The 129,948-nt window shown below is 47.5% G+C and overlaps 2 protein-coding genes across 3 annotated transcripts; both read right to left on the reverse strand.

Annotated features, from left to right (window-relative positions):
* Positions 1 to 338: 338 nt before the first annotated feature.
* SIN3B (SIN3 transcription regulator family member B) lies at positions 339 to 37,760 on the reverse strand. 2 transcript variants are annotated; one of them, XM_060008103.1, is made up of 19 exons: positions 37,637 to 37,760; positions 37,298 to 37,404; positions 35,870 to 36,023; positions 29,108 to 29,308; positions 24,860 to 25,003; positions 18,342 to 18,464; positions 17,173 to 17,262; positions 16,597 to 16,715; positions 12,323 to 12,530; positions 10,919 to 11,035; positions 9,596 to 9,834; positions 8,682 to 8,865; positions 7,321 to 7,924; positions 6,963 to 7,132; positions 4,331 to 4,468; positions 3,950 to 4,042; positions 2,782 to 2,876; positions 2,370 to 2,574; positions 339 to 2,270 (listed from the first exon to the last, which is right to left on the reverse strand). In XM_060008103.1, exons 1-19 carry the CDS (start codon positions 37,751 to 37,753, stop codon positions 2,040 to 2,042), a joined length of 3,339 nt encoding a protein of 1,112 aa, XP_059864086.1. In that variant the 5' UTR covers positions 37,754 to 37,760; the 3' UTR covers positions 339 to 2,039. The 2 variants fall into 2 exon arrangements, with proteins under 2 accessions (XP_059864086.1, XP_059864084.1); XM_060008101.1 differs by having other exon boundaries at positions 4,331 to 4,504.
* Positions 37,761 to 47,689: 9,929 nt separating this feature from the next.
* On the reverse strand, positions 47,690 to 113,588 carry NWD1 (NACHT and WD repeat domain containing 1). The gene is given in 20 exon segments (XM_060006479.1): positions 47,690 to 47,991; positions 49,554 to 49,662; positions 55,147 to 55,234; positions 64,367 to 64,638; positions 65,265 to 65,473; positions 72,932 to 72,995; positions 72,997 to 73,055; positions 75,810 to 76,007; positions 80,813 to 80,971; positions 82,032 to 82,149; positions 84,045 to 84,204; positions 86,277 to 86,480; positions 87,556 to 87,562; positions 96,018 to 97,289; positions 100,701 to 101,007; positions 105,593 to 105,709; positions 107,859 to 107,902; positions 107,905 to 107,944; positions 110,984 to 111,078; positions 113,403 to 113,588. Coding segments are annotated over 19 exon segments (3,741 nt in total). The 5' UTR covers positions 110,996 to 111,078; positions 113,403 to 113,588.
* Between the last annotated feature and the right edge of the window lie 16,360 nt (positions 113,589 to 129,948).

The raw sequence follows: 129,948 nt of genomic DNA on the forward strand, positions 1-129,948 counted from the left end.
GTACCATATAGCCGATGGTGTTAGTTGGGTACCTAGGCTAACTTCGGAACAAATTGGACTCGGCGAACACGCTCTCGGAACAGAACTTGCTTGTATGTAGGGGACTTACGTATTCTAGAGAACACCCTGGAGGCGGGGCCATGCCCCGGGGGAAACAGGACCCTGTTGCGCAGCCACAGGGAAGCCAGGGTGGGGGGGTGGGTCCCCACATGGGGTTTGAGAACTCCCAGGCGCGCCTGTGCAGACACTCCCTGCGGTCAGGCCAACACCCCTGGCAGTGAGAGGTCACCCCCAGATTTGCTCACAGGAAATGACTGACTGAACCTCACAGCTTTAGATCAATATTTAATTTTTAGCTTTAATGTGCAAATAAATAGAAAAGGAAAACTACATTCAAAACAGCTGCAAAGGAAGTACAAGCCCCAGAACAGAAATTCTTCAAAACCAGAAGAGATGCTCGCTAGAAGCATGCAGGATGGGGGGCTTGGTGGGGTACGGCCCGCACCCCAGGCCCACGCAGAGGCACGGGAGGGGCTGCGGGCTCCCGAGGAGGACGGCTGCCGGGAGGGTCTGGTTCAGGAATTCTGGTAAGTTTCCTTCTTATAAAACAAGGATGCGTACAAAGTGCATGGATTACACGTGAGAAAACACGGATGAGGAGACACCCAGGTGGGACAGGTTGGCCTTGGAATCGCCCAGGCCTGGAGTCACAGGCTTTGCAAACCTCGAGTTCCACAGGTAAACTTCTAGAAACACGTCTCCAATTCCCGGAACCTTGGGTGTTTGGCACAGCTCAGCTGCAGGAAGGCAAGGGCTGCGGCTGGCAGAGGCAGCTGCACGGGGGTTCTTCCAGGCCCACGGGTCAGTGGAGCCCACTCGCTGATGGTGTCAGGGGCCCGGCCAGAGCTTCTCGTGGTGCCGGAAGTTCAAAAGGCTGGTTCCTAGCCCAAACTGCTTGGCATTCTTGGCACAGAAGCTTTTGCCCCTCACACCATACCCGCCCCGGGGGGTGGCTGCCGGAATGGAGGCATTGGGGTGGGTATGCAGAAGTCCACGAAGAGGGCTGTCACCCCCAGAGAGGCCGTGGGACTTGGCCGTTGTAGAACTTACAACCACTAAGAGAGCATAAAGGAATAAATATGTGTGCATATATATACTTCTAGAATGTCCATCTTAGGTACACAACCGCACCCCAGGGCCCTCCCAGGGTGGGACCACTCGAGCTCAGCGGGTGCGGCAGGCCAGGCTCCCTCCCCTCACGTGCCCAGAGTCCAGGTGTCGGATCAACATGGGGTTTGAGTCTCTTTTTTTCCAGAGCAGGGTCTTCTGGCCAGTTCTGGTGCCGCCTGCCCACTCTGTCTGGATGTCAAAGCAGGATCCCAACAGTCTGGCTGAAAGGGCTCTTCTCACTTCCGAAGTGACTGAGGACCCCAGGCAGGCACCCGCTGGGCCAAGCCGATGCCCGAACTGTCAGATGCAGGCTGTTGCCCCGCTTGGGAAATGTTTCTAGAAGCCTGGGAAGGACATGCTTTTCAAGCAAGTCCACCTGGGCCCGACTCCTCCGACGTCAGGGACCCTCAAACGCTGACCCCTCCTGAACGTGAGCCCTCGAACGTGAGCCCTCGCGCGGCTCTCCACCCACTTTCACCATACGCAGGAAAGGACCAGTGGTGCCCAAGCCTGGGGATTTGGCATGTGTGACAGGAGTAGCCCAGCAGGCATGTGAACGCACTCACTTGTGCCTTGAGCGGTGCACTGCTTCTCCCCCTTCCAGTGGGGACTGAGCCCCTAGAGTTCAAGTGCGGGGAGTGCTTTACGTCTGGCACAGGACGGGCCCAAAGGAAGCGGGGAAGCCAAGAGGGATGGCAGCGTGGGGCCGAGAGCCGACACAACCCGCCCTTCTCTGGAGCTCACAGCCCATAGCAGCAAGGCTGGGGGACGCTCTGCTCCCCTCACACTGTTCATGAAAACGCCCGATGGGCACACAGGCCGAGGAAGCAACTGCACTAAGTGCGAGTCGTGGTGCCCGTGTGGGAGCGTCAGGGCGAGGCCGGGCGGCGGCTGTACTGCACTCGGTAGCGGGTCACCGGCAGCCCGTGCACGTGAGCCGTCTCGCACAGCGTCTTGCAGGGCACCATGTCCTCGTCCTCCTCGCCCATCAGCCAGTCCTGCACCAGGCTGGCTGCCTCCACCGGCACGTTGTCCTCCAGCCAGCGGCTGTGCCACTCCTCGAAGTGCTGGTGGTGGCGCAGCAGGACCAGGGGCTGCACCTGCAGGGGGCGGGGGAGAGAAGAATCAGGATGGCCCAGGCACCCCAGACAGCTGTGGGCTGGCCCCCAGGTTCCCGGGATGTGGGCAGGGAGGGGCACCTGCTTGGCCCGGCCGAGCGTCCCACGGCGGTACATGTAGTCCTCGGAATTCACGATGAACATCATCTTGTGGGTGCTGAGTTTGAAGCGGCAGTCCACGTTGCAGGCGCTCTCTACCCCGACCAGCCGCTTCCAGGAGCTCTTGGCCTCACCTCGCAGCGCGCGCACCTGCTCACACTGCCACCTGCGGAACTTCTTGAGGTTCCTGGGGGCGAGGAGGATTTGCAGACTAGAAGGTCCTCGTGGCCCAGCAACACTGGGAAGATGCCTGACCTCCCAGGGTTGGAGAAACGCAATCTGAAGCAATGAAAACCACCACCCAAACCCTTTGATCCCGTGAAAACTAGTAAAACCCCGTCACGCTGGGTGCTGGCAACGGTGGGAGAGGCCCCCGGGCCCAAAGTCCTCTCACCTCTGCAGGAACACAGGCTTCAGGAGGAAGCCCTCGGTGGGCGAGCTGGACGCACCCTCGGTCCCCACGTACTGCTCCACGTACCGAGCCAGGTGCTTGGGGGACAGAGGGAGATGCAGCCCAGGTCATCAGAGGCTCCCGGGGACTTTGTCCCCACCCCTCCCGAAGCACTAGGATAACAGCTATCGAGGACCCTGAACTGTGATAGAGACCAGCAGACTGCAGCTCCCGATAAAGGGCTCTGCTGGAGCGGGAGACGCACACCCAGGCCACTATTCAGATGATTTATGGCATTTCGTGCTTAAGTGGATAAATCCCTGCTGTGTAACGACTTTCCTGTATCCATCACGTGATAAGTTCACGTGGAACAGGAGGCCCCTGACACGGAGGAGAGCGGGCTCTGGGGGATGGTGGGCAGGAACAGACATCAGGACACAGACAGCAGGTAGGAAGAGGGGGAGCACCGGCAGGAGTTGCGGCTGAGTAAAGGGGGGGCCTGGAGCGGTTACCAGGTCCAGGGCAGACATGGCCTGCAGCGTCCGAGCGATCCTTCAACTGCTCACCACCCTGTTAAAGCACGAGGCTCCTCCAGACTCAAGCTTAACAAAAGCACATTTGCTGGAAACTTCTGGAAGGGACCGGGTGTGCAGGCCCCTCCCCTCCCTTGTTTTGGAGTGTTTCCAGCGGAGGGCGCTGTGAAGGGAGCCCCCGAGGCTGTGGTGGGTGGCGCCCCCGCTCTGTGAAGGCAGCTTGGGCTTCTGGGCCCTGCTCCCTGGCGTGCGGGCACCAAGCGGAATGTGCGCCTCAACGTGTGGGCCAGGTGGGTTTTCTCCTGGTGGTCAGGGGGCACCCAGAGCTCTGAGCTCCATGCACAGGGAGCGCGGCGGCCACATGCCGCGGGGTCTGAGTGACTGGGCTGGCTATGGGCGGATGGCACAGTGTCGGCAGCAGGTGGCAGGAGCCGGGGTTTCCGCAACTCCCACCTCCTGATGCGTTTCCAAGGAGAGCGTTCAACCTGCACAGAGGCTTCTCTGGTGGACGTTTTGTGGCCTGTGCTCGGCCAGCATGTGCATGGGCTCCCGTGGTGGGAGCCCCACGATGCTGCCTGTGGCTGCCCCTGGCCCCCATGGTGTGTACAAGGCACAGAGCACAGGGCTGCGGTCCTCACCTGCACCTCTAGTGGGTCCTCTGTCTGGGCTTCCTCGGTGTCCAGGAGCTCAATGGTCATGATCACCTGCCCTTTGCGCTGGAGGAACATCACCTGGGGAAGGAGGGGGACAAACAGCCTGAAGCCACGAGAACAGCCCAGGCTGGCAGAGGATGAGGTTGAAAGGTCATCAGCGATCCCTCTTCACCAGCCTCCAAGCCCCATCCTTCCTTGAGGGACCACGTGCCGGGCTCCCACCTCACAGGCCCTGTGGTGCCCTCCGGGGCCGGGGCCTGCGTCCAGAGGCCCAGCGAAAGCAGCACACGGTACTGGGCTCCTGTCGTGGGTGCCCGCCGTGCTCCCCCCAGCCTCGTGTGGGGCTGAGCGTGGCTGGCCTCTCACCTTAAAGCAGTTCTCGTCAGCCATGCACCGCTCGGCCTTCCACTGATAGCTGGTCTCCCTGGCGGCGCGGACACAGCGGGAGGACAGGTTCCCGCCGGCAGCGCCCCGCTTCTTCTCGTTCAGGTAGAGCTCCACCACCTTCAGACAGACATCGTCGCTCACGAGGTGGTGCAGCTGCCGGGGAGGGAGGGCCGGTGGGTGCCTGGCGTGTGCCCGCCAGGAGGGCTGAGACACAGCCACCACTCCCACCTCCTGCTGGAGCCCCCACCTCACCCAGAGACGGGGTGGCAAAGTCCACGGGGTGGGGGTGAAGACCAGCGTCCAACGGGCCGTGCAGGGCGACTTCCATGCCACATGCAGGCCAGAGCAAACTAGACCAGACTAAACCAGACCAGACTGGGGCAGACCAGGCCAGACTCAATCAGAGCAAACTAGCAAACCTGACCAGACCAACAGCGAGACCAAACTAGACCAAACCAGACAAGAGCAACCCGAGCCAACCAGAGCAGACCAGCAAACCCTGCCTGGGTGTGAGAAACGCACAGAAAAGATGCAAACGGAAGTGTGCCAAAATGGGGAGGGTAATCATAAAAGCAGTGATCGTCTTCCGCCAGCGTTCAGGCATAAACACAAGTGATTCCTTTAATACCTATAAGCATACTTAAAACCTTTAGGCCTAGGATGAGACAAGGACTGGAAAAGGCCGAGGCCGGCGTGAGTCGGCCCCTCTGCGTGTGAGCTGTGGCCCAGACAGGCTACTGCAGACTTAGGGCCTCAGGCTCCGCTCTGTGTGTCCCTCTGCTGAGGGCACACAGCGACGCGTGGACACACATGGGTCTCATATGGTGCCTGACATCCAGCACATTCCCAATCAACATTAGCTGCTGTTACTGAAAATAAGAAATGCTGCTTTAAAAAATAAATAAATAAAAGGAAGGAAAGAGTGTGGATACGACGCTGCAGGTTACAGGTGTTGCGTGGAGGGGCCCTGTGAGCCACACGTGGGGGTCCTGTCCTCACTATGGCTCCAACTAAACGGCTCCATTTTTATTGCTTCTTTTATCTTTTAAAACAGGTTTTACAGGAGACATTTGTGGAGAGGAGTTTTTTTTTTTAAAAGAAAGCATGAGTCAAAGTATATATGGTCCAATCCTCCCGGTGCTACAGATGGGGCCGCCTTCCCGAGAGCTGTGGCCTGTTGGGAGCCGACTCGCTCGGTCCAGGAGAGATGAGAGAGCCCTCCCCCACCCGGTCCCCCGGGGCAGGACCAGAGTGGGCCAGGAATCTGGAAGCTTCCCCCCAAGGCTGGCTGTGTCTGCCTGCACCCCACCCAGGGGAGCAGAGGTCATGCACACATACGGCCCACAGGGGATGCAAAGCGCTGCTCCAAGGGCCCAAGTGGGAGCTCGTCCCTGGAATCCTTCCCAGGTGGACGACGAAGGAGCTAACGGGCATCTCAACAGACAGGAATCTCAGAGGATCACGCTGCCTGGACGCACCAGACGCTGAGTTTATGCGGCTTCAAAGCCAGGGACTCTACCCCAGTGTCAGAAATCAGCAGCGGGTGCCCGTGAGTGGGGGGTGGCTGGAGTGGACACGGGTGGGGTGTCCATCTGCGAAGGCCCACCGAGCTGCACACTGAGGAGTCGGCACTTTTCTGTATGTGTTTTACTTCAATAAGAAATCTGCAAAACCTGGAAGGAACTGCCACTTTTATACAGTTTCTAGTAACGGTACCTGGGTGGCAGAGTAACGACATTATTCCTTCCTCTGCTGCTTTTCCACTTTACGATGAACAGCCTCACTTGATAACCAGGAAATGAAAGTCAAGCTGAACAACAACTTGAGTGGTCACCAAGCAGGACCCACGTCCCGGGACCACACCCGACTTGTCTGGGGCTTTGCTGTTTATACACTTATGACCAATTTCCTCTTGTTGACATTCAGCTGGGGGTGATGCTGATGCACGTCACGGATATTCCCCCGCCAGGAAAAGTGGGCCAGTTTCTTTACATGTTGCCAAACAACCCTCACGAAAGGTTTTTCAACAGGGGCTCAGACATATCCTCGCACACGCACATCCACAGCAGCACCGGTCGCCACCACCAAAAGGTGGAAACAACCCAAGTGTCCATCAACGGATGAACGGAAGAACAAAATGTGGTCCATCCACACAACGCAATGTTATGTGACCATAAAAATGGCTGACATACTGACACACGCTACATCGTGGAGGAACCTTATAAATGTTAGGCTGAGTGAAAGAAGCCAGACACAAAAGGCCACATAGTATGTGATTCTGTTTATGTGAAATACCCAGAACAGGCAAATCCAGAGAGACAGAAGAGGGCTGGGAGAGGAGGGATGGGGAGTGACTGCTAATGGAGACAGGGTTTCTCTGGGGGAAGATGGAAATTAGAACTAGTCAGAGATGATGGTTGCACAACACTGCAAATGTGCTAAATTCCACTGAAACGCTCACTTAAAACTGGCGAATATTACTTTACAAGAATTCTACCTTAATTGAAAAAAAAGGAAAGGTGCCAAGCACGGGATCAACTGCAGGCACAGGAGTGAAGGAAAGGCACTCGCAGGGAGGCGCTGCCCGCTTGCCCGCCCCACGCCTGCTCACCTGCCGGGCGATGCTCTGCACCAGCTTGTCCATGGTGAAGCCCACGTAGGCGTGGATGGTGAACATCTCGCGCAGGGTGTCCTCATACTGCGTGGGGTCGATGCTGCCCTCCAGGAGGCTCCGCACCATGTCCAGGAAGGCCGGGTAGTATTCCTCCAGCTCCACCTCACCTGAGGGGGCGGCACCATGGTCACGGAGGGCCCGGCTCCCACGCGGCCACCACCAGGAAGGATCTGGAGTCACCGCCTCCCACTGCAGGTGGCCCGTGGCTCTGGGGCAGCTGCTCAGCTGGCCCGCCTCCCCTCCTGGATCTCAGAGGCAAGCCCCCATGGTGTCATCCCTGGGCCCAGGGGCTCACTTGGCTGCTTCAGCCGCAGCTCCATGGCGGGGTCGTTGCCCTTCTCCCGGCGGCCCTCGCAGAGCAGTTTCTCCCTTTCCTTCTCCGTCCGGTACTCCAGGAGCTGCTTCTGTGCCTGGCGGTAGATCTTCAGCAGCCTGGAGCACAGGGTCTGATGGAGGCGCAGGAAGAAATACCAGTTGTTGTTGGCGAAGAAGAGGCTGTAGACGTCATCCAGGGGCTTGTGCTGTGGCGGCTGCTGCTCTGTGGCCGGCGCCTCGCCCGAGGCCCCCTTCTCCTCCGGGGCGCTGCTCTGCGGTCCGGGCGCTGGCTTCTTCCGGTCACCAGGGTCTGCACTCTGCCCCTGGGGGCTCCCCCGGCCCTCATCGGCGGAGTCCTCGGATGCGCCCAGGTCCAGCTGCTGGGAGAAGAAGAGGCTGGGCACGAACTGGTGCACCAGCTGGTGGATGGTGCCCTGGTCCTCCTTCTGGATGGCCGGCTGCCGCTTCACGTAGTAGCTGATGAGGGCGGCCGCGTCCTCCAGGATCTGCCGGTCCTCGTATACGAAGATGAGGTGCGGCTCGCTGGAGGGGGCGCTGCGGCCCTCCGAGTGCTGCTCCTGGTGCTGGGGAGACAGGGCGGCTGTTAGACGGGAAGCGACCCACTGGGAGAACTCCAAGTACGGGGTCCAGGGCCATGGGGCTCTGAGGGCATCACAATGGCTGGGGGCCCAGCTGAGCTCTGGAACCAAAACGAGGCCGAACTCCCACTACCAAGGCCTGCAGCAGCACTCAGAGGCTGGGGGAAACGAGGCGAGCAGCACCCTGATTATTCGAGTCCAGCTGACCCAGGCTGCCTTGGGGGTGAGGAAGGCTCAGGGAGGACCACGGGCTTCTGCCCACCATCATTCATTCACAGACACTTGGCTAGACCCCGGAAGACCTGCAACTGCTTGCACTCCGGCCCGGCCCCCTCAGCCCTGCACACCCGGTCCGTCACCATCCCGCAACGTTCCCTGCCTCTGTCCTTTCCCCGCCTGCCACCAGCCCTTCCATGGTCCTGCCATCACCCGGTGCTGGCACAAGCCTCCCACCTACTCGCTCCCGTTCACCAGCCCACGCCAACCACTCCCCTCACTGAGTCCAGAGCCACACAGAAGCACGGTCGGCCCTAGTCACCCCTCTCTGCTGACAATGGCAGGGTGGCCTCAATCTGCCTCCCGGGCCAGCCCTATGCTGGGTGCTACGAAAACACCCATCCTCACCCCTACGCAGCCCGGCGAGGGCAACGGAGGCACAGAGAGCTGGCCATCTGCTCGAGGCCAGGAGAGCCAGAGCCTGGGCCGGGCAGCCTGCCCCGACCCCGGCTGAGGAGGGCCTCACCTCGTCATAGACGCTCTCAATCTCATTGAGCAGGCTCTTGGAGCGAAGGGCCTTGGTGTCATTCTGCTTGAAGTTCACGGCCTGGTGGTCCAGGGACTTGAGGTACGCCTTCTCATACTGCTCCCGCCAGATCTTGTTGAAGCCCTGCTGGGCCTCCCGCCACTCCTCCTCTTTGGCCTTCAGCCTGCAGGGCCAGAGGGGCTCAGCACACGGACAGCCCGGGACACCCGCCCGAGTCACCCTGTGCAGGGTCAGCCTGTCTTCCACCCACAGACCCACTGGACATGTTCCATACTCGGGACAGCCAGCTCCAGGCCTGTGCAGCGGGCTCTGTGCTGTATAAAGGAGGGAGGGGGTAACGGCCCTGTGGAACCCGCACAGCCAGTTTTAAGGTTTCTCAAACATCGCTGTCCTGGCCCACAGAACTGACTGCGCTCTATGCAGCTGCTGGCTCGACCGCCGGGCTCCCTTGCTCAACTGTGAACCCCGCAATGGAAGGGACTTGTGTCGGGCTCGTTTGGCTCTGTAGCCCCAGGGCTGGGCACAGCACCTGGCTGAGGGCAGCCACTTAACCAATACCTGTTCCCTGGCACAGTGAGGGTCCCAAACATATGATTAAATAAAAGGCAAGCCGTGATATAGGATGGTCCCATTTGTGCTTTAAAATAGTTACTTTTCATGTTCATGTTGATTATGTGCATGGCAGAAAGTTCTAGGAGGACACAAACAACTGTTGACAGTTGTGCTTTCCTCTCAGGAATGGAATGGGGAGATGAAGCAAGACTGGAAAACACTGTAACCAACCAGACTGAGACCCCAGGGACGCCCTCACGATTACACCCATGACAAACAGCACTAATGAGCTGCTGGGGGGCTCCCTGCAGCAGGCAAGGTGGTCAGAAGCATGAGGACACCTTTTCAGGACAACGGGGACAGCAGTGACAGGGTTCTTCTTGAGGCTCTCAATGATCTCTGGAGCCTTGTCGCCATAAATGCGGTGGATGGCACGGCGCTGGATCACCTCCGACGTGCCCCCCAGACAGTCGTCCAGCCGGAACTTCTCCTGGTCTTCCGGCGCCATCCGGGAGAGCTTCTTCTGCACGCTTTCCAACACCCGGATTGTGGCCAGGTTGGTCTCCAGGACAACGTCTAACTATGGACAGGAAAGCAGAAAGGGGTCAGCTGTCAGGGCGTCAGCGGGGCCCTAGGGACGGGCCTGGGCTGGCAGAGGGATGTGCAGAACTGAAGAGGGGATGATAGACATCAGGGTGTGGTGGCCCTGACGTGGATCTGAGGGACTGGAGGGAGCACAGCTGGTTACGGGGGTGTGGGGGCGGTCCAGACCTGGGCGATGATGGCATCACCTGGACCTCACCACTGGTGGACCCATCTGAGGAGGGGAATGGGTCCTAGGCTGACCCTTCCCACAGGCATCAAAAGCACGTTACACTCAGCAATGAAAAGGAAGGGACACGTGGTACATACAGCCCCCGGGTGACTCCCCAGAACATGTGCTAGGGGTAGCCAATCCCCAAAAGTTATATACCACGTGACTGATTCCACTTAGGACAAAGTGAAGGAGGTGGAGGATAGGTTGATGGATGCTGGGAATTGGGGAGGGAGGTGGATGGGGATATAAAGGAACAGTGTGAGAGATCCTCCTGGTGGGGGAACTGTTCAGTATCTTGGCTGTGGTGCTGGATACATGGACCTCCACAGGTGAGAGAACCACACAGAGCTAAACACACATGCACAGGCTTGTGCACAAGATACCCTGCCCCCCCGCACCCCCCACGAATACAAGTCCAACTAGGGAGACGTGAATAAGATCATGGCCGGGTCAATGTCCATATCCCGGCTCTGACACTGTGCCAGAGATTTACAAGCTGTTACCACTGGGGAAAGGGCACCCGGATCACTCTGTGTTATTTTTTAAGCTGCATGTGAATCTACAATGATCTCGGTAAAAATTTGTATTAAAAAAATTTACACACACACACACACACACACACACACGCGCGCGCGCGCGCGCGCGCGCGCGCGCGCGCGAGGCCAGCAAGGCAGAAAAGGGAGGCTTTCAGGAGCTGCCCCCTGCTGGAAAGTGCTGGAATCCCTGATACTCTAAAGGAGACGAGAGGGCTCAAGGAGGATCAGGATACATACATCCCAGGGTGCAGAGGAGATGAACTGGGGAAAGCGAGGGCAGGGCCGTGGAGAAGGCGGGCCTGCACACACACCTCGAAACGCTCATCCTCACAGCGGTGCAGCTGCTCCTCGTAGGGCGTCTTCTTGGAGCTGACGAAGGTGGAGTCCTCTGACCAGGAGGGGAAGGACACCCAGGTGTCGTTCAGTACCTGCACCAAGAGGAAATGCCGTGACCAGCGCGCCAGGCCCCCACTGCCAGAGTGGTTTACTGTGTTGTCCAGCGTAGAAGATACGAGGATAAGTAACAATACTGATTTTACAGGAAATTACCTTATCATACAAATAGTAAAATTACTTTTAAAGTGGTTTTAAGAGAAAACGTGGCCTTGATCAAGTGAACAAATCTTACTATCAATACTTTGGGGTTGGCAAACTTTCTCTGTAAAGGGCCAGATAAATATTTTAGGTTTTGCAGGTCATTTGGTCTGTCAGGTCTACAGGGATACATCGTTTTATTGTGCTTCACAGATACTGCCTTTTTTTTTTTTAAACAAGGTGAAGGTTTGCAGCAACCCTGCATCGAGCAAGCTTATCGGTGCCATCTTTCCAACAGCATTTGCTCACTCTGTGTCTCTGTGTCACACTTTGGTGATTCTCACAATATTTCAAGCTTTCTCATTATTATTACATTTGTCATAGGGATCTGTGATCAGTGACGCGCTGAAGGCTCAGATGATGGTTAGCTTATTTTAGCAATAAAATATTTTAAATTAAGGCATATACATTGTTTTGTTCAGACATAACACTACTGCGCACTTAACAGGCTACGGTACAGTATAAACGTAACTTTTATATGCACTGGGAGACCAAAAAATTTGTGTGACTCGCTTTATTGCGATGTTTGCTTTATTGCAGTGCTCTGGAACCAAACCCACAATATCTCCAAGGCACGCCTGTACTCAACTCTGCTCTCGTCCCGGCAAAGCAGCCGCAGGCAGTATGTAAACAAATGGGCATGTCCGTGTGCCAATAAAACTTTACTTACAAACACAGGCAGTGGGCCGGATTTGGCTCATGGGCCATAGTCTGCTGACTCCCAGACTACATATCCTGGAATCCAGCAGGCACTCTTGAATTCTGGAAATGCAGTAAGCCTGTCTACTAACTCTGAAAAAGTGTTCAGTGGTCAAGCTAAACAGAAACATGCTGAGGGCAGTGAACCTGGAACAGAGCGGGCTCAAGGCAGAAATAAACCTCAGTCTAAATGACGGAGGAACAAGCCAAACCCTATGCTGGCGCCGTGCGCGCTGCGGCTTGCCAGAACCACCAGCAGGGTAAGAAACTGTCATCTCCACCCATGCATTTTGTTTTGGCACATCCCGGCACCATCCACCATTCACCATCGGGGGGATCAACACTCGGCCCTCCACGTGGAACACAGGAGGGGGTAAGGAGCATGCAGCACACAAGCTGACGTGAGCCCCGGGAAGCGCTACCTCCTTGCAGATGGCCGTCCTCCCGCTGCACTTGGGCTGCTGGTAGGTTTTGGGGAGCGCCCGGTAGCTGGATCCGATGCGCTTGCACGAGGCGTAGTCGATTTCCCGGCTTATTCCATCCCCGGATCTGTCACTCATGGGTGGGGCGAAGGACAGCTCTTTCACCCCCAGGAAGGACTTGAACTGTGCAAAGAGTTCTGGAAATTTCCTTCAGAAATAAAGACAAGTCGGAGGGAGGTGGGAGGGACAAATTAGGAGTTTGGGATTAGCAGATACACACTACTATATATAAAATAGATAAACAACAAGGTCCTACTGTATAGCACAGGGAACTATATTTGGTATCTTATAATAACCTATAATGGAACAGAATCTGAGAAAGAATAAATAAATATATATATCTGAATCCCTTTGCTGTACACCAAACACTAACACAACATTGTAAATCAACTATACTTCAATTTTTTTTAATTAAAAAAAAAAAAAGAAATAAAGACAAACGGTAAGTAGCATCCCGAGGGCCTTCTGAGAATGATCTAGAGATGTTAAAATGGCTTCATGTTGATGCCGGCAGTTAAAGATGGTCAGAATCAACATCAGAGAGGAGGGGCGAGAGGCAGAACGAGCATCCAACACGTGTGAAGTTGCCGCGTGTGTGAATTTGCCCTCCAGCCCTCTGTCACCAACCAGGCCCCACCACTTGCGGGAGGTCCTTGAACACGCCAAATAAAATGACCTGCACTGGCAGAAGCTGGGGTCAGCGATGTATGTTCCCTGACTGGAAGAGGCCGGGCATTAGGCCAAGGATCAGCAAACTAGTCAATCTCCCCACATCTGCCTGTAAACAGTCGGTCACATCCACTCCTTTAGTATTGCCTGTAGTATTGCTTGCGCATAATGCCAGAAGCTGGTTAGCAGTGACCCTTGGCCCTTGACAGATAAAATCTGCTTCCCAGCTCCAGGGCCTTCCTCCCTCATGAGGGAGACCCCCTCCCTAGACAAATTCTCATAAGGTAATGGTCGTGCATGTCGATGGGAAGATTTTAACGCCAACTGACCCCCAATGTCATCTGCATTAATGTTTAAATGAATATCAAATCCTACAGAAAGGGTGCAGATATTTTGACAGCTGGTGTGATGATCCTGCCATTACTAAGCCTGGCAGTCTCCCCTCATTAACTATGTGCCCCTAGGCGGCCCGCCTGTAAGGACCCCCGCCAACTCAGCTCACAAGGAAAACCCTCAAGCCAACGGAAATGCAGGGAAGGAAGACATCAACAACATGGGTGTAGAGGATGCCTGAGGTTACAGCAGGATAAACCACTCTTAAGTGGAGGCTTACCCCACTCCAGCCCCAACTCCAGCCATGCTGTCACCAGGTGGCAGCTCTCTGGGCCACTGCACTCAGCTGCCCGTGGGTGTACAAACCCAGAAAGAAGCTTGCCCATGCAAACAGAGGCCTCATGGTGGGGAGGGGGGTGGGCGTGAACCCAGCTGAAGATGAGCGAGCAGAAGCCGCTTCATTTCTCCACTTTGCTGCACACCCCCGTGGCCCTCTCCCCCGCCTGGAGTCTCTAACTGCTGCTCACATGTCGAAACGGGAATAGCTGACCCTGACCGAGCTCAGAGCACTGGATTCTCAGCTGCGCAGATGTACTTCGATGTGAGCGTGTCCAAATCCACGTAAAAAACCAGCCACGTTTTAGCCGAGACTGTGTGACGCCTGCCACCCTGCTCTGGGTGGTTTTTCAGAGCGTTAACAGACCTTTAGCAGCCCCAGAAAGTCAATCCAAGTGAAAAGGTCACCCTGATGTGTGTACACTCTTGGGACCACCAAGGAAGCACCTCCTGATGACCCTAACTCGACCTTTGAGTATCCCAGCCCAAAAGCATAATCTCAGCACGGATTACAGGGGGAAACTGGAGATAAACGTCCATTGTTGCAGACCCTGCCGAGAAAACCATGGTACATACACTGTGCAGTCGCTAAAAACGATCGGTTGGGTCTAAGAATTGCTGAGTTTAAAAAAGAAAAAAAGAGAAGACTACAGCCCAGCCTGACAGCATGATGCCATTTATGTGAAACTCAACAGCCACACTCAGATCCCGAGAGCAGACGATGAGCGAAGGGTGGGCTTCCAGGCCTCATCCCCCTGAACTCGCCCATCACCGTGCAAAGCTCTCTTATGAGAGCTTATCCTGGACAGAGTGAGAGGTATCCGTTCTGGGCCTCAGTCTCCTCAGCTTAAAATGTATTGAGACACATCGAATGTGTTTAAATTCATGAGTTCATGTAACGCCAAAGAAATTGGTCCGTTTTTCAGTTCCTAATTGGCCTGATGAGACAGGAAAGCGACTCATCACCCTGACACTGTAATAAAGGGAGAACTCAAGCATCTATCTTGGGTCACCAAAAGGTGATAAATACTGTTGAGATGCTCTCTTTTGCAACCTGCAGTGAATGAATAAACAAAGGAATAAACCACAGAAAGAACTCAGAGGATACCACTGCCTCCTGACAGACAGAGGGATGTGGGGGAATGTGAAGGTGCATTTGGCAAAATGCACCCACGCCATGGGGATGCCAATGCAGACACGGTAAGGAATAAACTTGCAGAGGGAACCTAGAGATGAAGAGGGACGTACAAGACGTATTAGAAAACAAAACCCAGACCACGAGGTGAGACTGAGCCGTGTGTTTGGCGGTGTCCCCCTGGGTTGGCTGCGCCGTAATTAGTGTAGGGAGGTGGTCACTCCCAAGCCAAGGGAGGGAGCATGACTGAAATGGCAGGTGGAGGGGCTCCTGGAGGTTGGCAAAGGTCCATTTGTGACCTGGGTGGTGGGCACAAGGGTGTCTGCCTAATAACGATTCACCAAGCCGTTCTTCTGTTATGTGGTTTCCTGGATCTGTGTTTTATTTTACATTAAAAAAAAAAAGTTTAAAAAACTTTTTTAATTAATAGAAAGGGAATCAGGTAGCTGCCCCCAGGGCCGGCAGCCTCTGGGGTTGTCTTGGGGGCTAAACAGGACGCCGCACACGTCACGTATAATGCAAGCTCACCGTGTTCGAGACGCTATTTTTTTTTTTTTTTTTGTGGTACACGGGCCTCTCACTGTTGTGGCCTCTCCCGTTGCGGAGCACAGGCTCCGGACGCGCAGGTTCAGCAGCCATGGCTCACGGGCCCAGCCACTCCGTGGCATGTGGGATCTTCCCGGACCGGGGCACAAACGCATGTCCCCTGCATCGGCAGGCGGACTCTCAACCACTGCGCCACCAGGGAAGCCCCCTCGAGATGCTATTTTAAGGGTCTTCAGGCAGAGCCCATTTGAAACTTTCTGAAACCCTGCGCAGGTATATTTATGACCCCCCTTTGACAGAATGGAAACTGAGGCTCAGACGGGCTAGGAAGCTCGCTGGGCATGACAGGGCTGGTGAGTGGGAAGCACACTGGGAGCCAGCAGACTCCCCTTCCCACAGCACAGGTGCATGACCTGCGGATGCACAGTCACCTCCCAGGACAGCTCCGCCCCCCTCAGAGGCTGCCGGGCCCTCGGCGGGCAGCTCACACAGGGCAGCAGGACGTGCTGGAAGCGGGTAACGGATCTGCTAACAGAGTTTCTCTCTGGGCAGCAGGGATGCTGTGTGGTCATTTCATTCTTCCCAGTAGTTTCTGATTCTTAGAATTTTAAAAAGCATAATGAATCTCCAGGGAATTATGCTGGGTGAAAAAAGCTGATCCTGAATGGTTACAGAGTGTGATTCCATTTACATAATACTTTTGCTATATAAGCTTTAGAGAAGGAACACAGGTATTGGGGGTTGTCAGGGGCTTGGGCTGTGGGAGGGACCTGGGTGTGGGTATCAAAGGCCAACACAAGGATATTCGTGGTTCTGAAGCTGCTCGGTACCTGGACAGTGGTGGTGGACACACCAACCTTCACAGGTGATACAGCTGTACACACACACACACACACACACACACACACACACGTAAAATGGGAAACCTGAAAAGATGGGTGGCTTGTGTGAATATCAACATACTGGCTATGACGCTGACTAGAGATGTTACCACGAGGGAACGCTGCCCAGGACCTCTCTGTGTTCTTTCTCACAACTGCTGGTGAATCTATAATGATCTCTGTAACAACTTCAACTTAAAGACAAGATCGAAAAAAACACATATACCATTTTCCAAAAACAATAGCCAAAAGAAGGGTGAAAGGAGTTTACGGAAACAAAACCCCAGTGGGGAGCCCCGAGAAGTGCTGCTCACCCTAGAAATGGGCTGACCAGCTGGAGGAGCTCAGAGCCGGACACAAGCTCCTGGTTGAAGAGCGCGATGCAGCGGAGGAAGTTCTCGTAGACCTCCTGGCTCTTCAGCACCCTGCGCACCTGTGGGGAGAGCGAGTCAGGGGGCCCCTACCGGGCCCAACTCCCGCTCCTGAGCACACCTGGCTCTGCTATCACCAGGTGCACACAGAGTCACCCACACAGGCGTGTTCTAAAGGGGCGGCTGTGGTCTGCAGCGGACTGCTCTCCGTGCAGTGATCTTTGGCTCAGACAGCATGTGCCTAGAGCCATCTCACTGGCTCTGCCCACTGACTCTGCACAGAAGCCCCAGGACCATCCCAGCTTTAGAGATGCCACACAGCTTCTGAGTGGCAGACATGTGCCCCCAAACTTAGTGTGGGCTCTGAGCTCTGCCTTTCCGACCTGTTTCGCTACCTCCCGCCCGCTGCCCACCACTGGCCGCCTGTCGCCTGCTCCCAACCCTGCCTGCTCAGATCTGAGCAGGGCGAGGCCAGCCTGGACGGGGCAAGGCCCAGAAGTCATGGGTCCCACCGCTCACCTTGTCAAAGAAGGAGAACTCCTGCAGAGTCCCGTACTTCCCCACGGTGGCGATGGACAGGTCTTTGGTACCACGGAGTTTCATTTTCTTCTGTAGAGAGAAATTCCATGCCATGGATGCTGTGTGCCTCCCACGGGCAGCCCGTGTCCATCTTTATTAGAATCATAACATCACCAGCACTGAGCTCTCCTGATGGGAACCGCCATCAGGTGCTGGATGAGGTCTGCCCAAGACCCCCGTGGATGAACCTCTCAGGACCACCCACCTCAGCCTCCATGACCTAGTGAAGGGTTAAAGGTCACACAACCACTCTGCCCACAATCTGGGATCTAACTTTCAGCAGTTTAGCTCTTTTGATGTCAGGAGGGATTGTCATAGAGTAAGAACAGCCAGGGAAACATGCCCCTAGATACTGTATCAGAAACCTCTTCCCCTGCCTGTTTCGTCCTGTGGGCCGTGATGGTGATGGGAAGGGGACCTGAACTTGGCCACTCTGCTGAGACATCAAGGGCTCTACAGAACCATCTCCCACATGCCTGAAGAATGATGGGGATGTGTCAAGAGGACACAGAGCCAGCCCAAAGGGCCCCACTGGCCAGATCTGGGACGGTTTAGGCATCAAGATAAACAGTGATAGTCACGGATTATAACCCGAGTCTATGAAGATACACATAATTAAATAAATGGAGATGAAAAAAAGCTCTTCCTTACAGTAGAAAGCCAACTAGTAAATGCATAAAGAATGATGGAATTAGAAAATCACCATCATAGGTGATGAGAACAACAGGAGCTGGACCTCAGTGCCTCTCACTCCCTAGCAGGGCACCTTGTGCAGTAACCGACCTGCACAACTGTACATAAGGGCCCTGCCTGTGAAAGAGCTGTGATGGTGAAAAGGAGCAGACCGAGCAGTACATCCGGTTTCTGCGAGAGGAGGTGACACTCCTTCTCACACAATCTTGTGAGCCAGGGGGCACAGGTGACCGGCCGCCTCACAGGTGAGTCAACTTCTCAAGGTCCAACAGCCAGTGAATTTCAAGCTGGACTAGAGCCTGGACTCGGCCTCATGCCCCAGGTCTCTGCATACTGCTCCTCAAGTCATCTACAGAGAAGGCCAGGCTGCTGGGTGTCCACGCATGCACACACCTATGTGCACAGCTGACAGTTACCTTGGCTGGTGCAGACACGGGACGGAGGAGTGAGGGCCGAGAGCGCTTTTTGCTGTGTTCCAGACTCTTCTCGTGCTCACTCTTTTGGACACTGTTCATTTCGCACGGCCCATTTCCTGTGAACTAAGGACACAAACACAGGAGGTGGTCAGCGTTGGAGAGACACAGCCAGGCCCATCAGTGCTGGTTCTCAATGTAACCTAGTGCGTGGAACCACTTGCAGCTCAGCTCGTGGCCCCAGCAAGCACTGTCTGCCACGGGCCAGGGGCTCTGTCCCAGTGAGAGGTGACCCTGGCTCTCAAGATGCTCACGTTTACTGGAGGAAAGACCCGTGTACCCAGCTCACCACAGTCGCGCACTGTGAGGCTGGGAGAAGGCTCATGGAAGGCCTCGATGGGCGAGGGTCCTGACAGGTGAGGGAGGGCTCAGTGGGGAGACACTGAAGCTGGGCCTTGGCGTGTGGGGCTCACCCAGCAGACCACTGACAGGGTGTCTGCCTGTATGTTCGAGCGCACCACAGAAAGGAAAAGAATTTCAGGCTAGAGGACCAGCAATGTGCAAGGCCCTGGCAGCAAGAGGAAGAAGTTGACGGTGCCAGGTCACTGGGGCGGGGGAGGAGGGGTTCCAGTCAAGTTTGCAATCTTTCCTACGAATAAGAAAACACATCTTGGGGACAATGTCATCACTTGGTGGGGTGCTCACTGCTAGTCCTCCCAGGCTCTACACCAAGCACTGATTAACAGGTCAGGGTGCTGGCAATATTTATGAAGAATGGTTCTGGAAGGATCTACTTGGCATTTGCATCTGTATGAAAGTCAGAGCAGGCAGGGGGGAAGGTGAACAGACCATGGCTTTTCTTCAGGGCTGGGCTGGAGAGGCACACTGCAATCAGTCCCACTACGTTCACGTTGCCTGCACCCGCTCCCACCACGGGGCCTATATGCAGGGACACTACGTGAAGGGTGTGCTGTCAGCCCAAAGCGTGGGCCGGGTGAACAAGTCGTGGTGCATCCAAACCAAACAGAGGCAACTGTCAGCTATGAGTTAGCTCTGTGTCTCTGTGTCCACTGTGTCACTGCTAGGGACAGGCATACGTGATACACTGTTAGGACAAACAGAAAAAACCCTAGGGGCAGAACAAATGGGACGCCAACTTTTTTAAAAGGATAAACATTTGTTTGCACATTCAGAGGAGATTTCTGGAAAGATACATACTATAAGACACTTGTAAGTACTTAACTCTGAGGAAACTGAGAATAGGAAAAAGGGAAGCTAACTTTTCATACTTGATGCTCTCACGAATGCTTGACTTTTCTCATGAGCGTGTACTATTTTTATACTCATAATTATAATAATAAAGACCTATTGTTTAACTACAGGCAAAACCTGTCCCTTAGAGGATTAAGCTCCTTTGGAGGGATTAGTTATCCGAAGACCCAAGCCTACTCCAAGAACCTAATGTGGAATAATTCTCAACTGGTATTTGCTGTAGATCCCAGAACAGGTGCAAACACCAATTCCTAAAGGAGGGGGACAGGTGACGATATGACGCGCTAAGTACGACTTGGGGGCGGGGGGCGGGGTTGAGAGGAAAGTGGGTAACCCACTGCTTGCCCGGCTAAGCTCACCCAGCTGGAAGGCAAGCTCAGTACCACTGATCTTCCCCTAACAGTTCAGGCAGTTCTTTGGTTTCAGTTAAATGTCCCAATGTGCAAATGCCTGAGGCAGAAGACCCCCAAAGACCATTCACATGGGGACTGGCTTGGCTTGCGTTTGTAAATAAAATTGGACTGGCACACAGCCATGCCCATTCGTTGACGTACGGGCCTGTGGCTGCTTTCCCGCTACCACGGCAGAGCTGAGTCTTTGCCACCCAGACTGTCTGGTCTGCAAAGCCTAAGATACTTACTGTCTGGCCCTTTATAGAAAAACTTTGCTAAGCCCTGATCTAGGCAAAGCAGTCAAGTTTAATTAGGACAATATCAAATTTCACCTTTGGTTTCTTTTTCCTGCAGTTTTAACAGAAATCTAAAAGTTAATGAAAAGATCATTCTATATGACAAATTATTTATGAGCATTTTAGTAATTTTTAAAAGTTGATTAAATCTTTTAAAATGTACAAGACAGTTCTAATTACACAATATACACTTAAAAAAAACACTGCTGAATTGATAGCAAATGCCATTTAAAGAAACTCTGTGGGCAGGTGCTTTTCTGAGAGAAATGCTTATTTTCTAGGGTGGGCTTTGTCAGTGTCCAACTTGGTAAATGCCAAGTTGTGTCCACCAGGGGGCACTGCAACCACAGCCCTCAGAGGACAAGAGGCTCTACTCACCCCCAACCCCGACCCATCAAGATGATAACTCAGGAACCAAGACCTGCAAAAAGTTCATGTGAGCTGTGCAGCAGCAAAAGCTGGCCAGGGACAGAGCCAGGCCTTTCTTCCCTGAGGCCATGAGGGTAGACTGCCCCTGGACCCTGAAGCACTGACAGCAATGACCCTGGGAAGGCCACCCAGGGATGCCACTGTGCACACATCTCTGCGGGGATGGGGTTCAGGGTAAAAGCTGCCAACGCCAGGGTCAGAGGTGAGATTTGAGGCCAAGACCCAAGAGGATGAGACCCCAAAACTATCCACCAACTGTACAAGGGAGCAACACAGGGCTTTACAGCAGGTGGCAGCATGTAGCTTGGGCTCCCGGGGACACAGAGGCCCAAGCACCCACAACCTTGGGCTAAGCCAACACAAGAAGGGTATGAGGCGGGAAGCAGGTGGTGAGAGCCCTCTGCTCCTCAGCCACGCGGCCCCCGGAGCCAGTTAGGAGAGTCTTTGACGAGCAGAAGCACACAGAGAAGGAAGATGGGAATGATGTAGGACTGCCAAGGACAGGTATTTGGGAACAGGGAGAAAAAAACCAAGTAGGGATTCTGAAGTTCAGAGAGATCCGCGGGGCAGATAATGGACTCGGAGGAGAAAGCTGGACTCGGGGATGGGGCCGTGAGGAGGCAGCTGGGCTGAGAGGCCCAGTGTAGAGGTGAGCTCCCTGCCCCCGGGGAGTCCAGACAAGGGCTTCCTTCAACCGCCCCCCGCCCCCCTGGTATCCCCCAAGAGCCTCCAGCAGGCCAGGCAGCCGGCTGGTCCTGGAGATGCAGAGGGAGACCCTGGGAGGAGTGGATGACACGACCAGACGGGATTCTAGGCCTACTTTCCCAGCACAACCGCAGCTGCTCTTTCCGGAACACTGAGCGCCAGCCAGGCCCCGCGAGAAGCACTTAAAGGACAACAGCTCAGTCCCCACCCGAGCAGGAGGGCCGGTCAGCCCCGTGTGAGAGAGAAGGCAACGAGGCCTGGGCGGTGACACGGCCAGCTCAAGCCTGCCTGTAGCACCCAGAGCCCGAGGAGGCCCAGGCTGTGTGCTCACGGGGCTCTGTCCAGGCCCCCAGGAAACACAAGGCTCCGGGCGGGTGGGCAGGACTGGTTACAGCTCCTGGACTTGTTTTCAGCCCAAAGGATGGGCACAGAGCTTCTCTGACTCTGAGTCAGGAAGTGCTTCTGGGTGGAACCTCCTCTTAGGGACGGTGCTCTGTGTCCCAGAGACAGTAACACGGGGACAAGCCCCGACCCGCACACCAGGGGTCTGCCCAATCGACTAAGAGTCTTGAACAGCATCCAAACTCAGACCGCTATCACCCCCGAGCCCCTTCCTTCAAGACCCACTGCCCCCCAGCCCTGTGCCCCCACTGCATCTTCATTCAAGAAGCAGACCCGGGAGAGGCGGTGGTGACACAGGAAGGTGGGAAGGATGGACTCTTGTGCGCTCACACCCCAAGTTGTCGTCGAGGGCAAAGAGGAAGAATAAAAAGAGGAAAGAGAACACTCAACAACCTAGGAAGAGAAGGAGCTTCCTCAACTCGAGGGTGCTTACGGAAAACCCACAGCTCACATCACACTCAACGGTGCAAGATGGAAAGCTTTTCCTCTAAGATCAGGAGCAAGATGTGGATATTGACCCTCACCACTTCTACTCAGCATAGTACTAGAAGTTCCATCAGAGCAATTAGGCCAAAACAGGAAATAAAAGGCATCCAAATTGGAAAGGAAGAAAGAAAACCATATTAGCAAATCCTAAGGAATCCACGAAAACTATCAAAGCTAATAAACTGGATAGGGCAAAGTTGCAGGATACAAAATCAACACAAAAAAGCAGTGGTGTTTCTATACATGAGCAATGAATAATCCAAAAATGAAATTAAGAAAACAATTCCATTTACAACAACAAAAAGAAAAAAATATTTGGAAATACATTTAACCAAGGGGGTGTAAGACTTACACAATGAAAAAAAAACTTTGAAACACGGTGGAAAGAAACTAAAGACTTAAATAAATGGAAAAATGCTGTGTATCTGTGGATTAATCTTGTTAGGATGGCAAAACTCCCCAAAACAGTTGAAAGATTCAATGCAATCATTTTCAAAATCCCAACGGCCTTTTTTGCTGGAGTGGAAAAGCCAATCTTTAAATTCATATGGTATTGCAAGGGGCCCTGACTAGCCAAAACAATCTTGAAAAAAAAAACAAAGTTGGGGGACTCACACTTCCTGATTTCAAACTTACTACAAAACTACAGTAATCATGACAGTGTGGTGCTGGCCTAAGGGCAGGCATGGAGATCAATGGATTAGAACTGAGTCCAGAAATAAACCCATAAAACTCTGGTCAATTGATTTTTGACAAGAGTGCCAAGACCATGCAATGATGGAAAGAGAACAGTTTCCTCAACAAACGGGATTGCCACATGTAGAGTGGACCCCTACCTCACCATATACAAACATTAACTCAAAATGGATCACCAACCTGAATAGAAGAGCTAACACTGTACAAGTACTAAAAGAAAACTTTAGGTAAACCTTCATGACCTCAGAACTAGCAATGGATTCTGAGATTTGACACTGAAAACATGAGCAACAAAAGAAAAAATAGGCAACTGGACTTGACCAAAATTTAAAACTGATGCGCACCAACACTAACAAGAAAGTGAAAAGACAACCTACAGAATAGAGGAAAATATTTGATAAAGGACTAACGTCAAGAACATGCAAAGAACTCTTACAACCCAGCAAGAGAGACAAAGCAAAAAAGGTGCAAAGTACTTAAATAGACATTTCTCCAAAGAAGATAAACAGATGGCCAATGAGCACATGAAATGCCCAATGTCATTAGTCAGCAGGGAAATGCAAATCAAAACCATAATAAGATACCATTTCACACCAACTACAAAGGCTATACATTTTTTTAAAAAAGGAAAACCTCAAGCATTGGTGATGATGTGGAAAACTGAAACCCTGGTATATTGCTAGTGAGAACGTAAAATGGTCCAGCCACCGTGGAAAACAGTGTGGCAGTTCCTCAAAAGTTTAACACAGTTACCACATGAGTCAGCACCTCCACTCCTAGGCATAGACAGAAAATGACTGAAAGCAGGTGTTCAAACAAAAAATTGTACATGCATGTTCACAGCACGATTCACAATGACTGAAAGGCGGCAACAACCCAAGTGTCCACTGATGGATGAATGGATGAACAAAATGTGGTCCATCCACACAATGGAATTATTATTTAGCCATAGAAGGGATGAAGTTCTGACACGTGCTACATCATGGATGAACCTTAAAATCATGATGCTGAGTGAAAGAAGCCAGACACCAACCCAAGGGCCACACGTTGCATGATTCCATCTCTGTGAAATGTCCGACAGGTAAATGCATAGAGACAGAAAGCAGATGAGTGGTTGCCAGAACCTAAGGAGCGGGGGATGGGGAGTGACTGCTAATGGGGACAGGTCTCCTTTTGGGGTGATGGGAATGTTCTGAAACTAGAGGGGGTGATGGCTGCACAACATTTTAAATATTCTAAATGCTATTGAAATGTACATTTTTAAATGGTGAGTTTCATGTTACGTGAATTTTCCTTCATTTTTTTTTTTTTTAAAAAGCCATAAGTTCATAGGAAAAAAAAAAAAGAGGAAATGGAAAGGGCAGGTCAGCAGGCCTCAGTCCACAGCAAAGGCAGAAAGGCTGACAGTGCAGTCTGCACCCCCAACCTCCCCATCGCAGGCCCCTCCTCCGCTATCAGCTCTCTGCACTCCCACCCTGAGTCACTGCCAAGCCTCCACCCAGTCCCTCCAGGGGGGTAGGCAGTGAGCCTGACCCCTCCCGCACCCTCCCACAAGGACCTGGTTACAGGCAGGTCTCCATGGGAAGACACTCTGCCTCCCAGCCAGCCCTTGTCACCTGGCTGCTGTCTGTCCAGAGAAGCCCTTTTGAGGATTTGCGCCAGCTCCCCGTGGAGGTGGAGCCTGCACTGGGGGCCCGTGCATGTCTGCACTGGCTGTGGCTTCTGAGGGAACTCAGTGTGTCTGGGGAGTGGATAAACCTGGCCTGGCCTGGGGGCTGCACTGGCAGGGGGTTCTGGCCGATGAGAACGTGGCCCCAGACTGGCATCGGTGCTCTGTACTCACCAGGGACCGCTTGGCTTCGGGCAGGAACTGTCCAAACTCGGAGAGCAGGTCCTCCTGGCCGCGGAAGAGGTTGGCCACCTCGGTGAACACCTCCTCTTCAGACATGCCTCGGAACGGACGGCCCTTCGTGCTCAGCTGCTCCTTCTGCCAATTTTCAGGGGAGGGAAAACGAGTCGTTAGCGAAGGAACCAGGAGGCACCCTAGGCTGTGACATTCAGGCATCCCACTGTGGAGGAGACAGAGGGATGACTCACGAAAGAAAACTGGCTGGCAGAGCCCGTGACTGCTGCCACCAGGAGAGGGGGTCCAGCCCGCTGCCCTGCTGACACCTCCGGGTGTCCCCTAACCACTCCCCCCCTCCCCCACCCCCTGCTCTGGAGAACAGCCTGTGCGCTTGAGTCTTGACCCTGCCGCACGACGCGGCCTGAGCCCCGGCCATGGATGCGGCCTGTGCTGGGAGTGTGGAGGGGATGTGGGAGGGGACGGTCATGGAAGGACCTGACCCCAGCCCTCAAGCACCCTTGAGCAGAGGCTGGGGAAGTGCAAGGTCAGTGGCGAACCCACGGTCCTCCCAAGGTCAAGGGGACTCATTCTGCTGGGCAGGGGACTGAGGAGCTAGCTCTGGGTCTGGAAGGGGCAGAGGGTGAAGAAGGAAGGGAAGGGACTTAGAGGTCAAAGGACCTGTTCCCCCAGAGTCACTAAGACTCCGGAAGGAAGATGGCTTGACCTGGAGCTTAAAGCAACAAGATGAGGACCAGACGGGACCCAGGTCGGCAGGGCAGAAAGCAGCGAACACAACCCAAGTCGGCCATCAGAAGTTAGTCCCTGTCAACTTTACACCCAGGAACGTGACAGAGCATGAGGCGCTGGTGTCGGGCCCTCCCAGCAGCAGGGCTTTGACATCCCCCCTCCACAGCTGCGAAGGGGGAAGAGACAAGGAATGGGGAGCCCTTTGCACGCCCTCCCCTCTCGGCCCTATGTACCCTGAGCAAAGTTACTTCCCAATCCTGGTACACGGAGCACCCGTTTGGGGGGAGAAAAAACTGCCTCCACCCTCTCCTGACCAAAGTTACCGGGACACTTGAAGGCCAAAGAAAAAAACAGGCAAAGACCATTCAGCTCAGACAATAAATACAAATCATCGCTATACAGATGAAACAGTGATCAGACTGAGTGATGTCTGAAGAAATACAATTTAAAACGGCGTCGCAGCATTTTTGCTCATCAGATTGCATAAGGACTGGTGATTTCTGATGAGGGTGTGGGGAACTGGGCGCTCTCATTACAAGGCGGAAAGGAAGACTGGTGCCACCGGCAGAGGGAAGCCTGGCGCCATCTACGATCATGTGCTGAGCGCACACCCTCTGACCTAGGGACGCACCTCCTGGGAATTTTCCTGCAGAGAGAGTCAGTTCTGCTCTAACACCTCTTTTGAACACAGATCTGTTTGGGACACGGACTAGGGAATGATTTGAGCGTGGTATGGATTCTGCATTTGCTGAGGCAGGTTTTGTCCAGGAGCAACATGGGGTGAATGTGGAAAAGTGTGCCCAGCTGAGCCAAGCCACCTGGTAATACACGACCCCCGACATACACACGCCCCCAACATCGCTCCCTCAGCTGCTAGAGCCACTCTGCCTGACCCCCCTCTGGGGTGACAACCCATCCCATTTTAGGAAACCTGCTCCTGGTACCTCAGTGACCCACAGGCTGCAACCTTTCCACACCCATGTCTACACATGACACTCAGGTCTTTCCCAAGGTCAAGTGCCGGATGTGCTGCAACATTCACAACATGCTTAGCCATTTAATGCGCGTACAACGGCGCTACCGGCTTCAAGTAGGTGCCTATCTTTTTTTAATGTGTTGCTGACACAGTTTTTGAGTCTCACGCTCTGATCCCGTTTTTCCATAAGACCTGTGGTTGGTGAGCATTTATTTGCAAAGCACGGTCATTTTGGGGGACATCAGGGCAGAACTGGCTGTGCTCATCCAGGCACACGACATATGTTCGAAGTTGTATAAAGGGAACAGCTGCCCATGGCTGACCTGAGGCAAGCACTGTGCTTGCATCAGTGACCTCGGTTAACCATATTTAACGGGGATCAGCACCCACAGCGCGGTAGCCATTTTATGGATTAGAACCCCGAGGTTCAGGGAGGTGAGGCAAAGGGCTCTGAGGGGACAGGGGGCACAGCTAAGGGCTGACTTGAGGCCCAACAGAGATAAAAAACGGTAACGTATGGCCCTAGAGCTGCTGCTTTGGCCTCACGGTGTCTTTTAAAAATCCGCATCAATGTTCGAAAATCAGGAAGAACTCACACAGAAATTCAGATTTCCAGCTCCTTTTGAAGAAACAGGCAACCTGAGAGTCGCCAGGGGGCTTGTTCTAAAAGCAGATGCTGGGCAGAACCTGGGGTAGCAACTCTGAGGGGAGGCCCAGGCAGCTTGCATTTCCAACCAACTCCCTGTGGCTCTGACTGGGGAACACTGAGCCGTACTTCCTTCCTCACGCTTTCTCCGAATCAACCCGTGGCCCTTTGCTAGGACCTTGGATAAGTCACTTTCACTTCTCTACACGCCAACAAACCGCTCCCCCTCCCCCCCGATTCCCACCAATACAACAGATACCTGCTGGCCTTCCCTCTAACGATCCTCCCAGCCCCTGAGATGTGGTGACCCCACGGAATCTGTGAAGAGCCCATAAACCCCCATGATCACAACATCACCCCTCCACACAGACTGATGTTCACAGCTGCCACTTGCAACCACTTATCTGTGAGAAGCAGGAAGTTCTCAATGCCGTACAAGGACCGTGCAGACACTGGACATGAGGCTGACAGGACCAAGCATGTCACTGGCACCACTGCCCACACACGTTTAGAGTATTGAAACAGTTCCAGTGCGTTTACAGGGAGCAAATGCTATCAATCTGATCCTAAACATTTATGCTAAAAAGAATCCCATGTTTTAATTTCACTTATCAAGGATGTGCAGAAGATTTCATTTTTAAAAGTGGGTTCTGCTGCCTAGAAAAGTAAAAGGCATCAGAAACTCCATGTCTGGGTGAGGATGACATCCGAACTCCTTGCATGACACAGATGTCCCTTGCCACCCGCCTGCCTGCACTTCCTGCTAAGTCCCCTGAAGCCAGCTGCCTGTTCTGGCCCCTGGGCCTTTGCACAGGCCAATCCCAGCACCGAGAGTCCACCTTTTGACTGACGGTTCTGACTGATTTGCCAAGATTCAACCTGAGTATCCTCTCCGTAACCCGCTATGGGGTCAGCAGCCCTCAACCCTGACACACCTGTCCTACACACAGTCCTTCCAGTCCACCCTAATCATTTCCAAGTTTCCTCCACGTCTAAACTGAACTCCTAAGCAACAGCAACCATTCATCCCTGCCGACCCAGCACCTGGCACAAAGCCCGGTTGTAATCAGCATAAATAAAGGGTAGTTTATTGTCTAAACAATAACTAAGCCATCTTATAAAAAGAAAACTATCTTCTTGGGTTCTTCTTTAATCCTCTAATGTGTGTTTCCTATTGAGGGTGCAGAGGTGCCTCAAGGGGCAAATTAAAATCAAACCTAAACAGAACTCCAACAGGTACATCCACGTTCACAGCAGCATTATTCACAATAGCCAGAATGTGGGAGCAACCCAAGTGTCTGCTGATGGATGAATGGATAAAGAAAATAAGGCGTAGCCGTACAATGGACTATTACTCAGCCTTAAAAAGAAGGCCATTCTGACACATGCTACGGTACAGATGGACCTTCAGGGCATTACGCTTAGTGAAACAAGCCAGGCACAGAGCACAAATACTGTACAATTCCACTCCTAGGAGGTCCCTATCGGAGTCAGATTCATAGAGACAGAAAGTACTGACAGAAGGGTGGGCGCCAGGAGCTGGGGGAAATGAGGAAGGGGCTGTTAGTGTTCCATGGGGACAGAGATTCAGGTGAGGAAGATGAAGAAGTTCTGGAAATGGATGATGGTGATGGCTGTGCAACAACGTGAATGTACTTAATGCCACTGAATGGTACACTTAAAGTTGGTTAAGTTTTGTATTTATATATATTTTACCACGGTAAAAAAAAAAAAGATTAACGCTAAAAAAAAAGAGCTAATCAGAATTTCCCAGGATTTCATGAATTCAGATTAGAAAATCTGAATGTTTCCAATGCACCTGATACTGGATGATGCCACAAACACCCACAAAGAAGTGTGACCTACGGCTTCTTACCTGGTAAGTGTGCAGTATCTCCAGGAATGACCGGTAGATTTCTGGGTGATCTAGAAAGCGGGTCTTAATCTTGTTCACGTAGCTGATGGCGTTGTTGAATTCCACAGAATCTGACTCCAAGGGCACCTGCGGTTTGTCCTCCTTATATAGCATCTGCTGCTTGACGTTCTCTGTACAGTCGCTGTGGTTGTGTGAATTCTCCTGACAACAGTACAACAGTGAGTTACTGTTGGGCCCGGCACCGGGAACAGATTGTGAGAAACGCCAGACTGAGCCACAGTGTGCAAGAACAGGCAAAACTTAGCACAGAGCCAAGTTTTTTACGTCGACGCAGAAAAAGGTTACTTCTGGGGGCCTGGAGAGAGAGAAGCAGGGAGGGGGCCCCCAGAGACAGCCCCACCTCGGCGTTCTGAGTGCCTGCGCGCTCCTGGGAGAGTCTCACGAACTCACGTCTGCCTGATCCTTCCAACAGATTCAAAGAACATGAACCTGAGAGGCACACTCGATACACTTGGAGAAATTAGCATTCGGGAGAGATTTACAAAGAGTGGATTGTTTAATCCTTTTTGGAGCAGAGTAAAGTCTTCCCACACCTCTGGCCAGCCCATTTCAGCAAGACTGTTTTCAGGTGTGAAAGCACCAGCTGTCAGCAGGCATGAGACTGGGACCCTGCAGGTGAGGGGGGGCCACTGTCCAGGTTGCCCAGGGCTGCGGGACTTTTGGTGCTAGGCCTGGGGCGAGTCACTTGAGAGAAGAGAGATGGGCCCTGAGCAGTCATCAAGCATGCTCTCCACTGATGTGCTTTTCTGTCAGTACCAATAAAAATAAACAACAGACATACACCTCTCTCCTGGGAAGTCGGAATCTTAATGCACAGTGGGACAGGACCACCCCGCAAAGGAGGTGATCTTTATGCTTCTAAACTGGAATTTTGTGTGTGGTCCTGAGGGCGGCCTCCCTCTGCCACTGACCACGGCTGGGCATCCTGCAGGTCCCCAACTGGGTCTCGGGCAGGCTGGGATCCTTCGGGTTCAGCTTTAGGTCTTTGCTAACACACCACCTTTCAGCGAGTCTTCCAGAACCATCCTGCACCAAAATAAAATGACCCTTATCTCCCAGCACTCTGAGCCCCTTTCTTGCTCTGTTTTTCTCCACAGCACATATCACCTTCCTATAGGAAACATATTTTACTTACTTTATTCTCTCCCCAGCCCTGATCAGAAGGCAAACTCCAGGAGGGCAGGGATTCTATTTTGGTCAATGCTATATCCTCAGTGCCTGGAACAGTGCTTGGAACAGAGTGGGCTTCATCCACTGTTGGGGATGATCAGATGGACCGATGAAGGATAAAATCCCCTGTGGCGCCTGGCACCGCCTCTGGCACCCACAGCTGACCCTAGACTCCAGGGGACACCGGGCACACTGCTGCCCACTGCTGCAGAACTGTCATCACAACAGACACCTCCGCCAGGCACACCCACAGGTACCTGAGTGGGTCTACTAGCGCGCTGGGGCTGCCACAACAAATACCACAGACTGGGCAGCGTCAGTGACAGACGTTTATTTCCTTGAAGTTCTGGAGGCTGGAAGTCCAAGATCAAGGTGCCAGCAGGGTTGGTATCTCCTGAGGCCTCTTGGCTGGTAGACGGGTGTCTTCTCGCTGTGTCCTCACAGGGTCCTTCCTCTGTGCACACATATCCCTGGGATCTCTCCTTGTGTCCTAATTTCCTCTCCTTATAAGGACACCCGTCAGACTGGATTGAGGCCCATCCTAATGGCCTCATTTTGCCTAAATTATCTCTGTAAAGACCCCATCTCCAAATACAGTCACATTCTGAGATACTGAGGGTTAGAACTTCAAGATATGAATTTGGGGGTGGGGGCACAATTCAGCCCATGACAGCGGGTGTAGAGGCAACTCTAGGAAGTCTGAGCCGAGGAACACAGACACGAAAGATCCAGAGCAGTCACAACTCTAAGCACCGTTTCTCCCTGGCACTAGAATTTGTTCTATGACACTTCGGGGATGCTGTTCCTGATTACCTTTGCTTAAGCTCACAGAAGTCCGTGCTCATGTTCCTTCATGGTACACAGGCTTGGCGGCAGAAGGAGCTGGAAGGAGTTGGACAGGGGCAGGGGGAAGGGAGCAGCCCTTGAGCAGCCTCGGAGCCGAGGTTTGCTTCAGAGGAGGCTGTGGGGAGCTCCCTCCCCACCACTGCGAGGGGGCATTTTCAAGCACCATGTGCCTCTTCCAATTCCCTGGAGTGAGTCACGGTGACAAGATGGGAGAAGCACCCCTGGAGACCAGGGCTCGGCAAAAGGCCGGACAGTAATGGTGCAACTGCTGTGGCAAACAGTCTGGCGATTCTTTAGTAAGTTAAACATGGTCACTAGGTGACTGAGCAATTCCACTCCTAGGTATCCACCCACAGAACCAAAGACAGGTGTTCAAACAAATCCTTGTACATGCAGGTTCACAGCAGCAGTGTTCACAATCGCCGGAAGGTGGAAAAAACCTAGGTGTCTGTCCATCAACTGATGAACAGATGACCAAAATGCGGTCCATACCTGCAGTGGAATATTATACAGCCTTAAAAAGGAATGATGCTCTGGTATAACATGGATGAACCTCGAAAACATGCTGAGAGAAGGAAGCCCAGACACAAAAGGACATATAGTATATGATTCCATTTATATTAAGTATCCTGAACAGGAAACTCTACAGAGACAGAAAGTGGATTAGTGGTTGCCAGGGGCTGGTTGGGTGGGGGCAGAATTGGGAAGTACCGTTTCTTTTTGGGGTCATAGAAATGTTCTGGGATTAGTAGTGGTGGTTGCATGGTATTGTGAATACACTAACAGCCACTGAATTGGACACTTTAAAATGGTCATAATGATGAATTTTATGTTACATAAATATCACAATTTAAAAAAATTTTTTAAGTAATCTGAAAGCTGTAAAAATGACCAAGCATACAAAAATAAGCTGGCTTTGTTCCCTGGGCCACAGTTTGCCAACCCTTGGTCTAAACTTTCTAGAACAATCCATGCTTTTGTCTTCTCTGCCTGCTGTGAGTGGCCTCAACCAGGCACAGTCAGAAACGCCTCCTAGACACTGATAAGCGCCCTACATGGCAGACTTGTCCATCTGAGTGTCCACATACAGCCCCACCCAGATATTTAAGACATGCCTCAGATGGACTTTCCAAACACAGAACAGCCCCCTGGCCCACCCCCATGTCATCCCAGCAGGTGCTGCTTTCACCCAGAGACTCAGGCATCCCGCAATCACCCCTGGTGATCTCACTGATTTTTCTCGCTTTCACTGACACCCACCCCTGGCCCACATCACCGTCCACTCCAACTGGTTCCCACGCCCCTCCCTAGCCTCCCAGATCCACTCTTGCCCCCTCAGTCCACTGCTGGCACAGCAGCCAGAGAAGCCTTTCCAGAACTTTCCCCTGGCTTCCCACGCTCCTGGCTCTCTCTCCTACACTCTCTGCTTCAGGTTCTGACCACACCAGCTTCCTGGCTGTCTCTCAGGCACACCCACTCGTTCCCACCTCAGGCCTCTATGTCCCCACCAGGAAGACTCCCCGGGGGGCCACAGGCATGGCTGCTGCTCCCCTCACTCAGCCTCTGCCCACGGCACCTCCCAAGGCCTGGCCCCTGCTGTCTGTCACCTACAGCACTGGACTCCCTCCTGTATTTCACATCTGTCCATATGTGTCTCACGTGAGTCCCCACCTCAACCATGCAAGTGCCCTGAGAGCCATGACTCTCAGCGCCTGGCACAGAGGAGGTGGCCTACACCTGCTCCATGGGTGACTAAGACAAACACGAGAGGCAACCTCCCAGGAACTAACTGAACTTCGAATGACCCTTCCCGGAGGGAAGACGGCCGGCTTCCCTTTGAACGTAAAGGGGTCACTAAATTACAAGCTGCACCTCAAGGTTTATCTCTTTACTTATCATCCAAGCAGCCGTCGTCCCAGCCAAGCACAAGAAGGCCGGCCCCAAGAGGCAGGGTCCACCCTGAACAAGACCCAGCAGCCAAGATTCATCACTTTCCCACCGACATCCAGTGTCCCGTCCCTCTGACGTCCCGGAACAGGGACAGTCGTGAACAAGACAGACGTAGCCCTCCTGTCTAATCTGGAGGACTCAGTCTGCCAGGGAAGGCAAACCAACAAGAAACAGTGGATTTTCTATTTCTTAGCTTTGCTATGTTATTTTGAAGTATATAGAACGGGGTGCTGTGAAAATGACTTGGGGATGGGAGTGGAGGACTCTCTGAGGAGGTGGCGTTACAACTAAGGCCAACCAGATCCTAAAAGATGTTGATTCAGGGGGACGTTCTTCCTGCCACGGTCCCCGGCCCCTCTCTGGCCACACTTCCCACATCATGGCACATGTCTATCTTCCCTTTAGATCAGTGTTCTCAACTGGGGCGATTCTGCCCCCCAGGGGACACGTGGCAATGTCTAGAGACATTTCAGGTTGTCATCCTGGGGGAGGGGGCGCTCCTGGTATCAGGTGGGTGGAGGCCAGGGATGCTGCTCAACACCCTACAGAGCACAAAATGCCCCCACAAGGAAGAACGATCTGGGCCCAGTGGCGACAGTGCCAAGGCTGAGAAACCCTGCACAAAAGGCTCCCCACAGGCTAGGACTTATTTATCTTCCTCAGCATCTAAGAACTATTCCCTCCTTGTCTATAGTTGACAGGATACATGATGAGATGAAAACTGGAAACACACACACACACACACACACACACACACACACACACACACACACACACACACGGAGCTATACTTCAAAATAGTGAAGCCAGAAAAACCAATTTAAAAAAAATCACCAGGGCACTGGCGAGTAGGGAGCCCCATAAAGTTCTACTGTGGATTCGGAAGGACTCTAGGAAGGTGAGAAGACATTGCGTTTGCGCCTGGCGTGAAGCAGGGCTGGAAACGTGGCAGGTCCGTGGATGTGACTGAAACCACGTGGGTGGCACGTGTCCCGAGGGAACGAAGGACACGTACCTCTCCCCCTGAGGAAGGGGTCCTACATATGGCTGTTTCCAGGCTGCAGCGAGACCATAAAGCCCTGGTAGGCAGCTATCAAGGGAAAGTTCTCATCAAGCCCGTCTTCAAGTTAACAGACCTGCAGTCACAAAATCCCCTAGGGGCGGATAAGACTGGCCCGGTCTCCTTGTCTCTCCAATAGTCCTTGAAGCTGTGTGTGGAGCAGCAGGGGCCTTCTGGCTACTTAAGGGAAGGTGAGGCTCATGTGGAGATCCAGCCCCAAGAGCAGTTACTCCAACAGGGCTTGAGAAGGCGAATTCCACACGTGGAGTGCAATTTAGGCCTTGGATTCCAGCTCTTTCTTAACAAGTGATGGTAATGACACCCAGTGTTTACGCAGCGCTTCAGATTCAGCAAAGTGCTCCTGCACACGTTCCTGCAAACGAGCTTGCTTTTCTCCCCTAGCCGTGACTGTTCTGAAGATTAATCTCCGCTAAGGCTTTTATCATCTGGAGGAAGGAGCGCTACCTCTGGCTCCTGGGGCTCCATTTGCAAACATGAAATGGAAGCTTTTGGAATTCAGTAGCCGAAGGCTTCCAAGTTCCTTTTTAAAACTGAGGTGCACTCCTCGGCTTTAATGAGACAATGTTCTGACGGTGGAGGTTGCCTTGTGCAGAGAAAAGGCAGAATTTATGTGCCAGCCCCCCTCGGAGAGGGACCAGCCACTGCCACATTGCCTCTCACTGCTCTCTTTTCAAATCCTGACTCCCTAATTGATAGGAAACTACAGTCTCCTTTATCATCAGAGGAGAAACCTACAAAATGCATCCAGAGTAGATTTTTGCCTTCCCTGCAAAAACCCCTGGGGCAAGATGGAGGAGGTTGAAAGAGCTCATTCACTTACACCAGCACTTCTCAATGCTGTGATTTTTGCTCCCAGGAGACACTTGGCTATGTCTAGAGACATTTTTGGCTGTCTTGACTGGGTGAGGGCCTAGCGGGTGGAGGCCAGGGATGCGGCTGAACACCCCACAATGCCCTAGACAGCACCCCCGCAGCAAAGGGTTATGCCCTAAATGGCAACAGGGCCGAGGAGAGAAAAAGACAACCGTTACCTTATAAAAGTAAAGCTCAAACAGGCTTTCTTTTTCTCAGGGGATCTGGTGAGCAAACACAAGAAGGGACTGCATAGATAGAAGAGGCAGCAACCTGTCACTCGAGAAAGAAGGGACCAAAGCCACAAGCCTGAGCTCGGTCAGTGATCCTGCTGGCAGGTGAATGAAGCACAGCAACAATAAACGTGTCTAGTCACACATGCATCTCCACCGCTTTATTCTGTGGGTGGCACCGAGGGTGATCAGAGGGACCACAGGCCCAACTACAAGCGTGGCCTGCCTAGTGCGCTCGGGGGGAGAGCCTCAAACCAAGACCTCCGTGACTGTGGACGCAATTATTTTGACTGGACGTACAACTGTGTCAGGAGAATGCCTCCCTGACACACACAGACACATCCGCTCTTGATTTAAATACGCCGAAAGGATCAGTTTGGGATGCAGAGGTTGCCTATGTAGGTGTTTCAATCTATTCTGATTTCTGCTAGATGCATTTTAAGAAAAAGATCGGCTCTTCACCAGCTTTCCAGCTGTGAAATACACGAGCCACGCTGTCCGGCCTGCGTATCTGAGTACCACGGTGGGCTGTGCTAAGGCCAGATCACTCAAACCACTGCAGCGGCATACCTGGCTTGACAGAGGCGACTGTATGTTTAACTTGCCGTTCTTGGGAATGTCTATTCTGTACCCGAGAGGGAGGAAAGCGTTGAATCCAACAATCAGGTCAGGGTGTTCGTGGAAGAGCTGCGACACTCGTCGGATGACTCCAGGAGTATCGATGCTGGAACGAAGAATGAGAGTGGGCAGAAGCGTCTCGGGAAGCAAACTGAAAGCAGAATCGACTCCTCCCTTACCCGTGCCATGGCACGAGCTCCTCAACAGACAATGAAGCACCCTCAAATGTGACTGGCGTGATTCTGCCCACGGCGATCCACTGCCAAGGCAACCGGGCCTGGGCTCCCTGTGCCTTCCTGGCAAAACCCACAGAAGATGTACACAGCACGGCTCCCGAAACACTGCAAGCTCATGTGCTAGGTTCTGAAAATGTCAGGACAGCCAGCTGCAGGTCCTGGGTTCCATACAGTGACAGAAGGTTAAAGCCCTCTAAAGGGGAGACAGATTCATTTCACATGAATTAGGAGACCATGACACAGGAGTTGTTCCCAGCAAGTGACTATAATGTATAAATGTCAAAGGCCCTGCAAGTATGAAAGCTGCTAAGAATCTGAGGGGAGAGACAGGGTCTCCCTTAGGGCTTCAGTCAGGGCCAAGGTCTTAGCATCATGCTTGTGGAAGGAAACCAGGCGGGCCCTTCCGTATTTCCTCAGAGGGGGAAGCAGCACAGTGGGGATGTGACACTTTAGAATCTAAGTCAGAGGGACTGAGCTCTGGTCCTGTCCCTGCTCCTAAGGTGGATCTGGGCAAACCGCTGGCCCACTCTAAGCCTCAGTGAGCCCCTGTCAAACAAGCTCACTATCTATCGGGAGGTCCCCGGTCTATCTCTAACCCTCCTGATTCTGTGCCTATGAATACAGCTAATGTGTTTTAAAGGCCTTCTAAGTGCCAGGTTCCTTACTAAGCATTTTATGCGCATTATTTCCAAGCAGGCCTGGCACTGGGGTGAGGCAAGTGAGGCACTCACCTTGGGGATAAGATTTAAGAGAGTGCGACAATATTCGACAATCAAGATAAATAACATTTTCATGCAGTGCTTGAAAAAAAATCGAAAATAATTTTTAAAAATCCCCAACGAACAAAATTCTTTTAAAAAATCAACATTTTGAGTAAAGACAGGATCCGACTCTATGCTTGCTCGACTGCCTCACTTGCCGCACCCCATCACTGCCCTCGTTCCAGGAATCCCCGCAACAGCTCCACAAGGGGGTACCTTTCCGTCTCGTTTTTTGGAAGAAGGAACTGAGGCTCCCAGAAGTTCGACAACCTGCACAAGGGGTCACCCTGTTGAGGGGCAGCCGGAGTTGGGGGCTCCCATCCCGCTCAGGGAGACTGAGGCCCAGGGTGGCCCTCCGGGACGGGTAGGGGCCCCGCTGGTACCTCTGGCTTTTGAACTCCTTCATGATCTCCAGGAAACCATTGTAAGTGGCAGGGTCGCTGCCGAAGCGGATCTTCACCTGGTCCAGGTAGGTGAGGGCGTCCTCCACCTGAGGGGAGGGGGGAGGGTCCAGCTGGGCCGCGGTCCGCGGAGGAGGGGACGGGAGCGGGGATCCCGGCGGGAGGGGGACGGGCCGGGCATCCGAGGGGCGGAGGTGGGGAGTCGGGGGTCCGGGGCCGCGCGGAGGGGAGGCCGAGGGCCGGGCGGGGCCCGGTGGGGGGCGCCGGCCTGCGGGGGCTGGACGACAGGGGTCTCCCAGCGAGGGCTGGCCCACCACTCACGTGCACCGGCAGCTTCTCGTGGCCCGCAGAGCCCGAGCGACCCCAGCGGGCGCCGCTCAGCCCCCGGCCCGCGGGGCCGCCGCCGCCGCCGCCGCCGCCGCCGCCAGCGTGCGCCATGTTGGAAGTCGGAGCCGCGGCCCGCCCCGCCCCCGCCCGAGGCCCGGCCGCGCATGCGCTGGCCCCGCCCTTGAGGGGCTTGGCCTGGTGACGCCAGGGAAGGCGGGGCTTCTTGAAGGTTCCCTGTAGGATCTTACCCTTAAAACTGAAATGCTACTAAAACGCTTTACATACCACGTGTGGGCAAAGCAAGACCTGCTGCCTGCTTTTGTCCGGCCCCACAAGCAAGCTCAGAATGGTTTTTACAATTTTAAAAGTTGGAAAAAATCGGAGAAGGCTATTCCGTGACACGTGAAAATTCTATGAAATGCAAATTTCGGTGTCTGTAAAATAAAGTTTTGCTGGAACACAGGCACGCCCACTCGTTTACCGGTCATTTCCGGCTATCTTTGTGCTACAACAGCAGGGTGAATAGCTGCGACAGATGCTAAGATCTACACGCCTGATATATTTACTAAAAAAGTGTTCTGGACCCCTGCTTTATAGGGTTGATGTAACAACGGGATATGGGCACACAGCACCCTAATACAGGGCCCTAGGGTGAACTTTTGCTAAATTGCTCTTGACTCAGTCCTGATCCTGTTATCTTCACTTCTCTAGTCCTGATCCCATCACTTCCCCACTGGATCAGTTCGGGAGTCTCTTAACCAGTTTTTCCAGTCCCAGTGCTATCAAGAACTGTGATCATTCCACAGCTGCTTCCAAATCTCCAAGATCTTCGTATTTCTTGTGAATGAAATCTAAGCACCTACATGCAGCATTGAAGGTAATAAAAACCTGGCCCTTAGAAACCTGTTCCTGCAGAATTTTCCACCCAAGCAAGCTGCCCTCTCTCTGTGCAGAACCTCCTGTCAATGTCTGCCTAGCTTGGCTGCTTCCTGGCCCCGTACATCAGCACATATTATTTCCCTTGCCGAAAGCCCCGTTCTATCTCTTCATTACACAGAAAGCAGCCTACACATCCTGCAAACTACAACCCAAATGTCCTCTCTTTCAAGAAGCTACCCGACCTCTCCTCTGCCATCCACAGTCTCTTGCACATCATCTTTATTTGGTATCTCTTTTTATAGGTGAAGAGGTGCAGGAAAGCTGAGTTGGCTGCCCATTGGCGATGAGTGCATCATTTGCCAGGGGTCAGGAGTAGTATGGTGAACAAAACTGACAAGGCTTTTACCCTAACAGAGTCATCAGTCTTTCAAGAAGGATAGGAAGGCTTCCCTGGTGGCGCAGCGGTTGAGAGTCCGCCTGCCGATGCAGGGGACACGGGTTCGTACCCTGGTCCAGGAAGATCCCACATGCCGCGGAGCGGCTGGGCCCGTGAGCCATGGCCGCTGAGCCTGCGCGTCCGGAGCCTGTGCTCCGCAACGGGAGAGGCCACAACAGTGAGAGGCCCGCGTACCGCAAAAAGAAAAAAAAAAAAAAAGTCCCTCCCAAATTCAAGAGAAGGGCCGACAGACTCCAGAATGTGGTGAGTGACCAGGTCCTGGAATAGCATGGAGGATAGGAAATATTGCCATGACCATTTTTGGAAAATACCTTCTGCCACCAGAGGGACTTAACCCAGACGAGCAGGGGATGAGAACAGCTTCCCAGAGGAAACTTTCCATTCTAGCTGAGTTCTGAAGGATATGTAGGTGTTCACCATGGAAGTCAGGGGGAATGGCTGTGCAGAGGCCCTGTGGTGGGGAAGAGTGTGGCACATTTGAAGAACTTAAAAAAAAAGGAAAAAAAAAAAAAAAAGACCAGTGTTGTTGGGCTGCAGATGAATGGGAGGAAGAAGGAGAGAAAGAGAGAGAGAGAGCAGAATAAGAATGGAAAGGACAGAGGGGGCAGGCTACTCATTCTTATGAGATGAGGTAAGGCTTTTGGTCTTGGTATTTAGTGCTGGTAGAAGCTGCGCATGGGTTCTGCACAAGGAACTGTTTGAGCAGCTTTGAAGTTGGAAGCAAGTACTCTGACTGTTCTGCAGGGAAGTGATTGGAGGGGAGCCAGGGAGGGTGCAGGGAGGCTGTTTCATCATTTAGGCAGGCAAAGGATCATGGTGGTTTAGACCAGGATGGGAGCAGTGGAGGTGGAGAGAAGGGGGTGGAAGGGAGGGATATTTAGAAGGTAAAGCAGAGAGGAAGTGGCGCTGGGTGGATGTGGGGGTGGGGGGGAAGGAAGCATTGAGGATTCATAGCTCCCAGCCCACAAAGGGATTCTGCTCAGTTTCACTGCATTCCTGTCTGAACAGCAGCTAAGGCGGCCTGAACCGCATTTGGAAGCCACCAGAGTCTGGACAGCCCTTTCCACACCAATACCGCCTGGCAACGGTCCCTATCCTGAGAATCAACGACGCATGTTGGCTTCTGATACGCCCTAGGGTCCTCACACAAGGCCCCCCTTCCACGAGGATCACCGAGTTTTCCATTCTTTTACTAGGTCTCACAGGGTCAAAGGAAGCCCTCACTAATTTGGAGAATGGACAGCCACAAGCCAATTCCACCTTGGGCGTGTGTGAGTTCTGAAGGATGCATGAATATGTGCGTGTTTGTGTGTATGAGTGAGTGTGTTCAACACGTGGGCAATAGTACACATACATCTTTTCATTCTCATTTTTATAAAGCATAAAAAGTTGCTAAGCTAATTTTTTTCTTTACTATTCTCATCTACATAGATTAAATTGAAAACCTTACAGATAAACAACAGGACCTATTGTTTAGCACAGGAAACTATAGTCAATATCTTGTAATAACCTATAATGGAAAAGAATTTGAAAAAGAATATATACATATATATATATATATATGAATCACTTTGATGTACACCTGAAACTAACACAACATTGTAAATCAACTATACATCAATTTAAAAAGTTAAAATGGTTTGTATAAAAATAAAAAATAATTTTAAAAAATTTTAAATAAACATTTGAAAAAAATTGAAAACCTTAGAGTTGACAGTTTAGCTAGAGAGTTTAGATAAATTTGGAACACAAATGTCCTTACCATTTGTCTAATTTAATGGCATTAAGGTAAGATTCTTAGGTGGGTCTTTTGTTGGACAGTATTTTGGCAAAGTTAAGAAGATCAAAAAATCTTATTTTGAACTAACCTAAGTCTTCCCAGGTGACAAACATTAGGATCAAAATCTCTCAAGTCCAGAATCATGTGCTCTAGCAGAATTCGAAGGCTGCTGGAGATTCTCATGCCCTGGTGTGAGTGCCCTGCCCCGTCTCCCATCCTGGAGTGTAATGGATGTCACGCTTACATTTAGGTTATGCTACACAGCAAAGGTGAAGGGAATTTGCAGGTGTATTTAAGGTCCCAAATGAGTTGATTTTTAATTCATCAGAAGACAGATTATGCTAGGTGGGCCTGACATAACCAGGGGCACCCTTTAAAAGAGTCTGGAATTCAGAGCCTTGAAGCAGCAGAGAGGTGTGATCCTGTTGGCCTTGAAGGAGGCACCAGCCATGTCATGATCTGCCTTTGGAAAGAGGCAGCTTCTGGGAGCTGAGAGCCACAGTCCTACAGTTGCAAGGAACTCAGTTATGAAGGAGCATGGACCAGGGCTCTGAGCCTGACTGTGAGATCCTAGCCCCTCTGACACCTTGTGAACCCTGAACAGAGAGCCCAGCCACACTGTTCCCAGACTCCTGATCCACAGACACTGTGAGAATAAATGGCTGCTCTTTTCAGCTGCTAACTTTGAGGTGATTTGTTATGCAGCAATAGCTAACTAATACTCCTATGAAGTAGTCATGTCAAACCGATGAAGTAGTCTTGTCAAAACTGTTTACCGGGCTTCCCTGGTGGCGCAGTGGTTGAGAGTCTGCCTGCCGATGCAGGGGACACGAGTTCGTGCCCTGGTCCCGGAGGACCCCACATACCACGGAGCGGCTGGGCGCGTGAGCCATGGCCACTGAGCCTGCGCATCCGGAGCCTGTGCTCCGCAACGGGAGAGGCCACAACAGTGAGAGGCCCGCGAACGGCAAAAAAAAAAAAAAAAAAAAATGTTTACCTTGTGATGATGAGGTGTCAATGTATGTTCTTCAAGTGTAACAAATGTATTGCTCTGGTGAGGGCTGTTGATAATGGGGGAAATTACACATGTGTAGGGGCAGGGGGAATATGAGAAATCTCTGTACCTTCCACTCAATTTTGCTGTGAACCTAAAACTGCTCCCCAAAATAGTCTCTTAAAAAACATGTTTACCCTAAATCTAATCAAGCTTTTTAAGACCAGGATTGGCAGATTGTAAATATTTTATATTTTAAAGAAAGAAAGAAATAAAGGAATAAAGACACAGACGTAGAGAATGGACTTGAGGACACCGGGAGGGGGAAGGGTAAGCTGGGACGAAATGAGAGAGTGGCGTGGACATATAGACACTACCAAATGTAAAATAGATAGCTAGTGGGAAGCAGCCACATAGCACAGGGAGATCAGCTCGGTGCTTTGTGACCTCCTAGAGGAGTGGGATAGGGAGGGTGGGAGGGAGATGCGATAGGGAGAAGATATGGGGATATATGTATATGTATAGCTGATTCACTGTGTTATAAAGCAGAAATTAACACACCATTGTAAAGCAATTATACTCGAATAAAGATGTTAAAAAAATAAAAATTAAAAAAATAAATAAAAATAAAACTTTTTATATACACACACAAAAATAAATATATAATAAAAATAATATTATAAATGCTATATATAATACAAATATGTATGCTTATTATACAATATTTATATACTATATATACAATATTAATGTGTATAATATAGATAAATATAAAGGGCCAGATTATAAATATTTTTGGCTTTGAGGCCATACATTCTCTGTCACCGTAGCATGAAAGCAGCTGTAGGCAATATGTGAATGAACGGGCATGGCTGTGTTCCAATAAAACTTTATTTACAAAAATAGGCATGCAAGGACTTCCCTGGTGGTCCAGTGGTTAAGTCTCCATGCTTCCAATGCAGGGGGCCCAGGTTTGATCCCTGGTCGGGGAACTAGATCCCACTTGCATGCCGCAGCTAAGAGTCAGCATGCGGCAACTAAGAAGCCCACGTGCTGCAACTAAAAAAAAGATCCTGCGTGCCACAACTAAGACCCAGCACAGCCTAAATAAATAAATAAATATTTTTTAAAGAACACAAAAAACAGGCATGCAGGCTGTGGTTTGCTGACTCCTGCTCTAGAATATAAGAGGCTAAATAGATAAAACAACCAAATGCAATTGTAATTTGTGAAGAAATCTTGATTGGGTCCTAGTTTGAAAGAAACAGCTAATTAGGAATGTTTTCAGGCTAATTAGGAAAAGTAGGAATGCCTATTAAAAGATATTAAATAATGATTGTTAGTTTTGGTAGGTGAATGCAGCTATGTAGGAGAATGACCTTATTCCTTAAAGATGCCTCCTGACGTATTTAGGGACTGAAGTGACTTGATATCACCAGGGCCGGAATTAGGATGAGGAAAGTGAGGAAAGTTTGGGCCAAGTACAGGATCAGATCCTATTTTTATTTAAAATGTTGGTACTTTTTTCATCATGCATTTTTATTCATTTTGATTAAAAAGTTATGGTAATACAATGTTTATTTTGGTTGAATTTCTTTGGTGCCTCTTAAACTTTGTGTCTGAGTGCCCCACTCTCCTCACCCTAGTCCCAGCTGTCACTTTGAACTGGTTTAGCAGGAGATTGGCAGCGATAGGGCAATAGAGGAATCTCGAGAGTAACTAAATGAGTGTTCATTGTTCTCAATATTGCAACTTTGCTGTGGGTTTGAGCATTTTCTTTTTTTTAAGATAAAAATTTATTTATTTATGTTTGGCTGTGCTGGGTCTTCATTGCTGTGTGCGGGCTTTCTCTAGTTGGCAGCAAGCGGGGGCTACTCTTCAGTCCACTGAGCAGGCCTCTCATCGTGGTGGCTTGTCTCTGTTGCAGAGCACAGGCTCTAGGCGTGTGGACTTCAGTAGTTGCAGCACGTGGGCTCAGTAGTTGTGGCTCAGGGGCTCTAGAGCGCAGGCTCATTAGTTGTGGCTCACGGGTTTAGTTGCTCTGCAGCCTGTGGGATCTTCCCGGACCAGGGCTCAAACTCGTGTCCCTGCATTGGCAGGCGGATTCTTAACCACTGTGCCACCAGGGAAGTCCCAAGCGTTTTCAAGTTAAGTAAATAAATTTAAAAATCTCTAGACTTTTAAAGTTAAAAATTTTTAATTAACTGAAAACCCCCCAGACTCATAGGTACAGAAAACAGATTGGTGGTTGCCAGAGGTAGGGGGTGGGTGTGGGTGAAATGGGTGAAGTTGGGTAAAAGGTACATTTCCAGGGAGAGGAATTGCGGAATTAAGAGCTGTTTGGGTGACCAGATGTCTTGATTTCCCAGGGACTGAAGGGTTATCAGGACATGGGCCTTTCACTTTTAACTGGGTTAGTCCCCTATAAACAGGGTCACCATGATCACCCTACTTCTTATTTTTACCTTATGTCCTTCTTATTCCTCTGTTCTATTTGATTTGCTTACCATGAATATGTATTATTATTATTTACATAACTACCTAATAAAGAAACTGATTTCTCATCAAAAGAAAATTTATGATAAATAGTCCTGGAGACGTAATGTACAATATGGTGACTATAGTTAATAATACTGTACTGTATATTTGAAAGTTGCAGGAGAATACGTCTTAAAAGTTCTTATCAAAAAAAGAATGAAATAATGCCATTTGCAGCAACATGGTTGGACATAGAGATTATCAAACTAAGTGAAGTAAGCCAGACAGAGAAAGACAAATATTATATGATATTGCTTATATGTGGAATCTAAAAAAAATGATACAAATGAACTTATATACAAAACAGAATAGACCCACAGACATATAAAACAAACTTATGGGGGCTTCCCTGGTGGCGCAGTGGTTAAGAATCCGCCTGCCAATGCAGGGGACATGGGTTTGAGCCCTGGTCTGGGAAAGATCCCACATGCCATGGAGCAACTCAGCCCATGTTCTACAACTACTGAGCCTGCTCTCTGGAGCCCGCAAGCCACAGCTACTGAGCCCACACACCACAACTACTGAAGCCTGCATGCCTAGAGCCTGTGCTCCGCAACAAGAGAGGCCACTGCAATGAGAAGCCCATGCACCACAACGAAGAGTAGCTCCTACTCGCCGCAACTAGAGAAAGCCTGTGCATAACAATGAAGACCCAATGCAGCCAAAAAATAAAAATTAATTAATTAATTCAAAAAATAAGTAAATGAAACAAACTTACAGTTACCAAAGGGAAAAGGAGGGGGAGGGATAAATTAGGAGTTTGGGATTAACATGTACACACCGCTATATATAAAATAGATAACCAACAAGGACCTACTGTATAGCACAGGGAACTATACTCAATATTTTGTAATATTCTATAAGGGAAAATAATCTGAAAAAGTGTGTGTGTGTGTGTGTGTGTGTGTGTGTGTGCATACATACATATGAATCACTTTGCAGTACACCTGAAATTAACATAAGTAATGTATAAGTATAGTTGCAAATCAACTACACTTCAATTAAAAGCAAAGTTCTTATCACAAGAAAAAAATTGTAACTATGTGTAGTGATGGACATTAACTAGACTTACTGTGATCATTTCACAATATATACAAATATCAAATCATTATGTTGTACACCTGAGACTAATATAATGTTATATGTTACTTATACCTCACTTTTAAAAGGACTCTCTAGAATTTAATATAAATTAATTCCTGCTGCAACTAGAGGGGCTGTATATTCCAATTGCCTTGGGACAGTCCAGTTTATTGTAGTTGTCCTAGAGTACTTGTTAAGAGCATTCCTTTTCACTCTCTAGAGGTGTCCCAGTTTGGATAGTGTGTTAATATAGTCCTGTTCACACAATAACCACGCTCTCACTCTGGCTCCACCATGGCTGGGGGACTTCAAACAAGTCACTCTGCTGCAAAGCACAGTGCTTGTCAAACATTCATAGCAACCAAACGCCTTCTCAAATGAAAACTCGCTACAAAAGCCCCAACGTAAGCAACAATTTGGAGTAGCACTTTATTCGTAAAAATTTCTTTCCTATGTTCAAATTAGTGTTTACGTACAAAGCAGTTGATTCTCACTGAGGCTGTTGAGATGGACACATACATTTCAAGCCAGGAGTTGTAGCTGAAATCTTAGTCACATCCACTTTATTTCCACATTGGGTAAACCCCGGATTCACAGAAGACGTGGTGGCAAAGAGTAGCTATTTTTCAAGGGCTCCTTTCACAATCTAAGTTAACTGGATATGGCAGGAGAATCCCACGTTAGTTATGTCCAACACCTTAAAAAACTGCTACCCAACATGTATTTTAAAATTACAGTTATAAAATATTTTTTAATGGAATTTGATGCTAAGTAACGTTCGCAGAACTGTCAAAGCCCTCATTGGAACACTCATTTGAGAAACAACTGAATGAGAGTCAGGTCACATGCAGCTCAAAAGCTTCTGTTTCTAAGGTGGTTTTTTCTGAAACTCTTGTCTGGAATCCAATGGGTGGGGGGGAAGGAAGGAATAGCACCTTGAAGGTTTGGACTCTACTATCCATATAGCAAAAGACCCAGAAGCAAGTGGGGCTTTTAGAAGGCTGCAGGCAAAGAAGAAAGAGCCATTTAAGTGGAGCGCAAACAGTTGGACTGTTGAACTTGCACAAGGCAGAAGTGGTCCAAAAGCACAGCAGGGAGATGTCGGTAACTTTTTCCATCTGCTTCCAAGAGCCTCCAGTTTTTAAGATAAAAAGTATCATTATTCTTAAAGTGCGGGAGCCAGGGAGTAGAGATGGAAGAATGATAACAGGTTTACTGTTTTAATGCCAAGTTGGGTCATGAGTCAGCTCAGGAACTAGAGACATGGGCCAAATGTGCCTATAAGTGTAAATTTGAGCCAATTGCCAACTTTAAAAAACGAGAACGTTTCTCACAAAAGTTTGGATTTCTGGCTTTACTTATGACAACAGGAAGCTCTGGCACCAGTAGGCTGCTTTCCCCATGGTGATTCTGGGGTAGAGTCAAGGTACTTGTGTCTACCCAAGACACAGCAGTGCCCTCCATATTCCCATTGTCACTATCACTCTCTGCTGGTCACCCAGGTGCACAACAATTGTCTAGATTACTCGTTGGCCCCTGTGGGCATTTGAATGTGCCACCCATGGAATTGATGTTTGTGCTTCTGAGTCTAAAATTAAAGTGAGGTGGTCCCAATAATAATTGGGACAGGAAGGCTCTGGGCTTTCATTTCTCAGAGTTCTTGCACCTCGGGCTCATGATTTTGAGCAAATCACAGTTACCTCTGCAAGGCTGTTTTTTCATCTCTGAAATGCATGCAGAAACTCCTGCCCTCCCTGACGTATGGGCTGTGATAAGGATCAGACTATAGCACCTGGTGTTTTATAATCTATAAAGCTCTGTGGTCCACATTTGTGTTTTAGTTGGTCTCACATCCATCCATCCCCCCTTGACCTGCTACAAGCACCCTAGTTTCCCTGGGGAGTAGCCTCTCCCCTTCTCAGTCTACATGGTTAGGTGGTGTTGACTCCATCCTCAGCCTGGATGGGCATGGGGTCAGGCCCACCAATCAGAGTGTTGCGTTCTTCCCAGAGATAGCTTTGTGTTCCGGGATGGGTGTATGAGCTAATTGGGGCTAATAGACTTAGAACCAGGACTTTGGTTCCAACTGTTGGAAAAGGGAAACTCTCTTTTCTACTGAACTTTGCTGTCATGTTGCTAACTTGGGGGTGTTGGGTCTGTAAATGGAGCTGACAAGGAGGAGAAAAAAACAGAAAGATGGTAGGAAGCAAGGTCTGGGTCACATAATCGGAGGCTTTGGGTCCAGATATACATCAACACATACAGTCTTTTTGCTTCAGGTTGAATGGGGCTAACTCACTGGAGACACGGGGGGGTTTACACTAGCAGGCAGACTTGTGAGCATTTGTTTGATTTAGATTCGTTTCCCTGGGCACTCCCTGATCTTGAGTCCTGGAGTGCTCCTGCAGCAGCAATCAGCTCTTCTCTCTGCCTGGATTTGACCATCTACACTGCTTTTTTGAAGTTCTTGAGAGAGTCCTGTTGTGAGATTCTTGATGAAGGGCACTGGAAACGTTCACAGATGAGATAGTCATGTGTGGTGGGGGCAATGAAGCCATTGGAGGTTGGGATGATTCTGTTCACCACGGCATGGACAAACTGGATGGCCAGCAGTGTGCCTGTCGGGGGAAGAGGAGGGGAGGGTACAACTGATAAAAATGTGGCCACAGAGATCCAATCTCACACATTGAGAGTTGGCTGCATGGGGTCAAATCTCTGCTATGCCCCTTACTAGCTTAGGCATGAAAGCCAGCCTCTCAGAGTCCCTCTTGCTTCATCTGCAATATGTGAACAATAACTGAGCCTACCTGCTGAGGGGAATTCTGAAGATTTGAAGATGTCATGCATGTCAGGTGCTAACTATCAGTTTCAGCCAGCGCAAATTCAGTAAATATTATTATTGGAGGAGGAATGGGAAAACATGTTGTGAACCTGCACAGGATGGGCTTTTAAGGCCACGATTCACAGACCTCACCTTCTGAGCCATCATCTTTTGGCCAGGCATCTTTGTTACTCTGTATTAGACTACAATGTATTAGATTATAATGTATTCAATTATAATGATGCAATCACAATGTTTTCAGTTATACTGTATTCGATTACAGTGTATTCAACTCTACCTGATATTCACTCAGCCACTTACTTGCTTTGTGACCTTGGGAAAGTTCCTTAATCACTCTGAACTTCAGCTTCTTCATTTGTCAGATGGAGATAGCAATAGCTCCTAAACCCCTGCCAGTGTCTTAAGGGTTCCTTTCTCTATAGGAGAATGTGACAGAGGTGACCATGGGGACTAGGCAGACCAGCTTGAAACCACAGCCCACCCCATCTCTCAGAGCCTCAAATTTTGTAAAGTGGTGATGCCTATTGAGAGAATTAAATGGCGTGGTGACAGTACTCAGGACACAAGAAATGTTAACTCCTGTTACTATGTCCTTAGTGTAATATTGAACAGAGTGAGAGATGTGAGGTTTTCAAAGTGGTTGCTCTTAAGATGCCCCAAACATTTACAGGGTCTAAGGAAAGAGAATGAATGAAGGTCAACATCCTATGAGATACAACATGTGAACATTGAAAATCTAGCTAATAAACTATTAAATGAAACATGTTCTATCCTTCTACGCTGATGGATGTACCTTCAGAACCACCTGGAAGATCAGGTTTGGGTTGAGGATTCTTGGGCTCCTCAGTTACATGCCAGAATGTAATGGTGTGGGACAGCCCAGCTGTCTGTGGCTTGCCCACTTCTCTTCCCACATCCAGCTCCATCTTATATCCCTAGAGGCCTCAGATACATACATGTGAACCCCCCAACGTAGCTCACACATCCAGACTCCATGCACACTACTCCAAGACCACCCTCCAAGTCTGGGGGTGTATACACAAGAGGCACAGCCCACTTTCAGAAAGATAGAGCTGGGGAAGAGGCCTGCACAGGCCCTAAAGAGGGCTCCTGGGCAGGTGGGGAGTGTGTTCTGGAGTTCTAGGTACGCAGAGCATGGGTCTAGAGGAGGAGGTAAGCTCCCATTGGGTCTGTCCCCTGAGCCTGCAGATACTTCTCTAAGCAGAGGGACCCAGCTAGGGGAGGCTGGAGTGGGGCCCTCTAATGGCCAGGATCCAGAACAGAGTCCTTCATTTCCAGATCTAAGCTCAGTCCTACCTGCAAAGCAAAATGACTCACCATCCAGCACACTCCAGACGATTATGGAGCAATCTTTCAAGCCTGTGTAGACGTACTTGTCATCCTTGGAGAAGCAAGCACATTGGACACCTCTACAGTAAGAACTCTGCTGAAAAAGGTAATGTGATCTTGATTTCAGACTGAAAGACACCTAGGAGTGCAGCCTCAAGGCACTCGTATGGGAAGCCAGACTTATAAGCACCTTTTGAGAGATGGATCAAGTTAAAACCTGGAAAGATGGGTAGCATCAATATTCCCAGGACCAAAACACGTCTTCAAAGAGATTGGATTGAGAGGATTAGTGACATTTTGCACTGGAGAATGGGAATTATAGGGTTTAATTTCTTAAATGACCTTGGTTATACAAGTATTAGCTCCAATTGTATTTAATTAAAAGCTATATGCTAAATGCAATTTAGGATCCTAGAACAGAAAAAGAGAATTCACTGAAAAACATATGATCCCAATAAAGTTGATAGCTAATGATATTGTTCCCATGTTACTTTCTTAGTTTTGACAAACGTACTCTAGTTGCATAAGATGTTAATATCAGGGGAAGCTGGGTGAGGGGTAGGTAAATGGGAACATTTGCATTATCTTCACAACTTAATCTGTAAATCTAAAATCATTCCAGGGACTTTCCTGGTGGTCCAGTGGTTGGGATTTCACCTTCCAATGCGGGGGGTGCGGGTTCGATCCCTGCTTGGGGAGCTAAGATCCCACATGCCTTGCAGCCAAGAAACCAAGACATGTAACAGAAGCAATGTTGTAACAAATTTGATAAAGACTTTAAAAAATGGTCCCCATAAAAAAAAAAATCTCAGAAAAAAATCATTCCAAATTAAGTTTTATTTTTTAAAAAAAAAACCAAAAAGCTAGGTGTATTTAACTGCTGTGGTGACATTTCCCATCTCAACGAGGCAAAAGATTACTTACATCTGAGCCTTACAGTGGCTTCATAAAAATAAATGTCAAGTGGGATGAGGGCTTTTTAAGACAAAACTACACATATTCTGTTCTCTTAGTTACAAGATCATCTCCCTTAGTTTATTAACAATTTTTATATCTTGCAACCTAAGGTATAATCTTTGTTCTCCATCTGAGAAACTGGAATAATAGCAACAACCTTACAAGATTGTTGTGAGGATTAAATTATAGAATGATATTTTAATATGTATATTTTGCATAATTGCATAATGTGAATTTGTAAATATATAATACAGCTCTTAATCATATTGATACAAAAATTATAACTCCTTACGAGATGGACAGTGCAAACTGTCTTAGACATTTTGTATGAAAAGAAGTCACCAGTTTCCCTTTTCAGAGCCTTCACAGTTGCTGTTCCTTCTGCCTAGAATGCTGTTCCACAAGACTTATCTGAGCGGCTTAAATAGCAGCCCTTGCCCATCTCTACCTCTCTTTATCTTGCCCTATTTTTCTTCAAAACTCTTGCTGCACCCCAACCATCATGTATTTGCTGCTTTGTTTTTTTTTTTTTTTTTTTTTTTTTTTTTGCGGTACGCGGGCCTCTCACTGTTGTGGCCTCTCCCGCTGCGGAGCACAGGCTCCGGACGTGCAGGCTCAGCGGCCATGGCTCCCGGGCCCAGCCGCTCCGCGGCATGTGGGATCCTCTCGGACCGGGGCACGAACCTGTGTCCCCTGCATCGGCAGGCGGACTCTCAACCACTGCGCCACCAGGGAAGCCCTGATTCACTTTTTTATAAAGCAGAAACTAACACAACATTGTAAAGCAATTATACTGCAATAAAGACGTTAAAAAAAAAAAAAGTACTTCTCTGAAGACTCTGGGGGGAGCCAGCCCTGCCAATGCCTTGCTTTCGGGCTTCTGGCCCCTAGAACAGTGAGTGAAGAAATTCTTGTTGTTTTAAGCCACCAGGTTTGTATAGTAATTTGTGACAGGACATTTGTTTTGATTTTAGAGAGATGAGGAAGTGGCAGGCACTGGAATAATGGGACTAGCATGGGACAACCAGGAGGTAGGAAAGGCCTGGTGTGTTTGAAGACCAGCATGGAGGCCAGTGCGGCTGGAGCAGAGTGAAGGAAGGGGAGGTGAGTGAGAGGAAGGGGTGTCAGATTTAGCAAAACAACAACTGCAACAACAACAGGACACCCAGTTAAATTGGAATTTCAGAGGAACAGTGAAATTTTTATGAGTATATCCCACAATGTTATGTGGGATATACTTATACTAAAAACTTGTTGTTTACCTGAAATTTAACTGAGTGCTCTGTATTTTATCTGGCAACCCTACCCAAGGGGACTTGTTCTCTTGTGTTCCAAATACTGTCTGAGTGAACGTTTTGTTGAGAGGACCCCTAGCAGCGCAGGGAGGTGGGTGAAGGCCAGATTATGCATGGCCTTCCAGGCCCCATACGGGAGAGAGTGCAGGCCCTGCTTCTGCTCAGCCAGTAAAGGCACCATGGGACACACTGCAGCAGCTGGCAGAGAAACTCAGCTGTTTGTGTGTTTATTGTTTTTTTTGAGTGGGAAGGAAGCCGCCCCCTTACTTTATAAAAAGATCTCTGTCCCTGGAACACCACAGATCGCCTGCTAAGTCACGCATTTCCATTGGCACCGACAGCTCAGGTCTCGGTGTGGGTGCTGGGTTAACATGACCTCATTCAAGTGGATACCCTGTGCTTTCCCAGGAGTTATGGCTGACAAGATAGGCAAGCCAATTCTTCCAGAGGTTCAGAAATAAAACATTGTCGGTAAATAAACAAACATTCAGCATCTTATTTGAGGCTGCAGAGTCAAGCCTGACTATGAATTCAAATCCCAGCCCCTCCACTTACAGCTGTGTGACCTCAGGCAAGTTACCTAACTTCTCTGTGCCTCAGTTTCCTCATCTATAAATGAGAATAATAAAAGTGCCTACCTCCCAGGGCTATTGGGGTGTAAAGGAATTAACACATGTTAACTGTTTAGGATGAGTTCTAACACACTGTAAATACCCAAGTATTAACTACTGTTATTACAAGGTTAACTCTCTCACTGAGGAGTTACGGTATGAGGCTCTCTGCTGTGCACCTCACATGTGACATCTCGGTTTCGCCTCAAGACAATCCCTGGATCAGGTCAGGTCACTGAGGGCTGGGGGCTGAGTCTGCCTTATGTCTCTCCATGCTCCCTGTGGAACTACTTTTATTGAACTGTGCTTGAATGATAGCCTCACATGGAAGGATGTTATGGATGAAACATGTGTGTGGGAAACTGAAGAAATGCACCAAAATATCTGCTGTCCAAGGATATTTGCATTATACTCTTATGCAGTAAAGGATGAGCTCAGCAGGCCTGGGACATCCACACCCTGCACATGAAAGATTTGGTCCTCGTCTGGCTCCTGGAAGGTGACCTCTAAGCCCTTGGAATGTCCTGCCTAAAAGGAGTATCTTTGTTACCCTGAGGCCTTGGGCCACACTGCATGGTCTATGCTCAGAGTGTGACGTATGGTGGGAGCTTTGGGACGTATCAGCTTGACCTCAGGGGTGGGGCTGGTGATTCAAGTTAGCTGTGCAAGGATCAGCCGTGTCTACATGACCATCTACCAGTGAAAAGCCCGGACGCCAAGGCTGGGGTGAGATTTCCTGGTTGGCCGGACGCCATGGATGTTGTCATCCATCATTGCTGGGTAAGTAATCACTGCTTGCAAGACTCCACTGGAGGAGGACAAGCTCGTGCTTGGTCTCTCCTGGACTCTGCCCCGTGTGCCTCTTCCTTTTGCTGATTTTAATCGGTACCCTTTTGCTGCAATACACTGTAACTGTGAGTGTAACAGCTCTTCTGAGTTCTGTGAGCCCTAAAACATCATCAGACCTGAAGATGATCTTGGGGACCCCTGATTCTATTTATCAATGAAATCTTGCCTGATCTTAGCTGACTTAAGATTGAGGTACATCTTGCAAGCAAAGGTTGGTTCCCAAAACTGTGGATGGAAAAACTGCTCAGGCTCCTTCTTCTCACTGGATGCTGGAAAGAGCCACACTTGAAACCCAACTGTAACAAGTTGCTAGGTCACTGAGGTCCTCAATGCCTTTGGTCTCAGTCTTGATTCTATTTTGTGCTCATTTTCTTTTGTCTTTTGTTCCTGTTCCCCATGCTTATTTTATACACACTTAAGTCACTTGAAATTCTTTTGGAAACAAGATGGAGGGTATACATCATTCAACCTGCCGTCAGTCAATCTTAGAGGATAAGCATTTATCTACTGGACCTGCACTCTCCAATACGGTTGGCACAAGTCACACGTGGCTATTAATGAGGCTGGTCTCAAGAGATGAGCCATAAGTATAAAATACATGCTAGAGATCAAAAACTTCACACAAGAATTTTAAAAATAATGTGAAATATACCATTAAAATCATACTGATTTCATGTTGGCTTTTGGGGTCTATGGTATTAAATAAGATATATCATTAACACAAATGTCACCTGTTTCTTTTTACCTTTTTAACGAGGGTCAGGAGAAAATTCACAGTATAAATGTGGCTCACATTCGTAGTCTGCATTACTGGACAGTGCTGGTGTAAAGTGTCTTTGGTCCCTGGAAATGGCTTTGTAAAAATCAGACTGATTTAAGGGCAGTGAAAGTAATCTGTATGATACTATAACGATGGATATACATCGTTATACATTTGTCCAGACCCACAGAATATGCAACACTAAGAGTGAACCATAATGTTAGCTATGGAGTTTGAGTGAGGATGCTGTGTCAGTGTAGGTTCATCAGTTGTAACAAATTCATCACTCTGGTGGGCCATATTGAAAATGGGGGAGGCTGTGTGTGAGTGGGAGCACAGCCCCACACACGGGTATATGGAACTCTCCGTATCTTCTGTTTGGCTGTGAACCTAAGACTGCTCTAAAATTTTTTTCTTTAAAAAAAAATCGGGATGTGGAGCACCTGTTGGTCACCTCTACCAGGTAGCCTTCCCTGATTGCTTCAGACTAAGGAAAGGGAATCCTGTCACATGTTCCTATAGCCCCTGTTTCTTATCTTGACATAGCACCAACCAGTCTTTCTTGTGGCTGGGGTAGTGTGGGCTGAGTGTACCCTATCCTCTCACCCTACCTCCCTCTATCCCTGTGACTCTCTGGCAGGAATAACCACTCCCATTTCCGAGATAATGGACCAGAAGCCCAGAAAGGTTCAGAGATTTATCCAGAACATGTGTTGGCAAACTACAACCCGTGGGTGAAAATTGGCTGGTCCCCGATTTTTATATGTGAGCTAATAGTTTTTAAGTTTTTTACATGCTTGAAAAAACTAAAATAAGATTACTATTTCATAACACATGAAAATGGTATGAAATTCAAATTTCAGCATCCACGAAAGTTTTATTGGCGCATAGCCATACTCACTTGAAATATCGTCCATGGAGGCTTTCGAATTACAAGGGCAGGGTCGGATAGTTGTGACAGAGGCAGGCAATGATGTTTATTTACTATGAGGCTCTTTGCAGAAAAAGTTTGCTGACCCTCTTCCCCCTTCCCCCAAGCCCCTCTCCACTTCCAACCAAATCCGGAGTTGCCGCCTCATGACTCCAAATGAGAGCTAAATGCTACCTGCAGCGAGAAGGGACTCATCTTCAGAGACCACCAGGAACCCCACGGCTTCTGGAAGCTTCTCCAGCAGGCTGTCTCCTTCGGAGGAAACCCGTGCAGAATCAAGGGTGTCCATCAAGCATTTCCACTGGGTTAAGTGTTCAGGGTCAAGAGCTTGCATTTGACGCAGGGCTCTGCCACTCACCAGCTCTGTGATCCTAAGCAAATTCCTTAGCCCCTGGCTGCCTCAGTTACCTCATCTGTTAAATGGGAGATGATACCAGGACTGCCTCACAGGGCTATCGTGGTTAAGAAGTACATAGGATGGTTCCCTCTGGCCCATAATCAGTCCTCCCAAAGTGGCAGCTATTATTATTACTGTTGACATTGTTTTCATAACCAACTCGGGGACCCAGAGAACATCCCAGCACTCTAGTTTTCTACCCCCAGAGGCGCTCTGAAGATCTCAAATAAAGTCGAAAGGTAGGTTGGAGCCGGAGGAGGGCAGCATCATTCTCCCCATTCTCGAGTGGCAGAAATGAATTGGTTTTGTTCAGATCTAAGAGGAAGGTTTGGGGTTTCTTTTTTTCCTTTCTTTCTTTTTGCTTTTGTTTTTGTTTTAAGCAAGGGCAGGAGGAAGTGAATTTCTACATGGCTGTTGATGAAATAAAAATTATATTTTAATTTATAGTTTACAAAACTAATTTATATGTTAAGGCAGGACAAGAAAAAATTAAACATAAAATTCTCTCTCTGTGTTAGTTTGGGTATTCTCCTCCCCTAAGGTGCGGTGTGGTTTGCATTACACGTTAACCAGAGCTCCTCAAAGATGGGAGTGCCTGCTCAACCGTAAACATCAATTTTTTCCCCCTTTCTTCTGACACTAGCAATGTAACTTCTTAAAAGAATTGTGTTCCTCTATGACATAAATCACAGCAAGATCCTTTTTGACCCACCTCCTAGAGAAATGGAAATAAAAACAAAAATAAACAAATAGGACCTAATGAAACTTAAAAGCTTTTGCACAGCAAAGGAAACCATAAACAAGACCAAAAGACAAGCCTCAGAATGGGAGAAAATATTTGCAAATGAAGCAACGGACAAAGGATTAATCTCCAAAATTTACCAGCAGCTCATGCAGCTCAATAACAAAAAAACAAACAACCCAATCCAAAAATGGGCAGAAGACCTATGTAGACATTTCTCCAAAGAAGATATACAGATGGCCAACAAACACATGAAAGAATGCTCAACATCACTAATCATTAGAGAAATGCAAATCAATGCATTAGAGAAATGCAAATCAAAACTACAATGAGGTATCACCTCACACCAGTCAGAATGGCCATCATCAAAAAAATCTAGAAACAGGGGCTTCCCTGATGGCGCAGTAGTTGAGAGTCCACCTGATGATGCAGGGGATGCGGGTTCGTGCCCCGGTCTGGGAGGATCCCACATGTCGCGGAGTGGCTGGGCCCGTGAGCCATGGCCGCTGAGCCTGCGCGTCCGGAGCCTCTGCTCCACAACGGGAGAGGCCACAACAGTGAGAGGCCCACATACCGCAAAAAAAAAAAAAAAATCTAGAAACAATAAATGCTGGAGAGAGTGTGGAGAAAAGGGAACACTCTTGCACTGTTGGTGGGAATGTAAATTGATACAGCCACTATGGAGAACGTACGGAGGTTCCTTAAAAACTAAAAATAGAACTACCATACGACCCAACAATCCCACTACTGGGCATATACCCTGAGAAAACCATAATTCAGAAAGAGTCATGTACCAAAATGTTCATTGCAGCTCTATTTACAATAGCCAGGACATGGAAGCAACCTAAGTGTCCATCAACAGATGAATGGATAAAGAAGATGTGGCACATATACACAATGGAATATTACTCAGCCATAAAAAGAAACGAAATTGAGTTATTGGTAGTGAGGTGGGTGGACCTAGAGTCTGTCATACAGAGTGAAGTATGTCAGAAAGAGAAAAACAAATACCGTATGCTAACACATATATATGGAATCTAAGGAAAAAAAATAAGGTCATGAAGAACCTGGGGCAAGACGGGAATAAAGAGAATGGACTTCTCCTACTAGAGAATGGACTTGAGGATATGGGGAGGGGGAAGGGTAAGCTGTGACAAAGTGAGAGAGTGGCATGGACATATATACACTACCAAATGTAAAATAGACAGCTAGTGGGAAGCAGCTGCATAGCACAGGGAGGTCAGCTTGGTGCTTTGTGACCACCTAGAAGGGTGGGATAGGGAGGGTGGGAGGGAGGGAGACGCAAGAGGGAAGAGATATGGGAACATATGTATATGTATAACTGATTCGCTTTGTTATAAAGCAGAAACTAACACACCATTGTAAAGGAATTATACTCCAATAAAGATGTTAAAAAAAAAAAAAAAAGAGTAGTGTTCTTTCCCAGCTCTGTAGGGGGTCGTGGTGACTCGCTGCTCGCTTTGTACTTGTTTACCGGGCTTGTATATCCTTGGTGAACTTTATGTAAAATACCAGCATGTCATTCTGATGTATGATCGTTTGTCTCAAAAATGTATATGACTGTGCCTTCGACTTCCAACAGGCAGCACAGTTCTCAGAGCTTTCTGAGAATCTGCTTCCCGGGTTATAATCCTCAGTTTAGCTCAAATAAAATTCCCTTTTTTCTTCTTCTTTTTTTTTTTTTTTTTTTTTTTTTTTTTTTTTTTTTGCGGTACGCGGGCCTCTCACTGTTGTGGCCTCTCCCGCTGTGGAGCACAGGCTCCGGATGCGCAGGCTCAGCGGCCATGGCTCACGGGCCCAGCCGCTCCGCGGCACGTGGGATCCTCCCAGCCCGGGGCACGAACCCGCATCCCCTGCATCGGCAGGCGGAGTCTCAACCACTGCGCCACCAGGGAAGCCCCCTTTTTTCTTCTTAACTTGATAGTTAATTGAATTTTCGTCGACAGTGTTATTGCTGATTTTTTCAAAAACGTGATTCTTTTAAAACTTAAAAAAATTAAACTGTAATACTGTATAATTTAAAAAAAAGAAGAAGAAATAGCCAGAGCTCCCCACGAGCATCTTTTCACCTTCCCCGCCGTTCTGCTTTCTCCCTGGAAGGCATCTTTGTCTATGTTTGCTGAGAATCCGTTTGTGTAGGTAAACATTTACACAAGCCTCCTTTCTCCACCATCCCTCGTAGATATTGATCTGCAAGTTACTTTTTTCGCTTAATGTGTCTGGGGTAGCGGTTCTCAACTGGAGCAAGGGGTGATTTTGTCCCTCCCCGCTGAGAACACTGGGCAACGTCTTAGAGACATTTTTGGTTGTAAAGATAGGGCAGATGCTCTGCATCGAGTGGGCAGTGGCTACGGATGCTGCTGAACACCCTACAACACATAGGACGGCCCCCAATGGCAAAGAAGGACCTGGCCCCAGCTGTCAATGGCACCCAGGTGTAGCATAGCGCTTAAGAGCATGGACCCTAGAGCCAGACTGCTTGAGTTCAAATCCTGTCTGTGACACTTCCTAGCTGTGTGACCTTAGGCAAATGACTTCATCTCTCTGTGCTTCAGTTTAACGCATCTGTAACATAGAGATAATGGCAGCAGCTACATCTTAGCTGTGTTTTGAGGGTTAAATGAGATAATAGGTATAAAAGTCCCTGGAATAGCCCTTAGTACACAGTGAGCGCTATGTGAGAGTTTATTATTTCCATGAAAGTATCTCTAGGCCAGGGGTCAGCAAATTTTCCTGTAATGGGCCAGATAGTAAACACTTTAGACTTTGTGGCCATGTGGTCTCAACTTTGCCATTAGAGCACAAATGCAGCCACAGACCGTATGTAGACAAACGGTGTGGTTATGTGCCAAGACAACGTCATTTATGGACATTAAATACGGATTCTATGGAATTTTCACATGTCACAAGATATTCTTCTTTTAAAAATCGTTTTTCAACCATTAAAATCAGAAAAACCATTCTCAGCTCATGGGCTGAACAAAAACAGGCAATGGGCCAGAGTTAGCTGACCACTGCTCAAGGCTATCTAATTTTTTATAGTTATGTAATCTTCCATGGTATAAAATTTCCTTAATTCACTTAACTATTTTCCCATAGATGGACATTTCAGATCATGTCAATGTTTTGCTATTACATGGAGGGATACTATCGTCAAGGCTGGTCTCATTTTAAGTGAGGGGTATATATCTGAAGATCTCAGATAATACAAAACATGACAAATTTGAGAGGGATTTTCCCCTTGGATGGATGAAGGATGGTAGGTGTTTCTGTCCACCAGCTACAGTGCTGCTGCCACTCACACTAGTGTAAACACAGTCTTCAATTCACCTACCCCCACCCCTCGCTGCAAGATCATAAGATGCTAAATAAATTTTAAATGTGTTTGCATTTTCCCTATTTATGTGCATATTTATGTGCATATTTCCTAAATGTGCACCTAAAATGAGACTGAATACTTTTATAATATTATTTCGTATTTACCTAAGTCAAATTCACATGAAATGAGGCCACACTCTGTTTACATTTGTGTGCACATGGGCAAGTATTTAAGATGGGGATGTGACTTTTTAATCTTAGACTCTGCAAGACTTCTCTCCCAAGGGTTTCACCAATCTATACCCCCATGAAGAAGGCAAAGTGCCCAAGAAATGGATTTCCTTTTCACAAAAATACGTACTTTTTATGTTCAAAATAAGAGCTCTATTACATGCACTTTGCTGAACCAGATAAATTTGGGGAGGTGTTTTTAAAACATTAACATTTAGATAGTAAAATAAAGCTCCCTTCCTGACAAAATCATCCTTCCATGCATTAGTCAGTTTCAAAGTTTCACTGAATTGCAATGACTAAAGGCAGGCGGTAGGAGGCTCTCTGGTCTCAAGGTTGGAATTGCCCTATGCAGGCAGCACATGCAACATTACAGTTGTGCTCAGAAGAAATGCATGTGTTTATTTCAGAGCAGGATGGGGTCTATTTACATTTTTTTTTTTTTTTTTTTTTTTTGCAGTACGCGGGCCTCTTACTGCTGTGGCCTCTCCCGTTGCGGAGCACAGGCTCCGGACGCACAGGCTCAGCGGCCATGGCTCATGGGCCGAGCCGCTCCGCGGCATGTGGGATCTTCCCGGACCAGGGCATGAACCTGTGTCCCCTGCATCGGCAGGCAGACTCTCAGCCCGTGCGCCACCAGGGAAGCCCTATTTACATTTTTACCTTGTAGGTTTCATGTTATTTCAACCCCAGGCTCTTAGCTGACATATACATGATCTTCTTTCATAGCTTGCAGGTCTAGAGGCTCTAGCATCTTGAGTTCCACTTGGGCTTCAACATTTCAGAGCCAGCTTGGATGAGGAGTGATGGCTGGGTACCACACAGGAACTTTGGTGCAAGAGGACTGCTTTTCCCAAGACCAAATAGTTCTAGAGTCTTTGAGTACCTACTTTTTCAAGCTCTGATTTTCCTAGGACACAGACAGCTTTGAGCTGAGCTTTCTCCTCTAGTTACTGTTTCTGGTGCTCTTCCTTTATTCATTGGACTTTCATCTGGTGTTATATCCCCACAGCCTGAAGAACTTATTTCCAGCATTTCTTTTTTTTTCTCCCCCAGCATTTCTTATAGTGCAGATTTGTGGAGACAAGTTCTCTCAGCCTTTATTTGCCTAAAACTGTCTTTTATTTTGCTTTCAGTTTTGAAGGATAATTTCCCTGTAAATAGGAGTCTAGGTTGACAGGTTTTGGCTTTTTCTTTCAAATTACAGATGCCATTCCTTCCATTGTCTCTGTCCCCATTGTTTTCAATGAGAAATCAGCTGTAGATCTTAGCATGGACAACCATGGTCTGTAATGGGTCTTTTTTCCTCTGGCTGCTTTTAATATTTCTCTCTTTATCTTTGGTTTTTGGCAGTTTGATTATGATTGCTGAATTATGGCTTTCCTTCTTTTGACTGATAGAGAGTGGAGAATTGAGATGGGGAAGGGAAGCAGCCAATAAATGTGGCTCATCAAGCCAGTGATCAATGCAGGCAAACATAGCTGAGTCCTGCTGGGGATGCTCTGAGAGAGAGTGTAGAGCATGCATCAGAGATGCCCCCACTGAGGGGCCAAGAGCTGGGTGGGGTTCTATGCACCACCTCTATTTCAGGTTGGCTGAGGACTGCTCCCAGGAGCATTAACACAGAGGCCAAGTGTGCTGGCGTGGGGGGGAGAGGAGATAGAAAAAAACCTCAACCAGGTGCAGAGTCACAGGTGTGCAGCTGTAATGTAGGTGCCTGACAACAAGCTTTTTAATTGCTGAGGCAGCCATTTCTAAAGACATCCATCTTGAATAAACATGTTGGCAGCTACTAGCAAAACAACTAGATAAGGAACCAGGATGTCCACCCATGAAGGTTCCTCTTTCAGAAAGCCCTGGAGAACCTAGATAACTGACCACTTGGGTGACGCCCTTCCCCTTCCTGTGTCCTAATTCCTCCCCATATGTTTTAAATTTACCAATAAAGAGTGAATCCACAAAAGGCTAGACACCCCACCCTCAGACCCCAATAAAGGCAGAGCCCCAAGTCCATGTTTGCTCACTCCCTCTCTCAACTCTCTCTCTCCCCTCAACTTCACTGTGTGGCCCTTGGGCGTGCTATTCACCTTCCTCAAAGTTCCCTGATGGTTTCTTGCTGAAGTGCATCCTGTGATCATAAGAAGAGCCACAAGAGCCGGCCCAGTCATAAATAGGGGCTCCGTGGGAGAAATGTGTGTAGAGCCCCCTATGAGTGATGTGTGCCCAGACAAGCACCATAGGCATTCCTAACTGAGGGCACTGCCATCAGTAGGCTTGGGACTGACAGAATAGTCTTCAGAACTGAGGGGATCGGGATGGGGCACCAAAGGTGAGTTATATAGGGAGAAATTTGAGTTAACTAGCACCATGTTTCCAATTCACTCCAGTGTTATCTTAGCATCCCCACCCCACCCTGGCTGGTTGGAAGCCTGAACAAGGGCCCATCTGTCCATCTCTTGTTGCGGTCCTGGATGTAGGTGCCATGTTCCCTCTCCCCATTTTACAGATGAGGAAACTGAGGCTCAAAGAAGGGCTGAGTAGCCCAAGAATACAACTAGGTAAAGGCAGGAGTGGGATTTTCTTTTCTGTTTTTTTTTTGTTTTTGTTTGTTTGTTTATTGAAATATAGTTGATTTACAATGTTATGTTAGTTTCTGGTATACAGCAAAGTGACTGTTTTATATATATATATTCTTTTCCATTTTTCATATACTTTTCCATTATGGTTTATTACAGGATATTGAATATAGTTCCCTGTGCTATACAGTAGGACCTTGTTGTTTATCTATTTTATACGTAGTAGTTTGTATCTGCTAATCTCAAACTCCTAATTTAGCACTCTCCCCACCTCCTTTCCCCTTTGCTAACTATAAGTTTGTTTTTTACATCTGAGAGTCTGTTTCTGTTTTGTAAATAATTCATTTGTATCATATTTTAGATTCCACATATAAGTGTTATCATATGGTATTTGCCTTTCTCTTTCTGGCTTACTTCACTTAGTATGATAATCTCTAGGTCCATCCATGTTGCTGTAAATGGCATTATTTCAATCTTTTTTTTTTTTTTTTGCAGTACGCGGGTCTCTCTCACTGTTGTGGCCTCTCCCGTTGTGGAGCACAGGCTCCGGACGCGCAGGCTCAGCGGCCATGGCTCACGGGCCCAGCCTCTCCGCGGCATGTGGGATCTTCCCGGCCCGGGGCACGAACCTGTGTCCCCTGCATCGGCAGGCGGACTCTGAACCGCTGCACCACCAGGGAAGCCCTATTTCATTCTTTTTATGGCTGAGTAGTATTCCATTGTATATATGTGCCATATCTTCTTTATCCATTCATCTGTTGATGGACACTTAGGTTGCTTCCATGTCTTGGCTATTGTAAAGAGTGCTGTAATGAACACTGAGGTGCATGTATTTTTTTGAATTAGAGTTTTCTCTGGATTTATGCCCAGGAGTGGGATTGCTGTATCATATGGCAACTCTAGTTTTAGTTTTTTAAGGAACCTCCATACTGTTTTCCATAGTGGCTGCACCAATTTTCATTCAGGACTAGGATTTTCAAACTCAAGTGTGTCTGACCCTAAAGTCCAAGTTCCTTGCTAGGCTGAAGGATATTACTGAGGACAATCAGTGAATGAAGGAGTAAAGGGAAGCAACCGAGAGGCCTGATGAAAGGGCTGGGGATGTCCTCCACGATTGTGTTTGGTGCCTTGATTGCTCAGGGAGGCTACAAGGTATGAGGTCCAGAAATGTGGGGCTTTGGGATGATTATTTAGTGGCCATATTCCTCCCTTCCTCAAACTCTCGCTTCCTCAACAGGACATACAAGACCATCTGCGATCCATTTCCACGCCACCTCTCCTTTCCCTATAACACCAGGCGTGTTCCTACTTTCCCACCATGATATCCCCTACTCCCCTCGTCTTCCCTTATTCATCTTGGAAATCCTTCTTCTTCTGAGACTTCCCCCCCACCCCCGGAGGAAAGCCTTCCCAGACTGCCTCTTTCAGAAGTATTTGTTCCTTCCCCCAACCAAGAACACACTATTTCTACCTCTACTGAAAACAGACCCTGTTACTCTGTGTCACTGTAAGTCATTGGCAAACCTGGCTCCCTCCCTAGATTGAGTTCCTTGAGGATGTGGCTGGACTCTTATACTTCTACAGCCCCTCCAATGCCTGGCAAGCTGCCCTTGTTCCTCCGCCTACGACTTCTATATAACTCACTCTTGGTGCCCCATCCATATCTCCTCAGCATACTCCTCTATTCCTGAAGGCTGCTCACCACACACCTGCAACTCTGCACTGGGTTGTTTTTTCTGACCCTATCCTTCCACACACTTGGCCTCTGTGTTAATGTTCCTGGGAGCAGCCCTCACCTAACCACTGATGGAGCTGGTGGATAGAACCCCAGCTCCTGACCCCTCAGCAGGGACAGTTCTGATGCACATTCTATACTTCCTCCCAGATCATCCCCAGCAGGATTGAGCACCAACAATCGCCCACACTGGCCAGCCCCCAGGAGACACCAAGAGATGTTTCCTGGACTGCGCTGAATTGCAGATCCCTAGAATGAAGAAGCCCAGTGTCATTTATTAAAAGATCAAAGGTGAGATGGTTTCTCGCAACTTCTAGGCCATCTGAGCATTTTGGAGCTGAATTAATGTTGGCATCCTATTCAGTCAAGTTGCTTACCAAAGAGATGGAGCCCTTGCTGGACCCGGTCACCATCTTTCTTTGTTTCTGGACTGAGACCCCACAGGTTATTGTTTCTTCTTTGATGCTGGACAAATGTTGCTTCCTTTGCAGTGTTCCTGTGGCTGAACTCCACCGACTGACCACGTCACCCTGCGACACCGTCAGCAACGTGGCCCTGGAAGCCAGCACTGCCGTGCACACCCAGGGGTCAGAGGCATCTCCCAGGATATGGAAAATCAGCTCTTCAGTTTCCAGATTCCAAGCATTGATCTAAAGGAATGATAAAAAGAAAGAGCCATGTCAGAGGGAGACCTAGTCTGCAAGTTTTCCAGAGTCGAATGCAAGACCTCTTCTTTTTTTTTTTTTGTCATTGCAATTAAAATTTTTTTTAATCTTTGTACAATTTTGTAAAGTTCCTTTCCATTTACAGTTATTACAAAATATTGGCTATATTAAGACCTATTTTTTTTATAGTTCATGCATTTTATCGTCGACACTCTGTCAGTTTTAAAAAAAGGAGTGGGGAAGGGGGAGGGATCCTGGATTGGATCTTGGAATGGCAAAAGGACATTCATGAAAAAATGGATAAAATCCAAATAAATTCTGGAACTGAGTTGATAGTAATTGTCAATATTAATGTCCTAGTTTTGACAAATGTACACTGGTTATATAAGATGTTGTCTTTGTCCTAGTTTTGACAAATGTACACTGGTTATATAAGATGTTGTCTTTGTTGTCTTTGTTGTCTTTTATGGCACCCTCTCAAGTAGTTGTGTACCTCTGTTTACAGTCCCCCTGTCCCATATCAGGGAGCCCCTCCTTATATAAACACCATATGCCATCTTTGACTGCTCTGGTCTCAGCTTTACTTTGCAAACGGGGCAAGTGTTTGTTACCTTTGAGCTAGATGCTGAATGCACAACCTTCTTTGCTTCATCCACATGAAGGCTCAAGATCTGAGGTTCAGTGGGACCTTCTGAGCCTCCATCCCAAATGGTGAATTTCTCCTGGTTAGAGAGTAAGTTTCACAAGCACAGCGTGTGATCCTTCGAGGTAGAGATGGCAAACGATCCTTTGGCAAACACTTTCACACACCTCACCCCTCCTGCAGCAGGCCAGGGTGGAGGATAGTATATTAGCTGGGAACATTTTGACCTTCCAACTACCATAACCTCTCCTGGCTTAGAAATTCCCTGGTTTCCCAAAGGAAAGATGGATAGATTAGAACATATCCAAATTACAAATAATGGAATGTGGCAAAGCTAAACTGAGTGTAACAACTGGTTGGGATTAAATCAATTGCCCAAATGTTGAATCTGTATTAAATAGAGATCATTGAAATGTATAAAAGGTTATCATCATCCAGGAAGTATTTAAAATTAATAAACAAAAAGTAAACCAAAATAAAATTATAAGAGAAGATTTCATACTCCTGGAGAGATAGTTTTCTAAGGAGAACAAAATTTGGAAGACATAAAGGGGAAAAATTGACAAAGTGGATTACATAAAAGTGTAAAATTTCAGGAGGATAAATTTGAAAGGCATATGACACATTAGGAGGAAATATTTGCAGTATATAACAGATAAATGGAGACCCTCTTTAATAAACAAAGAGTTCTTACAAATAAGCAACAAAAACGCAAACAACTTACAAATTGGACAAATCATATAACAAGAGATTTACAGAAGTAGTACAAGTGGACAATAAACATTTGAGAATGATGTTCAATCTCACTAGTAGTCACAAAATGCAACATGAAATACCAATATCATTATTATCCATAGTATTGGCAAAAACTATGAATTAATTGCTGGAGTTTGCTGGCAAAGGTACAAGAAATCAGTTAATCTCATACCATGCTGATGGGAGTATAAGTTGATATAAATTTGCAGAAGGGTAATTTGGTGACATTTATTAAAAGTTAAAATGTGCAATATCTTGGTTTTGATAATATATTATAGTTATGTAAGACATTGCTAGCCTGGAAAGGTAGATAAAAGGTACACAGGAATTCTCTGTACTATTTCAGCAACTTTCTCTGAGTCTACAGTTATTTTTAGAATAAAAAGCTAAGAAAAAGAGGGGAAAAGGAACAATGTGCATACAATTTGACTCAGAAATCCCACTTCCAGGAATGTGTCTTACAGAAATAATAGCATAAGTGTGTGAAGATGGAGAAGGACTTTAAATGCAACGCTGTCTGTGTAAAAAGAAAACTGAGGGCTTCCCTGGTGGAGCAGTGGTTGAGCGTCCGCCTGCCGATGCAGAGGACGCGGCTTCGTGCCCCGGTCCGGGAAGATCCCACATGCCGCGGAGCGGCTAGGCCCGTGAGCCATGGCTGCTAAGCCTGCGCGTCTGGAGCCTGTGCTCGGCAATGGGAGAAGCCACAACAGTGAGAGGCCCGTGTACCGCAAAAAAAAAAGAAAACTGAAAACAACCTGTCAATGAAAAGGGAGTTGGTTAAGTAATAGGGTACATCCATGTAAAGAATATTAGGCAGGCATTAAATAATAATAAAATGGATATATACATACACCTAATAATAATTATTATTACAACAGCCAATACTTAGTGCTTTCTGTGTGCGAAACATAGTTGTAAGTGGTTAACATGCATTAAACTCTTTTAATCTCATGACAGCTCGTGAGGTACTATTGTTATCCCATTGTATAGATGGGGAAACTGAGCCACAGCTGAGTACAGTAACTTATCCAAAGCCACGTGGTTAATAAGTAATGGAGCTAGGATCTCAGCTTGGAGCCCAGGCTCTCAATCACCACAAAACATTGTTACAACCTACTGCAACAAAAGCAAGTTGCAACCCAGTATATAAAACAGCATGATGTAACTTTTGACGAAAGCTCAAAGGACAGAGCTATGTCTGCATAAGCCTAGAGAAGAATTGCTAATGGCATATAACAGACTGTGTGCACTGATCACTTCCAGGGGGACACTGAAGGGTGAGGGGAGAGTAAAGGAAGGGAATTTTACTTTAGAATTCATAAGTCAGCAGTATTAGGGGTGACTTTTATTTCTTGCAATTGCGGTATTTTTCAACCAAAATTTCTATAAATAGCAATGCTTTATAATATATCCCTATACATAGGATACTATATCACTGCTAAAGTGAATTAGAGATGTATACATGATATGGAAAGAGGCAAAATACGTGATGTTAACTAAAAAAAAAAAGACCATGGTTATATATAGTCATATAAGCTTGTGCAACCTGGTTATTGGAGATATATATATGCAGTTGTAAAGAGATGGTCAGTAACACATCATTTCCATCACATGGATATAACAGCCAAGAAGAGACATAAGAGTAGAGTGTGGTAAAATATTTAGAAAGTGATGAGCTTTGGGTATTTATTACCTTGTTTTAATATAATCTATTTAATTGTATGTTTCTATAATTTAATGTTTAAGAATGACTGTGTTTGGACATAGAGAACAGACTTGTGGTTGCCAAGGGGGAGAGGGAAGTGGGGGAGGGATGGACTGGGAGTTTGGGGTTAGTAGATGCAAACTTACACACAGAATGGATAAACAACAAGGTCTTACTGTATAGCACAGGGAACTATATTCAATATACTGGGATAAACCATGATGGAAAAGAATACAAAAAAGAACGTATATAGGGCTTCCCTGGTGGCGCAGTGGTTGAGAGTCCGCCTGCCGATGCAGGGGACACGGGTTCATGCCCTGGTCCGGGAGGATCCCACATGCCGCGGAGCGGCTGGGCCCGTGAGCCATGGCCGCTGAGCCTGCGTGTCCGGAGCCTGTGCTCCACAACGGGAGAGTCCACAACAGTGGGAGGCCCGTGTACCGCAAAAAAAAAAAAAAAAAAAAAAAAAAAAGAATGTATATATGTGTATAACTGAGTTACTTTGCTGTACAGCAGAAATTAACACAACATTGTAAATATACTATACTTCAATACAAAAATAAATTTAAAAAAAAGAATGGTTGTGTTTGACAATCACCTCACCAAATTCTTGAAAATTTCAGACAGCTCTCACAAGCCAGTACCAACCACCTCCAGTATTGCTGTCACAGGATCGGAAACTTTCACTTCCCCTATTATGTAGGTCTATAATATTTTCATTTTTTTCGGCAAATAGATTATTGAGTTTTTCTGATTACAAATAATAAGAGTTTGAGGACTTTAAAAAATGAATCAAGGTCACCGTTGGTAAATGGGCTCAAGTCTTGAAGAGATGGCTCTCACACACAGATACAGAGATTGAATAGACCTCTAGGAAAATAGCTATCCTGATGATGATAAAATAGAGGGAATCTTATTTGACAGATACTCTGTCAGTATCCACCCCGCTCCAACCCCTCAGACAAAAAGAGTAAAATGAAAACATGTAATGCTGGGAGCTTTGGGGTTGGAGAGTGTTTTAATCTGTTACAATCTGTTTGGAAAGCAATAAGATAACACTTCTCAAAACCCCTAAGAATGTTCATACCTTTCAATTCAAGAATACCACTCACTAGAAATATTCAACAGAACGGAAAAATATTGGCAAGAGTAAAAACAGATTCGGGCTTCCCTGGTGGCGCAGTGGTTAAGAATCTACCTGCCAATGCAGGGGACATGGGTTCGAGCCCTGGTCTGGGAAGATCCCACATGCTGCGGAGCAACTAAGCCCGTGAGCCGCAACTACTGAGCCTGCGCGTCTGGAGCCTGTGCTCCGCAACGGGAGAGGCCGCGACGGTGAGAGGCCCGCGCATCGTGATGAAGAGTGGCCCCCGCTCACCGCAACTGGAGAAAGACCTCGCACAGAAACAAAGACCCAACACAGCCAAAAATAAATATACATAAATTAATTAATTAAAAACAAACAAACAAACAAATCCCAGATTCATCCCAGTGTTATCCAAATAGCAGATAACTACAAATAGCCTAAATAGCCCCAAAAACTTTTTAAATAGTTTAATAAATTCTGGAACACGATCTATCGAGAGAAATGAAATATTTTTGGTGCAGTTAGCATTATAAAGATGAAGATTCAGTGAATCACAGCAGCATTATTCATAACAGCCCCAAACTGGGAACAGTGTAAATGTCCTTCGAGTGATGAATGGATTAAAACCTCTGTTCGTTCCATGCAATGGAATACGGCTCAGCAATGCAAAGGAAAAACTAACCATACATGTAACAATACAGATGAACTCAGACAATGTTACGTGGAGTGAAAGAAGTCCCATGCCAAAGACCACATGCTATACAATTTCATTTATATGAAAGGTCCAGAAAATACAAACCTGTAGACTCAGAAGGCATATTGGTGGTTACCATGGGGCTGGGGGTGGGAGGAGGGATGGACTGCAAAGGGGGCAGGAGGGATCTCCTTGGGGTGATGGAAAGCGCTACAGCAGGATTACGGTAATGGTGGCACAATTTGATACATTTACTACAAAATCATTGACTATATGTTTAAAACACGTGTATTGTATGGTATGTAAATTATACCTCAATAAAGTTGTTTTTAAAAAGATTCCATGAAGACAAAAGAATGTTTATGGCAAAATGTTGAGAAAAAAACGATAAAACCATGTACATACTGAGATTGCAATCATGTAATATTTTAACATCTTTATTGAGATATAATTCACAAGCATAAAATTCACCTATTCATGTACAACAGTATAATTCACCGTTCTGGGAAATGAACGTTCCCAGAGTTGTGCAACCATCACCACAGGCTAGGTTTAGAGTATTTTCATAACCTCAAAAACTGTCACTCCCTCCCTTTTCTCCCCTTATCATTTAAACCATCTTAAATTGTATAATCAGTGATACTAGTACATTCACGATGTTGTGCAAACGTCACCTCTATCAGATTCCAGAACATTTTTGTCACCCAAAAAGGAAACCCCGTCCCCGTTAGCAGTCTCTCTCCATCCCCCTTCCACCAGCCCCTGACAACCACTAAACTGCTTTCTGTCTCTCCAGATTTACCTGTTGCAGACATTTCATATAAAAGAATCACATACAATGTAGTCTTTTGTGAGTGGCTCCTTTCATTTGATACAATATCCTAAGCTCCAGCCTTACAGCTTCCTTCCTACTCTATCCATGTTCCAACCTCATCTTCTCAGGGTCTTTGCACTGGTTGTTTCCCACACCTGGGATGCTCTACCTTCCTGCCCTTTGCACACTTATTCATAGCCTTTGTATCTTGGTTGAGTGTCCCTGCTCAGAGAAATCCTTTCCCTAACTGCCCTAAGTCAGTCACTTTGGTTATTGTAGCTCATGACACCGTGTTTTCCTCATTACATTTATTGCAATTTGTAACTACATTTTTGTCCGGCTTGCCTTCTCAAATACACGGATCTGACTCAGGGCCGGGATCAGGGTGAGGCAAGTAAGGCACTTACCTCGGGTGCAAAGTTTAAGGAGGTACCAAATTGTTGAGTTTTCCTTTTGCCTCTCTCTCCAGTGTGGATTGACACAGCACTATTACTCATCCTGTCTTTAAGACAGGTTGATGTTTATTCATCGTGGATTGTTCTGCATTAATTTTTTGATTTTTAAAAACTTTTTTAAAAATTACATTTGCAGGACTTTCCGCAGTGGTTAAGAATCCGTCCTGCAATGCAGGGGATGCCTGTTTGATCCCTGGTCAGGGAACTAAGATCCCACATGCGGCGGGGCAACTAAAGCTCGCGCGCCACAACTAATGAGCCCACATGCTCTGGAGCCTGTGCGCTACAACTAGAGACAAGCCCATGCACTGCAAGGAAGAGCCCGTGTGCCGAAAAGAAAGGTCCCGCGTGCTGCAACTAAGACCCAATGCAGCCAATAAATAAATAAATAAATAAATAAATAAATAAATAAATAAATGCATTCAGGAATTCCCCCGCGGTCCAGTGGTTAAGACTCCATGCTTCCGCTGCAGGGGGCATGGGTTTGATCCCTGGTCGGGGAACTAAGATCCTGCATGCTGTGTGGCACGGCCAAAACAAAATAAATAAATAAAAAATAAACACATTGCATTGAAATATTATCATGATGACCAAGTTTTTTTTTAACTTTGGGATGCTCCTAAATTTTACACCCAAGGGGTGTGCCTCACTCCCCTTACCCGAGTTTCGGCCCCGATCTGTCTCTCTTCAGCCTCAGATCAGGGCCTGGTACACAGTAAGCACTCAATAATTGTTGGAATGAATCAACCATAGCTGTGATGGTTTTGTAGAAATGAAAACGTTACTTAGGCTCTGAGAGACTGTGGTAGACAAATTGCATAAATGACCACAATCCTTTACCGTCCAAGATCTATACCTTGTGCAGTGTGACTTTGCTCCTCCCATCAAGAGATGAAGCAAATTTCCCTACCCATTGATTCTGGATTGTTCTTGGGACTTCCTTGGGCCAATGGAATGTGAAGGGGTGCCAGTTCCAAGGCCAGTTCCAGGCCTTCAGAGACCTTATACACTTCTGCTTGCCCTCTTGAAACCCTGCCTCTGCCCAGGCTCACCTGCTGGAGGATGAGAGATCAGGTGGAACAGAGTTGAGTTGTCTCAGCTAAGAACGTCCTGAACCAGCCAGCTCCCAGATGCCCCATAACTGACTACATATGCATGAGCAAGCCTGGCTGAGACCAGAAGAGCTGCCTGGCTGAGCCCAGCCTGAATTGCCCAGTCACAGAGGTGAGCTAAATAAACAACTATTGTTTGAAGCTACTCTGTTTGGGGTGGGTTTTGTTTTTTCTTTTTCATATTCTTTTCCATTATGGTTTATTACAGGATATTGAATATAGTTCCCTGTGCTATACAATAGGACCTTGTTGTTTATCCATCCCATATACAATAGTTTGCATCTGCTGGTCCCAAACTCCCCATCCAACCCTCCCCTGCCCCCCTTCCCCTTGGCAACCACAAGTCTGTTCTCTATGTCTGTGAGTCTGTTTCTGTTTTGTAGATAAGTTCATCTGTGTCATATTTTATATTCCACATATAAATGATATCATATGGTATTTGCCTTTCTCTTTTTGCCTTACTTCACTTAGTATGATCATCTCTAGGGCCACCCATGTAAATGACATGGGTGCAAATGGCATCATGTCATTCTTTTTTATGGCTGAGTAATATTCCATTGTATATATATATATATATATATATATATATATATATATATATATATATATATATATCAGATCTTCTTTGTCCATTCATCTGTCAATGAACATGCAGGTTGTTTCCAAGTCTTGGCTATTTTCAATACTGCTGCTATGAACATAGGGGTGCATGTATCTTTTCAAATTATAGTTTTGTCCAGATATATGCCCAGGAGTAGGACTGCTGGATCATATAGAAACTTTATTTTTAGTTTTTTGAGGAACCTCCATACTATTCTCCACAGTGGCTGCACCAATTTATATTCCTGTTTGGGGTGTTTTGTTATGTGGCTATAGCTAGCTGATGCAGGAACAAAGGTCAGGGTTTTAATACAGAGAAATGAATTGGTAGTGAAGGGGCCCCAGGGGACTGACTGATTGCTGTGGGACTCTAGGAGGAAGCTGATCATAAACCCCACTTCCTGAGCCTCACCTGTGTGTCCAGGTAGGATGTGGATCACCTGCTGTTCTTCCATATCCCACACAGCTACCATTGCTCTCCTGGGTGCCAACCACCAGCAGCTTCTCTTCCAGGCTCCATGCCATGGCAGTGATGCCTGCAGCCACACAGAAACAAGAGCTCATGTGTCTGAGTGCTCAGCCATGAGGTACTCTAATGGGCCCCTCACTTCACAGATAAGGAAACTGGGGCACAGACAGAGTCACACACCTAGAAGTGGCAGAGCCAGGATTTCAAAGCCAGCGCTGTCAGATGCCAGATGAAGACTCTGGGTTGAAATGTTTATGTTGATCTGAGGTAGGAAAATGGACTAAACCACTCCTCAGTCATAAGTGTCTCTAGTTCAGCGGTTCCTACCCAGCGGCGATTCAGCCCCCCAGGGCACAGTGGGAAATGTCTGGAGACATTTTTGGTTGTTACAACTGGAGACCAGGATGCTACTGGCATCTGATGGGTGGAGGCAGGGACGTTGCTCAGCATCCTGCAGTGCACACGATGACCCCACTCCAGAGAAGGAACCAGCCGCAAATGTCAGTGATGCGTGGTTGAGTGCACAGTTGGAGAAGACTCAGGAGTGGAATTAAATTGGCTGAGGATGAGAACCCTGCTTTCGACTTCTCTTTGAGCTCGATCTGTGTGGGAAAAGAAGGGCTGGTGCCCCAAAGAAAAAAAATATTTGCCAATAGTTTGAGCAAACACAGCCCAAGGCTCTCTGCTGGGTGGATCTTGATTGGATCATCGCTGAAGACAGACAGGGACCAAGTTACACTGGAGAAAACAGCCCGAATATCAGGAGACCAGACTTTCTGAATGCCCTGATTAAGTCCTTTTCCTGCTCTGTGCCTCAGTTTCCTCATTTTTAAGGTGATGGGGGAGGTGCTGAAATCAGAGCCAGTCCAGGTCTGAGAATCCAGAATTGTGTTTCTACCTCATCGGGACAGGGCATGAAGAGATGAGATTTTTTTTTCTTTCTTTTTTTCCCTTTTTGTGGGGGAGGATCACTCACTCACTGTGTGACCTTGGAAATGTGAACTCAAACTTCTCATTTTAAAAATGAAGAAACTGAAGCCCAGAGTGCGTAGGAACTTTCTCAACTTCAACATGACTAGAGCTCGTACAAGTGGCACATTTCCCTACTGAGATGAGAAAAAGAAAAAATTCACTTTGAGCTGTAACTTCCTTTGCCTACGCTGTGGCAGACATCACTAGTCAATCACCGCACTCTCTGTGATTTGGCCCCCCCAATAGCCATTCTATCATGCTTCCTTCAGTAATAAAACCCACAGCCCACAGGTTTTAGGTGAGTACGTGGTTACTCAAAGACCATTTTTCCCACACTCCCTTGCAGTCGAAGATGGCCAAGTTCTCACCAGCACGACAGGAGCAGAAGTGGTAAGCTCTGCTTCAAGGCCATGCCTTTGAAAGGAAGGGGCCTGCCATCTACTTCTTCCCTCTTCCCACTGGCTGGAATGCCATTGTGATGGTAAGAGCTGGAGCAGCTATTTTGGGCCATTAAATGGAAACCTCACATTGAAAATGGCAGAGCAACAAATTTGAAAGAGTTTGGGTCCCTGACCCCCTGGAGATACCATATTACCTTTTCTTATGCCTGGACTATTGTGTGTGAGAGAAAGTAACTCCTGTTTTATTTAAGCCACTGCTACTTTGGCCTTTGTTACAGCATCAGCACTTGTATTGTAACCAATATACCATTAAACCAGATTGAGTCTCAGAATCCTTCTCAACACAGCATTCTAGTAGCTGTCCCTAAATCAGTTCTTCCATGCATTGTCCTTAGCATCTCTTAGAATTTCTGATTTGGAAGCTCTGTGCCTTGGGAGTGTAGCTTTCCCTACAAGGCTATGTGGCACAAAAATGGCCTGAGTCACAATAACTGGCATTTGAACCAAAGCTAACTGTATTCAGTGATTAACGTGAGAGATTATGGGTGGGCAGATAAAGGGATGGATGAATGGAGGTGAACTGGTGGATAAGTGGACAGATAGGTGGCTGGTTAGATGAGTGGGTGAGTGAATGTGTGGGTGTTAGATGGGTAACTGGATGAATTATTTGATAGATGGGTGGTTGAGTTGGCTGAGTGAGTGAAGGGGTAAAGCGAGGGGATAGAAGATGGCAAACTGGGGGAAATGGAAGGTAAGTGGTGTGGATAGAAGGGTAGAAGGAAGGGTGACTATTGGAAATACGGACAACTGATGGGTGAATGGATGAATGGATGGATGGATGGGAAGGAAGGAAGGAATAAAGGAGGGAGGAAGGATGGAAGGACATACAGATGGATAGATGGAAGGAAGGGTGGAAGGATGAATGGATGGAGGGATGGGTGGAGGGATGAACAGACAGATGGACAGCTGGATGGAAGGAAGGAAGGAAGGAAGGAAGGAAGGAAGGATGGTTGAAGAATGGATGGAGAGAACTAAATCCTCTTGTCCCTCTGACATTCTGGTGTCCCAGGGAGAACCTACAAGTTCCACCAGCCTCTCAGGCTCCAGTCAGGCACCAGTTCCTAGTTTCCAGACTTACTAGCATTAGGCTGTAAATCTCAGAAGCTATCTATAAGACGGGCACCGAACTCTTAGAGATGAAACCCCAGAGGCAGTTGGCATGCCCTCGCTCTGGGCTCATTAGCAGTATTTACACTAGTAATCTACAGTCCCTGGGGGGCAGAGGGAGCCGAGTCAGCATGAGACCGCAGGGCCAGGTCCTGATGGCACCCTTGGGGCTTCCCAGCTGGCAGAGGGGAAACCCAGAGAGCAGCCCAAAACACCCGCAGTCCACTGCCCCCAGGCAGGCAGGGGCCTGGCTGGATTTTGGCTACGCTTGGGAGACGCACCTTTGTGACAGCCGGTGAGAGTTGCCTGGAGGGGTCCTCCCGGGGGCTGGAGGAATCCTCCGAGGGGCACCAGCACAGGCTGTGGGCACATCCGGAACCAGCTCTGCGCCTATTGGCACAGCTGTCCCACCAGCGCCCGATGTGAGGTGGCGAAGAAATGGAGGCTGGCCAGGAGTTCTGTACACAGGTTGCTTCTCTCTGCAACAGAGGAGATGCTGGTTAAGGGGAGGGGCGCTGCTTCCCTGGGTGGAGTCCCCCTCCTGCCTCCTTTTCTGTGCTCCACACACACTTGCCCCTACTTCAAGTGCACCAGGTGGTTTCCCCCTCTCCTACCCTAGACCTTGGGTTTCCAGATAGCAGGGAGGATGCCTGTCTTGTTTATTGCTATGTTCTGAGTGTCAGGCACCCAACAAGTGTCTGTTAGAGAAATAATGATCACTTCTCCAGCACTTCATAGTTACTGAGTGGGTTAGTGTCCTGTGGCTGCTATAACAAGACAACCTGGGGGGCTTCAAACAACAGAACTTCCTTCTCTCACAGTTCTGGAGGCCAGAAGTCCGAAATCAAGGTGTCGACAGGGCTGTGCTCCCTCCAGAGGCTCTGGGGGAGGATGCTTCCTTGCCTCTTCCAGCTTCTGGGGGCTTCAGGCATTCCTTGGCTTGTGACCACATCACTGTAATCTCTTTTTAAATTTTTAATTGTTTATACAATTTTAAAAGGTTACACTCCACTTACAGTTATTACAAAATATTGACTATATTTCCCATGTTGTACAATACATCCTTGAAGCCTATCTTACACCCAATAATTTGTACCTCCCATTCCCCCACCCCTATTTTGCCCCTCTACCATTCCCTCTCCCCACTGGTAACTACTAGTTTTTACTCTGTATCTGTGAGTCTGCTTCTGTTTTGTTATATTCACTAGTATGTTGTATTTTTTTAGATTCCACGTACAATTGATATCATACAATATTTGTATTTCTCTAACTTATTTAGACGAATGCCCTCCAAGTCCATCCATGTTGCTGTAAATAGCAAAATTTAGTTCTTTTTTATGGCTGAGTAGTATTCCATTGTATACATATACCACATCTTCTTTATCCATTCATCTGTTGATGGACATTTAGGTGCTTCCATATTTTGGCAATTGTAAATAATGCTGCTAGGAACATTGGGGCACGTGTGTCTTTTCGAATTAGTGGTTTTGTTTTGTTTTTTTTACCCAGGAATGGAATTACTGGCTCATGTGGTAGTTCTATTTTTTAGTTTTTTTGAGAAACTTCCATGCTGTTTTCCACAGTGGCTGCAGCAATTGACATTCCCACCAGCAGTATACAAGCGCATCACCCCAGTTTCTGCCTCTGTTTTCACATGGCCTTCTCATCTGTGCATCTCTACATTTTCCCTTTTTCTGTTTCAAATCTCCCTCTGCTTCCTTCTTATTAGGACACTTGTGATTGAATTTTGGGCCCACCTAGATAATCCAGGATAAACTCTCCATCCCAAGAAGCTTAATCACATTTTTTTTTTTTTTTTGCCATATAAAGTAATAGTCATAGGTTCCAGGGATTAAGAAGTGACTATATCTTGGCAGGGGGTGGGGAGGTGGGGGGCAGATTTTTCTGCCTACCACACAGAGGTATCATCATTACTATCCCAAGTGCCCAAGCGTATAACAGGGAAAATTGAGGTATGAAGAAGTTAAGCAACTTACTCAAGGTCACACAGCCAGTAAGAGGCAGGAATCTGACCCCCAACGTTTGATTGCAATGCCAAGTGAAGACCAGGGACATTGAAGGTAGACAGTTCATTTTGTCCCTGTTGTCGGAGCATCCTAACTGTGGAACCTGGGGCAATGGTGGCAATGCCCTGTGCCTGGGTTTGCTGGTGGGTGGGATGGGGCAGGGCCAGGATCAGGGGCAAGTGCCCCACTCACCACGGGTACAAAAGTTAAAGTGGTGCCAACAAACTCAACCACCAAGATAAGTACTATTTTAATGCAATATTTAAAAAAATCAAAACTGATGCGCCCGCCCCCTCATCCATGATGAACAAAATATCAGTCTTCTAAAATAAAAACAGGGACAGAAATGGCACCACACCAAGTCATCCTGGAGCCTGAGGCAATGGGAGAAATAGGGAATACCAACAGGGCTTTCAGGAGCTGGCCGTACAGTACTGGAATGTGGTGAGAGCGCATGGTTGCTCAGCCGCGCCATCTGGTGGGAACATTCATTCCTACACCTCCTCCTTGTTCTGGGCAGCCACAGGTTGTCAATCAGGAAACACTGCAAAGAACATACTGTGATTTGGGCTTTTAAATCTTCCCTTAAACTGGGCATGTAAGCCCAAGGCTGTTTTCCCGGGAAATCACTCCCTTCGAGGTTTAAAACTGCTGGCGAGCGTGAATGTAGGAGAAAGGTGTAACTGATCATGAGCACCAGTATCTCCCACTTGGGTGGGATCCTAGACACACTTTAGTTCTATCCCACATTTTGCTGATGAGGGAAGCAGAGGACAGAAATGGCTTCTCCAAGGCCGTTCACGTCAAAACATTGGTGCTGTCACATGACCATAACGGGATCCTCGGATGGCGCCACGGGGACAGGCTCAGCATGAATTGACTAGCAAAACTTTCCCAGCAGCCCTAGGTGGGAGGGTCGACCAACATCCCCATTTTGCAGATGGGAAAACTGAAGGCTGCAAGGCGGGATTGAGGATGGGGGAGGGGTGGGGGTAGTTAGGGGCTTGCAAGGTCACACTGCCAGTAAGTAGCAGAGCCCAGATTTGAATCAGCATGATGGGACTCAAAATCCATACTCTTGGACTGGTCCATGTAGTAGGGGTGGACATTTGGCAGGGAGCAGAGGCAGACAGATGATGCAAAAGAAAGCCAGCAGAAATAATAACTAAGAGTTAAGATAGATGGAAACAACATGCAATGATGAAATATGCAGGGGTGTGGTGGCCAGGGGTGTCCAGCGTGAGTGGTGGCCAGACAGGCTTCTTGGACAAGCAACAGTTGTCAGGTCTGAGCAAGCCACGGAAGGGATATAGGAAATAAGCACCTTTATAAAACCCCTTGTAAACGCCCTCAAATCAAAACCAGCTGGGATGGGAATTCCCTGGCAGTCCAGTGGTTAGGACTCCAAGGTTCACTGCTGGGGCCCGGGTATCCCTGGTCGGGGAACTAAGATACCACAAGCCACGTGGTGTGGTGAAAAAAAAAAAAAAAGAACCAGCTTGGAAGTGTATGATAAAAAACCATCCTGGTCACTTCACACTCATTAGGATGGCTTTTTTTTTTTTTTTTTTTTAAATCAGAAAGTAACAAGTGTTGGAGAAGATGCAGAGAAACTAGAAATTTTATGCACTGTTGGTGGGAATGTGAAATGGTCCAGCCACTGTGGAAAATGGCCTGGCAGTTCCTCAAAAATTAAACACAGAATTATCAGATGATTGAGCAATTCTACACCTCGGTATGTATCCAGAAGAATATAAAGCAAGGTCTCAAAAAGATATTTGTACACCCTTATTCACAGCAGCATCATTCACAATTGCCAAAAGGTAAAGACAAACCAAGTGTCCATTGATGAATGGATGAGCAAAATGCGGTTCTTCCACACAATGGAATGTTATTCAACCTTAAAAAGGAAAGATATTCTAACACATGCTACAACATGGGTGAACCTTGAGGACATTATGTTAAGTGAAATAAGCCAAACACAAAAAGGACAAATACTGCATGATTCCACTTATATGAGGTGCCTGGAGTGGTCAAATTCATAGAGACAGAAGTAGAAGGGTGGGTGCCAGGGGCTGGGGGAGGGGGGGATGGGGAGTGAGTGTTTAATGGGGACAGAGTTTCTGTTTGAAAAGATGAGCAAGTTCTGGAGACGGATGGTGGTGATGGCTGCCCAACAGTGTGAATGTACTTAATGCCACAGAACTGTACAATTAAAATGGTTAATTTTATGTTATGTGTATTTTGCCACAATTTTAAAAAACGCAAACAAACGAAACACCATCCTGGACAGAGTATCAACTGAGGATTCAGAGATTCTTAAAGTTCTAGGGCAGAGTGTGGACCAAATCCAGCTGAACGATTTGTCCTGAGAGCTAAGAATGGTTTTTGTAAAATACATTAATGTTTTCGGATTGATGTTTGTAATTAGTGGGATGACAGGAAATACCAACTTTGAACCCCAACTGAGCAAAATGTTATCCCCCTGAACAAGAGTTCCCCTCATCTTTCTCGTGAGTAGAGCTGACTTACAAAAATGTTGTGCTCAGGACTTCCTTGGTGGCGCAGTGGTTAAGACTCTGCGCTCCCAATGAAGGGGGCCCAGGTTTGATCCCTGGTCAAGGAACTAGATCCCGCATGCATGCCACAACTAAGGAGCCTGCGTGCTGCAACTAAGACCCAGTGCAACCAAATAAATATTTTTAAAAGTCATGCTCAATTATTATCATTCTATTTTGAATTTCATCAATAAAAAAATCTGTGGGAACATGTTTTATCTCTCGTTATATTAAGTGTCAACATAATTTCCTCGATTTTGCCTGAAATATCTCCTATGTGGCCCTTTCCAGAGTAAGATGCTGGGGAATTCCCTGGCATTCCAGTGGTAAGGACTTCACACCCTTACTGCCGAGGGCCCAGGTTTGATCCCTGGTCGGGCAGCTAAGATCCCACAAGCCACGCGGCACAGCCAAAAAATAAATCAAAATAAATCAAAATTAAAAAAAAATAGACTAAGATGTTGGGCCGTCCTGGTGAGGGGATCGGCTCTGCCTTGGTAGTTTTCACTCCTAAGCTCTCCCAGGTTCAGCTCAAAGTTCTAGAAGCTGGAGCTGGGAGAAACCCCTCAGCTATAGACAGGAAAGGCGTATGAGCTGATGCAAATCCATCTGGCGGCTCGGTGAGGAGAGTGGGTTTCTAGAAGTCAGTGCAAAGTGGACCACCCCTCCCCCCGACCCAGCCCGCTCAGCCCGACTCACCCATGCGTCGGAGCTCCACTGCCGGGCGGCACAGCTGGGGGGCTTCCCGGACCAGGCTGACCTCAGGACAGTCCACGTGAAGGGCGCACAGGTCAAAGTCATCCAACAGACCCTCAATGCCCCCCGAGATGCCCCGGCAGGAAATCCAGTTCATGCTGCCTGTGGGGAGAAGACGCGGTGCTGTGGGGAGCATGCGTCTCCTTCCAGCTCATCCTGGGAGGTGGGTTCTCACCTCCCCATTTCTCCCAAGGGCTCTCATTCTCAGCCATGCTGACATTTGGGGCCAGGTCATACTCTGTGGTGGGGCTGTCATGTAGGGTGTATAGAGCAGTGTCCCTGGTCTCCATCCACTAGATGCCAGTAACTCCTCTGCAGTCACAGTAATCAAAAATATAAACATTGACAAGTGTCCCTTGGGAAGCAGAATCATCCCTGGTTGAGAATCATAGGAATGAATATGACGGATGAATGAATGGATGGATGGATGGAGAGATAGACAGGTAGATGATCGATCGATAGATAGGCAGACATAGATGGTAGATAAATAGAGATAGAGATAAAAGATTGATAGATAGATGGATGGATGGATAGATATAAAGATGATAGATATAGGTGGTAGATAGAGAGATAGAAATTATAGGTAGGTAAGTAGATAGTTAGGATACATTTAGATGGATGGATATAAAGATAATAGATACAGATGGTAGAGAGAGATAGATATGACAGATGAGATTTTATATTTATATATATTTATAGAGAGAGAGAGGAAGAGATGATAGATATGTTAGATTATAGATAGATGTGGATAGGTAGGTGATTGACAGATAGATAGAGGATAGATAGATAAACAGACAACTATATATGGTAGATAAATAGAGATAGAGATGGTAGATGATAGATTGACAGATAGATAGACAGGGTCTCTCTCATTCTAAGGCAGTTTCTTGCCCTGTGTACTATCAACTAGCCCTAGATGCCAGCAGCATACCTCCCCAATTCGTGACAACCAAAATATCTCGAGACATCACCTAGTGTCCCCTTGGCGGGGGGCAGGGGATGGTGGCGCAGAACCTCCCCTGATGAGAACCAGTGCCTTAAAGGAGCCAAGGATTTTGAACTTCCCCCTCCCCCCTTCCCCCTTGTCAGGCTCTGGAAGGCGAGAGCACTGCAGAGGGTTGGGGACCTGCTCAGCCCCCTCCGAGATGGGTCTGGTCCTTACCCAGCACCTCCTGCTTCAGCTCCTCGATGCGGCCTGAGTGGATCAGGTGGTAGGGTAACTCCTTCAGCTTCCGCAGGTTTGCGACTGTGTCTGAGAACCACAGGGGCTGAGGGGCCACCTGCAGAGGAGGAGGGGGCTGGCAGCCAGGCCACTGTGACACAAGCTCATTCATTCACTCCACAAACATGGGCCAGGCAAGGCACCAGGTGATGCTGGAGGGCGTGGGGGTGGGGACACAATTCCAGACAGAGATGGCCCACACCATCCTCCACCCACAGGCTGGGCTGGGACAGGAGGGGCTTGGGGCTCAGGATCCAAGGGGCATTGCAACTGGGTCTCACAGGATAAATAGAAGTCTGTCTGGTGAAGTGTGTCGGAACCATTGGCATTTCATAGCGAGGGACTGCCATGTGCAAAGGCCGGGAGGTGGGAGAGAGCAGGACAAGAGTTTGGGAAGGGCTGAATTATAAGACAGAGTGGGGGATCATGGCGGGGACTGAGGCTAGGGAGGTTGTAGAGAGTAGATCACAAAGGTACTGAAGAGGTTGGACTGGAGACAGAGGGCACTGGGGAGCCATGGGAGGTGTTAGAGGAGAAGCATGATCAGACTGGATGGTCAGAAGCAACTGACCGTGGAGGATGGACTGGAGCAGGAGATCCTGAGGCTAGGAGACCAGGAAGGGCGTCAAACCACATCCCAAAGAGAGGATGTGGTTGAGCCTGCAGGGGTTCTGGGTCCACAGGAGAGGATCTGTGAGGTACCAGAGAGGAGAAAGGGAAGCATTGAGAAAGAATCAGACCTGGCCCAGCCTCTGGCCTCCCCTGTCCAGGAGGAGAGACAAAGAAAAAAGAAAAATCAAACTATAACCACTACTTAAAAGTGTATTTCCTAGTTGAAATCACTGTGCTACAGTTACACAAGATGTTAACAACAGGGAAATTTAAAAGAAGTGTCCACAGGAACTCTCTGAATACTCGTGGCAACTTGTCTGGAAATCTAAAATGATTTTGAAACTAAAAGTTTCTTTTGAAAAGTCTGAGTTCTGCCTCAGAGTGAAGAGAGCATGGAGTAAAGGACAAGTAATCAAGGGACTTCGCTGGCAGTCCAGTGGTTAGGACTCTGAGCTTCCACTGCAGGGGACATGGGCTTGATCCCTGGTCTGGGAAGATCCCACAAGCCTCGAGGCACAGCCAAAAAACAAAACAAAACAAGTAATCAAGAAGGAAGGAAATCACGGAAGATTTCCTGAAGGAAGAGGCATTTGAGCTGAGCCTTGAGGATGTTTGAGAGACAAAAAAAAAAAAAAAAGAGGTAGTGACTTGCAAGCTAAGGACCCCAAGTCTTAGAGCTCCCTGGAACAAAAGAAAGACTAGAAAGAAATGTGTGAATAGTGAGTGACCTGGGGGAGGGAGTATAGGAGCAGATCTTCCCAAAAGGGGGAATTGTGGACAGTTTTATTTTACTGTTTGATCCTCTCTGTGTTCTCCAACAAACACACACTACTGTCCTAAGTGGAAAACAAAATGTGTTATTTTTAAAATGAGCAATGCTTTGGGGGTACCAATAACTGGAAATTGGACTGTTCCAGGGAATTCATAAAGGAAAACGTCAAAACCCACCCCCCTCCCCGCATACACACACACACACACACACACACACAAAAACAAAAAACAGGGAGGAAACTGGTGTGTCTCAGGAGGAATCGAAGCGTAGGGAATTAAAATTCTGGGATGCCATGACTTTGGGGATATGCTTCTGAATGTTGTGATTTTGTTTTATCCTCTGGAAAGTTGGGCAGGGGGGGTGCATAGTCCTCATCTGCTGCTCGCCACCCTCCAAATAAGGCTCAGCAGCAGAGGTGACATCTAACCCTCCATGGGTAGAGAAGAGAAGGTGGTCAGGAGGGAGTTTGGGGTGGAAATGATGGACAGAAGGAGGCATGTGGTCCCTGCCTTGCAGGTGCAGCAGCTTGGAGGCTCCAAGTGGGGAACAGGGGGCCCTGGGCACCTCACCTTGTGGTCCAGGTTCAGGGGTTTCCCCACAAGTGGCAGCGTGATGAATTTCTTGGTTCCCTGGCTCCAGGTCCCTGAGAATAAGTCGGCCAAGACTCCGTGACCCTTGGCTTTCTCGGGCCAGGACAGGTAGTGCTCTCGGACCACCTCGGCCAGCTGTCTGCAGAGAGGGGACACTGGGCGAGCTCAGAGGTGGTCACTGGCCTTCTAGGAGGCGGTTCCCCAATGCCAGTCCACCCTAAACCACCTTCCAGATGCTGGCTGGCTTAGCTGACCACTATTTGTTACCTATTCTTTATCTCTCAGTCAGCCCATCTTACTTTTATTCCTTAAAGAAATTTACTTTAGAAAGGAACATTTGGGGCTTCCCTGGTGGTGCAGTGGTTAGGAGTCTGCCTGCCGGTGCAGGGGACACATGTTCGTGCCCCGGTCCAGGAAGATCCCACATGCCGCGGAGCGGCTGGGCCCATGAGTCATGGCCACTGAGCCTGCACGTCCGGAGCCTGTGCTCCGCAACGGGAGAGGCCACAACAGTGTGTATATATATATATATATATATATAAAAAACAGTATATATATATATAAAACAGTATATATATATATATATATATATATGGCAGTATATATATATAACTGAATCACTTTGCTGTATATTTGAAACTAACACAAAATTGTAAATTAACTATACTTCAGTTTTATAAAAGGAACAGGGGGCTTCCCTGGTGGCGTAGTGGTTGAGAGTCCGCCTGCCGATGCAGGGGACACGGGTTCGTGCCCCGGTCTGGGAGGATCCCACATGCCGCGGAGCGGCTGGGCCCGTGAGCCATGGCCGCTAAGCCTCCGCGTCTGGTGTGCTCCACAACAGGAGAGGCCACAGCAGTGAGAGGCCCGCGTACTGCAAAAAAAATAATAATAATAAAAAATAAAATTAAATTAAAAAAGGAACAGGGACTTCCCTGGTGGCACGATGGTTAAGAATCTGCCTGCCAATGCAGGGGACATGGGTTCGAGCCCTGGTCCGGGAAGATCCCACATGCCATGGAGCAGCTAAGCCCGTGCGCCACAACTACTGAGCCCGTGCACCACAACTACTGAAGCCCATGTGCCTACAGCCTGTGCTCCGCAACAACAGAAGCCACGGCAATGAGAAGCCCACGCACCGCAACAAAGAGTAGCCCCCCCGCTCGCTACAACTAGAGAAAGCCCTCACGCAGCAAGAAGACCCAATGCAGCCAAAAATAAATAAATATATATATATTTTAAAGGTGGGAACCCAAATGTCCACCAAAAAATAAAACAATAATAATAAAAAAAGGAACATTTGGGTTCCTCAACAAGTTAAACATAAAGTAAGTTACTGTATGACCCAGCAATTTCACTCCTGGTTACATACCCCAAAGAATGGAAAAACAGGTTTTCAGACAAAAACTTGTACATGCATGTTCACAGCAGCACTAGTCACAATCACCCAAAGGTAGAAACAACCATGTGTCCATCAACGAATGAGTGGATAAATAAAATGTGGTCCATCCCTACAAGGGAATATTTTCAGCCATAAAAGAATGCAGCACGGGCACATGCTATAACGTGGATAAACCATGAAAATATTATGCTGAGTGAGATAAGCCAGACACAAAAGACCACAATGTGTGTGATTCCATCCATACGAAATTTTCAGAACAGGCAACTCCATAGAGACAGAAAGCAGATTCGTGGTTGCCAGGGGCTGGGGGAGGGGGGATGGGGAGTGACTGTTCATGGGGACGGGGTTGCCTTTTAGGGTGGTAGGAATGTTCTGGAAGTAGATAGAGGTGATGGTTGCACAACATGTGACTATGCTAAATGTCACTGAATTGTTCACTTTCAAATGATGAATGTTATGTTATGTGAATTTCTTCTCAATTTAAAAAAGCAGTTAGTTGTGGGAATTCCCTGGCAATCCAGTGGTTAGGACTCTGTGCTGTCCCTGCCGAGGGCCCGGTTTGATCCCTGGTCAGGGAACTAAGATCCCACAAGCCGCAAGGCTTGGCCAAAATTAAGAAGAATAAATGATGATGATAAAAATAAAAAACCAGGTCGTTGTGTTAGAGCTGGTGGTAAATGCTGCACTATGTGGACTTGGTTTCCTGGGAATGGGGAGTGAAGAAGGATCTGGAACAAGGAGGAGCCTGGTCAGTGAGTCCTCGCTCTCGGCGTCCCACCTAGACAGTGTCACCAACCCGCTCGACCTACCTGTGGGCGATGGCCAGGAGTATGAAGCCATCCACGGGCCGCCTGGCCAAGCAGTTACCCAGATCTCGACGAAGCTTCACCCACAGCAGGGGTGGGAAACGCAGCAGCTCTTTGCTGGGCGGGGTCCAGTCTTGGTACACAGCCTGTAGGACCTCGTCATCCAAGGACAGGACATCCTTCATCTCTGCCTCCGAGAGCCCATGCCTGCAGGGAGAAAGGACAGGCATTGGAACACACCTGTGTCTTCTGCACTTGGAGGACTCAGAAGCCGAGGAAGGGACAGCTCTATGGCATCCTGCCCATCACCAAAGTGTTCACCATGGGGATCATTATTTGGACGGTGCCCACGGCCAGCCAGTACCAACACCTGGTTACAGCTGTACCCATCAAGTAAGACGTTTCCTGATCTTTCCTTTTCTCACTCACCTACAGAACCCTGAACCATCCCCTTCCTGACCTCAGAGGAGTCAGGCAGCACTGGGAGGGAGAGAGGAGGTAACTTAGGAAAATAATGCAGAAACCACCCCCATGTGTCCTTGCCTTAAAAAGGAAGTGGCTTTAAACAGGATAAGCGTTGAACTGGAATGGACTTCGTAATACCTGTGAGCATTTGCCTGGAAAAACTATGGGACTTGCCGACAAATTTCCTCAGGGTTGGAGAACAATCAGAGTTCATTTCAGAGCAGATGAGAGAGGGAGGCTGGCTTCTGCTTACACGGAGTACAAACACCTTGTGTGTGTGTGTGTGTGTGTGTGTGTGTGTGTGTGTGTGTGTGTGTGTTTTCTACAGCTAAGACAGCAAAAGAGATAATTTATTGTACACACGTTACATTCAGCCACAACTGAGAACAGAACTAGTCCAGAATGTCACAGGTTCAGGGCAAAGGAAGGGACCGTTTTGATACAAGCAAGGTGGGTCTCTCAAAGGTGGTTGAGGTGATCAGAATGGCCATAGATGTTCCAGATCCACTGAGACAAGTTCTAGACAGTAGGCAAGCAGTCCAACGATTTGTACCAGCGTCCCTGTCCTCTGGCTCCCCTTGTTCCTGCTCCTGTGGCTTCCATGGGTGTACAAGTTTACTTGGACCTCTGCTTCACCTTTCTTCTTTTGCGCTTCAGCCTGAGCATTTGCTTCTTCCACTTTGCTCTCATGGCGCAGAGGTTTCTCAGAAGATGGCGCTAAGGCCGAGAGTTGTCTTTTTTTTTTAATTCCTTGATATTGATCAAAGTCTTCATTTTGATCAAAACATTTGCCATATTCTTTACACATATAGAATACCTGCTCACTTGGAATTTTCTGCTGTCCAACGAGGTGGCGATTAACATCAGTATTCTCTGAGATCTCTTCCACTGAGACCGTCTCATCTTTGACAATCACAGGTATGTTGCTGGTGGTGTTCTCCACACTTTCTCCATTGGGGTAGACAGGCCTTTTCCCTAACCTGCTTTTCTCCTCTTGACGGGTCTTTCCAAACCAAAATTCCTGGGAGCCACACCACTGGGGTTTACTTGGTAGCACCATGGTGTGGGCCTGTGTTTCCTCAAAAATTTCCTCCATCAGAATAGAATCTTCTGGGACTTCCCTGGTGGTCCAGTGGTTAAGACCCTGTGCTTCCAATGCAGGGAGCACAGGTTCGATCCCTGGTCAGGGAACCAAGATCCTCCCTGCCTTGCGGTGCGGCCAAAAGAAAAAAAAAGAATAGAATCTTCTTTCTCACTCTTCAATACACTCTCAATACAAACCAGGCTTGGGTCTTCTCTTTGTGGTTTCAGGCACAATGGCTTATCCACCAGATAAAAATGGGACATCCCAGCAGGCTTTCGACATGGATATCCCAGGGAAGCACAGTCCCATACTTCTCTGGCATCACATCACTGTACAGGGCCCTCTGGGCAGGGGCCAGGTGAGTCCATTCATTCTCAGGGAAGCAGACAGCTGCAACCTGGAAGGCCACTGACATCAGTAAAGTACTGGCATGTTTGCTTAACCACTATTCACGGAGTGTCATCTCTTGTGCTGTCCTCTGGAGGACAGAGAGCTAGACGCCCATGAAGCTTATCTTCTAGTGCAGACAGCCACATAGAAAATAACAGAAAAAAAAAAAAAAACACAAAGAGTTTGGGTAACACCAATTGCTAGGAAGAAGATAAGCCAAATCACATGAAGGAGAGTGACGAGGTGAGTGGTAGGGGAGAGATGCTTCTTGGAGCAGGTGGGTCCCTCTGAGAAGGTGTCACAAGAGCTGGGATTGTGCAGGAGGGAAGGAGCCAGTGTGGGAAAATCTGGGGCCAGGGATGGGAGGCAGCCAGATCCAACAGGCCTTGGTAAGGAGTTTGGATACTTTTCTAAAAGCATTGGGAAGTCACTGGAAGGGTTTAATCAGGACAGAAGAAATTCAGTCTCATTCATGATTTTAAAATCTCATTTCAGACAGGTGTTCCTACCAAAACTTGTACAAGAATGTTCACAGCAGCAGTAGTCACAATTGCCAAAAGGTGGAAATAATCCAAATGTCCATCAACAGATGAAAAGATAGAAAAATGTGGTTGCTATGGACTGAATATGTGTGTCTCCCCCAAATTCATATGTTGAAGTCTTAATCCCCAAGGTGATGGTATTAGGAGGTGGGGTCTTTGGGAGGTGATTAGGTCATGAGGGTGGAGCCCCCACGAATGAGATTAGTGCCCTTATAAAAGAGACCCCAGAGAGCTTGTCCAATGGACCCCTTGTCTATTCTGTCATATGAAGTTTCAGTGAAAAATGATGGTCTGTGAACCAGGAAGCAGGCTCTCACCAGACACCAAATCTGCTGGTGCCTTAATCTTAGACTTCCCAGCCTCCAAAACTGTGAGAAATAGATTGTTTATAAAGCCACCCAGTCTTACCGTATTTTTGTTATAGCAGCCCCACAGGGACTAAGACAGGGGTGTATCCATACAATGGAATATTATTTGACCATAAAAAGGAGCAAAATGCTGATACACGCTACAATACAGATAAACCTTGAAGACAATCTGAGTGGAAGAAACTAGTCACAAAAGACCACATATTGTATGATCTCATTTATATGAAATATCCAGATCAGGATCCATAAAGGCAGATCCATTTGTGGTTGCCAAGGGCTGAGGGAGGAGGGGTGGGGAATGACAGCTAACAGGGACAGGGTCTCCTTTCAGTAATGATGGAAACGTTCTGGAACTAGATAGAGGTGACGGTTGCACCACATTGTGAATGTACTAATGTCACTGAATTGTAACACGTTAAAATTTTAACTTTACAGTATGTGAATTTTACCTCAATTAAATAATCTCACTCTGCTAAATGCAATGAGGAATACTGAATTGGCTCCAGGACCAGAAAAAATGATATTGGTGGAAAAATTGGTGAAATCTAAATCAAGTCTGGAGTTGAGATCGCGGTCACGTATCAATGCTAATGTCCTGGCTGTGACAGCAATGCTGTGGTTATGTTGGATGTTAACACGAGGGGAAATAAGGGGCAGGATCTATGGGAACTCTGTTCAACCTTTTTATCTCCGCTGTAAATGTAAAATTATTTCCAAATAGCGGTTTATTAAAAAAAAAAAGTCTCATTCTTGCCTCTCTGGGGAAGGGGCTTGTTGGGGGATAAACACAGTGACATGGAGACAAGTGAGGGCCTGGGGCATTTGTTCAGGTGGAGACAGGGATGACCTAGGACAAGATAGGGACAGTAGGAATGGGAAAAAAAATGGTTGGTTTAGGATGTATTAGAGACAGAGCCAAGAGGACTTTCTGATTATGGAGGGAAAAAGGATGTGGAAGGAGAGGAAACAGGCATGACTCCCGGTTATGCAGAAGGTGACCCCACTACTAAGAATGGGGGAACTTCCCTGGTGGCGCAGTGGTTAAGAATCTGCCTGCCAATGCAGGAGACACAGGTTCAATTCCTGGTCCTAGAAGATCCCACATGCCACGGAGCAACTAAGCCTGTGTGCCACAACTACTGAGCCCGCGCCCTAGAGCCCACGAGCCACAACTACTGAGCCCATGAGCCACAACTACTGAAGCCCATGCACCTAGAGCCCATGCTGCACAAGAAGAGAAGCCACCACAATGAGAAGCCCGCGCACTGCAACGAAGAGTAGCCCTTTCTCGCCGCAACAAGAGAAAAGCCCACATGCAGCAACGAATACTCAGTGCAGCCAAAAAGATAAATAAATAATCAATTAAAATTTAAAAATTAAAAAAAAAAAGGAATGGGGAATCCTCTGTTGGAGCAGGTTTGGGGGCAAGAGACTTTGCTAGACACAGTCATGAGGTACCACCATGTTTGCGACACCTGCCCCTCTTAGTCCCTGGCAACCACTAATCTACTTTTTGTGGATCTGACAATACTGGACATTTCACATAAGTGGGATCATATGTCATATCATCTGTGCTCAACACTGACAACCCCCTGCCTGGGGGCATGCCTCAACCTCGTCTGTCTAGGCTTCAATAGCAGGAGTCTACAATAGGGGGAAGGAGACTCCAAAGGGACGTAAGAGCAGGTGAAGATCTGTGAACAATCCTGGGCCAGTGCCATTTTCTTGTCCTCCCTAAACCTGCTTAGCTCAATATTAGGACCTGTACCTCTTTGCACCTCCTCATCCAAGTTTGCAGCTGAGTCTCCAAACTCAGCTGGAGGGAGGCAGAGCAGAAAGCCTTCCTCCATTTGTCAGATGGGGAAACTGAGGTTTGTGTATTCATGTCCCTGAATGGCCAGGGGAAGAGGAATTCAATTCCATCCCTGCTCTTAAAGATTTTGTGTCTCATCAAGTCTAGAGCAATGATGTCCAATGTAGTAGTCACCAGCCACACATGGGCGTTTAAAGTTAAAAATTAATAGAATTTAAAATCCAGTTTCTGGATTGCATAAGCTGCCTTTCAAGTGGTCAACTGCCACTGCAGCTTGTAGTTACCACATTGGACAATGAGATACAGAGCATTGCCCTCATCACCAATATTCTATTGGACGGTGCTGGAAAGACTGGGGAATGTGCCCACGGACAGCTGAACCACTAGGTTAAGAGCCCTCCTCCATCCCCAAAGACATTCCTTTGACAATGTGGACACAAGACCTCATCTGCCCCCTTCATGGGACCTGCCTTGCCTGCACTGCAGACCAAACTCTGTGTGTGAGGTCACACAGCCCTGTGTTTGATCCTGGCTGAGGGATCTTGGCCAGTGATGTCCCTTTGCAAGTATGATCTTGTTATTCCTTCCAGAAGCCACACAGAACAGACACTCTCCCAGCTACCCCCCTACAGAGGGGGCTCGGAAAGGCCACAATGCATGCCTAACACAGCATTTCTCAGCCTCTCACTGTTGACACTAAGGGTTGGATCATTCTTTGTTGTGGAGATTGTCCTGTACTTTGTAAGATGTTTAGCAGCATCCCTGGCCTCCACCCACTAGGTGTCACCAGCATGATAGATAGATAGATAGATAGATGAGAGATAGACAGATAGATAGATGATAGTTTATAGATAGGTGTCCATAGATGCATGTATGGATGGATAGACGAATATGATAGATTATAGATAGATAGATATGATAGATTATAGATAGATGAAGTAGATAAATAGATGAATGGATGGATAGATAGGTATTATGGTAGCTGGATAGAGAGATAGCCAGACAGTATCTTTCATGCTAAGCCAGGGTTTCGCACCCCCAGCACTACTGACAACTGGAGCACCATGATCCTCTGGTTGGGGGAGGGTCCTGTGAACTATAGGGTTTTGAGAAGCATCCCAGGTTTCCATCCACTAGATCCCAGTAGCACCCCATCCCCCAGTCGTGACAATGAAAATGTCTCCACTGTTAAGTGTCCACCGGGGGTGGGGGGCACAGAATCTCCCTAGGTAAGAACCACTGGCCCAGAAGTACTCAGATTCTGAGAGCCAGGCTCTCATCACTCTCGGTCAACTCTGTGTGTAAACATAACATAGTTTCATGCCACAGGACATACCAAAAATCGCCTCCCCTAGAGTCACCCTCCATAGACCACCTCCCCTACCAGGCAGTAAAGGAGGGTGGTCCTCCACCCCAGGAGGCCCCCAGCTTTACTAACTGGACCAGACATGGGGCCAGGAATGCCAATGGATGTCTATCTCCCCAGATTTTCCAACCAGGACTCAAGAAAGAGCCAGTATGATGGTGCCAGTTCTCCAAAATGGAAGCCCATGATGCCAACAGCAGCTGTGGCAGGCAAGCTACACTTACAGAGGAGAAAGGAAGAGTCTAGAGCAGAAGCCAATGTGCAGAGAGGACCCAGAGGGAGAGGGGATGAGCAACTTCCCTGATTCTGTGGCTTTCTGGTTCCCATGACAACCCCACCTTCCGTGTACACTTCATCAGGTTGGCTTGATGGCCCACCCTTTTATTCTGGAACATTCCCTGGTCTGTCTCTGTGCTCTTGTAGAGTCCATGCTGTGGGCATCAATCACAAAATCTGGGGTACAACATGAAATCTGGGCTACCCCTCCCTGGAGTTGGCTAGGGGGTAGCCCTGCATCCACTGAGTTTCTCCCATGGCCATGGCATAAAGCCCTTATTTCTAATGTGATAGTGTGAGTGGATTTCTGTTCCTGGCAAATAAACAGACAAATAAAAAGACAAACAGACAAATAAAAAGCCCACTTACTGGGCTGGTCGCTGCCACCTTGATTTGTGGCAAAAGACAAAGGTCCCCCAAGCTGAGAAGAGGTCAACTGCATTTCTAATGCAACTGCATTTCTAATGATGGGCATGAGCGTCTCCCGATGGCTGTTTGCATTAAGGTAAAGCTCTGCTGCTCGGTGTGCCTGCGAATCGGCCTCCGTCCCACCCTCCGTCCCACCCTCACATGGGATGCTGGGTGCCTGTGATGCACACACTCCTCTCTCCTGCTCATTATTTCTGACTCACAATCCACACCTGGCATCTCTGACCATCATGACCCTGGTTTATCGGAGTTTGTTCAGCAACTGCATTTAAACCTTCATTCCTTAAACTCTATAAACACATTGGAATTGGGTTTTCCTATTGCTTTTTGCTGATTCCCATGCTACAAAGCCTGGAATTAACTGTAGACCCAGGCTTGTGGTCAATTCTTCAGAGAAGTTTGCTTTAAAAAGATTTTTTCTGAGATATCTGCACACATTGCTTATTAATTACAAAGGGGTATGTTGCAAATTTGTGGTAGGAAAAAAATGCACAAGAAGGATCAAACACCATCCAAGTTTAACCTGAATGTCATCATGAGGAGACATCAGATCAACCCAGATACAGTGTACCGACTCCCCTCCACCCCCAGGTGCGTTCCTGGTAGCATCAACATCGCCAGGGAACCTGGGAGAAATACAAGATCCCAGGCTCCACCCCCAGACCTGCTGAATCAGAGTCTTTATTCAAAAACAAGACCTGAGATACACATACCCATTGAGGCTTAAGGAGTGCTGAGCTACAGAAGAGCTAGTCTGTACTCTTCAAGAGGACAGAGAGTGGAACATTCCAGATTAAAGGAGGCCAAAGAAACTTGACAGCTAAATGCAACATGTTATCCTGGATTGGATCCTGGGATGGGGGCAAGGGGAGGGGACAGCTATAAAGGACATTTTTGAGACAATTGGTAAATTTTGACTATAAACTGTGTATTAAATAATATTACTGCATTTATGATACGTTTTCTGAGTTTTAAAATTGTCTTGTGGTGATGTGGGGTTCTGATTGCCCTTGTTCTTAGGATATATGTGATGTATTTAAGGGTGAAGGGGAATGACGCCTGTAATGAATTCTCAAATGGTTCAGGGAAAAATTTTGTTTGTGGGGGGGTGTGTGGATAGACAGAGACAGATAGATGAATGGATAGATAGAAGATAGATAGAAAAATGGAAAGAAATAAAGAGAGAGAGGGAGAGGAGAGAGAGATGGAGGGAGGGATGTAGGAAGGAAGGAAAGGAGAGATAGGAAAGGGAGAGAGGGAAAAAGGAAAAGGGAGAGAGAGAAAGCTAATATGGCAAATTGGTGATTGTGGGGGGAAGAAGTATGGTAGTATTTCTCAACGAGGACCTATCCTGCCTTCAAGGGACACTTGGCAATGTCCTGAGACATTTTTGGTTGTCCCAGCTGGGGGATACTACCAGCATCTAGTGGGTAGAGGCCAGGGATACTGTTCAACATCCTACAGTGCACAGGATGGCCCTACACACTGCAAAGGATGATCTAGCCCCAAATGTCAATAGCACCAAGGCTGAAAAATTCTGCTCTATGAGAGTTCTCGGCACTATTTTTGCACTATGGGAGTTCTTCCTCTAGTCTATAATTTGAAAGTATTTCTAAGTAAAACGTTTTCTGAAGAAATACTCTAGACAAATGCATAGAGACAGATTAGTGGTTGCCAGGGGCTGGGGGTCGGGGAAGGGGAGTTACTGCTGACGGGGACGGGGTCTCCTTGTAGGGTGAGGAATTGTTCTGGAGATGGATAGCGGTTGCCTAATACTGTGAATGTACTAAATGTTGCTGAACTATACACTTTAAATGAGTGAAAATTATGATACGAATTGGACTGGGTTGAATAGTGTTCCCCAAAATTTGTACCCACGGGGAAACTGTGAATGTGACCTTGTTTGAAACCAGTCTTTGGGGAAGTAGTCAAGTTAAGATGAGGTCATACAGAGACAGGCTGGGACCTGCGACCTGGGACCCTTTGCTGCAGTGCTTGCACCTGGCCAAATGTCTCTTCCAGCAACAAAATACAAAGAAACCATAAGGGACTAAAAAGAACTGCGCGCACGCACAGTTGGGAAAATTATGGACAACAAGATACAAAAAGACCAAAAACCCAGTTGCCACTTCTGAAGAGCCGGGAGCGAAAGCAGGGTACTGAGCATGCCCCCTGCACACAACCCCACCAGAGGGGTGGGCAAACAACCTAAGCCGCCCCTCTGGCTTGACCCCTGGACCTGCCCCTACCCTCACCCCATATACGGAACAAACTCACTCCCCCCTCAGGGAGTGAGCAAGCAGGGGAACCTGTTACCTGTTCTCCTTCCCCTCTGCCTTGTCTGAATTTCTTTTCTGGCCTCTTATCAATTTCTGTTGATTAAGAAGGCCAAGAGGGCTTCCTTGGTGGCACGGTGGTTGAGAGTCCGCCTGCCGATGCAGGGGACACGGGTTCATGCCCCGGGCCGGGAAGATCCCACATGCCACGGAGCAGCTGGGCCCGTGAGACATGGCTGCTGAGCCTGCATGTCCAGAGCCTGTGCTCCGCAACGGGAGAGGCCACAACAGTGAGAGGCCCGCGTACCGCAAAAAAAAAAAAAAAAGAAGGCCAAGAACCTTAGTCGGTAACAATACTGGATGCAAGTGGGCCCTAATCCAATGAGTGATGTCTTTCCAAGAAGAGGGAAATTCAGACAGACACACAGGGAGAAAACCACAATGTGGTCAGAGGTGGAGATTGGAGTGATGCGTCTACAAGCCAAGGAATGTTGAGGGTTGCCAGAAACTAAGAAAAAGGCCTAGAACGGATTCTCCTTTAGGGGCTCCGGAGGAAGTGTTGTTCAGCTGACACCTTGATTTCAGACTCTGGCCTCCAGAACCACGAGAGAATAGACTTCCATTGTTCTAAGCCACCCAGTTTGTGATTTTGTTATGGCTGCCCTTGGAGAAGAATGCATGTGTTCTATCTCAATTCAGAAAAGAGTGAAAACAACAGAGACTCACCGGGAAGACACAATGTATAACCCAGCACTCAGGCCACCAGGAGCTGCCCACGTGTCTGCTCCAGGTGGGCACACAGCTGGTGCATCGCCTCCTTAGCAGTGGAGGCCAGAGGGGCCGGCATGGTGAAGGAGGCCCATTTCTGGGCCTCCTCGAAGGCCAGCCTCAGCCGCCCTGGGTGCCCACACTCTGGGAGGCTGGTCCAGAGCAGGTCCCTCTGCATCAGGCTCAGCGTCCTCCTCGAGGCGGCCAGCAGGAGCTGAACCACCTCTTGTCCTTTGTTTCCAGAGAGGGGTTTCACCTCCCAGTAAGCACCTGGGTCCGTGAGCACCTGCCGCATAGTGTCTAAAACGCCCCGCTGTCCTGAGCAGACCGAGAGGATGAGGTGGCCTCTTGGGGGGCACTTGGGAGGCAGCCAGGGGACCCTCCGAGCACGGTGGACAGAGGCTACCTCATCCACCGAATCCAGCAGGATCACAAGGGACTCAAAGTTTCAGCAGGAGATGGTGTGGAGGAGGGTGTGGAAAAACTGTACCACCCTGGTATGGGCCTCCAAGACCTGGGCAGGGGGCAGGGGTAGCCCATAGGCCAGGCACACCTGGAAGCAGATGCTCTGGAGCAGGCCTCGGGCGTCGGAGCTCATCTGTGACGTCCCCAGAAACCACAGAACGGTCACTGTCTTGTGGCCAAGCAGCCCTGGCATTTGCTCAGCCAGCTTGCACATCAGAGCAGTCTTTCCGATGCCCGGGGGTCCAAAAAGCACCAGGGGTGGGTGGGGGTGGCCGTCGTTCTGCTGGAGCCGCTACCCCAGCTGGGTTAGGAGCTCCTGGTGCCCACAGAAGGTCTGGGGGGCCTCGGCACTGAGCCCCAGGTGGTGGCGGACCTCCTGACAGAGCCAAGCCAACTCCTGCCTGCCTGCCTCCAGTTTCTGGAGGCACTCGAGGACCTGATGGTTAGCCCTGGCCACAAACTGCTCCCCCAGCTCCTTTGGGTACCGTCCATGAGCCTTGTTTGGGGGGGGGGGGTCCACCAGGTCTTGGCTCCATGCCAGGTGGTGGGCCTTGAGAACTCTGGGCTGCATGTCAGCGATGCGCTCCTTGAGGCTGCTGAGAAGGTTCTGGGCGTCTGTGTCCAGGCAGCCGGCTGCAAGCTGGTCCACTATCTTGAGGGCGCAGACCTCCAGGATGTGTTTGTTGAGGTCTTGGATATCTCTCAGGAAGACGATTGCCCCCTGGTCCCAGTCTATTGCGTTCAGCAGGTCCCGTTCTATTTCCCCCTCGATGGCTGCAAAAGTGGAGGAGATGGGAAGTGAGTGTGGTCAGCATTATGTCATCAGTTGGCTTGAATGGGAGCACTTGGTAGACACATTCCGGGGATGGAAACATTGGTTCTCAAGCTTAGTGTGTTTCAGAGTCACCTGGCATAACCACAGACAACATGCAAATGAATGCACTCCAGTGTTTTCCAATAAAACTTTATTTACAAGAACAAGCAGTGGGCCAGGTTTTGTCCTTGGGCCATGGTTTGCTGACCCCCGTCCCAGAGCATGCAGCAGCTGCCCTGAGGACCTGTATTTTCCAGAGCCAAGAGCTCACACTGACTTCTCCCTGGAGGCCATTGTTTTGAAATAGCAGTCAGACTTGAGGAGTTATTTTTGAAGCCTCCCTGGGCTCAGCAGAGGATCCCAGCTCTCTAGCTGAGCGAGTCAGGCCCTTGGAGACAGGACTCAGTCTCAGAGCCAAAGACAAGAACCACTCAAAAGTCCTCCTTGGACTGACCTCACGTGCCCCTCAGCCCCATGAGTGAAGGTCAGAGACGAAGGCAGCTAACAGTCCCCAAACAGGTTCCTTCTTGGACACATTTTGGCATGAACTAATCCAATACCATCTGTTCTGCCACCAGCAGGCTGTGTGACCCTAGGCAAATCACTGCACCTCTCTGAGTCTCTGTTTCCTCCCTTGTAACATGGGTGTACTAGTCCAACCTTGAAGGGACTGTTGTGAGGATTTTCTATGAAATAATGCTTGTGAAAAGCTGAGCACCTTATCCTGAAGGAACAAAACTAAACTCAAAAGTTTACAGTCTGTGATCTTATCTTCTATGATATGGTTGAAATAACAAAATAAATGAGATGGAGATGGGTTAGTGGTTACCAGTGCTGGGGTTTGTGGGAAGCGGTGAGAAAATTGCAGAGAAGGAAATGGGCGAGACAAACATACACACACACACACACACTCACACACACAAATGGTGTTTGTACAAGTGTGCTCTCTCTGGATTGTGACAATATCCACTTCCTGGTTGTGTAATAATATTGCACTCTAGTTTTGCAAGATGTTACCTTTGGGGGAAAAATGGGTAAAGGATACCTCTTCTTCCTTTTTTTTTTTTTTTTTCTTTTGGCAATTTCCTATGAATCTCTATTTCAAGATAAAAATTAAAAAAAAAAAAATTGAGCGAGGTGCCTGGAAAATAATATGCTCTGAAGGTGCCGTCCATGACGTGCCCCTGAACTCCACAACTGTTTGTGCTTTCTGCTGACGTCAAGGAGTTTCTATTTGTTCTTTCAAGTGGGACTTCTTAATGGGCGAGGTTTGACATGATTGCTTAGAGAGCTCATTGTTGGATGAGATCACGGCCGGGACAAGACCCTTTAGATCCCTATAATGACTCCATTAGGTACTACCTCTGACTAGTTCCATTTTACAGATGACGAAAAGGAGAGTCCAAGCTGCCCAAAGTCAATAGGGCTGGAAAGGGGCAGGGCTGAGATGTAAATCCCGGCCCATCCCATACTTGACCCCAGACGCTGATTACAGTCCCGATGTCAGACATCTCTATGAGAGCAATTAGCTCACTTGGCTTTGTGTCACAGAGCAAGCAATAGCAACATGGTAAGTGCACAAGAAACAGTAACCTTAAGATTATTATCCATATAAAAGTGTATTCAAAATTGATATGTCAGGACTTCCCAGGTGGTACAGTGGTTAAGACTCTGTGCTTCCAACGCAGGGGGCGTGGGTTCGATCCCTGGTCGGGGAAGTTCCGCATGTCGCACAGTGGGGACAAAAAGAAAAAATCGGTATGTCATTACTAACCTTAACCAAAGGGTCAAGGTTAGGATCACCTGTGATGTCAAGTAGGCCTCAGGTACCCCTGATACGGTGGGATGGGGAGGGAACTTTACCTCTGCAGTCTTCCTCCCCAAAACCTATAATCCCAATTTAATCATGAGAAAATACCACCCAGCCCAGATTGAGGGACATTCTACAAAAGACCTGGCCAGTACTCCTCAACATCAGTCAAGGTCATGAAAAACAAGGTCATGAAAAACTGTTACAGATCGGAGTAGCCTAAGGAGACAAAGGACTAAATACAATGTGGGATCCTGGGACAGAAAGACATTGATGGGAGAACTGAGGAAACCCAAATAAAGTCAGGAGTCTAGTTACCAGTCATGCACCAATACTAAATACCGATGTTCATTTCTGAGTTCTGGTAAATGTACCTCAGTCACGTAAGATGTTAGCATTGTGGGAAGCTGCGTGAAGAACCTTCAGGAACTCTACACTATCTTTGTAGCTTTATAATGTTGTAACTTTTTGGTTCATCTAAAATTATCCTGAAATAAAAATTTTAAAAATTGGTATGTCTTTACTAGAATGTATATATATAATAGATAATAATCATATATTTAATAAAATTAAAATACTATTAATAAATATCACTACATTCAATATCTTTAACTAAATCAATATATTTAATATGTTGATAAAATGAATTCATATATTTTATAATGTGGGTAATATAAATTCATATATTTAATATTTTTGATAATATAAATTCATATATTTGATAATATAGATAATAGAAATTCATATATTTAATAGTGTGGGTAATATAAATTCATACACTTAATAGTGTGGGTGATATAAATTCATATATTTAATAGTTTGGGTGATGTAAATTGACATACTAATAATCCATAAGCTGACATTACTAACTCATAAATAATAATAAGAACCGATCTCTTGCTGACAGCCTGCAGTGGGGCAATGGCTCGATCACAATGCATTTTTAGAAAAACCTTTCTGGTAGCCAGTGTGGAGGATGGAGAGGGCAGAGGACAAGGCCAGGGATGAGAGGTAAGGGACCAGCTGGGAGCTGGGTGGTGGACTCAGACAGTCACGGGGGGGAATCCCTATTCTCCCACTTGGGCAAAAGAGACTCCTTCTTCCTCTGCCTCAGTTTTCACCTCAGAGGCAGGTACATTGATGAAGGACGACTCTTCAGCAGGGGACGGCTCTCGACTAACACAGGGTGACCCACTCTTCCAGTTTTCCTGGAACTGTCCTGGGTTTGGCCCTAAAAGTCCAGCATCGTGGGAGTGGCTCAGTCCCAGGCAAACAGGTATGGGGTCATCGTAGTACACGTCCCCCAAAGCCAGGAGCCTGCTTGGGAAAAGGAAAGGAGCCAGGGAAGGAGAGAAGAATCCTAAGAGACTGAAATTAACCAGGACTTGACTTAACTCTGTTGGATCAGAAAAATAATCTTTCTCAGAACTAGGGCTCCAGGAGCTAGGTTGGTTTGGCATTTATAGAAATGCAGACTGTGGCATTTGGACAAAACGTGATGTGTATTTTAAACGGGTGGATGTTTCCTGGGGACCCGCCAGGGGAGTCCCGGCAGCCTCACCTGACCGGTGGTAGCGGTGCCACTTCTCCTGAGTGATGAGGCCCAACCTGCCGGCCTCCTGGGCTCCAGAGCACAATGCAGAGATCAGGGTGGCCTCCTCGGGCCCACGGGCCTCCCCGCTGCCCAGGGTCTGCAGCAGGTGGGTGGGGGGAACGGCGTTCTTGTCTGTCCGGAAGCGTCGTGCCACCAGCTCCAGGTCACGTGGCCTGGCGCTCAGCTGAGCTGAGCTCGATTTTTCCTTTTTCCACTCCTCTTCCTCGATCAGCGAGGGGATGGGACGGGGGCCGTACTGGTCACCTACGAGGGCCTGGAGGAGACAGGGGTGTGGGGAGTAGAGGTTCAGATCTTGGCTTGGGCACTTAGATCTGTGACCCTGGGTGAGGCATGCCGAGCCCTTAAAGTGGTCCTGGTGGTTGTACCATGGAGGCAATCATATTAAAGTAAGCAGATAGGTTAGTGGGTCCCCAGAGGAAGAGTACCAGCAATGGCTCTCTTGACGTGAGAGAAACCATTTTGGCCTAAGCCGTTTTGTGATCTAAGCCTGGCTGCAATGCTTGTCCTTGAACACATCTCAGTAATCAATGATCTTAAGGGAAGTGAGGGAATGCAGGAATAATGGAAAAGCAGTCAAGAAACAATAGTCCAGTGATAAAAAGAGTCCCAGCTCCTCATCAAGGGATATACATATAATATATCTTTGAGTTCTGCAGGAACTAAGACCCCTACCCAAGTGGAGGGTAGAATGATGACGTGGACCCCCCTGACTTCAATCAACTAAAACTTGGACTCTGTGAACCTTTGCCCCAATTCTATGCTGAAGTCTCCTCTGCTCAAGCCCCTTCATGAATATACATGTACCCTGAGCTTCAAACTTCCCCAGTTTTGCTGTTCGGGGAGACACTGCTTTGGGAAAGGTCCCTGGTGTTCCCCTTACTTGCTGCAAGTCATCATAAATCCTTCTCCTGATCTTCCACTCGTGAGTGAAACAATATTGCCTGCCATGCCAGTAAACAAAGGATCTTGCAGCCATTGAACCATCACGTTACAGCCTCCCCGATGGTGAGCCCTGAGGAAACTCAGGAGGGAAACAGGGTGCCTGCCGTCAAGGGGTCCGCCACTGCAGCCACCCCCAAAGGTGCACCCTGAGGAGACTCAGGATGTGAAAACACAGGATGCTGGCCCCAGGTAGCTGAGGTGCATATCAAAGGAATAATTTCAGTGAGCCCAAACTCTTGCATCTTCCCATACATAGGAAAGCAATAAATTCCTTAACTTAGGATATCTGGTTTTCTTTAACAGTAATCTTTTGATATTCTTACTACATGGTCTTCGTTGCAAAAACTCCTATCTATATATCCTGGCTTCTCCTTTTCCTCTTTGGAGCAGTCTCTCTGTGTTATTTGAGATGCTGTCTTCCAGGCTTGAAGTCCTAAGAATGTCCACCAAATAAAACATAACTCAACTTTTAGGTTGTGCATTTTTTTTTCAGTCGACATGATTTATCTAAGGATCTTAAACTGGAAGACTATCCTGGATTATCAAAGTGGGCCTGAAATGTAATCCCAAGAGTCCTTATCAAGAGACAGGCAGAGGAAGATTTGACACAAATAGAAAAGGAGAAGAAGATGCTGTGACAACAGAGGCAGAGACTGGGGGAGTGCAGCCACAAGCCAAGGAATACCTGGAGACCCCAGAAGCTGGAGAAGACGAGAAGATTCTCCCTGAGAAAGCTAGGAAGGAGTGCGACCCTGCTGATACCTTGATTTCAGACTTCCGGCCTCCAGATTGTGAGAGAATAAATTTCTGTCGTTTTAAGCTCCCTGCCCCCCACATTTGTGGTCATTTGTTATGACAGCCACAGGAAACACCTTGTTTGCCTATTACTAAGTGCTGGCTTGTCCCAACAGTAGAGCTGTGACAAGAATGAAGGCCTCCCTTGGCTCTGCCCAAATCTCACGCTCTGATGTGGCCCTGCGGGCAGGACTGTCCCCAGTAGCAGCCAGGGAGCAGGGCCAGATGGCGGGGGGGAGGTGAACATGGGTCTCCAAAGTGCCGGGTGGATCCTGTCTTTAGAATTTGATATTTTGTTCCTCATGGATTTGGGGGGTCAATTTTGATATTAAAAATAAACATTGCATTAAAATATTAATTATCTTGATAACCAAGATTTTGGAAGGATTTGCAAGGTCCCTGGGCCGTTTGGGCCTGGGGGAAAGCTCAGAGATCATCCTCCCTCCTGTCCCCCATCCCTCATGCCACCTGGAAGCTGCATTGTGCTTTTTTTTTTTTGGAAAAACCAGAAATTGTATTTTATCATCACTCCTCTGCTTACAAAAACAAATAATAAAACGTCTATGAAGGCTTTCCATGACACTTAACATAACCCTTAGCTTTGGCCTGTAAGGCCCCTGTGAATTGGTTCCCGCCTCCCTGTCTCTCCAAGTTTATCTTGTACCACTAATCCCCTTTTCCATTTTGCTTCTGTCACATTGACCTTTCTGTTTCTATAATAAATGTGCTCATTCTCACCTCGAGCTTTCACAGGTGCTGATCCCTCTGCATTGTGCTCTTTTTTTTTTTTTTTGCGGTACGCGGGCCTCTCACTGTTGTGGCCTCTCCCGTTGCAGAGCACAGGCTCCGGACGCACAGGCTCAGCGGCCATGGCTCACGGGCCCAGCCGCTCTGCGGCATGTGGGATCTTCCCGGACCGGGGCACGAACCCGTGTCCCCTGCATCGGCAGGCAGACTCCCAACCACTGTGCCACCAGGGAAGCCCTGCATTGTGCTTTTGATTGCCTGCAATTTGAGTTGCAAAATCGAATTCTTCCTGGAGTTCATTTTCTCCCCACCTCCCTTTTTTCTTTACAAAATTTTTTTCTTTTCTTTTTTCTTTGAAACACAACAAAATGATCAATCATCAGGCTCAATCATCAGCAAAATTAGAAGACTGGAAAAAAAATGTGTGAAGGAGATACGTAAGCCAGATGATACGGCCTTTCAAACATTAGGATGTATTTTAAAGCAATAATTAAAATTGGTAACTATACTCAACACTTTAATAACCTATAAGGGAAAAGAAACTGAAAAAGAATATATATGTATAACTGAATCACTTTGCTGTACACCTGAAACTAACACAACATTGTAAATCAACTATACTTCAATAAATAAATAAATTAAATTAAGTGGTTCAAACTTCCAGTTGTAAGATAAATATGTCCCGGGGAGGTAATGTACAACATGATGTATGTAGGTAACACTGTTGTAGAGTATATCTGAAAGTTGCTAAGAGACTAAATCCTAAACATTCTCATCCCTAGGGAAGAACATTTTCCTTTTTCATGTCTATATGAGCGGATGGGTGTTAACTGAACTTATTTAATAATCATTTCACAACACATATAAGTCAAGTCATCATGCTGTACCCTTTCAGTGCTACATGTCAATTATATCTCAATAAGATTGGAAAAAAAAAGAAAAATTGACGCCAACATACAAAGAAAAGTATAGAACAAAAGGATGAAAACACAATGGTAACTGTATAGATAAAACTTGATACATAATAAAGAAAGCTTTTCGCATCTGCTGCCAGGTCTTAGTCTTTTTTTTGAAGGAGACAATCTCTAAGGCGGCACTAGAACTTCTGGAAGTGTTCATATCCTTGCTGTCCAATTTGCTGGCCACTTGACACAAGTGACAACTGAACCACTGTAATGTGGCTGGTGCAACCTAGGAGCTGAAATTTTCATTCTACTTGACTTTAATTCATTTAAATTTAAATCACCACATGTGGTTCATGGCTACCGCATTGGGCAGTGCAGTTTTAAGGCCAAACAGGCCTCATCTATTTGTCTTTGTTTCCCTAGAAAACCGTTTTCATATGGGGACCACCCTCTCCTAATTCCTACATTCTTATCTCCAGGAGAGGTTTATCTGGGAGCTGCTCAAAGCTTCTTTGTGATGAAGATGTATTGGGCAAAGCTACTTTCTTGACTTTTTTCGTCTGTACTTTCTAGGACAGGGGTAGGCAAATGTTTCCAACAAGGGCCAAATAGCCAATATTTTCAGCTTTGCAGGCCAGACGGTCTATGTGGCAACTACTGAACGCTGCCATTGAAGCTGGGAAGCAGCCTTGGGTGATGCGTAAATGAATGGGTATGGCCGCGTGTCAATAAAGCCTTATTTATAAAAAACAGGTAGGGGGCCGGATTTGCCCCATAGACTGTGGTTTGCTGACCCCTGCTCTAGGATTTATGAGCCAAAATGCCATAGTTCTTGGTGTATCTGAAACTTGGTGATGTAATAAATCAAAACCCTGGAATATCATTTGCTGGTCATAACCCAAACCATTAAATGTGAGCTGGGGGTTGTTCTGGTGTCAGAGGGAATGTAGTTGGGGACAAGAGAAGACCCTGATTGGTCTCACCTAGGGGGGAAGTTTGCCCCTGAGGCAGGCTCCAGATAGGGCCACAGAGTCTGCTCCCAACACCATGGGGCACATTGGAGAAAAAAATTTTCAATACCCTGTAGATTTCCACTTTCTCTATGGCTTTCTAGGACCTCAACGTTCCCCAGACAAAGTGAATGAGGTGAAAAACCCGGGGGAAGTTTTGGTGCAAATTCTAAGATCCCTTTGGGCTTCAACACTCTGCTCTCCAACTCACCTGCTGCTTCTACTTGACTGCTAATGTCTGGATCCCAGCTAGCTCCGCAGAAAAATGAATGCTGTGATTGATTAGCAATGTCTGCCACAGGCAGGCTACGATGATTGGGTATGATAGCAGAAATGCCACCCACTTCCCTCCACTGACGGGTCTGGATAAGAAGTAGGGGCCATATCCTGGTGGTGGAATGAGAAGTAAGAGCTAATCCATCCCTCCCAAGAGACTCACAACAAAAGCTGGCCCTATGGATGTTTTCTGACACCAGCCAAGCTCCTCCAAGCAGAGTTCCATGGTCATGTGGTTGGTGGCCTCTTTGTTCCGAATACCCCACCTCAGATCAACCACCTGGAAATAACAAGCGTGGGTTTGTCAGGAAGGTGGTAAGATGGGTGATTTTTTTTTTTAATTCCCTTTGATAAAGGTGTAAAATTTCTTCAGTAATTAAAAAAATTTTTTAATTAATTAATTTATTTATTTATGTATTTATTGGTTGGTTGGTGGTGTTGGGTCTTTGTTGTTTCTCTAGTTGCAGAGAGTGGGGTCTACTCTTCATTGTGGTGTGTGGGCTTCTCACTGAGGTAGCTTCTCTTGTTGCGGAGCACAGGCTCTAGGCCTGCAGGCTTCAGTAGTTGCAGCACGCGGGTCTAGGGCATGTGGGCTTCAGTAGTTGTGGCGTGTGGGCTCAGTAGTTGTGGCACACGGGCTTAGTTGCTCTGAGGCATGTGGGATCTACCCGGACCAGGGATTGAACCTGTGTCGCTTGCGCTGACAGGCGGATTCTTAACCACTGTGCCACCAGGGAAGTCCCTCTTCAGTAATTTTTGATAGCCTCTCCTCAAAGAGGGATATCTGGATCAAAAGAATTTGAATGACCCCCATAATCCCAGTGTAATCATGAGAAAAATATCTGACAGACCCAGATTGGAGACATCCTGCAGGACACCTGGGCAGTTATCCCCAAGACTGTGATGGTCATGAGTACAAAGGAGAAGACCAAGGAGCTGTCCCAGCCACAGGAGAGTGGGAAGCTGTGACAACTAAACGTAACAGGGTTCCCTGGCCGGGGTCCTCAACCAGAGAGGGGACACGAATAGAAGACCTGGTGACAGTCAAATAAAGTCCAGAGGTTGCTTAGTGGTAACGTCCCGATGTCCATTTCTTAGTTATGACAAACATGCCCCAATAATAGATGTTTACAATATAGGGGAAGAAGTAGGTGTGGGGCATATGGGAACTCTGTACCATAGGCAACTTCCCTGCAAATCTAAATTCTGAACTCAAAAATTTACTTAAAAACATTAAAAAAATTTTTTAAAGAGCTTGGGCATTTTCAAACTGTTCCTTTTTAAACAAGGACGTGTCCACACTTGTTCGCAGAGCTTTCTTTGCAAAGGAGGTTTTCGTTTGGCCAGAATCAGATGTGGCGAAGTCTCCTTGGCAACCGCACGCTTGTGGTCCATTTTTGCCTGCTAGGCAGAGGCCGGCCAGGCAAAAGGGTTCAGTTCAAGTAGTGAAGCTGACCCCACAGAAAGCTGGGTGAGGAGAGGGGGATGGGAATCAGAATGCTCCCTGCCTTCCTAAATTCCTTTGTGCAGAGGGAAAGACATAAAATTCCTAATAAACTACAGCATGGGGTGAAAGGAGTACAGTACTGGATGTGGCTGGAGGAGGAAGGGGAGAAGGAAAAAGTGTCAGCCACCAGCTCTGGGCAAGAACCTTCATCTCTCTGGGCCACTGTCTCTCCAACTGCGTCTTGAGGATGTTTACTGTGTTAGCCACACAGCACCTGGTGGACATTAAAGGGATGAACACGGGGTGTTTCATCGGTGCTCAGCACCTATGTTTTCCTTTTTCGTGTCTCTGCCATTGAACTATGTCTCATGATCAGTGGCGGGCAAAGTCAAATGCCCATCACAGCACTGCTTCTTTCTTAGTAATATATAAATGCTGGTGGGGGCCGTTGGTGTGATGGATGACAGTTGTAAATGGCAAGGAGGCAGCATCACCTGAGACTCCAAAGACAGTTTGTTGGTTTCCGCTTGGAAATGTGCAGGCAGCCACATCCCCGCCCTGGGATCGGTGCACTCTATTTGGGGCCCGTGGTGACTGCCCAGCTGGTACACCATTAGTGTCCCAGGAAAAAGGCACGTCTCACCTGCCCGCCCACCCCGGATATCCCACGGCCCTCTTAGATGCCCCCGAAGCTGCCCCAGTGCAGGGAGAGCCCGGGAAGGCAGGACAAAACAACAACAAAAGTGACACGCCCAAGGAGCAGGGTCGCAAGGCAGCCACCCCTAGTACTTTGCCGTACCACCTGTGCTGACCGCAGTGCCTGTGGCCACGACCCCTCCACTCTCCTTTTTTAAGAAGACTTTAAGCCTCCGTGGTGTAACGCTGGCACAGGGTCCCTCTAAGCAAAGAGCCCGTGTGACTGCCCGGGTGGCACACCCTCGTTCCCTGACGCTGAGGCAGTGAGGAACAGTCGGGCAATTACCTCGGACATCAGGCCGTGCTTCTGGCAGAAGGTCTGTACTACGGGGTAGGCGGTGCTCTGTAGGGCTTCCCTCTCTGCATCCGCATCTGCAAGGAGTGGCATGGAGGATATGAATAGGAAGAACCCAGAACTCTTCCCTGCCCCACGGCTCTGCTTTTAGCCTCATTTGCTCCCACCAAGGCTGGGACCCTTCACAGTGAATCAAAAGCCACAAAAAACAGGAGGAAAACCAGAAAGACCAACTACGCCCAGGACTTTCCTGTTGTTACTGCTAAAAGTCCCACATCCCAGGAAACCTCTCAGTTCCAGCTAACCAGGATGGTTGGTCACCTCAGGTTAGAATTGCCAGATAAAATACAGGACACCCAGTGGATTTACATTTCAGATAAACGATGAAAAACTTGATAGCCTAAGTATAGCCCACTCCATAGATCCCAGAATTTGCATGTCTGATAAGCCCTGTTCCACTTGCACTTGGGATGAACACCAAATCATTTATTCGCATAAGTATGCCCCTCTCTGCACACTAGTTGGGATATACTTACGCTTAAAAGATTATTGGTTGTTTATCTCAAATGCAAGTTGAACTGGGAGCCCTGGTTTTGTTGCTGGTGGTGGCGGTTTGGTTTTTTATTTTTGCTGTAACTCTGGCAGCCCTGCCTATAGAGTAAACCTGGATTCTGAGACTTTTCCCACCACTTGACTTCACTGTGTGGCCTTGTGCCAAGTGTCAGGCTATCCTCGGTTTCCCCCTCTGTAAAATGGGGTGATGCCTCTACTTTGCAGGGCTGCAAGCTCCCCAAAGTCAAGAACCTCTGCCTGTCTAGGTCACTGATAATTTCTCAGCCTTCAACCCAGGGGCTCAATAAATGTTGTTTTTGGTATAACTCAGGTGTTTTTGGTTTTGTTTTAATATCCGGAGAAGAGGTTATTAAACATTTGCCAGTACACACCATGTAGTCTTTGCCTTCATGGAGCTTACGGCCTGGTTGGAGGAGTCAGACATTAAATAAACACATAACTTGAATAACTACAGCTTATGGGGCCTGGGGCTTCATGGGTTCCAGGACCTGCTGGAGCCCAGTATGACTACAACACATGGGTGAAGTAAGAATCAAACCAGATATAGCTGAGGAGTGAACAGGGTCCCCTTCAGGCAGAGCCTTGTAGCTACAGGAAGATTCAGGCACTTTTTAAGCCTAGAGGGTAGAATGTTCATCATTCATATTTGTTGCAATATCATTTGCTACTCAGAGTAACTGTCAAGTCAGACTCTGAGCCTGGCTTATGGAAGAGGAAACAGAGGGTCAGGGAGGCTCTCCCTCACCAGTTCCTACGTGGGTCACTGTCCCAGCTGCTTTCACAACCAGGTGTCTTAGATGCCCATTGCCCTGGCATCCCCTGAGCTCTCAGCCCTGCCCAGTCCCTTACCTAAGACCGTTGAGCTGATGAAGATGGCCACACTGCTGGATGGAAGTGCCGGGAGGGGGCCTGACTGACCCTGGAGAGGCCGCCGGCGGGTGCCCGGGCGGAGGGGCCTGACGTTCATGCTGCCCGCCCACCTGGACAGTCCTTCCCCAGGAAAGGACCTGGGCCTCAGAGACCTCACGCCTGTGGCCAGATGGCCTTCCTAGGAGGCCAGCCAGGCAGGGCCATCTGGAGCGGGGCTCCCATCTCACTCTCTCAGCTCCCCTCGGCTCCCTGCAGGGCTCTGTCACCTCCAGCGCCCCCGGGGGGCTGAACCAGTGGCTCTCCACTGCTCTGCTTGGTCTGCGAGCGCTAATGGGGGGAATGTTGGACAGTGGCCTCCCAGCCAAGGCCCCTGGATGTTGACTCTTCCAGGCACCGGAGCCTTTTGCCCCTCAACCAATAGCTCCTCACCCCGGGAGCTCAGCGGTCACCATAGCAACTGTGGTTTCCTGGCGCTTGGTGTTGGGGCCCAGGGACCAGCCAGCCTCCCAAACACCTGGGTCTCTTGGGGCTCCATGAAAGTTGAGCCTGGGCCCAGCTGTGCAGATGGAGGCCGTGCGATGCTGGGAGGCATGCCCAGTCCTGGCAGGACAGGCAAGAAGGACAAACTCAGTGGAACCCCCCCACACCCCATCCTGTGCTCACCGATGAAGCATAGGTGCCAGGTGTACTATTTAAGCCAGCAGTTCTCAACTGGGGGCCATTCTGCCCCCCCCACCCAGCCAGGGGACATTGCAATGTCTGGAGACATTTTTGGTTGTAACGACTGGGAGAAGGGGAGCTACTGGTATCTAGTGGGTGGAGCCCAGGGACGCTGCTCAACAGCCCACGATGCACGGGATGGTGCCACCACGGAGAATTACCAGCCTGCAAATGTCAGCAGTGCTGAGAAACTGGGCAAGCAGCTTTAAGTCAACTCTAGCTGAGTCTCTTTGCCTGCAGGAAGTGTGGAGCCTGAGAACCGCTCTCCTCGGTAAGAAGGGAGATTAGCAAGTCCCCAGAGGAGCAGTTAAGGACCTACCCATATGAAACTGAGATGTGTTCTTTGAAATAATCAAAAACACCACTTGAACACCATGGATGGATCTTGAGGGCATTATGCTAAGTGAAATGAGTCAGAGAAAGACAAATACTGTATGATCTCACTTATATGTGAAATCTAACGAAAGCCCAACTTAGAACAGAGAGTAGAATGGTGGTGGCCAGGGACAGTAGGGTGGGAGAAATGGGGAGATGTTAGCCAAAGGATACACACTTCCAGTTATAAGATGAATAAGTCTGGGATCTAACGTATAGCATGGAGATTATAATGAATGATACTGTATTATACACTCAAAAGTTGCTGAGAGAGTTAAATGTTCCCACCGCAAAAACGAAATGGTAATTATGTGACATGATGGAGTCACGTTAGCTAATGCTATGGTGGTAACCATCCCGCAATACATAAGTACATCAAATCGACACACGATATACCCTAAACTTACACAACGGTATACGTCAATTATATCTCAATAAAGCTGGGGGGGGGAATAATCAAAAACATGATCAGGGAAAGACCTTCTCAGGATGGGACCTTATTGAAAATGCTTTGGTGATCTTGGTCATGCCCACCCACCTCTCAATGTTAATAAACCAGAGACAGGAGAAATGGATACCTTGCCATCCATGGGCTTGCTTGGAGTGCCGGCTCCTCCATCACCTTCTTGGAGGACTTAAGCAAACAGCCTCTCTCCTGGGACATCAGCTGCACCTTCAGTGAAATGGGAGTGAGAACAACTCAGGGGTGGGCTAGGGTGAGGAGAGAGAGGCATTCACCTCAGGATCAACATGCAAGGAAGTACAACGTGCCTGAAAATCAGAATGAATGCCAAAAGGTCTGTGATGAACAAAATGTGAACGAGGTATTTGGGAGAAAGGTAGGTAACGTCCCCACTTTACATACGGGCACTCAATAAATAATGTTATCCGTTCTACCTAAAAGTCTGAACTTTTTCATACCTTTCCCTTCTCTGCCTCAACTGCCCTTCCCTGCCTGTCCACCCAGCGAAGACTCTGCTGTTCAGGGGTCACCAGGACCACTCTAGGTTTGGAGGATTCACTAGAAGGACTTGCAGAATTCACAAAAGCTCTTTTACGCACCGTGATGGTTGATTACAGTGAAAGGATACAGATTGGGACTTCCCTGGGGTTAAGACTAGGGGCTTCCACGGCAGGGGGCGTAGGTTCAATCCCTGGTTGGGAAACTAAGACCCCACGTGGTGCGGCCAAAAAATAAAAAAAAGTTACAGATTAACAGCGGTTGCCTTTGGGCAGAGAGTTTAAAGGCCTTGATTGGAAGGGAAACTTACTGCTCATGATGTAAGCTTTTATACAACTTAAGGTTGATTTTAAATATTGCATTTTCCATTTTAAATGCTAGTAAATAACAGAAAGGACGCCATCCCGGTAGTCTTTCAGAGCTCCAAAATGCCTTTTCTAAATGAGAGAAAAACAGTGACACTTGATGTCTGTTTGATGCTGTCTTATTTTTGTAAATGTTTTATCGCTAGAACTGTGAGCTGAAAGGAGATTGTGAATGTAAGAATATTGGTTCTGTGAAAAAGATGAACAAGCAAGTTCTACTTGAGATTGGGTAGTTAATGAGGGCCTCTTTGAGAAAGTCACCAAAAAAAAAAAAAAAAAAGATGCAGATGAAAACAGCCAAGGGAAGAGGAGGTGCATAAGGCAGCATCCGGGAAAAACAGTGTTGAGCTTCCACTTGTCCCCTCCCAGTGGAGTCACGTGGGCAGCCTTTAATTCTCACAGCAACAGTGTGTGACAACACGCATGGTGTACTGCCAACCACAGAAACTTACCTTAGCCTTGTTGTCCAGGGTTTTCTCTGGTGTTGGTCACATAGACATGGCTGACCTCAGTTTCCAGCCCCTCCAGAGGTCCAGCTGATACTACTTGGCCCAAGTCCCCAACTATAAGTCACATTGTTAGCATAGATTATCTGGCATATCCCAAGGTCCCCAGGTAAACCAAGACACTTTTATCAGGCAGGACATTCCAAGGACTTAGAGATCACCTCCCAGGAGCTGGGCAAGGGCCAAATCTTTCACGTTCAGGGTGTGGACAACCCAGGCCTGCTGAGTTAATTCTTCGCTGCACAGACTCAATAAATATTGTGACACTGAGTTGACTGTCACCATTTTATGGATAAGGAAACTGAGGCTCAGAGTGAGAACTTTCACTAGCCTGGAAGGGCAGAGTCAGTGAGCGAGTGCTGGTCTGGGACCCTGTCCTCCAGGGAACTCCCAAGGCCAGCCTGGCCATCCAGCCACCTTCCCACAACTCACTGGACCCTCTGATTCAGGTGCACCCTGATGACCTCACCCAGGCCCCAGCTCTGGACTCCAATGTTGGTTTAGGCTTTCTCTTAGCCCCTCCTCACAAGTCTCCTGATCTTGAATTTTCATCCCCTAAATCTCTGTTCCTTCCCCCATTTCCCTGGGTCCCCAGTAGACCCTTTGGACCAGACCTCACTCCAGTGCATGGCCATGTGCTCTTGGTTACCACCTCCTGACTAGGAGGATTGGAAGGTTTTGACCTTGACACACATGCTAGGCTTTTTTTCTATTCCTCTAGCCCAGACTTTTCCAATCTCAGCACTGCTAACATTTGGGACCAGGTCATTCTTTGGAGTGGAGGCCATGTTTTGCATTGTAAGATGTTGAGGAGCATCCTGGCCTTGACTCACTGGATACCAGTAGCAGACACCCCCATACACACATACACACACGCACGCGCGCACACACACACACCAAGTTGTGACAAAAATCTCTGCAGACATTGCCAATGTCTACCGGGGGCAGAATCTTGCCCGATTGAGAATCCCTGGTCTACACTGGTCAATTTATTTCAGTCTCAGTGCCTTTGCACGTGCCATACCTGAACTAACCATCCCGAGTCCTTTCATGTCATTCACATTTTCAGCTTAAAAGTCACCTCCTGAGAGGCTCTCCCTGATCATCCCGTTACTCAATGACCTCCCAAGTCACTCTCTATTTTAATTCTCTGCACAATACTCACCACCAGCTGAATTTTCTTCTTTGCTTGTTTACTGCTTGTCTCTCCTGCGAGAACACGCCTTCCATGTCTGCCAAGGTCGGTGTGCCTGGCACATAGTAGGTGCTGAGTTAATAGGTGTCACATCGGCAGGCTCATGCACAATTATCCATCTTTCTCAACTCCTGTTTGTCACTGCAGACAACTAAGCAAGCCTGGATTCCCCAGGAAGGACAGAGGTTTTCCTTGGGGACTCCAGCCTCCTTCTGGCTCCTGCTGGTGGTGGAAGGGCCAATTTAGAATCTTCTGGGGAAGTAGGTTGGAGAAGTAAGTTTTCTGGGTTTGGCGCTGCTGGGAAGGCGTGCCCCCAGCAATCCTAGTAACTTTTGTCTTAGGTACTTCACAGGTCTCTCCCGGCCAATTCTCCCAGCAACTGGGATAATGAAAGAAATTGTTTGGCTCTCCAGCCCTGGCTTAGCTGGGCGCTTAGCCAGAATTGGTCGTTAACTCCTGTGTGCCGGGCTACCGAACTCATCCTAGCAGATGCCCTTTGTGGAGGGCAGTCCTCACAACAATCTCGAGAGGCTGACATCATGATCCCGTCGCACCAATGAAGGAAATGAGGTCCAAAGAAATGAAGCCCCTTGCGCAGGCCACTTGGCCTCCCTGGGTTTAAGTTTTCTCAACCGCCTCCTGGGTGGGTAAGAGAATGAAATGCACTTATAGAGAGTGTGAGGCTAGCACCATGCCTGGTTCATGCAAAGGATCCAGGAAATGTTGGCTGTAATTAATTACTATTTTTTACTGCTACTAGGTCCACCCAACTAGTAGCAGAGTCAGGAATCAAAGGCTCCGATGTCAGTGTTTCAACAAGTGTTAATGGACTCTAAGTCTCTAGAACAGAGTTTCTCAGCCTTGGCCCTGCTGACCTTTGGGGCCAGATCACTCTGTTGGGGAGCCGTCCTGTGCACTGTAGGATGTTCAACAGCATCCCTGGCCTCTACCCACTAGATGTCCGTAGCCCCACCCCTCCCAGTCTCGACAACCAAAAAGGTCCCCGACATGGTCAAGTATCCCCTGGGGGGCAGAGTCCCCACCTCCCCTGCCTGGTTGAGAACTGCTCACTGACCTCGGCAGACATGGAAGTCATGTTCTCGCAGGAGAGACATACAGGAAACAAGCAAAGAGGAAAATTTAGCGGGTGGTGAGTATTGTGCAGAGAATTAAAATAGGGAATGACTTGGGAGGTCATTAAGTAACGGGATGATCAGGGAGAGCCTCTCAGGAGGTGGCTTTTAAGCTGAAAATGTGAATGACATGAAAGGACTCGGGGAGGATAGTTCAGGTATGGCACGTGCAACACATGAATACAGTGTTACTATATTCATGTCACCATAGTCATATTATTTACTTTTTGAAATTATTTTTTGTCATCTTATAAAATTGTTTTATTGGAGTATAGTTGATTTACAATGTTGTGTTAGTTTCTGCTGTACAGCAAAGTGAATCAGTTATACATATACATATATCCACTCTTTTTTAGATTCTTTTCCCATATAGGTCATTACAGAGTATGAGTAGAGTTCCCTGTGCTATACAGTAGGTCCTTATTAGTTATCTATTTTATCTATAGTAGTGTGTATATGTCAATCCCAATCTCCCAACTTATCCCTCCCCCACACCTCTTTCCCCATCCCCCCCGGTAACCGTAAATTTGTTTTCTACATCTGTGCATAGTCATATTATTATATTTCGAGGGACTCTGAAGTTGCAGGTGCTAATACACATACTGTCTCCAATATTCCCAGGGACCTGGGGACTTCAGTTTGCTACCCTGGTTTCCTGATGAGGAAAATAAACTTCAGAGAAATTCAAGAATTTGCCCAAGTTCTCTTGGAAAGGAAATGACAGAGCTGAGAGGCAAACCCCATTTGTTGGCTACATTGGAATCTGTGGGTATTAAAGAATTCTTGACAAAGTTTTTAAAGCATGATAATGGTATTGTGGTTAATTTTTTTTGTTTTTCCAAGTCTTTATCTTTTAGGGACTCAGAACAAAATATTTACAGAATGATAAGATTTATAGAATGACTGGGGTTTGCTTTGAAATAATAATCTTAGAAGGTGAGGTAGATGGAGTGCGGTTGGCCAGGGGGTAATGGTGGCCAGGGCTGGGGCTGAAGGCTCATTTTACCACTCTGCCTACTTTTGTGTTTCCAATTCTCTGTAGTAAAACTGTAAAATATTCTTACGTCTTGCTCTTAGGAAATAGTCGTGATTATCATTATGTATTGAGTAGGGCCTGAGCCCTAGTCAGATTTCCAAACCTCCTCTGCCGTCCCGTAAGCCTAATGTTATCATTCCCACCTTACAGAAGAAGAATCTTGGCTAGGAGATGTTAATAACCTGAATCAAGCTCTTAGCCTGGAAGGTGGTTCCGGGAGTGAGCATGAGTGGGGAAGCAGCGCCGCCTGGAGGCCATCGCTGGGCCTGGCTCGTGAGCTTGAACCCCGTGCGGAGGAGGGGGATGCAGTAGAGGTGCTGGCTGGCCTGAGGTGCAATATTTGCGGTGGGGGGGGGGTGCCAAAACAACACAGCAGTAGAGATAAATAATATTTTTTTATTGTCGTAGAAGGATAAATAATATTTCAATGCAATATTTTTAAAAAATCAAAATCAATGAAGAAAAATCCACATCAATTAAATATCACAATTTAAAATACAGTGAAGTGGGAATTCCCTGGTGGTCCAGCGGTTAAGACTTGGCGCTTTCACTGCCCTGCACCCAGGTTTGATCCTGGTCGGGGAATTAAGATCCCACAAGCTGAGGAGCACGGCCAAAAAAAAAAAAAAAAAAAAAAAAAAAAAAAATACAGTGAGGTGAGTGAGATGAGTATACAAATGTAGGATCCTGTTTTTATTAAGATTTTGATATTTTGGTTATCATGGACTTTTGTTTGCATTGATTTTAATTTTTTAAAAATTACTTTGAAATATTATTTATTTGCAAATCAAAACCACAATGAGATACCACCTCACACCCACTAGGACAGATATCATCAAAAAAGTAGAAAATGGGCTTCCCTGGTGGCGCAGTGGTTGAGAGTCCGCCTGCCGATGCAGGGGACATGGGTTCGTGCCCCGGTCCGGGAAGATCCCGCATGCCGCGGAGCGGCTGGGCCCGTGAGCCATGGCCGCTGGGCCTGCACGTCCGGAGCCTGTGCTCCGCGGCAGGAGAGACCACAGCAGTGAGAGGCCCGCGTATCGGAAAAAAAAAAAAAAAAAGAAAAGAAAATAACAAGTGTTAGTGAGGATGTGGGAAAATTGGAGCCCTCATGAGCTCTGCTTAGCGACAATGTAAAATGATGTAGCCGCTGTGGAGAACAGCTTGAATTCATTAAAAAGTTAAATACATAGGACTTCCCTGGTGGTGCAGTGGATGACTGCGTGCTCCCAATGCAGGGAGCCTGGGTTCCACCCCTGGTCAGGTAACTAGATCCCACATGCCGCAACTAAGGATACAGCCTGCCACAACTAAGACCTGGTGCAACCAAATAAATAAATAAATATTATTTTTAAAAAAGTTAAACACAGAATTACCATATGATCTGGCAATTCCACTCCTAGGTATACACCCAACAGAATTGAAACAGATGTTCAAACGAATCTATGTACACACTTATTCGTAGCAGCACTAGTCACAATAGCCAAAAGGTGAAAACAACCCAAATGTCCATCAACTGGTGAATAAACGAAATATGGTAAATTCATACAACAGAATATTATTCAGCCATAGACAGGAATGAAGCACTGATACATGATACAAAGTGGGTGAACCTCAGAAGCATTACACTGAGTGAAAGAAGCCAGACACAAAACGTCACAGAGTGTGCTAGTCAGGTTATATAAAATGTCTGGAACAGGCAAATCCACAGAGACAGAAAGAAGATTAGCGGAGCTGGGTGAGAGGGGATGGAGAGTGACCGATAATGGGCAGGGGGTTTCCCTTTGAGGGTGATGGAAATGTTCTGTAACGAGACAGAAGTGATGGTTGCACAACATTGTGAATGTATTGATACTTAATGCACAAAATTGTACGTGTCAAAATGATTAATTTTGATATGTGAAGTTTACCTCAATTAAAAAAATAGTTTTAAATAGAAAAACATATTGAGGGGCGGAGTCAAGATGGCAGCGTGGGAAGACGTGGAGTTCCAGTCTCCCCACAACTAGGGTGCCTGCAGGCCCTGGTGGGGGACCTCGATGCCCAAGGAGACAGGAGGAACCCCCAAGCGAATCCGTAGGACGTGTGGGGAGAGAGAGGGAAGGAAAAGTGGAGGACAGGACCGGCGCCCCCTGAGGGCGAGGGGGGTTCCCACTCCAGGAGGGACCCTCAGAGGCTCGGATCAGTGGGTAGTGCGCGGAGTGTTTCTCCTGCCCAATTGGCAGGGGAAGTCTGCCTGGCTCTCGGGCCGGGTCCTACGCCCTCAGAGGCCCCTTCCAGGCTGCGTTGGTCCTGGGGGCATAGGAGGGAGGTGAGGGAGAACAGGAGAGGCAGGCGGGAGGGGCCCTCCAGGACCGCGGTAGAGGAGTGGGGGCCGTTTGCCCTGCTCACTCAGCTTTGGAAGCCTGCTGCGCTCCCAGGCGGCATGCCCCACCCTCTGAGGCCAGAGGCTCGGCCTGGGCCCCTTCTGTTCCATGGAGCCTAAGCCCGCCATACACACCCCCAAGGGCCTTTTCCAGCCCTGTGGGTCCTAAGCATAGGCCCTGCCCACCGCCCAAACTCCGCCCCTGCTTAGGCCCCACCCTCCACAGCCAAGGCCTTTTCCACCTTTTTTGTTTTTTTCTTCTCCTCTTTTTTACTATTGTGGCTCTATTTTACCTTCCAGTTGTTGTTTCAGCTATTTTTTATTCTTATATTCTTTCTAACATATCTGTTAGTTTCCTAGTCTAATTTTATTTTTTACTCTTTGTTATTGTTCTCCTTTTTATTTTTTTTTGCCAGCTTACGTGGCTTGTGGGATCTTAGTTCATGAGCCGGGGGGTCGGGCCGAAACTCCTGCAGCGGGAGCTCTGAGTCCAAACCACTGGACTAATAGAGAACCTCAGACCCCAGGGAGTATTCATCAGAGTGAGGTCTCCTGGAGGTCCTCATCTTGGCACCAAGACAAAGCTCTACCCAACGGCCTACAAACTCCAGTGTTGGAAGCCTCAGGCCAAACAACCAGTAAGATAGGAACACAATCCCACCCATCAAAGAAAAAACAAATGAGACAGCAAAAAAATATGTCACAGATGAAGGAGCAAGGTAAAAACCTACCAGACCAGATAAATGAAGAGGAAATAGGCACTCTACCTGAAAAAGAATTCAGAGTAATGATAGTAAAGATGATCCAGAATCTTGGAAATAGAATGGAGGCACAGATTGAGAGAATACAAATGTTTAACAAAGATCTAGAAGAACTAAAGAACAAACAGAGATGAACAACAATAACTGAAATGAAAAATACTAGAAGGAATCAATAACAGAATAACTGAGGCAGAAGAACGAATAAGTGAGGTGGAAGACAAAATGGTGGAAATAAATGCTGAGGAGCTGAATAAAGAGAAAAGAATGAAAAGAATTGAAGACAATCTCAGAGACCTCTGGGAAAACATTAAATGCACCAACATTCAAATTATAGGGGTCCCAGAAGAAGAAGAGAAAAAGAAACGGTCTGAGAAAATATTTGAAGAGATTATAGTGGAAAACTTCCCTAACATGGGAAAAGAAATAGTCACCTAAGTCCAGGAAGCACAGAGAGTCCCATACAGGATAAACCCCAGGAGAAACACACCAAGACACATATTAATCAAACTAACAAAAATTAACTTCAAAGAAAAAAATATTAAAAGCAGCAAGGGAAAAAGATAACATACAAAGGAATCCCCATAAGGTTATCAGATGATTTTTCAGCAGAAACTCTGCAGGTCAGAAGGGAGTGGCAGGATATACTTAAAGTGTTGAAAGAGAAAAACCTACAACCAAGATTACTCTACCCAGCAAGGATCTCATTCAGATTCGACAGAGAAATCAAAATCTTTTCAGACAAGAAAAAGCTAAGAGAATTCAGCACCACAAAACCAGCTTTACAACAAATGTTAAAGAAACTTCTCTAGGCGGGAAACACAAGAGAAGAAAAAGACCCACAAAAACAAACCCAAAACAATTAAGAAAATGGTAATAGGAACATACATATTGATAATAACCTTGAATGTAAATGGATTAAATGCCCCAACCAAAAGACACAGACGTGCTGAATGGATACAAAAACAAGACCCATATATGTGCTGTCTACAAGAGACCCACTTCAGACCTAAGGACACATAAAGACTGAAGGTGAAGGGATGGAAAAAGATATTCCATGCGAATCGAAATCAAAAGAAAGCTGGAGTAGCAATACTCATATCAGATAAAATAGACTTTAAAATAAAGACGGTCACAGACGTAGAGAAAGGACTTGAGGACACAGAGAGGGGGAAGGGTAAGCTGGGATGAAGTGAGAGAGTGGCATGGTCATATGTATACTACCAAATGTAAAATAGATAGCTAGTGGGAAGCAGCCACATAGCACAGGGAGATCAGCTCGGTGCTTTGTGACCACCTAGAGGGGTGGGAGGATGGGAGGGAGATGCAAGAGGGAGGAGATATGGGGATACATGTATATGTATAGCTGATTCACTTTGTTATACAGAAGAAACTAACACACCATTGTAAAGCAATTATACTCCAATAAATGTTAAAAAAAATTAAAAAATAAAGACTGTTACAAGAGATAAGGAAGGACACTATATAATCATCAAGGGATCAATCCAGGAAGAAGATATAACAATTATAAATGTTTATGCACCCAACGTAGGAGCACCTCAATACATAAGATAAATGCTGACAACCATGAAAGGGGAAATCGACAGTTACACAATAATAGTAGGGGTCGTTAACACCCCACTTACACCAATGGACAGATCATCCAAACAGAAAATAAATAAGGAAACACAAGCTTTAAATGACACAATGACCAGATAAATTTAATTTATATTTATAAAACATTCCACCCGAAAGTGGCAGAATACACTTTCTTCTCAACTGCGCATGGAACATTCTCCAGGATAGATCATATCTTGGGTCACAGATCAAGCCTCAGAAAATTTAAGAATATTGAAATCATATCAGCCTGTTGTATTTTGTTATAGCAGCATGAGCAGATTGAGACAGACCTTGCTGCATACCAGGTCACATCATGGTGGAGCCAGTCAGGTGGATCGGATTCCCGGGGATGTTATAACAAACAAGGTGGCTTAAAACAACAGAAATGTATTCTTTTACAATTCTAGAGGCCAGAAGTTGAGATCAAGGTGTCAGCAGGACCGAGCTCCTTCTGAAGGCTCTAGGGGAGGATCCTTCCTTGTCTCTTCCAGCTCCTGGGGGCTCCAGGCATTCTTTGGCTCATGGCTGCATCACCCAACCTCTGCCTCATTGTCACATGATGTTCTTCCTATGTGTCTGTGTCCCAATTTCCCTTTTCTTATAAGGACCCCATCCACCCTAATTCAGTTATGACCTCTTCTTAACTTAACATCTGCAAAGACCCTATTTCCAAATAAGGTCATAGTCACAAGTGCCAGGGATTAGGACTTGAATCAAATATCTTTTTGAGGGGACACAATTCAACCCACCATACATGGGTTTGGAGGAGACAGGCATGGGGGTTAATTTAGTTAGTACTGTGACTTTGGTCAAGCTCTTCCCTCTCTGAGACTCTGCTAAAGCATGGTGATGACCAACACGCCCCTCCTGGCCCATCTGATTGTCTCCCAGCCTTCTGCATCTCATTAACAGTCACCCATACACCCAGTTGTTCAGGCCCCAAACCCAGAGTCATTCTCAGTTCCTCCCCGTCACCCCAAGTCTGTCACCTCAGGAGCCATCCACCCAGCCCAAGCTCCACCGTCACCTCTCAACTCATCTCCGCATCTCCACCTTGACCCCCTGAGGTCTGTTTTCCACTTCTCAGCCAGCTGGTGGCTAATCTCTTCCCCTGACATTTAGAACAAAATCCAGTCTTCTTAAAAGAAGACCCCATTTGTCTCCTCAACCTCATCACTGCTGTATGTCCCACAGACCCATGGTAGAGGGCTGAATGGTGGCCCTCCCAAAGTGTATGTCCATGTCCTCACCCCTGGAACCTGTGACTGTGACCTTAACTGGTAAAAGGGTCTTTGCAGATGTAACTAACTTAAGAATCTTGAGAAGAGATCATCCCGGATATTAGGATGGGCTCTAAATCCAGTAAGTGTTCTTATCAGAGAAAGGCAGAGTGGGATTTGGGAGGAAGAAAGAGAAGAAGGCCATGTGAAGACAGAGGCAGAGATTGGAGTGATGTGGCCACAAGCCAAGGAACACCTGCAGGAAGAGGCAAGGAAGCATCCTCCCCTAGAGCTTTCAGATGGAGCTCTGTGGTTCTAATAAGGAACAATTTCCAATGTACATAGTGGAAAAAACAAGATGCAAAACAGCAGGTATTTTAAAAAGAGAAGATGGGGACACATATATGTATACATGCTCACATAGGGAAAGAATATTTTTAAATTTATTTATTTATGGCTGTGTTGGGTCTTCGTTTCTGTGCGAGGGCTTTCTCTAGTTGTGGCAAGCGGAGGCCACTCTTCATCACGGTGCGCGGGCCTCTCACTATCGCGGCCTCTCTTGTTGCGGAGCACAGGCTCCAGACGCGTAGGCTCAGTAGTTGTGGCTCGTGGGCCCAGTTGTTCCGCGGCATGTGGGATCCTCCCAGACCAGGGCTCGAACCCGCCTCCCCTGCACTGGCAGGCAGACTCTCAACCACTGCGCCACCAGGGAAGCCCGGGAAAGAATATTTTTAAAGTGGGGAGAGCAAGGGGGCATGGTGGTGTCTGGGGGAGGGAGACAGAAGTTGGGGATGGGGAGGAGACTTGGGAACACTGCTCACGTTTTGGAGTCTTTACATCTTTTATCACGTGCATGTATCACAGAGATCACCTTTGTTTTAAAATGCTGGTTAGAAAGCTGGAGCAGTGCTGCCCCCATAGCACTTTCCATGATGACGGAAATGTTCTCTGTCTGTGCTGCCCAATACAGGCAGCCACCAACCACACCTGACGATTGAGTGCTTGAAATAGGGTTAGTTCCACTGAGAAAGGGAATTGTCAATTTTATGTAAGTGTCATCCATTTAAATTTAAATGGCTACCAGCTACCAAATTGGACAGTGCCACTGTATAGCATCGTGGACAACATCTTAGGATAACATATGAGGTGAAAAGAGCCAGGTCCAGAAGTGGAGGTAGGATTTGGAGGATATTATGTTAAAAAAAAAAAACAGCTAGAAGTACAAGGGGGAAAAAATGACAAGAAATAAACCAAAACACAACCCACAGCTGGAAATGGGGATTATTTTTCTTTCTCCAAATGTTCTGTAATGAGTTTACATTATTTTTAGAAATATATGTATGTATTGTTCTCTCTATATAGCATATTATATACGACAATGTAATAGTATAGTAAATTATATATAGCACATTAATGTAAATTACTATATGTTATGCTATAGTATATAGTAAATTAAATCACATATATTTTTGTATGCTATATGATAGCACATAGTAAATTAAATGACATATATTGATACTATATTAATTTATCATATGCTATTATAGTACATAATAAATCAAATTATACGTAGTATATTAATTTACTCTATGCTGTTACAGTACATAGTAAATTAAATGACATATAGTACATTAGCGTACTATGTGCTATTTTATAGTACATATGAAATCAAATTACATATATTAATTTACTTATACTATATCATAGTATACTGTTATACTAATGATATTAAATATAAAATTATATATTCAATATAATTTAGATATCCTAAGTTATTCGATGCCTTCTGAGTTTTGCAAGTGCTGGACGGTTCAGCTCCCTGGACAGATGCACCTGCTCTGTGTCTGGCAGTCCAGTGTTTATGCCTCTTCCTGTCCTTCTCGGATAAGCGAATTCAGTTCTCTGAATGTTAGTTCCTCACCTGCAAAATAGGAAGGTCATCGTGCCTCCCACGTGCTAGAAACCGCTTCTCCAAATGTGCTCAGTGCACCCATGTGGTCCCCGAAATCCTTTCCAGGATCTACAAGGTCAGACCCCTGACCATGACATTAATACTACGTCATTTGCCTTCTTCTCTGGGTTGGCATCTGCCCTGACGGTACACTAGCAACCTGCTGGTGCCTTAGCAGGAATCAAGACAGCAGCGCCAAGTGTACAAGGAATCGCGGCTGCTCACCACAGCGCATGCGCAGAAAAAGCAAAAAGCGGGGTGGGGCGGGGGAGCCAGTGTCTCTTGATGTTATTACTGAAGCTTGGTGAAACAGTAAAAATTACTAATTTTAAAAAATTTCAACCCTTGAGTATGTTTTTCCTCCTCATTCACTTTCTCATGTTATTTTATAATTCACATACGATAAAATTGACTCTTCTTTTTGATGTGGGGGGTGGGTAGCAGATTTTAGCGCACGCGCAATTCGTGTAACCGCCGCCACAATCAGGATGCTGACCCGAAGAGCTTCATCAGCCCTCAAAACATCATTAGGCTGTCCCATTGGACATCCCTCCCCAACTCCTGGTACCTCCCCGTTTCTCTGTCAAGGTAAGTTCTTCTTCTGGAGAATGTCACATGAATGGAATCATACGGTAGGTAACTTTCTGAGGCTTCTTTTCACTCAGCGTAATGCGTTTCAGAGTCGTACATATTGTCACGTATCCAAAGCTCTCTCTTTTTCATCGCTGGGCAGTATTTCATTGTACGCATATATCAGTCTCTACTCAAGATATTTGGGTGATGGATAGTGTCTTGGGGCTGCCATGACAAAGCACCATAAACTGGGGGGCTTAGAACAACACAGATTTATTCCCTCGGGGTTCTGGAGGACGGAAGTTCAAAATCAAGGCATTAACAGGGCCATACTTCCTCCCAAGGCTCTAGGGGAGGATCCTTCCTTGCCTTTTCCAGCATCTGGTGGCGGCTGTCAGTCCTTAGCGACGATAATCAGCTTGTAGATGCATCGCTCCAGTTTCTGGCTCCGCTGTTACATGACGTTTTCCTCTTTATGTCTGAGTTCAACTTTTCCTCTTCCTGTAAGGACACCAGTCTTACTGGATTAGGGCCCAGCCTGGTGGCCTCATTTTAACTCAATGACATCTGCAATGAACCTATTTCTAGATAAGGTCATATTTTTAGATACTGAAGGTTAGGACTTCAGTACATCTTTTGGGGGACACAATTTACCCCACAATAGGTGAGTCCATGTCTCTTTAATATTTTGTGTAACAAAATGGGAAATACACATAAAGTCCTCCTAATGAGCATTAAGTTCAATGGTCAGCTCTAAAAAAAGGCTCTAGAACAAATTTTCGAGTCCAGCTGGCATCTTTTTTCAGGGAACACCATTTTTATTTGAAATATCTGACAAACTATGATTCAGACTTGGCTGTTTGGCAGACAGGTTTCTCAAAAACAAACAAAAGGAGCCTGTTACTTCAAGGAAAACAACACAGTTCTCTTGCCAACGTAAGATTTAAGCTTTCAAGGTAAAATCAAAATTTTGGAAATCCCATGTCTGCCACTGTCTGACCACTTTCTGACACTTTTTAAATTTTTTTATTTATTTATTTTTGGCTGCATTGGGTCTTCATTGCTGTGCGTGGGCTTTCTCTAGTTGCGGCGAGCAAGGGCTACTCTTCATTGCGGTGCGCGGGCTTCTCATTGCAGTGGCTTCTCTTGCTGCGGAGCATGGGCTCTAGGCGCACGGGCTTCAGTAGCTGTGGCTTAGCTGCTCCGCGGCACGTGGGGTCTTCCTGGACCAGGGCTCGAATCCGTGTCCCCTGCATTGGCATGCGGATTCTTAACCACTGCGCCACCAGGGAAGCCCTCTGACACTTTTAAAAGGCTTTTCTTATGAGACAGAATGGTGGTGATATTAACAAATGTAGGTTTCTGATGTTGAACAATAAAATGTGACAACTTCTGCATAACCCAGGGAACCAATATTTTCCAAATGATCGATGTTACAATCATCACAGGAGATGTATTCAGAGCGCAAGACAGATCAATAGATTTTATTTTATTTTATTTGGTTGTGCCAGGTCTTAGCTGCAGCAGGCGGGCTCCTTAGTTGTGGCATGCAAACTCTTAGTTGCGGCATGCATGAGGGATCTAGTTCCCTGACCAGGGATCGAACCTGGGCTCCCTGCATTGGGAACACAGAGTCTTATCCACTGCACCACCAGGGAAGTCCCAGATCAATAGATTTTAATGTAGCCAAGCCTAGTGAGTTGAATGGGGGCTGCCAAAAACATATTCATGCTCTAACTGCCAGCACGTGAATGTGACCTTAGTTGGCAAAAGAGTCTTTGCAGATGTAATTAAGTTAAGGATCTCAGGATAAGATCATCCTGGATTACCCGGATGGGCCCTAAATCCAATGACAAGTGTCTTTATAAAAGACAGAAGAGGAGAAGACATAGACACAGAGGAGAAGGCTACGTGGTGAATAGAGACAGGGATTGGAGTGAGGCAGCCCCAGCTGAGGAATGCCTGGAGCCACCAGAAGCTAGAATAAGCAAAGAAGGATTCTCCCCTTGAGGATGGTACATGCAAATGCCCTGGGGTGAGAGACAGCGTGGCATGTTCTAAGAACTGCATAGTTTGGAGAGGCTCAATATTAGACATAAGATATAACAAATTTAGATATAAGCCATGAGAAGTAACAAAAGAGACACTTTTTCTATTAAAGTCCAGATGGTAAATATTTTCAGCTTTGCAGGTTAGATGGTCTATGGCTCAACTATTCATCTCTATCATTGTTGCTTGAAAGCAGCCATAAACAATACATAAACAGATGGGCATGAATGTGTGCCGATAAGACTTTATTTCTGCATGGAAGCAACCTAAGTGCCCATCGACAGATGAATGGATAAAGAAGATGTGGCACATATATACAGTGGAATATTACTCAGCCATATAAAGAAACGAAATTGAGTTATTTGTAGTGAGGTGGATGGACTTAGAGTCTGTCATACAGAGTGTAGTAGGTCAGAAAGAGAAAAACAAATACCGTATGCTAACACGTATATATGGAATCTAAAAATAAAAATGGTTCTGAAGAACCTAGGGGCAGGACAGGAATAAAGACGCAGATGTAGAGAATGGACTTGAGGACACGAGGGGGAAGGGTAAGCTGGGACAAAGTGTGAGAGTGGCATGGACTTATATATACTACGAAAAATAGATAGCTAGTGGGAAGCAGCCGCATAGCACAGGGAGAGCAGCTCAGTGCTTTGTGACCACCTAGAGGGGTGGGATAGGGAGGGTGGGAGGGAGACGCAAGGAGGAGATATGGGGATATATGTATATGTATAGCTGATTCACTTTGTTATACAGCAGAAACTAAGACACCATAGTAAAGCAATTATACTCCAATAAAGATGTTAAATAAATAAATAATGAATACACACACACACACACAAGACTTTATTTCTGGACACACGTGATTCGAATTTCATATAATTTTCACATGTCATGACACAATTGTCCTCTCTTTTCCCCCCAATCATTAAACAAATGTAAAATCCATTCTTAGCTCTAGGGTTGTACAAAATCAGGCAACCCTGACCTAGCTTAAAAAATAGAACATTTCCAATACTTGAAAGTTCCCTGCACCTCACCCAGTCATGTTCCCAGCCATGATCTTGCATCTCGTGTTCGTCATTCTCTTCATTTGTGTGACGGTTTTGTTACCAAACCAAGCTTAAGTATGCTCACCAGCACACAGTAAAGTCAATCTACTGACAACAGGTTGTGTTAAAGGAAAGTACAGCAATTATTGCAGGCACCAAACGAGGAGTCCAGGCAACTAACACTCAAAAGACCTGAACTCCCTGATGGCTTTCAGGGAAAGGTTTTTAAGGACAGGATGAGGGAGAGGCTTGCAAGGTGCATGATCAGTTCATTCTTCTGATTGGCTGGTGGTGAGGTAATCAGGAGTCAACATCATCAACCTTCTGGTTCCAACGAGTCTGGGGTCTATGTGTTTGTGGTCAGCATAGAGTTAACTTCTTCCACCTGAACTGGGTTTTCAGTATCTGCAAAATAGCTCAAGAATATGGCTCAGAATATTATCTATAGCCCTTGAGGAGGAACTAAAGGTCTTTGATTTTGTTTAATGGCTAAACTATTATTATTTTGTCTTGCTTGACTGTTTTTCTTTGCTTCTTCACTTTCTCACTTCTCTAAATTTATTCTTTGGAACTTGGGGAAGGCCTAGGAGGCTAAGGTTTTTCTACAAACAAGAGGCAGGCAGAGGACATGGTGGGTGGATCTCTCTCTGCTCTCTGCCATGTGAAGATATGAGGAGAAGACAGCTATTCACAAACCAGGAAGAGAGCCCTCACCAGACACTGGATCCGCTGACAACTTGATCTTGGACTTCCCAGCTTCCAGAACTGTGAGAAATAAATGTTGTTTAAGGAGGCCAGTCTGTGGTAATTTGTTATAGCAGCCTGACCTAAGATACCTAATTATGGTAGGTTTTTATGAGGAAACGTGTATACTTGAGGGATGGCGAGATGTCCATTTGTGGGGTGGCACAGAGTTTGATACGACCGCCTTGGTTTTACCTAGTTAATTGTACTGTTCATTTCTTCCATTAATTATCAGATTTTTAGAGTTAGAGTCTTAAAAATCTTCCAGTCCAGGGCTGGCAAACTTTTCCTTCAAAAGGCTAGACAGTCAATATTTTCAGCTGCACAGGCCAGTCTCTGTTGAAATGACTCCACTCTGCTGTTATAGCTTGAGAGGGGCCATAACAATGTGTAAGCAAATGAGCGTGGCTCTGTGCCAATAAAAGTTTATTGACAAACACAGGCAGTGGGCCGGATTTGGCCTTTGCGCTATGGTTTACCTACCCTTGACCTGGTCCAACATTTTCATTTAATAAGGAGGAATTCGCCCGGGATCATGCAGCAGGTGAGAAGCACTCACTCTCAGAACTCACTCTCAGGCTTGCCAACATCCTGTCTTGGTGCCTTCACTTTGACCTCTCAGCTGGCTTCTATGAGCTCAGATGCTTGTATCCTCCGCTGCTTAAGCTATGACTTTTCCCAGATGCCTCCAGGCAGGTACCAATCAGAAGGTGCAAAATAAACACAGTTATAACCGCCCACGTCTGTGGTAACCTTTGGATGATGGTCTTACCTTTGCTAAACACCTGCTCAGCATCAGAGACTCTGCCAAACTCTTCCCACGTGTGTATCTTATGCTTCCTTAAAGAAAACCAGAGAAGTGAAGTGTAAAGGAAGAAGCCTATCTCTTGGAATGAGATAGGTATGGATTTCAGTTCTGCCCCACTGTCAGCTCTGTGTGATTGATGTCAAGTCACTTGGCCACTGAGCCTAAATTTTTTCCCTTAGAGTGTAACAACCCACTTCAAAGACATACTGTTTAGAAAATACCTGCTTATGTGCTTGGCATGTTTCAAGTGCTTAATAGAAATTTCTAGCTGCAACTGTGGTCTGGATTTGCTTACGATAAATAGTGGGCGGCTTCTGTGGGTCCCTGCACCTGGTGCCCGCAGCTTTGTATAATCCCTACCCTTGATTGTAGGGTACTTGGAATTTGCTTTGAATGAACATAAATCAACAACTGATTGAATGTGATTCCTCAAAAAATTAAATATAGAATTACCATATGATCCAGAAATTCCGCTTCTTGGCATATATCCAAAAGAATACAGAAGAAAACTTTGTAGGTGATGAAAATGTTCCATATCTTAATTATGGTGGTGATTATGTGGGCATATTCATTTTGCAAAACTGATTAAATGGTACACTCGAAATGGGGATGAGAAGCGATGAAATGTCACTTCCAAGATTAGGTTGTAAAAAATATATGACCCAGAAATTCCACTCTAAGGTATATAACCCAAAGATATGAAAACAGGTATTCAAACAAATGTTTAGAGCAGCACTATCTACAATAGCCAAAGGGTAGAAACAACCCAAATGTCCATCAATGAATGAATGAGAAACAACACGTGGAATATTATGCAGCCATAAAAAGGAATAAAGTTTCAATATATGTTACAAAGTGGATGAAGCTCAAAACCATTATAAAAAATTATGCTAAGTGAAGGAAGCCAGACACAAAAGGTCACGTACTCTCTGATTCCATTTGTATGAAATGTCTAGAATAGGCAAATCCATTGATACAGAAAACAGATTGGTGGTTGCCTGGAGCTGCAGAAGCGGGTATGAGGAATGACTGCTACTGGGCATGGGGTTTCCTTTCGGGGTGATGAAAATGTCTTGCAACTAAAGAGAAGTGATAGTTATACAACATTATGAATGTACTAAGTGCCACCGAATTGCTCACTTTAAAAAGCTTAGTTTTATGTTATGTGAATTTCACCTCAATTTAGAAAAAAACAACAACTGTG

Source organism: Delphinus delphis, chromosome 3 (assembly GCF_949987515.2).
Source record: "Delphinus delphis chromosome 3, mDelDel1.2, whole genome shotgun sequence".
In the NCBI taxonomy this organism is placed as follows: Eukaryota; Metazoa; Chordata; class Mammalia; order Artiodactyla; family Delphinidae; genus Delphinus; species Delphinus delphis.

Bases quoted from the DNA above. Each gene is read 5' to 3' on its own strand.
- SIN3B (XM_060008101.1), bottom strand. From the start codon at position 37,753: ATGGCGCACGCTGGCGGCGGCGGCGGCGGCGGCGGCGGCGGCCCCGCG. The intron at 11,036-12,322 runs GTAGCGCTTCCC...CTCTTGGTGCAG, and splicing joins GGACGGCCATCTGCAAGGAG to GTACTGAACGACACCTGGGT. The intron at 2,575-2,781 runs GTGAGAGGACTT...CCTCGCCCCCAG, and splicing joins AAGCCTGTGTTCCTGCAGAG to GAACCTCAAGAAGTTCCGCA.